Here is a 122,798-nt window from a genome sequence, read left to right as displayed (position 1 = left end):
AAAGAGCCACTAAACCCTAAACCATATTTTTCTCATTAATAGCTGAAATGTGTTTCTCAGAAGTAATGAAACATATGAAACATACCATTTCCAAACCTTTAAAAAAAAGTGGTATTTTATTGTGGCAATTTCTGCCTCTGCAGCAGCGCCCTCTCAGGTTCAGCTGTGCTATAGGCGAGGATGATATGTCTGTTTACTTTGGTACGCAGACACATCACAATATGCAGGTCAGTTTATCAATAATACCGCCCCCCTGCTGACATCCGACCATCTGCGTCTCACTGCTATCAGAGGAACACTGCTGCTGTTGCTGCAGCTCAGCCAATCAGCTCTCCTTCCTGCTCCGCCTCTAAACCCATACATCATCAAGTTTCCATCCCAAATGTTTCCCAAAAGTTTCCCTCCCACTTTTTAGCCTTTTTCAAGTTTGAGCTGAGGGCGGAGTTTAGTGTCTCTTTAAAATGAGATTATTTATTAATGGTTATTTAGGCTGTAATTACTTTATAATAATTAATAAGCAGATACAATACAAACAGAATTTATTTATACTTTAATTCATTTATACTTTAAAAAGGTGATTATCTTCTTTATCTAGTAAAATAATATTAAAAAAATAAAAGTATTAATTCAATATGGTAGTATACACCACTTTATAATTACTGGATAAATAATCTGGATAGTTAATTGAATAACGTTATTAACAGATATGATAATGGTAAATGATGGAAAAGGGAAAGTAAGAAAATCAAACCAAGAAAAGAAAACCAAGAAAGATCTGAGGTTTGCCAATATAAATAAATGTGGAATCATGAGAGTGGACACAGGTCACTGTTGTCCTTTCTATTTTTTTTTAACAACCTAAATAATGTTTTAAATAACTCCATACAAAGTACTTATAAACTACTTATAAACAAGCCTAATTTTAAAATGGTACCATTACGTTTTGTGCTTTACATGTGTGTAATTATTATTAATATTAGTGCTTTAATAATGGTGTTAAAATTACAAGAATATTTTTAATCTTAATATCTAAGACAATGTTTAGTCCAGTAAATAACAGCTATTGTGATTTATTGTCATAATCATCACAATTACTACTTAAAACTAAACAGTCAACAAAAGCCCATAATACGGTCAAATATGATTTAAATCAGGAGATAAATGGACATCCTATCAGCTCAAGTGTTTTTAATATGACTTTATTTATTTATTTGCATATTTCAAAGAGTTTCAGCTTCACACAAAAAAACTTAATACCCACACAAATATCTTAGCTACACTTAACCAACCAAATAAACTCATACACACACGTTTCCTCTTCATTTCATCACTTCTTCTCTTACAACTTACTTTAACACATTTTAAAGAGTCAGACCTTTTAAAGCTGCAGTAGGAGATTTCAGACAGTGAGGGGTGCTCTTGAGGCCACTGAAACATGCACAAACAGTCATTTCTATTGGTCCCATGGTCATATAGGCTAGTTGGGGGGTGAAAAGGGGGACAAGTGGGGGAATATATATATTTTTTTCCTCAGGGTTTGTTAAAGTTCCTAAATTCATAGTGTCCATATTTAATAAAATGTTTTCACATCACTAGATCAGGGCAGTAAGGAGACATGTTCTATTTTGTTCTATTGTTCTAAAGCTTAAAAGAAACCGTATTTCGTGAAAGGAACATCTTGCCAACTGTAAAGCATGGGGGTGGATGCATCATGCTTTGGGGTTGCAGAGCAGCCAGTGGCACAGGCAAAAAGTGGAGGGACTGTATTTAAATGCAGAGTTATAAAAATGGCAGATATTTTTTAATCACTGGATTTGGGGCAGTAAAACAAACAAAAAACAAAAAACACTTCAGATATAATTAATTTTTTTCATAAATGTTTTCTTAAATTCTTGTATATTTTCCAACAAGTACATATTCTTCTTCATATCCTTCCAAAGGCTCCTAGAGGTAAAGCTTTTTTTAAAATCACCTAAGGCGCTAATATTTTTTTGATTCTGATGAACATTAGTCCTCTGCAAAGAAGCCAAGAAGACTTTTTAAAAAGTATACTTCTACAGTATTTCTTCATTTCATCCAAAAAGACCAATGTTTCAATGTGTCGACCCATGTTTCCTGTAACGCAAGACTCAGAACAATCCAGTGAAAGAGACGCTATCTGAAGTTAAAGCAAAAACAAGATAAGAAAAAACAGTGAGAACTTATTTACATGCCCTGAGATTTTCTTTTTTTTTTTTTTCTTTCAAAAAACTAATTACACACGAAAGGCAAAAAGTACAAAAAGGTGGCCTCATTGGTTAAGTGCTTCTGTGCAATATTTCCTTCAGTCTTTGTCATTCAACTCTACAAGGGTCACCTGAGAGTAGATCCACTTTGGATTAAAGTCCTTCAAGCGACAGGTCCCACACCTCCCACAGCTAATATAGCTTTCGGAATCGAGGAGGAAGGAAGTCTTTCAGAAGCCGCTTCCAGGAAGCCGAGGGCCAGTGTTATCTGGGTGATATTGGGGGGCTGGAGAAGAGGCCTGAGTTGTGGGGGCTCTGGAGGGTGATGGAGGGCGAGGAGGGGGACGTTTTGCGGGGGCTGCTCAGGTCTCCGTTCTGCAGCTTCCAGAGGAGCTCCTCGTTTTCCATAGAGAGACGCTTGTTGACTTTGGACTCCTTCTGAAGAGACTCCTGCAGGACGGCCTGCTCTGTGGAGAGTTGCCTGATGGGAGAAAAAGCAACATAAATCACAATCAATAAAACACTGGAATAGGATTTTAACCTATATGTAGTTCAACCTATTCACCACCACCTAAATATGATTTCTTTAACCCTTTGAACCCTATTTTTCTTGGCCAATGTCTAACATAAATGCAGACACTATCAGTGATCAATTTAGTAACTGTTCGATTTAACTTATCTTATGGAGTCCCACAGGGTTTTATCCTAGGACAACTGATTAAAAAAAACAGAGCATTTACACAGCTCTGGAAAAAAATAAGAGACCACTTAATGATGTTTTTCTTTGATTTTACTAAATTGAAAATCTCTGTAATGTAATTAAGAGGAAGATGGACAATAACAAGCCATCAAACTCAGAATCTGTTTCTATATTAGCCATAGCTCTTCACTATCTGCCGATCATATTCTTATGCTCATAAATTAGTACCACATTATCCCTCTGTACTGTTGTTTTGTTCTGTTCTCCTAAACTGACGTGCATGCACAAAAGAGAAACGCTCCACATTAAGTTTCAGTTTCATCTTTCATCAACGAGAATGCATTATTTGTCCATGGCCACTTTTATGGCTTGTCCCTTTGCTTTTTAAACTGTGTTATTATTATTTATTAATGCTTTTGGCCCCAACTCACTATCGAATTTCACTCTTTTGGCAGAGCCGGGAGACTTTTTAAGCTTTTTTAAAGCATGTAATCATGATGGCGCTACTGCCTAGTATTTTAGAAGCTAGATCACTTTTGATTCATATTGAAATATGCATTCAATATGGATACTCTCTGCACCATCTTGCCTTTCACACATGTTGCTGCTTCTGTGAAATAATTTTCCTTTACTGCCTGTTTAATCCTCTTGTTTATCTCCTTCTTCATTTATCATATTCTGCATTGATGTTGACTTAAAAAAAAAAAAAATTGAACGGATACTTATAAACATATAATCTTATAAACTATAATCTGTGTTAAAAATTGATTTAAGCAGTGCACTCCAGTGGTTGCATTTGGCCATTCCTGTAAAAAAAATCCTTTAGGAATTTCTTTCTGGCTTTTGAGACAGAGTTACACTGCTGCAAATCAGAAATGCATCACATTTCAACACCATATAATAAAGTGCTCCAATTGAAAAACAAATCATAGTAAAAAAAAAAAACTCTTATCAAATCTGAGTTAAAGAAAAGTGAACTTTTTATCCAATCAGAACAGTTGAATCTAAGATTACAACACTGATATCTATTAGGGTTTAAACCAAAAAATGAACCACTGTCATACCAAGCCCTGCATATAAACTAATGATTAAAAAGCGATACACTGTTTTTGAACATCATTACTGTATTGCTAAATAAAATATCACAATATGATGTAATTTTTTTTGTATTTTATTACACCCCTAGTGGTCATAAATTGACCAATGATTGAGGGTTAGAGGATGGCAAATATATCAGACAAAACAAACAGCCCACATGTACACATTAAGTTATGACCCATAAGGCAGTCATGTTTAACAAAGAAGCCAATAATGTGTAATTACAAAATAAATCAGAGAGAAATGAGTATGAGTACAATACCTTGATAAGGCAGCATGTCTGTCCATCCTGGCTTTTAGGTCCTCATTTTCTTGCTGGACTTTCTTAAGGCATTCATCAATTTTCACATTTTTCTCCAGCTAAAATAATGCATTAAAAAAAAAAAAAATGTAAGGACATGAACAACAGCTTCAATGCATTACAATATTGCACAGGCTAAGTGAAACATAGGCTATGTTCACATTATCAGACCGAAGTGACTTTTGCTTAATGTGGCTCAGATCAGATTTCATAGCGGTGTGAACGTGGCAAATGCGATATTTTTTCCAATCAGATTTGAGTCACTTTCATATGTGATCCTAAATCTGATACGTATCCAATCCATGGACACACAACATGAATGTGAATGGTCAAATTAAAATTCATGCATCTTTTGGCTTTTACGCATTAGCATTAGCGCTATGTGTTTCTCTCTCGTACCCAAACTGCATCTCTTGGTGCAGCTATAACTGCAAAAACAGCAAAAGCAAACAGCCTGTCCTTTTTTCCTCCTCCTCGACCTGAGCATGAACTTCAGACCAGCTGTTTCCTGTTTCTCCACTCCAGCAAAAGATGCTCCACATATGAGCTGCTAACGCATCCTTTTCACCTTTATAAAGCTATGAGTCGTCCCTCGTATCTCAAACATGATGTTTATTGTTGTTGGTGAAGGAGGTGACATTTATACACGTATCAATGTGCGCCTGTGAGAGACGTTTCATGGACAGATTTGTTCACAGTATACACAGATACAGCTCACTTTTCACGTTTTTAAATGTGAAGCGTCAAGACAGACAAATTCAGTCTGAGCAGAAAATCAGATTTAAGCAGATTTAAGTCTTGTAATGTGAATGTAGCCATAAAGGACTGATGAGCAAATTGTCCTTACCAGTTTGTCCATTTGCATAAGTTTCTTGTCCTGTTGGTGGATCTGCTTGTTCTTAATGTCAAGCACCACTTTCAGACTTTCCAACTCTTGCTCCAGGTAGAGTGTGTGGGAGTCCTTCTAGAGACATTGAGAGCAAGATCAAAGTATCTGTGCACATCTACAAACTGCTGCCTAATGGCTTTAAAAGCCAAGTTTTAATTCAAACATTTCCCCACAAAACAAAGCTACATTCCATCTACTACATTTAAACAAAGAAAACTTTAGACAGGTCTTTATTTTTTAATGGATATCTCCAGCCTGGATGTACAGCTGCCTGTTAAATAAGGGCAGACATCTCTCTGTGCCACTGTGAAAGTCCACCAACGCAACTGGGAGTGCAAACACACCAGACAGTTCCAGGACAGCAGAGCCATTTTTGAGACCGGCTTTAGATTTATTATTTCAATCTAAAAGTCTAAAGCTGCCTTTAAAAAAAAGCTGTGTCATTAGCACACCATTTGTAAAGTTAGTGGTTTCCAGTCACTGGCCACCCCTGCCAACCAATAATATAATTGCCATTGCTTTACACAAGCTTACACAAATCCTTAATTTAGTGCAAAATTTAGGATTGAGCTGAGAGGCTTGGCATAAGAATAGCAGTTTAATTGCTGGGTATACGCTGTATGTCAATTAATAAAATGGAAAGCATAAGGCTTGATGAGTCATTGTTTATTGGAAAACACTATCACTCTTTTTTTGCAGTTTTGGTTTTATTGAGTATTTCACCATATTATACTGTAAATCTTTTTTCTTTTCACAGAATTTGGAAGTTTTTCTTTCTTTATTGCTCTTTTTCAATTGAGATTTTCTATGCTTTTTATGAATGCACAAAAACTTGGTGTACTAAAAACATTATATTCAACATTAAGACAGATAACCTTGCTTGTAGAGTCTAATAAGTGGCATAGTATTGCTCAGTAAAAGCAACGTACTTGGGGACTGGAGTATTCCCCTCATTGTCTCACTATATATAGTGGTTAAGTGGAGAGTCCTTATCTAAATCCTCTTGTCTGCAGATTGCTGAGCATCAGAACACACATAGCACTGTTAAAAAGAGGTCTGTCTAATATTAACCCGCCACTCCCTGAAAGTGTTAGACCCTAAATGGATGAAAGAAAGTGTTTAAACACTGCTATCAGTAAGCACTATTCCCGTCTGGCTGATAACACAAAAACAGCATGACAGAAGTCAAGAGCCGGGCTTTGGTGCAAAACGTACCTGGCATTTATCGGCCAGTTCTTTTCTTCTGTCCTCCTCTACTTTCAGCCTCTCGCTGAGCGAGCAGTTCTCGGCTGTGAGCTCCTCAATTTGATTCTGGCAAAGGTGAAAGGTGTCATTGTTCAAGTGCTTTGTTCTTTATACTTATGCATCATTTTTAAATGATGTTGAGAGGTCAGGAATGCATTAAAACGTATGATGTATAATTAAATTAAAGCAGCTTACTGATAACGTTGTTTCAGCATCATTTAGTTTCTTTTTCAATGTGTTCATATCCAGCTCATGTGAGTTTCTAAGTTCTGAAAGAGAAACCAGCAAGAATTCACATATATTAAGGAAATCTTACTATATTTTTAAGACTGTAGATGAATGGATGCTGCATATGGAACATTTAAAAGGCTTAAAAGGTTTAAAAGGTTTGGGTGGAGAAAGAAAACACTCAAATCACCTTCAAAAGTTTCTTCATAGTGCTGTTTAAGGCTCTCCACCTTCTGTCCGTGGCTGACTTCCAGTTCTTGCTTCAGATCCTCATGCCTGGCTCTCAACTCCTCCAGCTACACAAGCAGAAAAACAGTATCTGAAGCCCTTCGCCAAGTGTTTGAATGTTTAAGAAACCTAACAGAACGGGTAGACAAACTCTGCAAGCGTGTAAGCCCCAAAATAAATCACTTGCACAGTGATGTCCGAACACAAATGGAAACTTACAGTCGCTCTCAAGATCAAGTAACAGTCAAACACATAAGAAAAGATATATAGACATCATGAAATAAAGCAATCCCTCTGGATTAGATTAGGTTTGTAGTAAATCACTGAAGCATCCAAAGGTACCTTGTGTGAGAATTCCCAGAACCACCTGGAATAAAAGCCATGCGTCTCGCTCACCTGCTGCTCCATCTGGGCTTTGCACTTGTCCGCCTCATCCTGGTATGTCTGGTGAACCTTCACCCACTCAGCTGAATAGAAAGTCTTCAGACGTTCCTCCAGGTCGGACAGGTCGGAGCGGTGTTGCTCCTGGACTTTCTGCAGCACTCCATCGAAGGTCACCCGCAGATCCTCCTTCTCCTGCTCCAGACGTTCGCATGACTGCGCTGAGCTTACTGTGGAAATCATTATTCTATTTTAAAATGTACACATGACACATTTTATCCAATAACCTAGTGTACATACATAATATATTCGAAAAGCATAATATTGTTACATTTTATTGTTATTTTCGACACTCTTCCAAGTGCAGATTGTTTGGTTTGATATAGTTCAATACAAACTTGCTCAAAAGTCTGCAACAGATCATTGCAGATTCTTTTTTTCCTCAAAGAATGAATGAGGTACCAGAGAAACCACTTGGTGACACCTGAGCATCATCTTAGCAACTATCAGGATAACCACAGCAACCAGCTCAGCAATGTTGTGGTGAACACCTGGGATCCATAGCAAATCACCTTGTAACTTAGCAAGCACATGTTTTACCACAGCAACCACTAAGCAAAGCCATAGCAACCACCTGAGATAGCCATCATTTGAAAATCCATAGCAATCACTCAAACTATCAACCATGTAGATACCACTTAACAGATACTAAAGAAAGCTGCACAACCTTTTAGCACTTTTTTTTAACAGAGTTAAAAAAAAATCAAAAAGTCAAATTTAATGTGTGTTAAGACATTTTTAAGAACTCAATAAACATAATTTAAGAGCCAAGAATGTAGTCAATAATTCATAATTTCTTTAGTTCTCTCCCGTGTAACATTAGTATGTTAGCTTACTTGCGGCTAATGTTAGCTTTCCGCTAACATTACTTCTATCCCTGGTAACGTTAATATGTTAGCTAAGTCACCGCTAATGTTCGCTAGCTCTCAGCTAACCTTACTTCTATCCCTGGTAATGTTAGCTAGCTTGTTTAGCTAGCAAAACTTAGTATGTTAGCTAGCTTGCTGCTAACATTAGTATGTTAGCTAACTCGCTGCTAATGTTAGCTAAATTTCCACTAACCTTAGTTCTATTCCTGGTAACGCTAGCTAGCTCATTTAGCTAGCAAAAGTTGGTATGTTAGCTAGCTCGCCACTAACTTCTCTCCCCGGATTAGATGTTTATGATGGGCCACTGCGTTTTCTCAACTGCATTAAATGCACCATCTGAAAATTAATACCTACAGCAAATTTACAGTAAATTTAAGACAATTTAAGATCTTAACATTTTTTACTTTTAAAGGACCTGCAGGAACCTTGTTTAAAAATAGAAAGCAGTTTGCTTTATGTACCATGAAAATTCTGCTCTTTTTAAAGGTCTTCAACCATTTCGCAAGTAAGAAAATGCACCAAGATGGGTTTCTATTAGCAATATAAAAGTTCCTGCAGTTTTGGAACATTCTGTAACTACTCAACTAATTACGATGGGACAAAAACTCAGGCATCTTCAGGACATGCTGTATGTCAAGACAAGTCAAGTCAAGAGGCTTTTTTTTATTGTCATTACGTCTGATTACAGGTACACAGTGTAACGAAATTACATGGTGTAACATGGAATTAGAGTGTTTGTGGGCTGTTGTGGGAAAATGCTCAAAGCTGAACATATTAATCCCACAGGTGGGACTAAACTTAAAAAAAAAGGGGTAAAAGACATTGATAGGTGCCTTAGCTTCACCCCACGATCACTTTACTCTCAAGCTATTTAATGAAAACACATTTGCTGCCTTGACATAAGGTTCTGCCAACACTCGGCTGTATGATTCATAAGAAAAGCAGTCCGTCCTTGGATACACAGTTGTCACCACAGTTATGGAATAACCAGCGGCACTACAAGTAAAGCTACATCTGTTACATGAGCCTACATGTTGAGTTACAACTAAGAAAAGAGTTTTGACAGATGATAGCGTGACTGAATACTCAAACCAGGACAGGGCATGATGGCAGAAAAGCCCTGATACAATCAGCAGCACAGGATTAAACTGGATTACCGTATTTTTCGGACTATAAGACGCACCATCAAAGAACGCCTATTTGCTGGTATTTTTCCATACATAGGGCGCATCGCATTATAAGGCGCATTAAGTGACACTAGAAAGGGTGCCTATATCAAAGTGAACAGGGGTGGCGCCATGGCGGGGGGGGGTTGTCTTGCCGGTGGAGCGTCTCAGTATTCAAATCTAGCTCTTTCAAAGTCAAACGAGTGCTGGATATTAATCTACACAGATTCCTCTCCTGAAAACTGTTTATTTGGGTGAGTAAAGTGCTTCAGTTTATTTACAGTAAGCTTAGATTTCCAGATTTCCACTAAGGCTTGCTGCACCAGCGTTAGCATAGCTATCCGCTAGCACGCTAGCTAGTCCCCTAAACTAGTAAAGTTAACCCAAACTTAAACGACAGCGTTACACTGAGTAATCCTGCGTGTTCTGGTAAGACAGTGAGATATTAGCTAGCGATTCGTCCCCCGTAGCTTGTTTTAACACGGTAAACAAGCAGATTACAGGCTGATAAAACTCACCTCTGAGAGAGTTAGTGCTTAGCATCTAGCTAATGCTAGCCAGGCAAAGCAGCACAGACTTACAGGCCGATAACTCACCTCTGAACAGGGAACGCTTAGCGATTAGCATCTAACTCCAATAATACTGCTCCAGCAGTATTAAAAGTACTAAATTTAGATAATACTGATCTCTGAACAGTGAAAAAGTTAGCTAGCTTAGCGGTTAGCATCTAGCTAATGCTATTGCTGCTCCAGCCACGGAGCTGCACGGCTCTGCACGGAGTGTGTGTTTACTTTAGATAATTTAGATAATACTGATCTCTGAACAGTGAATAAGCTAGCTAATGCTATTGCTGCTCAGCCTCGGAGCTGCACGGCTCTGGACTCTGTATAGCACTGAAACTCTCTATAACGCTGCACGGAGTGTGTGTTTACTGCTCCTTACAACCTGACGGGTAAAATCCATACAAAAGGCGCACCGTATTATAAGACGCACTGTCAATTTTTGTGAAAATTAAAAGTTTTTAAGTGCGCCTTATAGTCCGAAAAATACGGTATTCCCTATTTCTGAATAGCGTCTCTTATTGTGGGCAACAGATGCTTCTTAACCGGATCCCAGAGGGGCAGAAGCACACGGCTATTGCAGTTTTGCACAGCTGCAGCTGCTGCCCTTCATGTTCATCAGTACTGTACAGTGTGAAAAACTCGGTCATCTCAAAGCAGCAGGCTGGTCCTGAGGGATCACCAGCAACTCTGATTTCTAGTACAAATGCATGCACAGGGTCTTTTAGCACTTCAGCTGGCAGTCTGAAAAGAAGGGCTGGCTGTGGACAGATAAGGTTGGCATATATACAGTAATACCACTGTACATTATGCACAGGCATGCCAAAAGTCATGGGAGAGAAACTAATATAAGAAGCTAAAGCGAAAGAGCTATCCACTGACTTGTGGGCTGTGATTGTGGGGAATCCTGCTTAGAGAGAGTAGCTTGTATGTTCACATGGGCAGTTTTAGCCTGACTGTGCTATTCACTGTGGGTGGTGATTAGGGCTGCACGATATTGGAAAAAAAATTACATTGCAAATGTTCTTTTTTCGACAATATATACTGCAATATTAAACAATGCAGGACACATGACATCACCAGCCCCACCCCCATCCGCGTGCTGTATCGCGTCCGGACCGATCAAGAGCTGAGTCAGCGTTGTGCACTCAAAGTCCGAGAAAAACAGCAAAACAATAGTAATAGGCCCTTTAATCAGCATTTAAATGGCTTTTTAAAAGTAAATAAGAGCGTTTTTCTGGAATTAAAAGTGTGAATTCAGCTGTAACTGGAAATATCTGTGCAAAACTGTGCTGGACTGAGGTGCACAGCTTTCCACATGTGTGTTTACAAGCACGTGCCCAACCATGTGGATGGAGGCCATGCAGTTACCTCGTGTTTACTCATTCTACTCCTTTTCAAAGGATTGTTTTAATAAATGTCAAACAAATAATGCTTATTATTGTTGTACTATTATTAGTATTATTTTAAGAGATTTTTTTTTTCATTTTCTTGAACTTAAATATTAGGTAAGCCACTCCAGGAACTCATTACTTACAAAAATTAAGAGACCACTTCAGTTTCTAATTCAGTTTCTCTGATTTTGCTATCTATAGGTATATGTCTGAATAAAATGAACATTGTTGTTTCATTCTATAAAATAAGGACATTAGCTTTTATTTTCAGAAAATGAAAAATGGCTGAATTAAAAAAAGATGCAGAAAGAAATCATTATTGTACTTGTTTTCTAAAAAAGAAAACAATTCATATTCATAAAGTTTTAAAAGTTCAGAAATCAATATTTGGTGGCATAACCCTGGTTTTTAATCACAGTTTTCATGCCTCTTGGCATGTTCTCCTCCACCAGTCTTACAAAATGCTTTTGGATAACTTTATGCCACTCCTGGTACAAAAATTCAAGCAGTTCAGCTTGGTTTGATGGCTTGTGATCATCCACCTTCCTCCTGATATTGCAGAGGATCATATTTAAAAGGTCTCTTATTTTTTTCCAGAGCTGTATATAAAGCATTGCGAACCCTAACAAAATGTGTAACTTTATATTGTATACTTTGCATAATACTTGATTTATACACAGATAAATACCCTAAAATCAGCTCTGTATATACATTAAATAAGTAAAATCCAAGTGTAAGGCATCAAATCGAACCCTAATGTATTTCAGAAATTGAATGCCCTATCCATATGGCACCCACTATTAGGCCTCTCTTTGACTTTAACCCCACTCACAAGATAACACTTCGCAACTTATACAGATGTTGGTGTTCCCAAGCCGTTTCACAAGCTTTCCAAGTATCGCTTCACAAGCAATTTACATACTGTTAACACTTCACATTTTGTCATGCTACATACGGGGTAATACATTAAAGCTCACCTTCCGTCGTTTTTTTCTTTCATTTTAAAATGTCTAGTTGTGGTCTCTAGTATGAATGAATGACATGTGAGCCGTTTTTGTAAAAAAAAAGTGCTCAGGTGTCTCTGTATAGCTCTTTTTTAATGGACTGTTTTAGGGGTGTGTCCAAAATGACCGGATTCCAGCTTTGCTCATGAATATTCATACATGCAAACAGCATGCAAATATCTCTCCTCTGATTGGCTAGGAGCACTGCGACGCCCCTCCACCGCTCTGTCGCTCACTGCCTCCCACCTCCTAACTGATGAGCGGTGATGTTGCGTCGCTTCAGCTCCGCCTCTGGGAGTTTCTCGAGCCAAGGTGGGCTGGTCTGTGAGTTTCTGCCTACGTAGGCAGAAAGATAATTCAAAATTCACCCGTTTTTCGGAGGGGGGATTTCTTTGCTTAGCTCCTGCAGACAATGGGGGCTGCAAAACAGTTTAATGTGCAGGTGTACACATTCAACTCGGAGAGACCTACTGTATTCCACAAAAAACAAGAAAAATCGGATTTTCGCGGAAGGTGAGCTTTAATAAATCAGATCTTCAGCATTCATACCACCTTTAGCACAGAGCTGGCACAAAATGCTGCTTATTTTCTGAAAGTAACATTTGTTTAAGAACTAAATTACCATAAATGCTGACTCACAGAACCAACTAAGTCTAATCAGAAGTCAAAAACAGGCCAACAGGGTCAATCAATGTGTCGCCGCACAACAAAACAGTCTATTAGTTCCCGTCCCCAATCCCTGGTGCAAACAGTCACACCCTACACAAACACCTTAATCAAATCATTGTTATACCAGTGGCAATCATGAAGCAGTCATGAGCCCAGGCTGGAAAAATATCACTGATTAGACATACTGCATGGTGATCTGTATCCTGTCCCCAGTATAAAAGGGAAAGCGTGATATCTGCAGTGCCAGATACAGAGGATGAGCCAGAGTCAGAATCAGAGCCAACACTCACTAATGGCTAGATGGCTTCATAAATCTGCAGAGTAATTCTATTACAGGGTAAATTTATGCTGCAGAGCTCAGATGTACAGACTATAAATAATCCAAATAACCTGAGCGAATGGAAAAGCAGCAGACAGGCAGCAGGAGTCTGCGCGTCATTGTACAAGCGGACAGGGGAAAGCACACCATGACTTGTCAATGTGCCATGTGTAAAACTGACACGAATGGGTCAAAATTATATTTACCAATTTATCTACTATCTGTCTGCCTGATTTTCACCCTATAGCTTGTCCTACACTTTCTGAAATATCAATACTGTTACAGTATTTGCAGATTTGTTGGTCTGATTGTGCAATGAAGGGTTAGATAAAGTTTTTTTTTTTTTTAAATCAGATGCACGGTTTCTGTGTAGCAATGGATTATTGTCTGCATAGTTTTCATGAAAGATTTTTAACCTTCAGATTTAACAATACAGTGGCAACACCAACCACATGAGGATCAGCCAAAGGCAGGCAACAATTTAGCAACCACCTGAGAGATATCATAGCAACTGCCTAGAAAACACATTACAACACTCAAGCAGCCACCTAGCAACACCGCAGCATCCAGCTACTGAACACAGGGACAGGGCTATGACTTATTATTAACGTGATGCGTAGACCTCCCTTAGATGGTTCAAAATTATATAAACTTTTTTCACCTCATATCTTCACCTCATATCTCATCTCAACAATTTCTGACATATCAACACTGTTCCAACTAAAGATAGTTTGGTCTTTATCTAAGCAAACACCAGAAAGACCACAGCTACCACCTTGGAAACTACAACAACTGCCTAGCAACCACCTAGCAACCACTTAGCAACACCCCAGCAACAATAAAGCAACACCATGGCAACCACCTAAAGTTTTATTGCAACCAGCAATTAATTGTACAATTAAATGTACAATTATTGCACTCTTCTCATTAAGCAAGCAGACATAGGAAAGCAAGCCATGACTTAAATAAACAAACTAATAATGAATATGAATAAGAGTACAAAAAAATGTGCATGATAGAATGGATTTAACTGATTATTCCTCTTATTAATTTCGGACATATTTGCATATTTCAGACTCGTTTCACAGTTTCCAAAAACTCCAGATTGTTTAATTTGACTGATTGATCAAAAAGATCTGTATACAAGCCTCCACTGCCGAAATTGATGATTTTTGTAGATGTTTTTCCCCCCTGAATAGAAGTCCTTCACATTTTATATTTAAAGGTGATACAAAAAAACACTACCATGTAGGGTAGCACAGAAATCACTAGTCAACACCCAAGCAGCCACCGCGCAACACTACAGCACCCTCTTGTCATTGAACAAGGTGACTGGGCCATGACTTATCAACATGTCTTTTGTAGAACTGATATGAGCGGATATAAGATACAGGTGGAATCTAGCAATGTGTCTGACTTTCACAGGGACAGCGAAGGACAAGGGGTTATTAGTAGAAAAACATAGTTACTTTATGCCATTGTATCATATTTTTGGTTAGTCTCAGTGCAACCAAAGCCACCAACTAGTAATGCTTAAGGTCCAAGTTGATCTTCAAGGCTGCTCAAAGGACTGACTGCAAACAGAATGAATGTACAAACAGCTACGCATGTATGCATTTGTAAGCCACAGGGGGGTTAATTACATATAATTATAGCAAGTTTTAAAATGTGGTGTGGGCCAGGGCAACCTCACCATCCTTAACCAGCATTTTCCCTTTAAATAAAAGGCTTTGTAAAAAAAAAAAAATGACCAAAGCCTGTGTAGTAGACAGGACTGATTTTCTCAGAGAGCAATTTACTTTAGTGCATTTTAAGAAGACCCAACATTTCACAAGCCCAAACTGGAGAGAAGCCAGCATACGACATCTCATGGTCCAGTAAGCACACACCAGTGACATCACTGAAACCAGAACCTCATGGCAGGCATATTAAATAGCAAGTGGAAATCAATATTTGAAGCTTGAGCCAGCATCAAAATAGCCATCTCCAACATTAATATGGCTCATATGAAGCTGTCTGAGGCAGTCATAAGGGCATCTAAGGCTTTTCTAGATGGCTGGAATGTGCTAATAAGCTGAGGGGGTGTGACTATAACAGTAAGAAAAAAAAAATGTGCAGGATTAAGGGCACAAGAAATTATGGCAAAAAAATTATTATGGCATGGAAAAAGTCTGAAAGGCAGGTTACAGGGGCTTAAATGTGCAAAATGTCAATCATTTAAAATTGACAAATTATAAAATCACATTATTTCAGACAAAAAAACTAATATAAACCAACAAAAAGACAAAAATACACCAATACACAGGCATACCCAAAGTCTAATGTCAATCAATCACAAACAGGAGTGTTACCTCAGGTGGTGGCTTGTGAACACCTACATCTCTAGAAGATATGAGGAGTTATCTTATGAGTGAGTGAGGCAAAACACTAGCCAGTGTGCTCAAGGCAAAGTAATGCAAGTACCTGCTAAAACGCTGAAGTAGTGCACTTATAAATGGTAAAGAATTTAGCATGCCATACACAAAAAATGGAAAATGCTATGCCTAAATAATGGCTCAGATATATATAAAATCAAATATACACAAACATTATTTCTATTAGAAAAAATATTAAACCAAGAAAAAGATAAATCAATAAATACTGTATTCAATAGGGGGTAAATAGGAGTAAACACAAGGTAACCACATGGCCTTCATCCACATGGTTGGGCACATGCTTGTAAACGAATGTGTGGAAAGCTGTGCACCTCAGTCCAGCTCAGTTTTGAGCAGATCTTGATTGGCCCAGACGCGAGACAACTGGTGATATCATGGGCCCTATATCGTTTAATATCGCGATATAAATAAATGAAAAAAGAACATTTGTAATTATTTTTTTTTAATATCTTGCAGCCCTTGTATCAAATATATAGACATAATACAAATCATGGGAAAGCTATCTGTAACTTGCTCAAGAAGTGTATTGCCGCCTGGGGAACCCCACACCTGTATACATTGTGAGATTTTATCTGGTAAGTAAGTGAGTAATAGGCTAAACACTGGCCAGCATGCTCATCTTTAGGCATTGGTATAATCAGCGTTTAAGCGAGGTCTGATAGTCGGTGCCAGACGAATGGTACATTCCAATCCCGAAGTTGTGCGAACATTTAACATTCCTCATTCCACAGTAGAACTAGCTGTGAGAACAGACAAGCAACTCTGGCAGTCAGGAGAACCCACCTGCATAACCCACTGGTCATCACAACTCTTTTTAAGTCTTTATAGGACATGGCAAAAATCATGGGACACCATACTAGTTCCTGTTTTGGCATGCCAGTGTTTACAGGCAGTGCATAGACTAAACCTAACCACCTCCTCTAGTTCTATAAATCAACCTAATTAGAAAGACTCCCACAGTAAGTGTCCTCCCCTACAGACATAATAATCAGGGCCCTGGCCTTGGAGTGCATGTGCTTTCCGGGAAAGAGGCATCCCCCAATGCCAGTGTCTGGAGGACAGGGTATATAAAAGAATGTGCATTTCGGACATCACCCTTGAGGGAAAGGCCACGCTCCAGTGAATTTGCCCTGCTGTATTACAGGGCAGTAAAACAGATAGCTCCCCCTCCCCTCTTCCCACTCCCCTCCACCCCAACATCACTAATGGTTCACTGGCTGGTCCATGTGTAGCGGGAAGTGGTGGGTAGGTGAAATTAAACAGTGGAGGACGACCAAAAAAACAAAGTAAAATCGAATTACAGGACGGGAAAGAGGAAGCCAGTCGAGTCACAGTGTTTTCATGGGGGAGAACAGCACAACCACTGTTGTGCTCATTGATTACTTCCAATTGTGACACGCAATCAGTTTATTAAAGCCAAGCCATTCGCCACAGGCAGAAGTTCTGTTCTGCGCAGTCTATAAAAAACAACAGAGGGCTATTATACCATGTTGCAGAGTCAAGGTTTTGTTAGGACAGAAGCAACACACAGCCTCAGCACTCACCAAGTTCCTCACGTAGGCTGAGCAGTTCTCTGGAAATCTCCTGGCGCCGTTTCACTGCTTCTTCATGCTGCAGACAGAGGGGGCAAACTCACATCAGAAACATGTATATAAACACAAAGCACATGTGAGCTCAGTTCTGTGGCAGTATACAGGTAAACTAGTCACATGACTCGTGTGACTTAATTTTTTATTTGTAAAATTATTAGGGATGCACAGAAATTATTACTATTTTAATTATATAAGTTAATTTAAGGTAAAAATACTTGGGATGCATGGAAATTATTTTCTTGGCCGAAACCGAAATAAAACCAAAAGAAACATTTGGCTTAAAACAAATACTGAACATGTTTGTTTGCAGATTTTAAAAATGAATTTAGCCTTTTTTGCCATTTTGTAGAAATAAAATATACTAAATGCATTTTTGCCTTGCCCTTTTTAAAATTAATATTTATTGAACACAGAATATTTCGACCATCTCAGCTCAACATCACTATAATAACTTGGTCTTTTAACTAAAAGCGCTATTTTGGGTGATTTGCAGCTGAATAATTTCATATTTACATTAGATTTACATTACATTTTTTTTTTTACAAATGGTCAAATAATGTAATTAGTTCTTGTTTCTTTCAGAGACAGACATTGTCATCTAAAATGTGATTTCCATTGGTTCAAATAAACATGACTGCAAAAGACCTGACGCTTTTTCCATTTTACTATAATAAAGATTAATTAAATCTTTAAAGCAGAAAACAAAACACTATATCATATCAGCATAAAAAGACTGCAGTTTGCATCACCACTGTTTTGCATTATCTTGATATCTGCGTTATCCAGCATCTAGCTTAAACCCAAAGCAGAATTAAAAGCATGTGAACTGTGTGTGACTGGTTTCCTAATGCAGCTGGGTAAACGGTAAACCATGATGATGCAGAGAGGTGTAATCAATCTCCAAATCCCTCACACCCTCAGCAGTTTGTTTTTGCTTCTTTTGTAAGTGGAGTGCAGCCAGACACAGCCCCAGCTGCAGTGCTTCAGTCAACCTCCCAAAAAAAGACGCAGAGGAGATCCAAAAAACTGCCTGCTGGCTTTTCAACCTGTGCCTTCCCCCGCAGATCAATACGCTCCACATGGGGACGAGCATCTGAACCACATGCCAGCTGATAACCACTCAATTAAAAGCTGTATGAAGCAACTGTAGCAAAAACAGTTAAAGCAGTAAAAGCAGTAAAAGCAGTAAAAGGCAGACGTCAGATGATGATGAGTCACTTATCAACTCGCAAACCTCACAAGCTGAGATTAATAATTAAAAACGAGGGCAGACAGACCGCATGCTTTTGTGTTAAGGCATCCCCAGATATCCTGTTTCTCGTCCTACCCCGGTCCCACAGGAGAAGCTGAAGGTTTTTACCCTGGGTCCTGCGCAGGGAACATTAAGGCACTCTCTGCTGCCGGAGCAGCCCATGGTCCGGCAGTCCTCTGCAGCTCTGTCCGATCCAGAAAGGCAGGCAGGACAGCAGCCCAGGTGGAGGAACCACCACCACCACTACCACGTCCTCCACCTCCCCACACAACTGCTCTCTAGCTTTACATCAGAGGGATGCCTGAATGAAGCTCTTCTATTGGTCCCAGCCTGCACCAACCGCTCGCCTCTCAGTGGCAGGCGCTTACCGTAACGCTGCTATTAGAGGAGCTTCGGGGGAGGAGGCTGCCCTGTGCACAGAGTCACTGCTGAGCTTATAGACAGACACCACTGGCAGCGTGCTGACGGGGGAATTAAATAAATAAATGACATAAAAACAGGAGTCTGACAGTGCTCTGATCGAGAGGCACTTACTGAAACGCAGCATGTTATGGGAGAGGAGTGCACAATGACCTTCCCACAGGAGCAGAGAGAAAGCATTCCCACTTCAGTCATAACCACCACCAGCATCCAGTGTGCATATACTAGACTAAATACCATATTGTGATAACAGTATATGAATAAAAGTATTCCATCTTTTAAGCAGTGCATTATTATACTGTGAAGTTTAAGTGTATTTATTTTTTCATGCACTAAATATTCTGTAGTATTATTCTTATTCTTAGGACCATATTGCCCACTGTTACTTTTACCTTAGACAGGGCTCATACGCTTATTAACTAATGAATTTCCACAATTTTCACAAATTTTCTATGCCTTCATGGCAAATTTTCATGACCATACATTTTTTAAAACATCAGTGCAGACATGGACAATACAACCAAAATGTCAACTAAAACTATAATCAAAACTTATTATAGTAGATCTAAAATAAATCTGACACACCATTTTTAATAATAAAATGTGTGTCAGATACTGAGAGCTCCACTGTGTAGGGCTAAATTTTTTAATTAACTCTCATAATACAACTCAAAAGAGATTTTCCATTTTCCACAGATAAATAGAAACACAAAAAATCGTAGACCAATTTTTCATGACTTTTACAAAACTTTCTGGGTATTTTTATTTTTCCAAAACTTATCCAGGCCTAGAAATTGCTATTTTTAAATTTTGTGACTTTCCAGGTTTTTCATAACCGTAAGAACCCTGCTTTGATCAAATAAGAATTCAGCACATAAACTAGACATGCATGCCTCCTTACAGGCTATTGCACTTGCACCTTCAATATATTGCTATGTTGCTGTCAGGCACAAAATCTTGTATATCCATGATAATGTAATTCTTTACAGTATATGTTTATATTATAATTGCATTATGAATGGACCAATAAAAATGCTTCAAAATGATTTTACAAATTATTTAATTTTTATCTAGATCTCATTACATTTCCCTATTCCTTATCTTGTAAAGTTGTGTTTCTTTGCCCTTAATGGTTATATGCATAAGTTATATAAATACTGTAAGTATACATACCTTTTTTAATTATATTTTACTCTGTCTAAGTATATAGTTGACAGCTAACCTGGTATAAATATTCCACTTTAAATAGTTATTCCACCTTAAATACATGTTCCACATTAAAGTGCTTTCTACCTAAAAACAAGGCTGTAATATGTATGTTGCATGTCTTGGCATATACTTCTCAATGCCTCCCCTGTTACAATTCACCATAATGCATTAAACGTCTCACACTGAGACAAAATCAATACTAATGGACTGGTAAATAAACTGTATCGGACTTCAGTAGAACCAATACTTCAGAGTGAAAGAGGATTCCACTGCCTGGCCGTGCATTTCTGTACGCATATACTGTACAGTCAAGTGCAGAAGACACGGCTCCACAGAATGAACCTGCAGCTTCTAATCGTGAAATTATGGCAGCGTGCTGAGTGTTGACAAGCCTCTGCAAACAAGTGATATGAAGCAGCCCACTCCACCTTTCCAAATGCCTGCCTGCGCCTGTAACCATATCGAGTCAGCAGCTGTACATTCTCTCACAGACATGGCAAAGCCCAGCCCACTATTCTTAGGCTAATGAATGTTTAACAGATTCCACTGCAGAACATTGTGTTCCACTCAAAACAATCCCACAAGGGCTAATGACCATTATAACTGACATAACTACATGGCATAAGCAAAGAGTGAACATTAGGAGACAGGTTTTTACTGTTGAGGACAACATATTCCAAATATAACCCAAAAACAAATTAGCAGCTAAGGGAAAGCTGGTTCACTTTAAATATGATGTGATAAAGTAAGATTAACGAAAGATAATCCATTTTAAGTGTGGGGCACCATAGAGGACAAGAAAGAAGTGTCAAAAATATATGTTTTATATATATTAGAGGAATGATTAGAGGAATCATGGTTCCCCATTAGGTAGAAGTGTAAGAAAACATTGATGCTTTTTCGCATTGCACCACAGTATCGGAAAACACAATATCGTTTTATTAATAACTTGTTTATATGCAACGATTGGTGCCAGACAGTGGTTCATTTTGTATTGTGTTTAAACTCAAACCAATAGAGGGCAGTGTTGTCACTGTATCCCACTGTTCTGAATAAAAAGTAAGCTTTTTTTTTTAAATAATAATAGATTTTTACTGACCTTTTTTCTAAAAACATATTACCTTGTTTACATTATCGAAATACGCAGCTCTGGAAAAAAAAATAAGAGACCACTTAAAAATAATGAGTTTCTTTGATTTTCCCAAATTGAAAATTGCACTGTATAAATACTTGCTTCTTATTATATCTGCACTGTGTCAGGAGCTCTGCTCAGGGGGGCTGGCTGGCAGGAAAGTCAGAGAGGTTAACTCTATCTGAGGGAGCAGATAACAGATAGCGGGGTAGTGAGTCTATGGGAGCTGCAGAAATTCCCTGTCAAAATCTACTCTCACTCTTATACAGGTCAGTGGATGTGTGTGTGCTTATCTAGGTCTATTATCAAAAACAGCTATGCAGTTTTAGAGCTTGAGAGCACCATATTCGGGGTCTCAAATGGGCCTTGATGTATTAAACATAAGTCATAGTATACTTATTTTCTTTGGACACAAATAGGACAGTGATGGCTTATTGGTGAAGGCCATAATCTATTGAAAAGGTTGTGTCTTATAAAGGTTAATGAAGATGCAATGCTGCTAACCTTTTTACATATGCTTACTAGGGCTGCAACAATTAGTCGATATAATTGACTGTTAATTTGTAACAGTACCACATTACACAAAGTGCTGGGGACAGAAACGCAATAGGAGATGGGTAAATGGCTCACTCACACAGGTTACAGTCAACTTAAAAAGTGCCCAAACACAACAGATTACATATTTACTCACTAAATATCAGTACCTTTCACGTTTGAACAACTTCTTGACATTTAAATGCCTTTTAAATCTCATGTTCAGCTATTTCTATTGTTTTTAGAGATGGAGAACATAGCAGAAATAATCGCTGACTAATCGAAAAAATAATAATCAGATTAGCCGACTAGCAAAATAATCATCAGTTGCAGCCTTAACATGTTTTTTTTTTCTCAGAATGAAACATGATGATGGAGATATATATAGCCAATAAAATAAAAATTGCCTTTTATTACACTGTAATTTGACTGGATATAAAACTATCAATGATTTGACCAGAATCTCCATATTAACAGTAGCTACCACTTTATTAATGATTTTTAATTAGGTTGTAAACACTATAAATCATTAATAAGCAGCTACAAAACATCAATAGAAAGGGCAGCAGTGATCTGTGATCTTTGCCAAACAGTGATTCCACATTCATTTAAATCATCAATTTTTAGATCTTTCTCTTTCGAAATTTGAAAATCATTAATGTCATTTAAAATGTTAGTAAACACCACATTATGATCACTGGGTAAATATAGATCTGGGTAGAAAAGAATGAATTCTATATAAAAGTTAAGAAATATAAAGAGATCTGAGGTTTGACAGTACAGATGAATGTGGGATCACTATTTGACAAATCACATCTCACTGTTGCCCTTTCTAATGATTTGTTGTAACTGCTTATATATTATAACAGTTTTAAAGTACGCTATTTACAACCTAATTAATAACCATTAATCACCTCTTTTCTAAATGGCAATTATATATAAACCCTTTATAGAGCAGCTTTATTTTAAAGTGGTACCTAATAGTATTTAACATTTTGGTATTTCCAAATAAATGTACAAATAAACAAAATCTTAGCAAAATACAGGCAAAGACACAAACACACAGAAAATCAGTCTAGGTGTCCATAGCAAAGAGCATGGATAATATGATACTACAAAGAACTTCCTAGAAACCTACATGTGGAAGCTGATTAATCAGCTGTATGAGTTCATCACCAAAACAGTGCACTCCCCTGCTTCCCTCCCAACACACACACACACACACACACACACACATACCCACTATACCAGAGCAAAAACACAACATTGGCTGTGCCAGACTTTCAATGACACAGTCAAACAAACTAACTAAAAAACTGCACAAACTGAAAACAATTTTTCAGAATTTTGAAGAAATTCTTCTTCATTAACTTCTCTAGCATCAACATATCTTGAGCCCACTGAATAAAAACTACAGGTTCCTTACCCTGCTTCTAGAATACCCCCATTGTCCTGTACATTTTAACCTTTTTTATGCTCAGTCAAAAGCTCTGTCCGGACGTGAACAGTCTCTTAGGGGGACGTTTGTAAAAAATATTTCACACTTCTACTCAATTATAAAACTCTTGCATCCGGACTGCAATCAAAAAACAGGAGGATCAGTACGTTTTTAGGCTTTCTTGGTCAGCGTTCAGTAGCTCCTCCATTTCCACTGGCTTTTGTGTTTTGGATCTCCATGGAAATGTGTGCACAAAGTGTAACTACAGTGTGTGGCAGTGGACAAATAGTTTTTTTTTTATTGAACGCGAGGCAACGAAACTCAGAAATGTGGATCCGGAGGACATCTGAGAAAAACACGTACATAGTCGTTACGGAGAGAAAATTACCCCAGGACCCCTTGAGAAATTAATCCCATCCAGATAGGGCTAAAGAAGCTGAAGCTAAGAATCTGATCAGTAAAATGTGCAGGGCTGCATTATCATTAGAATCAAGGCTGAGAACCACTAATCTGCATTAAATACTGAATAACATGTAAGAAAAAAAGATTAATTCCCGCTTACCTTAGCACTAAGGTTCTGCACAACCACAGTGATGGCCTCAAATTTGCGGTTGTTCACTGCTAAGCTGTTTTTCAGGTGTTGGATTGTCTGGTTCTTCTTCTCACACAGAGCCTTGAAGTACTCCACCCCTCTTGGCTTCGTCTCTGGTGGCACCAGGTCCGGATGGCCGTTGGTCTGGCCCTGCTGCTGCTGGTGGTTCCGAACAGTCGTCTTCGCCTTGCCTTTGTCAACTGTAAGAGACAATCCGTTTAGTGGCGCTACAACATTCAGCATCCTTTCCACCTCCGAAGAATCATGCATCCGTCTAAGCCCCACTGCAGTCTGAAGAGCTGAGCTAATGTCCACAGCCTACAGTTCCAGATTTGAGGCGAGCTAACTGGTCTGAATTAGATTGCATCCATCTCCTGATCATATCTCTCCCTCTGCCCCTCAGCAGACATCAGAGTGCTCTTATTTTAGCAGGGCCATGCCATAGCAGTGTTGATTTACATCAGCTTTATAAATACAACACCAGGGCATAATAATGGATAGAATCCCTCTAACAAGCCTTTACCAGTGAGCAAAGTCACTTTCAGAAGCCAACAACGTAAGTTGTCAGCCAATATATATATATATATAGCTTTGGAAAAAATTGAGACCACTTCAGTTTCTGAATCAGTTCTTCTGATTATGTTATTTATAGGTATATGTTTGAGTAAAATGGTAAAATGAACACTATTGTTTTATTCTATAAACTACAGACACCATTTTTCCCAAATTCCAAATATTTATTAGCAGAAAACGAGAAATGGCTTAAATAACAAAAAAGATGCAGAGCTTTCAGACCTCAAATAACGCAAAGAAAACAAGTTCATATTCATAAAGTTTTAAGAGTTCAGAAATCAATATTTGATAAAATAATACTGGTTTTTAATCACCAGTTTTGATGCGTTTTGGCATGTTCTCCTCCACCAGTATTACACACTGCTTTTGGATAACTTTATGCCACTCCTGGTGCAAAAAGTCAAGCAGTTCAGTTTGGTTTGATGGCTTGTGATCATCCATCTTCCTCTTGATTATATATTTCCTTAAAACACCCCTTAACGTTTAATGGAAGCAAATGTAAAAATATTTTATTCTAGGCCATTCTAGAGCATTTTTATTGGTCTATTTATGAAACAAATTGTCACAATATAAAGAACTGTTACATGTTAAAAAGTAAAAAATGGTGGCCTATGCATATATATATTTACATATATTATTTTGTTTTTGTTTTATTTTGTTTGACACTGTACACCACTGCCTGGATGAAGGCTAGCTGTTTTGTATGAGCTATTACATAACAGCTCTATGAGGACCGGCTGCAAAGGGCATTTCTCAAATGCCACTTTTAATGAGGGAGGATGGAGGAGGGAGAGAGACCCCCCCCCCCCCCCCCCCCCCTTTACTGAGTCAGATATTCATAGCTATAGCTATACAGTTTGTAAATGGATTTTGGACCGTAGAATAATACAACTTCATTAGATTCTATTTAAAGGGTGCAAAAGTATATGAAGAAAAATTATATATAAATAACAAAATATAACAAAAAAGCTTAAAATGATGCAAAAGTGCAGAAGTACTGAGAGCAATGACATACAAACATCTGAATTATGCTAAATGACAGCCTTGAGGCTATTGGGTTTCCCAAGCCTTGTATCAAATGATCATTGCAAAATTAATGCCATTAAAAATTCATGAAGCAGCATGAGGTTAGTAAAATCACCATAAATGCAAATAGGGTGACACCATGCCTGTGTGAAAGCTTCATTTTACCAAAAGCATTTAATTAAAAATAGAGCTGCAATACATATCAGCGAAGGGACTGTAATTATTATGTTTGATATCAGGAAAACAAGGTTAATAAACTTGCCGATGCAGATTCCAGTCAGCAGTTTGTGTTGGACCTGCCTTAGCCTCGACATGAGACACAGTGATCCAGATTCCAGTTCCACATCTTACCATGAACTGGCTTCAGTGTCAGTGAACAAATAACTAGCTAAAAATTTGTTTGTTTGGATATATTTTAAATCTTTTATGGTGATGTGCTGTATGTTCCATTTCAGCCTCATAATGTAACACAATCTAAAAAAATGGGAATAAACTCTATATATACGTATATATATATATATATATATATATATATATATATATATATATATATATATATATATATATATATATATATATATATATATATATATATATATATATATATATACATAGTTAAATAATGCAAAGATTCAAGAGTTCAAAAATCAATATTTGGTGGAACAACCCTGGTTTTTAATCACAGTTTTCATGCATCTTGCCATGTTCTCCTCCACCAGTTTTACACACTGCTTTTGGATAACTTTATGCCTTTACTTCTGGTGCAAAAATTCAAGCAGTTCAGCTTGGTTTGATGGCTTGTGATCATCCATCTTCCTCTTGATTATATTTCAGAGGTTTTCAATTTGGTAAAATCAAAGAAACTCAATTTTCAAGCGGTCTCTTATTATTTTTTTCAGAGCTGTATATTGTGATATTAACAAATACAGGTATTTATAAAATTAAATTCAACATGTCACAATGACACTAATAATGCCCTTTGTGTTTTGAAGGTAAAAGTAAAATAAATGACAATGGGTAGATATAATCTTAGAATATGAGAACAGTGCTAATTGTCCTGTTGAATCAAATAGCAAAAAAAAAAAAAAAATTGAATAAATTTGCCTTTTGTGAAAATGTTGTGTGACTATTACACAAGCACACACTTCAATGCTTATGAAAACTACTAAAAGTCCTCATGTTTCTCTTAGGAAAAGAATGCATAAATGCATGTTCATAAACAAACAAACAACAAAAAAAAAATAATATATATATATATATATATATATATATATATATATATATATATATATATATATATATATATATATATATATATATATATATATATATATATTTGTAGCTCTGTTACCAGTGCAGTTATTGTGCAGACTGATTATTGGAGCAAACAGCAGTGCAGTCACACCTCCCCCACCTGCACGCCCAACTTTCTAAAAGTAAACACTTAAAGCCCTTCCACGTCTGTTCAGCTCTGTTCAGTACTTGCCCACAAAACAAATATAAACGTTTTTACCACATACTGTACTCTGGGTTTGCAGTGTCCTTTTGCAAAAACATGATCTCAAAATTCTAGAGTGGGTCAGAATTTTACCGACAACCATCATAATCTCAGCAGCTTTTCATTTAACCAGCTGTCCACTTGGACACACTGCTGGGCCACTTGCATAACATTTTAATATTCTTGATGAAACACAGCCTGTTATAAGTGACCACATGGCAGTATTAGAACACATCTGAGTGCAGTGCTGATCAAAAAGGAAAATATGAATATTTTAAAAATGCATTCCAGAAGCTGTGTTACAGCAGCCTTTAGCTGTTGCTGGCAGTTTCTTATTCTTACGCAGTGTCATGAGCAAGGAAGGAACTATGAAAAGGCTTCATAATTCAAACCATAAAATGTTCCACTGCATATGAAACAAATCTATGCCTTCAATGCCTCCCTCTGCTGGTCATAATTTAATAGCACATCACAGCAGTTTACTGCTATTTACTCAAACACACATACAACTTGCATGTATATTAAGTGTTTTGAGGTACAGAGATGTCATTCTAATGTTGTAAGATCAAATCATCTAATAATTCATATTATTTTCATAAAAAAATATTCATAAGGCAAAGCAGTTTTACAGAAATGTGGTAGCAGAAAATTAAAAACTGAATCACTTGTGTTGGTAATTTGAACAAACATATATATATTTTTTGATATTAATAAAAATGTTCCATCACTGGTTTATTATGGCCATTCAAACTCATCAGGTGTCAGAACAAAATAATAAATATGACATTATGTACTGTATCACCCACACCTATTCTAAAGCTCTAACGTAAGTATTAACTCCCACACTATTTCTGACAAACACTGAATCTACCTACAGGAATTAATATAAAGAAATACTTTAAATCTTTAAAATAAGGCATAAATCAGTCAAACAATACCAGAGTCTGTTCAAAAATATTCTCCTTTTTTAACTATTTGAAGTATTTTAAGAGTCAATGTTGATCTGATGCTTCAAAAGATTATTGCCTCTCTGCTCAAGGTAATTATAGTGGAGTTTCTGGCAAATATTCTGTAATTCAATAAATAAGCTCCCACAGGTTGCTATGGTATCCCAAGCAGTGCCATGTTAGCTCAGGTGGATGTTAAAGCTGATGTCTGTAAGATTTGAGGGGATTTGGGGGATTTAGGTCCCTCTCTGGTGAGAATGGGTAATTGCACAGGGCATGCGGAGGAATCATTTTACACTGGGCGGGTGTGATGCGGTCTCCTTTCAGAGCGGAAGAATCTGATTCCAGGTTATGTTTAGTTATGAGGCTGTACGTGTGACGTGAATACGTAAAGACGTGTGCCATGGCCGGAAGAAGAACTCCCACAAAAAGCGACCAGACATCCCAGTTTTTAGAATGAATATATTAGGCTTAGCAGGGATGAACTTTCCAGCACACTGGTACCATTAAACACAACATTGTATCCCTTTTCCACTCAGAAATGCTTCTGCTTTTAGTTTAGACACAAAATAATACGGACGGCACTACCATAATGTGGTTGGTTGGGTGTTACTAGTATAAAAAGGATGCCGAAACCTTTTCACCCCAATCATTCCTATTGGAGAAAATTTCAACTGAATCAGTTGCTTAGCAGATACCATGCATCCAATCAAACATGCTGTGTAAAGTAAGCATAGAAAAGAAACATACAAATCAGCTAATACTATTACATCATTAGAAATAAAACCACAAAATAAACCACGACCTCATTAATGTGAAGATACTCAAATGTTGTCCAAAATGTTGACTTGTTTTTTTGTCTGAATCTCTCATTCAGAGTAACTGATATTTCAATCAGGTTACCTACTGTAGGAAGGCAGGTACAGACTGGTAGGCAGTGGTGTAGCAGGTTGTTGCTTTCCTTGCCAAGGAGTTAAACCCTATTCTGCCACAGAAAAGCCAGTGTTTATACAAGTTTTCTGTACTTATTGGCAAACAGAGAATTTTTGATACAGTAAACAAAATCTAGTCTATATTTATCGCTGCAGAGTGGAATGTGCTTTCTAGAACCGTCAACCGCACGCTGTTATAAATGATTCACCCTCATCTCCTACACCTGAATTATTCAGACAAAGCTGAAATAGCAGATACGCTGCTCTACCACTTCTGCCTCAGTGATGACGGACGGCCATAGCAACTGGTAGTTAAAGCTAGAGGTCAGTCTCACGCTGTGCAGAGAGGAACTTCTGAATCTGGGCCAGGCTTCAGTACTGTATACTGCATCTGCAGCCAGCTGAGAAGCAGAGTAAATATTAATAAAGATAGTAAATTATTTGAATCAAATAGACTTTTTTCTGTAAAAAAAAATTGTTAAGTTAATATAAATTAATTACATTAAATAAAAAGGCCAACACAGTAACAACCAATAAAACCAAAAATCTAACAAGAGTTAAAGAAATCTCACAGTGATCTCAGTTCACCAAAAGATTTCCCACATTATCATACGTAGAGGTGCGAGCGAGGTGGAGCAGTTTTAATTTTAGTCTACTGATTATTTTTCTCCATCTTTTAAGTGGAGTATTTAGTCAAATAGCTTGTTTTCAAGCATTTTTTAAAAACTTTATCCAAAATTCCAGCACTTTTTAGACCTGTGAAACACTTAACATTATAATTCAAGCATTTTTAAGTACTTCAATCACCTATATGACCCGTGAACTCAGCAGTGATTTGTGAAAATCAAAATGGTTTGATTTATAGTTGTAGCCAGGGCTGGGGTGTGAAACTGACCTAGATTGTGCTAGTTTGACACTGATCTTATTATTTTAATTAATAGAAAACAAACAAAGTGTGCTCACAAACGCAACATTTAAACTTTTACCCCAAATAATATTTTAGTGGGAACAAAATCAAACTAAAAACACCCAGATTATGCACAACATTGCATTTCTAGTATGTTAAAGAGCCAGAGAAGTCAGAAAGAAATGACATAATGAGCATTCATCATTCTCTTGTGCCACTAGGGGACAGCTCTACCAGTCTGTGTGGCCTGCCTGGGTTAATTCAACACACTTGTTGAGCCATTTGTCCTTTAAATAAAAGAAAAAGGGAAAAAGAGACACTGCAACAAGTACAAACTTCACTGAATGTATGATAGACAATGAATAATGCTTATTATATGATCTATAAACTACCCTATATTACATAGAAGTGAAACAGTACAAAACTGACACTGGGGAGGGACCCTCAAGGGTGCGTGTTCAGTACCTATAGTTAAGAAACTTGTGTACTATGGTCAATTGCAAGTTTTCCCTGTTGTGAAAATGGAAACACTGGAACTGCTGGGACATGTAGGGAACTGTTTGTACTCTGGTGAAGAAAAATGTACCTGTACATAGGCTGAAAATGATAATTATGTTTTTTCGGCTTGTCACACAATATACTAAAGAAGGTTTGAATAATTTTGCTTACTCTGTGTTTGTTAAAATATGGGGAAAATGTGTATAAATTAAAATCACAGTATTCTTAAAAGGGTGTGATCACTATTGTGCTATGATAAAATCACTATATCAGTGGCATAAAACGGCCTTAAAATGACAATAATATTGTTAATATTGCAGTTAATTATAGGATAACTGCAATATTATATTGCCCAATAAAATATAATCAAATTATCATGATCATGACAGGAATATCTGTACAGTACCTTTATTCCGCATATTGAAGCTAAGACTTGATTTATAAACTAAGGCATTTGTACACTGGAACATAATAATCCTGAGAACATCTGGTATTGGCTGAGCATGAAATGATTAAAGCCAACTATGTAAAACACCAGACAATAGACATTATCTAATTAGTGAAGCAGTGATGAAATTACAATGCAGCCTTCCTATAATTTTGTGTAAATCTTTCATTTACAAACTCTAAGACCCAGATTTGTTGATATACAGTGACTAAACTGGGTCATATAGCATCCAGAGGTCAGGATTACCACTGCTGTGAAAGTCAGGGCAGGCAGGAGTCCTATCAATATAGCTTTATTTGAGGGAGATATTTCAACAAGTGAAATCAGACCCTGAACCTTTACATAAATCACTTTAAATATAGCCCATCTCAGAGCAATAATTACAGTCTCTCTCAGGGAGCCCTTACTTGGCCATTCTCTATAAAAGGAGAAGAATGACTCTCTTAGATTGACTATCTTAGATTAGCCCTTTTTTGTGTTCCTATGGGAATTTTTCCCAGGGAAAGAATGCGTACTTACACTTAACCCAGTGACTACAGCCCAAAATAATAACCCTTCTTTAAGCTGTTGCTTCCATTGGCAAAACTGGATTTTTAGATCCTAGATCTACAGGCACACACAGAAAAAAAAATGAACTAATCTGATCGGGATATTTGCTGTCAAAATTATAGATTGACACCAATTAACACCTGAGAAAAACATTCCTTTGGTCCAGAAGAGCTTCCTCCTGGCTATTTTAGGAGAGTAAACAGGCACCTTATGGGCATGCACACCAGCAGCAAACATCAGATCCTCAGATACTCTCTCTCTCTCGCTCGCTCTCTTTCTGGCAGCGAGAGTAAACATGCACACTCTAAAAATAGCCTCAAAAACATCAGAGAAGATCAGGGAAGAGATGGCACCTTGCAATCACTACAGGGTGCCTTAGCATAGTGATGGAATATTCAGAAATATTTAAAAATGGCAAGCACACTTTCCATAATTTTCCATAATTAAAAAACCCTCGTAAAAACCAACCTGCTCGAAACACCACTGTGCTCTTCTTGCAGCCAGACAGCAGCTGGAGGCTCCGGAGTAAGCCTTTAGCAGTCAGCTTCACGTGGATGTTGGAGAGGGAGAATTTGGGAGAGAACAGCATCGTGCCGGTCCAAAAAGAGGCGTAACTAACAAGGCTTTTCACGCAAAACAAAAAGAAAAGCATTCAGATCTGAAGATCTGCTGGGAAGCCACATGCCGAGGGCTCAGTACATCATGAAACGGTTCACTGGAGAGGACTGAGACGTTGAAATGGATGAAGCATGGAAAAAATAAAATGCATGCACTCAAAACTAAAGACAATTTCAAAAAAAGATAAAGATAAAAAAGCTAAAATGCAATAAAATAAAATATATATATAAAAAAAATACTAAAGCAGCTACGTCTAAATATCAGACAAGGGGGGTTTCCGGCACCACAGCCCCCCTCAGACAGATGCAAAGAGGCTTAATCCACTGATCAGAGAGAGGCTAAGCAAAGCTTCCAGGCAAAGCTCTAGCAGCATCTCTCCATGGTGCTACTACTATGGAGGTGGATGATGCTGGGAAGAGGGGAGGGAGGAGGATAGTGGGAGGAGTAAACAGCAGCGCCTCGAGCTGTGACACGCAGCTCCCTCTCTCTCGCCTTTACACACATGCTCACTCGCCCGCTCGCCTGCACGCCTCCTCGCTCACGAGGGTGGGAGGGCGAGAGGACAAAAATGGCGGGAGTGAAAGCAACAGCTCACAGCAAGGTGTCTCGTCGTCTGGTGTTGTGCTGGATTCAGCCATGCTGGCCCCCTGCCTGCATGCAACATCCCTGTGTACAATCAAGAGGTTTCAGCCAGTGTAGCATTTAAAAAAAAAAAAAAATCTAATAAATCATTTGTATATGTTGCACCAGCAGAATTATGCTTTTATACATGTTTTCTAGGGGTGTCACGATCTCGATATTTTATCGAAATCGAATCGAAATGAGGTCACGATCTCGAGTATCGAAGTCAAAAAGAGGATCGACGATCCCTCCCGCGCGCGCTACGCAAATAGCGCAGCGCGCTACGCAAATGGCGCGGCACCAACACAGCGCATCCTATTCATTTAAATAGAGATAGCCACTGCATGAGCGCAGTCGGCGGGAGTGTGATCACTGTTTTTATCTGTCCAACGGGGGAGGGGGGGCGGGGGTTGGGCACGCAGGTTTTGTATCTGTATCTAACGGAGGGGTGGGTGCGCGCAGGTGAGAACGTGTGAACTCGCTGAAATGCGTGTGTCAGTGTGACTTGAGAACACTGACTATAGATCACAGTGAGGTGGATTAAAAATCTTAAACTTATAATTGACTACACCTGTTGCTTTCCATTGAATTAAAAAAAACATCTTTCTCTCAGATAAAGTAAACACAAGCGTGTTTCTGACTAAAATAAAAGCTTTTCAGGAGAGATATAAGTTATGTGTAAATATTTATAAGACAATACCCACATCACTTATCTAACCAGCCTGTACTGATTTCTGCCCCCCAATAATGCTTTCAATAACCTCTTGTAACCCCTGGGAGCCAGGGGTTACACTCTAATAGCCTTTAATAGTCTTCAGTAGCCTTTAAAAGACTTACCTGGCGGCCGTGGTGTGTCCACTAAACTCCGTAGTTATAAACATCCTGAGGTTAGCAGCGCGCTAACTGACCTGTTTATAATGTAATCCGAGCAGTGCCTCCGTGTCGGCTGTTCTAACCTGCTGCTGTTAGCTGCTTGGGCTGAAAGATGAACTGTAGTGAGCTGTATTATCCGGTTAGTGGGGTTAAAACCTTTATTTGTTTACAGAAACAGTAAAAACGGACTGGCTGAGCTCTGTAGCCCGTGGCTGGGCTGTACTGAAGTAGTGACTGAGTGAAGAGAGCGGGGCTTGTGCTGCTGCTGCTAGTGGTTGGATGAAGAACTGCAGCTTCATGTAATGAGCAGTTTCACCAGCCATCCACACACAGCTCTGATAAACTGCTTGTTTTAATAGTGCACACTGTTGCTACCAAAAAAAGTCACTAGATGGCATTACCATATATATCTTAATAAATAATAATAATAATATTTATAATATTTATAATAATAATAATAATAATAATAATAATAAATATATTATTTAAATTTTATGAGGCATAAAATAATAACAAGAAAAAAAAACAAGAAAATCGAGAATCGAATCGAATCGTGACCCTCAAATCGAAAATGAAATCGAATCGAGGATTTAGAGAATCGTGACACCCCTAATGTTTTCGCCTCGTTATTAACACGAGGGCATACGCAAACAACAATGTCTGAAAGCTCAGCTTTATATGACAATAAAACTAAGCAGATTTATGAGCCTATTAGCTTTAAAGCAATTCATAAATCAAAAAACGGGTCATGAACTTCTTAATAGTAAACAATAAATTCCGCACCTATATGACAAATTAGAAATGAAAGAAGTTTTTCTATGAAGGTTGGTGATTTTTTATTTATTTTTTTTAAATCAACTTAGCTTTAGTAAGAGCCCTAAAAATCGTCTCAGTCGCATTTTTATGTAGAAGCTTTAGCAGAAGCTCCATTTGCTGCTATTGAAAAACGTCTTGTCTAGGGGTGTGCCATATCGCATTGTAAGCAATAGTATCGCCAACGTTTTTGCATATCATGAACAATATTAAACCTTGAAATATCGAGTCCCACCCCCCACCCCTAATGATCACATCAGGGTTCTATTTTTTTGCTGTTTTTTTGCAAAAGAAAAATTCACTGTTCGTATTATATATTTACTAGAGACAGATTATATCTATCATTTATTTTACTTTAATCTTGAATATATGAAGATTTGGAGTGCATTATTATTATCATGACATTCTGGATAATTGACTTCTGTTACAAATCTGATTCTTCTATTTTTAATAATTCAGTTAGGGATGTGCCATATCATATAGTATGCAATATTAACATTTAAGTTTCATTTTGTTGCAGTAGTCTATTTTTGAAATATTTTTTTTTATTCAGTGTTTTGTCATATTGCCAAGAGTATCGTTATAGCAAAAATACCATTAAATATCATGATATTATTTTAGTGCCATATCGCCCACCCCTAGTCTTGTCCACACTCACTCACACTCACAGGCTGGACAGTATGGTAATTTATATACCAATATATTTCTTAATTTTGGTCAATATGATATAACTACAATATCGATACAAACAGCATGAACACCACTGCCTGTGGTTTTCATCACACATTGGCACTTTTTAATATATTTGCTCCGGCCTGGAACATGTCTATGTTTACAATGGCCTTCGGTCAATCATGTATAAGACTTTAGAGCCCCACTGAAGCTGGATACAGAATTAGAGGCATTCTGCCTGAACAGGTAGCTAATACAGGTAGTGACTGAAACTCACGGGAGCTTGTTACAAAAGAACAACACATTCTGTTGTACTTTTATTCTTTATCTTTTAACCCCAAATGCTCCTGTTTTGGTAGTTTTCTGCTGTTTTTTTTGTTTTCTTAATTACTTTTTCCTGTTTTATTTATGTTACATTGTTGTAGTATTTGTTTTAATGTTTTATAATGATCTATGTACTGAACTTTGTTTTAGCTGTTGTTTTTAAAGGGCTTTATAAATAAAGTTAAGCTGAGTACTGGATCTCAGCTCGCTGTACAGACATGTCAGTGACAATTTTTTTTTTTATTCCAGTTAAGCAACAAAACAGTCAATTTAGACTTTTCATTTTTAATAAATCTGATTAACCTGATATGTAGTTTGGTACTTGCAGACTCTGCCATTTACAGCTTTTTTTTCCTTGTTAGAAAGGGGCCTGCTCTGCGTATGGCACTCATATACGTGTGACATAGCAGCCAACTCTTTCCCAATTGGCTATACCCAGCACAGCCTGCGTACACATTTGCATGAATTTTAACTTTTTTTGCTATATGGCGAGATTGCGTTCAACACAACCCATCATGCACCGTGGCATGTGGCGGCTCTCTACATTAAAATACATAGAATGCATCTAAAAGTCTAAAGTGCTAGCGGACACATATCGTTCAAAAACTTGTCTTTGTGATAATGGGGTAATAAAACTGGAACCTTTGGGCTCCGCACTGAATACTTTTCAGATATCTAATGGAAGTTCGAACAACCATCTTGGTAACAGGACACCCTGTATGCCCTGTATGATTTGTTTAATCCATCAACAGAATTGTTCTATTGTCCCAGATTTTGAAATATACTGCATTAAGAAACCATCTAATGCAGTGAAACAACATGTCTAAACCACCATTACTGATCTAACTACAGTCAGACTTTGGACCTAAAAAAAACAAAAAAAAAACAAAGCCTGCACCCCCAGTGGGGCCGTAAAGCCACATCTTTGGCAATATACTGTTTATATGGAGAATATGTGGTCAGTTGCTCCAATTCCTAAAGACCATCTTTCCAAAACAAGCATCTAAAATCAAACCTTGGCTCTGCAAAGTGTGTAATTTCACAAAAATTCCAGAGGATATGTAAAGATCGGAATGCAAGCACAGAAGTGCATTCTATTAAAACAAAACAAAAAGTAAACACAAAGTATTACAGGCAAACAGAAAGAGGAGAACTTCAGGGACAAGTAAAGTGCCACTGTGAGAGTTTTATCGAGAGGAACGCTTTTAGGAAGCCACACTTATATTTTATTTTATGAACCTTCAGTACAACAAGCATAGCTCATTTTAACACACCGCAAAACAGAACCTGCCAGTGGGACACTCAACTGCTGAAAGTAGATGGAGAGAGATACTTTATTTATCCCAAAGAAAATTTAGCAGTAAGTAATACAACCCCCTTTAGCCTAAATCCACAAAGCTACAAATGTAATATTCATATCTAAAGGACTGTGGTGTTCAGGAACACTTTCATGCCACTAATGAGATCTGGTGACTGGGAAGACTACTGAAGAACAATGAACTCATTGTCATGTTTATGAAAGCAGACTTAAGTCTTAAGTGAGAAGATTGTGCCACATCTTTATGAACAGGCAGAATAATTACATTATCGACTTATCGTACAATAAACAGACATTACATTAATTATATTTGATAATTGACACATTGTCTATTTTGTTTATTTGTATGTTTGTTCACATATATAACAGTGAACAGTATTTTAGCCATTAAAGCAATGAACAATGCTTCAATAACTGTAACTCCATACACACAGTGTGGACTGCAGTAAATGAGTAAAAACTATTTATTCCCTTAACTATGAATAAACAAAATGTTGGCTTTAAGCCTTTTAGACCCTGCATCTATTGCAATCGACATCATGTATTTTCTTTATTTTTAAATGTTTTGTTGCACATAACACCATTTAAGAGCTGTTGTCCATCAGAATAGACAATGAATCAACCAATGAACAAGTTTATAAACCAATAAAACAGAAACTTGGCCCCACCCACTGCACTGGACAATAGCAAATATAACAGCAAATGTTTACTAATTTAATCTGATTTAGAAATCATGTTTTTACTGTTTAGGGGTGATTTATGAAATAAATAATATTAATATTACTCACCAGCTTCCAATGCAATAGAAAAATACATATATTTTAGTTAATTTGATTAATTTGCTATTTAGATTTTATAGTGGAATATTAGAGTTTTCTTTTCTGTGCATTCCAGAAGCAAAAAAAAAAAATAATAATAATAAATCTTACACCCCCCCTTATCACTAGAGATAATTCAGGTCTAAAATGGTTAAAAGGCTATAGTTGCTTTGTTAAGCTATTATAGATCACATATACAGAACAGGTACTAAAATTAAGCTGATGTTCTCTACAGACATCTAGAGTTAAATTTGTCTTACTTTTAAAAAACTCCCAAAAATGATCTGATCAGTGAATCAAAATCCTTGACATGACTCAAACTGTTTATCATTTCTTTATTCCAACTCAGTAACTAATATACTAAATTAACCTACAAATTAACAAATTACCAAACCTACTCGTTACATGCAAAGTTTTTTTGGGGCATTTAGGTGGGTTTTGACTGCAGTTCAGCACCTACAGGCTAGGGGCGCTATACTCAAACCAGTATGGTATCAACAATTAATCATGCAACCCTCAACTCATCAGCTCATAACTGACAAATTACACCCTCCTCCTAACTCTGAAGGATGATCTGAATATTACCTGAAGCTGCTGATCCATACATATTCCATTTTTTTTTCTAAAAATATGATTTTATCTAGTGCACTGCTACCAATATACTGGTTTCTGAATGAGTAAGTGTACAAGTGATCATAATAAAGTGCTTTGGGGCAATAAAACATTGGAGAAAAAAAAACACAAACGAGTAGGTATATTTATCTGTAAGCATGCCATTATAACTGCCCACATTTCAATCACAGCACCAGAGAGTGCTATATGAGAGTGCACACAGTGCAGTGGTCTTGGCAGCAGACTGTGCAGTGATACTGGCTGTGGCTGCTTTCCTCGTCTCAGCTGTGTCATACTGGCTTGGCAGCAGCGCTCTGTCCCTGCACTGCTGAGACTGCAATTCAGCACAGCCCACATACAGCAAACCAACTGCCACCACATTCATATGGCAAACCACAAACAGAGATTTATTACACACTGTTTCTCGCATAAAACATATTCTCTGCTCACTCTGGTGAAGCTCGAACAAAGAGTAACAGCTGTGGGGACTGAGGTGATATAACAGTAAAGGTATTTCACACAGTCACTCGAGTCGTTTGCATTATGAACATGTTTTACAGTGTTAAAGAAGAAATTCAGTGTGAAATAGACTTGAAGTAGGGCTGCATGATACTGGAAAACTAACATTGCAAATGTTCTTTTTTCGATGATATATATCGCAATATTAACCAATGGAGGCGCCCCGGCCCCACCCACACGCTGTCTCACATCCAGACCGATCAAGAGCTGAGTCAGCGCCGAGCTCTCAAAACCCGAGCAAAACAACAAAAATCTGCCCTTTAATCAGGTATTTAAATGGTTTTTTAAAAGGTAAATTAAAAGCATGAATTCAGCTGTAACTGGAAATATCTGCTCCGCAAAACTGTGCTGGACTGAGGTGCACAGCTTTCAACACATGCGTTTACAAGCACGTGCCCAAACATGTGGAAGGAGGCCATGCAGTTACCTCGTGTTTACTCCTGCGCCTCCCCCTCAAACTTCTCAGGCAGCAGCAGCCTGTTACTCACACAGACACAGAGACAGCGCTGTGTATCTAAGTCAAAGTCAAAGTGAAAGTGGTTTTTATTGTCATTTCAGCTATATACAGAGTACACAGTGAAACGAAACAACGTTCCTCCAGGGACCATGGTGCACATAAACACAGTGTATACAGAACAATAGTGCAACAGTACAAAAGTGCAGACAGACAATACAACACACACAATACAGACAAAGAATAATAAATAACAAGACAGTGTGCAAATTATGCAGTGTGCAAAAAGTGTGCAAAAAAGACCAGTGAGGTAGTAATTACCTCTATTACACAGTGTGCAATAGAGTCCAGTGAGGTAGTAGGGTTTTTAGTGCTTTCCATTTTCTGGGGTAAGTGGGGTAAGAGTGTGTGTGCATGTACAGAAAAACCATCAGTTCAGTCTCTGCAGTTGAGGAGTCTGATGGCTTGGGGGTAGAAGCTGTTGCAGAATCTGGTCGTGCTGGACCGGATGCTGCGGTACCTTCTTCCCGAAGGCAGGAGGGAGAACAGTTCGTGTGAGGGATGAGTGGGGTCATTCACAATGCTGGTTGCTTTGCGGATGCTGCGGGTCGTGTAGATGTCCGTGATGGAGGGGAGAGAGACGCCAATGATCCTCTCCAATATCTACTTCTTGTGTGAAGAATCAAAACGTTGCACAATGATGTTTTGATTTAATTGCCTTAAGTGACATCACACGTCCTGTGATATGACTATTGCGCATGCGCACATCGCGATGATGATGCTTAAACGATATATCGTGCAGACCTAACTTTGAGTGTTACAATGCTAGAGATTGGAACATAGCATTGCCCATGCAAAGAAATCACTATTTCTTCTCTATCATATTTAGCAAACTCTGAAGTATCTCCATACTTTAATTGGTAGAATTCAGAGGGCCCTGGCATTTTAAAGGAGGCAATGAGAACTTTGAAAGTGCACAGGTTTGCTGAAAGCTGTTAAGTTAGCACAAAATTTAGCTCTCAATAGGTGGACACTGCTTTTAGTTTTCTGCATAGCTGTATTGGATGGAAACATGATATTTAGCATTTTAACAAGGTTAAATGCATAACTTTTTTTTCATTGAGTAATCAGGGCCTAATGATTTGCTTCTGCTGTGGTCAGTGGGGCAAATTAAAGCCTTGGATACACTACACAGCAGATTATAAACAGACTGGACATATTACACTAAACCACTGTTTACTGCCAATTTTTATAGAATCTGAACCAATATTGAACCAATATACGCACTAAACCACCGGACATGATACACTACACAACCAGATACCTGACCACATGTACCACCGTGCATTTGACTCGCGTTACCAAGGAGGTTCAAATTCAGACATTAAGGCATATTTGTGCAGAAGCCAAAAAAAAAATAAAAAATTGGTAAAGTCATGGGTTGGGAGACGTGGTCAGCTACAAATGATGTAGCAGTAGCGACTCCAGCTGCTATAATAGTGCTAACGTTATATTATGGAACAGAAAAAGAAGGTTCAATTTGCTTTTTAAGGTCAATGTCCATTGGCTTCTGATGGAGTAAATCAAGTTGAAGAAGAGGTTACACTAAGAGTTCACCCAAAATCTGTTTAAAAAAAAAAGTCAGATGAGATTTTCTATCATACACTGCATGACGTTTATTCCAACTGCCAGCTCCGACTGCACCAGAGTCTGCAGACAAGAGCCAACTAGCACAGACTCACCACAACCGGAAATTGGGTTGTAATTGGGCTAAAATCTGTTTAGTGTAACACCAGCCAAAGATAAGAGTTACGGATGCAGCAGAATTTTATTTTATTTTTCTCTCAAGCCAGGATTACTACAGAAAAAAATGACTGATTACTCTTCGACCAACAGTTTTAACATGTTACATGGAGTTCGTGTGAAATATTTTTGTAGAAAAATTAAATGTTAATATTAGTGTTCATGTTTAGGAGTGAGTTCCATTACCTGACGAAGCCCCAGCAAGTCGAACATGTCGTGGTGGAGCAGAGGTTTTGAGAACATTGGGAGAAGACCTCACAGATGCTTGAGATGTCAAAGATGTGTTTCTGCATCCTGTTCAAAAACAGAAAAGCACAGTTTTGAAGTGAGACTTTGCAGTATTTACTGAGGAAATAACCACATCAATACAAGGTTCATACATGTTTTAACCACTAAATTTTTCTATGCCTTCAAGGCAAATTTATATGAACATACAATTTTTAAAGCATCAGTGCAGACATGGACAATAAAACCAAAAAATAACAAACTATAATTAAAATAGATTATAAAAGGCCTAAAATGAATGCTGACACATAATCTTTAATAATAAAATGTGTGTAAGATCCTGAGAGCTCCATCGTGTAGGGCTAAATTACTAATTAACTCTGAGATGAGTTACTCTGAGTATTTTTAGCTCAAAATGTAAGATTTTCTCCATTCATAAACTGAAAAAGATTTGTAGAACAAACTTCCTTCTGGGTATTTTTATTTTTCCAGTTGTTTCATGGCGGCGCGTGCACACGCTGCGGCTTACCCTGTCTTCCTATCCTGTATGGATGGGTTGATGGCTAATTTCGCTGGTTGACTATGTGACAATAAAGGCAATTCTCTATTCTATATCCATGACTGTGCAAACCCTGCCGATACTAGCTCAAATGAAGGTTAATAAAAGGTGAATAACCCCTTGTGACACATGAAAAGTTGCTGTAAATGAAGCTACATGTATATTATATGAATCTTGACCCATATTTCTACATGCAGAGAAATACATATGCAGCACATGTGTGTTTACCTGCTGATGAAGCTCTGGGAGGAAGACTCTGGAGCCTGGTCCTCACTGAAGCAGCTCTGTTAGTAGGGGGTTTGCCAAAAACTCCTGAAGAAGCTTCTACATAATCTGAGAACAGACAGAAGTGATAGATTTGCCTTCAACAAGAATCATTCAGAACGTTTTTCACAGAACAGCTTTGTCATTCATCACACTGACAGATCTTTCAGCTTAGTGTGTATCTAGGGATTTGGTAAGCACAAAGGCATGCATGATGTATTCCGTAAGTAAAGACTATACAGTGAAGTTTCTCCTCTTGCTACAGGCACATTTTCATGGAAACATGGATAACACTATAACTGTACTATTGTTCCTGATGTGAGCATATACAGCTCTGAAAAAAAAACAATTAAATGATGAGTTTCTTTGATTTTACCAAATTGAAAAACTCTGGAATATAATCAAGAGGAAGATGGATGATCACAAGCCATCAAACCAAACTGAACTGCTTGAATTTTTGCACCAGGTGTAGCACAAAGTTATCCAAAAGCAGTGTGTAAGACTGGTGGCGGAGAACATGCCAAGATGCATAAAAACTTACTAAAAACAGGGTTATTCCACCAGTTATTGATTTCTGAAGTCTTTTCTTTCTTTTCTTTACTTTATTTGAGGTCTGAAAGCTCTGCATCTTTGTTATTTCAGCCATTTCAGATTTTCTGCAAATGAATGCTCTAAATGACAATGTTTTTATTTAGAATTTGGGAGAAATGTTGTCTTTAGTTTATAGAGTAAACCAACCATGTTAATTTTACTCAAACATATAACCATAAATAGCAAAATCAAAGAAACTGACTTAGAAACTGAAGTGGTCTCTTAATTTTTTTCAGAGCTGTATAAGCAATAAATTGGGGCAGCAATCCAACAAAATAAAGTCACACAGTACTTTACAGATCTCAGTACAGACATTAAATAATAGCAACAAGTCCAGACAGTAGGGATGATTAAACAAAACAAATTCGTATTGTGAAAATCCAGCATTCTGCATTGAAAGTAGTCTGTTTTACTTCTTTTGCTATATACTTTAAAGCTTAAGGTCTATTTTTGGTAAATGTTTTTATATGTATGCACTAAATAGTTTGCACTTTTAGTACATATGTTTGCTTCTATTAATTTTTTAAACATATATTTATACATAATTAAACTAATACTAATTTTGTAGCAGGAGTATATTCTTGAGATGAATTGAGTATTGTTAAATCACCAAGAATACCATTACAGAAATACCATGAAATATTGTAACATTACTACTTCCAGGCAGTATGCAACATTTCAACATGCAACAATTTTACTCCCTTGATTTACAAATTTAAATAAAAGCGATAAACACAGAACAAGACTTACTTCTCCAAGGCTGAGCTTTAGGCTTCCCATTACAGACGGCAAACAAAGGAATGATACAGAAGCGATAGGACCCAATGAGGAGGCATGTCAACAGAGTGAGATCACACTGAGAACATGCACTAGACTGGGGGATCAGCGTGGAGTTGGTGAAAACGTGCACAGAAAATTCGGTCCAGGTGCAGCTGCGGAGGCCCCCATACGCTGCCATGATTTTATCCAGCAAAATTAGCAATGCAGAAAGAAAACAGAATCGCTCGGTTCGCACTGGGTTTGGGTGGTGGTCATGTTGTTCCGTGCTGTTTTCTAGCTTCCTTCCAAGTGAACTGGAGTGGAACAAACCCTGCCTCCAGACATCTGGGACTGTGGAGCCCCGTTCATAGAAAAGCATGGACATCCACCAATGAGGAAGCAGCAGGCAAGTGAAGATGCTCAGGCAAAAAATAAAAGCTCTCTTTGTCTGTTTGGGGTTCCCCCGCTCTGTCTGCAGTGATGAAATTGGCCCACATTTCAGCTGCGCTTGACTCCAGACTAAAAGACGAGACTGGTGGAGACCCTGGCTTTACAGTCACAGGCAATTACTACGGTTAGAAAAGGATTTCATTGAGTGACTGATGGATCTAGGTCTCCTCTACATTCAGCTACAGAGCACTACAGCCTGGTACTACTCAACAACTTTAAAATACACACACTTCCATCACTATACACATCACACAGCTGCAGGAAAGCTCACATACCAACAGTTCTGCTAGAATATTGGTGCATGTTTTACATGAATCCATTAAAAAAGAAAAAAAAATCTAACTGCTGCAGATGATTAAATCCTGAAGGAAGGATTTAAGGCCTTAGATTAAGGCTGCCATCAACCAGCCTGAGAAAAGTGGGTCAAGATGTTCAAGAATAAGGTCGATCCTGTCTGCGCTGACTGTGGATGTGAGGCATGTAAAAAGCTTAAGCACAGTTTAAGCACAGATGTAGGAAAATGCAAGGGGATTCTACTACTACTACTGCTACTACTGGCAGCAGCAACACGAAAATTATAAATTCAGTGACGGAACCTTAGTGCCTGTTTTGACTGGCAGTAAAAAGAAAACAGCTTCAGGTTTTAAAGCACATTACACTTTGCATATTATATATTACTCATCTGTGAGAACAATATTCCAATATGCAAAAAATAAGTAAATAAATAAAAACTAATAGTTCATTCATAATGCACATTTTGGTGACTTTTCAACTCAAAGTCTTCCAGAAACAAACAAACATAAAAAAAACACTATATGCAGAGAAACATGTTAAGAGTATAGTAACTATGACAAGCCAGGGTAAGCTTAGGGTAAAGAGATGAAAAAGATCTATTCTCTATATGGACAAAAGAACTGGGACACAATGATTAATTATTTTTTTATGAAATCAAGGGTATTTATTTAAAAGGTCTCCTTCTACTAAAATCCATTTTGTCTTGTTCTTTGTGAAATACTATAGGTCTCTCTGAGTTGTATAGGATGCTGCACATGAAACTCTTCCTCAATCTTCACTGTCTGCAGTAGCTAGATAAAGAAAATACTCAGAAAACGAGCGGATCAGGAAAAGCAGTGTCTACGTCGAACCTTGAATTAGTATTCATGGCCCCGCCCACCTTGGTTTGCGACTGCCCACAGACAGAGCTGAAGCCGGGCAGCGATGCCGTCTCGACCGATAGGAGCTAACAGCACTAGGAACAGCATAGCAGTTCATTCCTGTGTTACTTGTGCAAATATCACATCAGTGTTTTGCCCAGTAATTCAGAGCTAAGAAACAAATGGTTGTCTATAGAACACCACCAATTAAGTACAATTGATAAATGTAGGTGTATTTTTAGAACAGGTCTGTTTACACTAGTTAAATGTAAAAATCCACCCCATGGTTTTGTTCCAACTGCCTGGGTGGCTCTGCTATGGCTCAACCAGGGTGGATTTTTACTTTCTGGACCTGGACTGCCCACCTCTGTGTGTAACTATAGGTTTACGTAGAATCTCTGGTGGATTTGGCATTTTACAGAGACTCTAAGACTAGATCAGGGCTTTACACCTCTGTTATTAGTGCAAAAATGGCTATTTTAAAATCGTTATCCAATCAGAGGCGAGATGTTCGTATGTATGATTATTCATGAAGAAGAGCAGAAATTCTATCGTTTCTCCCCTCTGCGGGAATAAAGACGCTATTATTCTGGAGCAAAAACAACTCTCATTTATTCATGCTAGAGACATAACTAGACATTTTAAAATGAATTAAAAAAACGATGGAACGAGACCTTTAAAAGAAATTCAAAAAAATGTATCTAATGTCCAGGGAAGGTTTTCTACTAGATTTTGGTGGCTTGTGAGGGTCTCAGTGCAGTCAGAGCTCAATGTTGGAGGGCTTCATTGCTTTAGTTAAAGAGCCAATATGTTTTTCTGCACCAGAGAGTTCTATTCCATTGGAACTATTTCTTTAAAGGGACTAGACAAGATGTGTGCAACTGCATATCTGGGTCAGCAGGAGTATATAAAGCTAGCTATAAGCTATAAAGTCTCACCTGGCTTTGAGTGTCCGTTGGAGGCACTGGCGCTCTTGAGCTGGCCTCTGGGCTTCACCGGAAGCTTTGAGGCTGCATTATGTGGGTGAGCTGGAGTTACAGAGTGTTTTGGATGGACTGAAGCCTCTGCTCCTGTACATTCAGTCAGCCGCATTTTCTGATTCCCTACAAAGGAAATAGAGTAGTGTGTTAGAAGCTATAATTAAAAGCTATTTCCAGTGTCACAAAAGTGACAACTGGTGACCACTAAAAAAGTAGTCAGAATATTTAATAAATGTTGGACAGACAGTCCAGTCCAGGTTGCAGCAATTTGGCCCAGAATGATCCAAAGATTTTACTCAAGTGGCAAATTACATTATAAGAAAACAATTTTACTGTTTTTCTGCTTCATTATGCCATATGTGTATTACAGAGCCATGATAAAGATATTTTATTTAATATTAAGGGTGTGCCATATCGTATTGTACGCAAAATATGAACAATATTATACTCTGAAATATCACGCCATATCACCCAATCCTAATTATCACATCAGGGTACTACTTTTTTGCTGTTTTCAGCAAAAAAAAAAAAAAAAAAATCCCAATGTTCTTATTTCCCATTATAAATCTACTAAAGACAGATTATATCTGTTCAGTATCATTTATTTTACTTTAATCCTGGATGTATGGAGATATTTGGAGTGCATTTTAGCATCATTACATTCTGGATCATTTAGGAACAGTTAGGGTTGTGCCATATTATATTGTATACGATAATACAATAAAATTATTTAATTATATGTTATAATTCTTGAAATATATATATATATATATTTAATCACTGTTTGAGTATTGCGAAAATACCATGAAATATCATGATATTATTTTAGGGCCATATCGCTCACCCCTATTTAACATGCAGGGTTCCTTTGACATTTTGCACGGCTTTAAGTACATGCTGCATAGTATTACGAGTGAGATATTATAGTATTATTTTATTTAGTGGTTAAACAGAGCAGTTTCGGTCCATGCATTGGCCCCCATTTCAATAGCAACATTGCAGAAATCATGTTGATTTTGGAACTAAAACAAGTTCTCTCTTCTCTTGATTTCTTTCAATATAGACAATTGTCAATGCACTGCACTCTATTCCAATTGAAACAAATCGGGAAGAATCATTTTTTGCAACTAAAATACATTTTCCTACATTTTACCTTGCTTTTCTCAGACCTTTTCAGAATGACCAACTCCAAGAAAATGAGTCTACTCTACAAAAAGAGTCAACAGAGAGGGGTGTGGTCCTGTAAACCTGCAAAGAACTAAAAAGGTTGAGAAGGTACATCTGTATCCTCAGTTAGTCCCCTGGGAACATGACATAAGCTTTGGCCATTAGAAACAGGAAAGTCTATTGTAAGTCTACTGTGTGTACAAATCGCCTCCTCATGGAGGAAATGAGAACTGCAGACAAGCTAAAAATACAAAATGAAAGTCAGACAGATGTTAATTATTTTATTATTTTAGATATGCAGAAGTGCAGAAGGTTTACTTTATTTTACTTATTTTACTAATTTTACTTTATTTTTCAGGTATTGTCTGACAGATTGCACTGTACAGATTACAGAAATCTAGATTTTTTTAATATTTAAGACAGTATTAAAGAGAAAGGAGGACAAAAAACAAGGAAATTAATCCAGTCCTGCAACAAATATAGTCTGAACTACTACACGTTTATAATTTTTCACGTATAGAGTATTTGTGCATCTTATGTGAAGCTGTTCTATAAAAAAAATAAGGTAGCTAGGTGGGCAGCATCTCCCTATACACTATTATCCTCTGATTATGTTTTTTTCTGTTTATAAATTTTATAAATAATGGTTAATCTACAGTAACAATAGATACAGAAATCAGTATGAAGGCAATCTGTTGCTGCATGACACGTGTGCATATAAAGTGGGAGCCAGGTTGTGGTAAAACACCAGCTCTTTCTCATCCTCTATTGTTTAGTGGATGACAGGCTGCCTCAACATCCTGTAACTGGTCCAGATGTTCTAACCATATATGTGTTTTTATGCAATGCAAACGAAACCTTACTATAGTTCAGTTTATCTGAACTGAGACCATCATTGTTTGCACCAAGTTTTGGTACTTTAGTTTGGGCTGTGGTTTGCAATATCTTTTACATCAGCTGTTTTGTTTTGAAGCAAATGGAAAAATTTGAAGGTCTGGACCGAACAAAGTACATTTAAAAAGAACTCTTAATTGCAAAAACAATGAAGTTTTGCTTTGAGGACATTTAGATTGTTAAATCTTGTAACTGCAATCTTGGTCACTTCACACTGGGGACACACATCTTAGTTCATTGCAGAGCTTTTACAGCTGCCAGAAACCTGCAAGACTTACATACACACATCTCTTTGATGAGAAAATAGTCATTGAATTACTATATATATATATATATATATATATATATATATATATATATATATATATATATATATATATATATATATATATATATATATATATATATATTGGAAACCACTTCAGTTTCTGAATCAGTTTGTCTGATTTTGCTATTTATAGGTATATATTTGAGTAAAATGAAGATTATTGTTTTATTCTATAAACTACAAACAACATTTCTCTCAAATTCCAAATAAAATTTGCAGAAAATGAGAAATGGCTGAAAAAGATGCAGAGCTTTCAGACCTAAAGTTCATATTCATATTCATCAAGTTTTTAGAGTTCATAAATCAATATTTGGTGGAATAACCCTGGTTTTTAATTATAGTTTTCATGCATCTTGTTATGTTCTCCTGATTTTGGATAACTTTATGCCTTTACTCCTGGTGCAAATATTCAAGCAGTTCAGTTTGGTTTAATGGTTTGGGATCATGCATCATCATCCTCTTGATTATATTCCAGAGGTTTTAAAATCAAAGAAACTCATTATTTTTTAAGTGGTCTCTATTTTTTTCCCCAGAGCTGGGAATTTATACATAAATATATATAAAACTGTACAAAATTTACAATGAAGCTGCTGCAGAATCCTCAACACTGTTACCTCGTCAATCGTGACAACTGAGAACTTCCAGCTGGAGCCTCCAGTGACAACACTGAGCATATATTAAGTAATAACACCAGAGAGGAATTGATTACATAACCAACTGTAACAACTCTGATTGGTGGTAAACAATGACAAAATACATTTGTCTGCTGGTAAAACTAACAGAAAAACTGCTTTAAAACAAGTTTAACGTACCAAAATTAATTAAACCAAATTCATTCACTCAAAATTCCACATTTTTATATAAACTAGACTAACACAAAACAACCTGATATGGAGAAACCCCTTTCCTCACCTCCAGACGTGCTCGGTTTGATCCTCGGAGAAGGCATGTCAGTTGTGGCGCAACCATTTTTCCCTGCTGTGCCAGGCTTGAGCTTTGATCCAGGCAGAGGCGGTTGCCGAGGGTTTGCAGCTGGACCTCGAGCAGCGGGAACACCTCCTGCCCTGGATGACGATGGCTGAGAGCCAAGCCTGCCTTTGCTCCAGTCACACGGTGCCGGTTCTGCCAGCCGGGACGAGGGGGTCTGTAAGAGGAGATTCCTTTCAGTCCTGTACTCCCACGAGAAAAGCCCAAAGTCTGTGTGCCCCACGCTCACAGCAGCGTTGGCCATAATAGAGCAGAGGAACGAGCCGTGCTCAAGCTTATGCACGCTCAGAAGTTACACACGCTATTGTACTACAGTCCTCTTGGGAATTTGGAAGTCCCTGCCAAACCACCCCCCCAAAAAACCTCTATAAACATAGTGAGAGTACACATGGAATATATTTTCCAGACTCTCTGAGCAACAGAGACTTACATAAAGTAGCAAATTAGCAGCATTTTGAGCTCACACTTGGCCAAACAAAATGATTGAAATGAATGTTTGACAAACTGCAACTAGAGCTGAGCGATGTGGTCAAATATTATACCACTACATTTAAAGACATTTTCACTATACAAAATATTTATCTCTTATTTGTATAGCACGTTTTACAGCTGATGTCACAAAGCAGCTTTACAGAAATGTGATCACAGGACAAAATCAGGCAAAACATTAAACTTAAAATAAACAGAATACAGAACTCTAAGTGAACACTACACATGATCACAGTTAAACATGCATCAGTAGTAAGAGATCCTTAAAAATGCTATTCAAATACTTTTTCCCAGCCTGAGTACAGTAACTTTTATTCAAAATACACTGCAATTCATCCAATTAAACTAGATCTCTAATGATGCTCTCCATAATTAAATGTACAGTGGAGTCAGTATTCTTTAAGCACTGATTAGAAGAGGATACGATTTTTTTGTGGGTGATATATTGTCCCAGAAATGATTGCGATACACAATATTTTTGTAATTTTAAGACTATTAAATGTCACTGACATAATGATAACAGAATAGCATAAAAAAGCAATTATACACTTTTTAAAGACAGAAAAAATGCATTAATCATTTATTATAATTAGTTTGGGAATGATTTACTTATTTCTTCACCTACTTTAGTCCGAACTGTGTGTATGGAGTCACACTTATTGAAGCATGACTGGCTTAAATACTGTTCATAGGTGAACAACTGTACAAATAAACACAATAGACAATATCATGATTATTAAAAATGATTGAGGCCATGTTCATTTATTGTACGATAAATCGATATTGCAATTATTGTGACAGGCCTAGCACTGATGATATTCTCATTATGCTTAAATAAATATACCATTAATATGATGGGAAAATGTATAACAATATAGTCAAATATTGCCTCACACTTCTGCTGCTTCTGCTAACTTAATTGTACTGTATAATAAAGCAGCAGACTGCAAATAGAATACACATTTATAGACTAAAATGAGGGGAAAAAACATTTACTCATGTTTTACTCACTTTTGGAGTAGTTCTTGGAGGTTTCCTGGAAATACTGACAGACGCATCCACTTTCTTTACTTCTCCAGAAGAAGCTGATGATTTGTCTGCTTGATTGGTTAAACTGGTAGTCTTATTCTGCTCAATATCAACAGATGAGCATGTTGTGGTGTTGAGCAAATTCGTACTGACCTCCTTCACGTCACCGGATTCCTCTTTAGTAATTTTTGATGAGTTGGACGTTTCAGAACGGGTGCGCGGTCTAGACTTTGGAGCCGGTGCTTCTTCTTGGCAAGTGGCAGCACGGACTCTTTTACCCACAGTGCTGTGAAGCTTCTTAATGCCATTAGAAGCAGAGGTGTTGGTAGGGTTGGAAGAAACGACAGCGGTAGGTTTGGTAAGCGAAGTCTTGTGTTGCATGGAGTGAGGAGTTTTTGTAGTCTGGTGGTTCCTGTTGAATTGGTGTGAGATGTTTGATGAGACCCTTACAGCTGATACACTTGCTAGTTTTGAGGCACTGCTGGGTCTTGTCACAACTTTGGACTTGACATTACTGAAGTCAGGCTTGGCAAACCTCTTGTTTTCAGGCTTGTACATTTTGGGTGGAGCAGTCATAGGTGTTCTTGGCTTCTTTAGGACTGAAGATACTGGCTTTTCCTTAATGACATGTTCCAATGGACTTCCCGAATCACTCTTACCACCCTTGTTTGGTGAAGAGTCAGATAGGGTTGGAACGCAAAAGGTCTTGGAGCTCAAGGCCTGGACAGGAGTAGAGGTTTGGGCATTTCCACTAAAGTCTAATTCCTCAGAGTTTGGAAGGTGGAAGGTCCTTCCTTCAGCTGGAGTGGAGTGAAGGGACCCACTTGTGTGGGACAGAAACTTTTTAGCTTCAGTATTACTCTTGTTCCAATTGATTGGTGTGACACAATCAGCTCTATCTACACCTGGAATCAAGTGTGAAGACTTTCTCTCACTTCCGTGAAGAACCAAAGACCCTGGAGTTAATTGAAAGACTTCCTCTTCCATGATGAAAGTCTGGTTGGATGGTTGAATAAAGGTGACACCAAGTTCTTGGTGTTTTGAGACCATATTATTAACTAGACCCTCACAGACATCAGGCAGCGACCCAGGCATCATGCCAACATCTGAAGGAATATCTGAGGACTCGTCTAAGAGAGAGACACTGAGCTGTGGCTCAGATTCATGTATAATGAAACTATTATTTCTGAGCACCATCTCACCAGAGCTTACAGAGCTGCAGGTCTCAGAGTTACAGCGTGATATCTTAACAGAGTTCAGGACAAAGACCTCTTGCTCTGCAGAGTCAAGGCAAGATCTTGAGCCCCGAGTTTTTGAAGGTTTACAGAAGATCGGGGTCTGGGAGCTTTTAGAATTAGAATCATTCTGTTGGTTACAGTTGTCATCAGTTTTGACAAAGTCCATCATGGCTGTGTTTTCTGACTGCAGAATCACTTTTCTCACCAGGTTCTCTTCACTGCTACAGTCCTCCACCATTTCCATATCATCTGGACTATCTGTGCTGCCATGACTCAAACTACTGTTGGTTCTTAATGAATCAGGGGATGGGTCACTAACAGGGCAAGTTATGTCATTTCCATTTCTGTCCTCCACAGAGAACGTGAGATGCATGACCCGGTTGGGAACCTCCATGCCTCTGGCTGTCTGAAGGATGTCCGTGTCGGAAGAGTCGACTTGAATATCCAAAGCTTTATTCTCTGTCTGGGAGCTCTCTCACGCAGTAGGTATTTTCGCAAGTGCAGGTGATCTTCATTGAATACTCACAACAAAAGAGTAGCACCTGAGGGAGGGGAAAAAAGATTTAAGATTTCAGAAGATTCTAATATTAAAAATGTTATCCAAGAAACTGATTTGTTAACACTGAAAATGGTTTCTTGTTTGTCACTTACATAATAATCTTTCTAAAAGAAAAAAAAAACTGCTTGGATTTTAATGTTACATAATCAATTCAGTGAGATACCTTTCCAGGAATGAGAATATGACACCCTACTTGAATTTTTAATATCTCCAGGAACCTCTCCATTAAAAATGTATAAGCAGTAGAGTTTAGACACTATAGCTGTACATCTACTAGAGGTGTGCCAAAAAATCGATTCACATAAGAATCTTGATTCTCATTTACTACGATTCAGAATCGATTTAAAATGTCCCAAAATCGATTCTGAGGGGCGGGTTTTAGACTGATTTTGGGCTGGGTATTTTTGTTGGACCTGGCAACCCTGGGGATAGCGCTTGTCCTTTCAAACGGAGATCTTCCAGACACACACAGAGCGTAGGTGTTTGAGAATCACCGGTAAGATGGCAGAACAAGCACTATATTACATTAGATTAACGTGTAGTTTCAATGTTTTATGGCAGAATGCTTCATAACAAGCATAAAAAAGATCGCTAGTAGTTAGTTTCAGTAACTGTTAGCTAGCTAACTAGCTAACTTTCCAGTTCCACCTTAAATAACGCTACAGGTGGCAGCGGGCTGCAGCATTTAAGGCGGAACGGAAAAATACAATAAGCTAATCAGAGCTAATTTCAGCTCCTCATCACAGAGGAATTAAGGAATGGACCATATGAATTAATTTCTCCACCTCCTGCCCCCTTTCTGAAGAAATACAACGACCTTAAATTAACTAGTTAATCAGCAGCTGCTCCTGAACTTTAGCGCTCCACTGCTATCATCACATCAGCCCAGCAGCGTCACCTACACACCACCGCTAGTAGCCTGGTAATAAAGCAGTGTTATTTATTATTTATTTATTGTTCATTAACGTCATTGTGATATCCCAGTGATTTCTCTGTCACTGAGGACCCACATTCCTGCACATTTTATTGTTTTTGTAACACATTACCTGCTCCAGGACCAGTGTATATTATGGAGGGTTTTTTTTCAATAAGATTCATAAGCCAGAAGCAGAAATTTTTATAATTCAAATCGTTTTGAATCAAAAATCGATTTTGAATCGAATCGTGGCCCCCAAAATCGGAATCGAATCAAATCGTGAGATAGTAAACGATTCCCACCCCTAACATCTACTGTAGCTTTCTTTCTTCAACTTTAAACCATGGACACTACCTGTAAAATATTCAGTTGACCAAAAAAGAAATTACTGGTTTCTAGCTCGTATTCTTTCTCAGTGGGGATTTGAATCAAGAATTGTGTGTGGAAATACAGGTTAAACAAATTCTTTATCAAATTTGAATTTAAACTGAAGTAACTGAATCCACCTACACGTTAAGAGACAAGAGAAGCAATACCTTTAACCTGAAAACAGAAACTATGACATTTTCAATAACTGAATTACTGAAAGCAGTAATTACACTAAGAAGTTTGGTCCTGACATTTTAAGAGAACTGTGAGTTCCAGGAAGGTCTGTAAGGTAGACACACCTTTAACACACTCATCAGCTCATTAGCAAAGGCCACATTTTACCCCATTTACACCTTGTCACTTAATGTCTCTTGAGTATTAGGATTAGAGCTGCAACGATTAGCCAATATAATCGACAATGTCAATTATTTAAATTTGTCGACTACAAATTTTATTGTCGACTAATCATTCATTTGTAACAGTCCCGCATTACACAAAGTGCGGAGGACAGATGAAACTTGGTCTGTGTCTCCAAAAGTGCCCAAACACAACAGATTACATATTTATTCACTAAATATCAGTACTCTCCACGTTTAAACAACATGTGGACATTTAAATGCATTTTAAATCTCATGTTTAGTTGTTTTTCTGTTGTTTTAGAGATGGTAGAAATAAGGACATGGTAGAAATAATCGTTGACTAATCGACTAATCTAAAAAATGATCATCAGATCAGTCGACTACCAAAATAATAATTAGTTGCAGCCCTAATTAGGATTATATTTAGATAAAGCAGAGCCGAATTTAAAACAGATACAAATCAATTGCTCAGATAAATAAAGGAGACTTGAAGAGGTTCTCCAAGACACATTCTACAACATTATACAGCTCTGGAAAAAAAAAGAGACCACTTAAAAATGATGTGGTCACCTCTGGAATATAATCAAGAGGAAGACGGATGATCACAAGCCATCAAACCAAACTGAACTGCTTGAATTTTTACACCAGCAGTGGCATAAAGTTATCCAAAAGCAGTGTGTAAGACTGGTGGAGGAGAGCATGCCAAAATGCATGAAAACTGTGATTAAAAAACAGGGCTATTCCACCGAATATTGATTTCTGAACTCTTAATTCTTTATGAATATTAACTTGTTTTCTTTGTATTATTTGAAGTCTGAAAGCTCTGCATCTTTTTTATTTTCTGCAAATAAATGCTTTAAATTACTATTTTTATTTGGAATTTGGAAGAAATAGTATCACAAACATATACCTATAAATAGCAAAATCAGAGAAACTGATTCAGAAACGGAAGTGGTCTCTTAACATTATTCCAGAACTGTACATTTAAATGGGATGTTTGAGTTAAATTAAAGTTACAGATTAGTATTTTTTTTCCATATGCGCCTGGCACCATCTATTGGCGCCATCAGTGTATAGTCATTCTCTCCAGGCTACCTTAGGGAAAACTGTAGATCATATATTAGACTAACTACCTGGCCTTTTATTCATCTGACTATAAAATTTGAAGTTGATTTAATGTGCGAAGCATCTGATAGGACAAAAAAACATAAATTACATTACCTTACCTTACAAATCAGCCATAATAATTTAAGCTTAAAGTTAAGTAAATTAATCTTATCCAGACTTAGAGTGAACAAATAAAAGCAACAGTTTGCGTCACACTCACTACAAACAGAACCAAAACCTGCTGAACTGTTAATTTTGGCTGTAAACCATTGACTTATTTCCTGAGGCACATTTTTGGCCTTATAAACTTTGGACTCCCTAAAGCTCCTTGGCCACCCAGTGGCCACCTCATTTAACTGATCACTAGCCAAATGCACATTTCAGAAGTCATACTAACAGATTTCTGAGCATGATTTCTAGATGCAGGTCTGGTCAACATTGTAACTAGAGGCCATCAGGGACCGGGAAAGGGCTGCTCTATTTAAAAAGGGAGGCTAATGCTAATCAAAACAGCTCACTGGGCTATGTTGAGATTGATTTAACTCTGATAGCGGCTGTGCTGCCAAGCAGACAAGCCCTTTCTTTAAACAAAAGGCTCGCTGTGGCGTTGTTACAGCATGATTAGGATACTGGCAGAGCAACAGTTGCAAAACTTTTAACTTGCCCACACGCCAAGCTGTATTACAGAGAGCCCAACACCTCCTGGAATATGTATGTACTGTCTCATTAGATTAAATGTGTCTGTGTGTGCCATTATAATGGGGGGCTGAAATAGTTTGGCATGGTTTTAAACTGTTGGAAGAGAAATGTTGGAGCCCTCATGCTCCAGTGCACTCCTGTCAAGAACAATACGAAAGGAAGGGAGTTTACACAAAATGGACAGAGGATCTCTGCTGCCAAGCCTCTTAACTGGACTGAATAAAAATCAGCAAAGCTGAGCTTTTTACGTAAATGCAATGGTCACATTTCATAATCGTCAAATCGTCCATTAAAATGCTCAACCTGTTCAAGGAAGGCTTATAATAAACACCTTATTTAACCGAATCCAAAAACACCAGCACTGCATCAGCAAACAAATCAGCAGAACAATGTTTCACTCTGTGTTTGTTGGTTTGAAGGGAGGTGTCTCTAACACGCAACAGGTTACAGGTACCCACATGAGGAAACATGATTAGCCACTGGGCAATGGTATAGGTCTGTTTCAGGAGACCTGAGACAGCTGCTTTAAATTACAATAATGCTTGCTGTAGGGCTGGGATTGCCTTCACTAAAGGTCTGAAAGTATCTTCTGAGTTACAAATAAAGGTACTACAGCTGGTTATTTGAATGGTGCCATAGAACATGCATGTCTGGTTCCCTTAAAAAAAAAAAAAAAAAAAACATAGGTACTTAATAGACGAACATTTATATTAAAACATTGCTATTAATATATAAAAAAAAATCTTAGCAAGTGAAATGATGTTTCCTGTGAGGTAAAATGACATTTTATGTATATAAATTTGCAGTCGAGTTATTCTAATTCTTGTGTCCAAATTTAAGACAAAACTGACTTAAATTTTACTTCACTCATTTAGCTTATTTTTAAGAAACCATACCTAGAAAAGTATCTGCCATTGATTTTATGCTTAACACCTTAACAGGCCAGGATTTTTGCCAATTGTCTGCCTAACATTACACTAGGGGTGGGCGATATGGCCCAAAAAATTATATCACGATATTTCATGGTATTTTTGTGTTAACGATACTCTTGGCGATATGACAAAACACTGAGTTAAAAAAAATATATTTCAAGAAAACACTATTGCAACAAAATAAAAATTATATTTTATTCTTATATTGTTTATGATATTTAAAAATGTTGGCGATATTATTGAATACGATATGATATGGCACACACCTACATTACACTATTCAAGCATTACATAAAAAAGGTTTCATGTTTGATAAGGAACTTTATTTTATAAATCTGCTAGTCAAAGTATAATGAATAAAATCAAAAACTGGCTCTTTCCTGAACTTCATTTTACTGATCTGGAATTTTTAAGTGGAGTAGAGAGTGAACAGGCAGCTTCTTCGGCAGAAAATAAAGGGTTTTGTATCACCTACACCTGTAGCCTGTGTAAGGGACAAGGCATTTTAAGGGGTTAATATAAGCATATACATCTCAGTTATGCTGTACAGTATAAATGTTAGTAAAAAGGCAGCTGGCTTTACTTTGATTTAGCTGTGGGTTAGAGGTCCAGATCTTCTAAAGAAGGACAAGGCTACTGCTCAGGTAATTCCAGAAAAAAGTGAAAAACTCCAATTAAATCAAGTTAATCTCGTTATAAAAAGAAAGCTCTGAGAGACTAGCACTGAAATTCTTCTGAACTGAGTAATCTTACATGGTTACTGAGATAACCATATCAGTTGTTTACAGCACATTTCTCATTAGTTGGCGTAAATTCTCTAGAAACTAAACAGTAGCACAGTAGCAATGTCTTCTATTTCACCACACCAAATTATGTGTACACAGCCAGGAGAGGTGAATTGCTGTGATACCAGAGGTGTAAGCAAGTGTGCTCTTACAATTCATTAACAAATCCAATTCCAAATGTCTGAAATACTTTTTTTTTTCTTTTTTTTAACCTACTAAAAAGTTGAACATTGATTAAATCTTCAGTCTCCATGAATTGTAAGAAGATTTCTCAGGAAATAGATGCACTGCTTAGACATTTACAGCCAGAGAGGCACTGAAGGAACAGGCACGTCTCTGTTAGCACCTAAGCAAACAGCAAATAGCAGAATCATTAATGGCCATACCGCAGTACACCTCTAGTGGGTCATACATTCATTCAACAGCAACGCAAATGCCAGATAAATACTTGCTGAGCCTACATAGAGATCCCAGTCATTAAAAAACAAAGTAGTAACGCCAAACCTGAACCCAAGCTGCAGTGTACAATACTGTCTTTGTTTATAGCAAAACACAGATATACCACATAAAACCACTGCAAAAATAACCACAGCTGACAAAACAAGAGAATCATGGTTATTGGCTCTCACCTCATTCAAAAAACAAGCACAAAACCTTACCACATAGAATGAGGTAAAGAAAATGGATTCTATCTGAGAGAATGAAATTCTGACTACCATACATATGCTAAAACAATAAATGAAAACAAAATAAACTATACAATATGATGAACTTAGTTTATGGTAAAGTAAAAAAAAAAAGAATAGTGTTAAAGTTTAGCATGCTACATTTAATCACTTCATTTTTCAACAATTTATATAATGTTATTTACAGTACCGTTATAGTGTGTTTGTTTACTAGGCACACATGCAAGCACATCTTTAAATAGATCAGTAGCGTTTTACATATTATCTGATGTGCCTTGTGGGTTTACACAAACATGTGGTATAATAAACCCATTCTAGCTTATCTTCTATTAGTACAAATTTAGTTCACTTAGTACACTTACTAGTATTTGTTTTTCAGTTAAATTCATTATAAATACTAAATAATTATTAAGTAAATGATCTCCCATATGTAATGCATTCATTAGATCAGTACTTACAGTGTTCCAGTTAATAATTCCCAATTTATTCAAGCCCTGACTATAAAAAACAAACCAAGCTATGCGGCAAAAAGTGAAAAACAGACCTACCCATCGAGGTTAGCATGGAGGTTACATCAGACCCGTTCATCCTCTTTCAGAACATCTCTCTTACTCATCAAGCTCACCCTCTTCCCTGAGTCAGGATACGCTCTCTCGGAATCAATCCCATTAGTGCTGGGGTAAACACTCTCATACTCCGTCTGAATGAGTATGAGAGTGCATGCTGGCAGTAGTATCACTTACTCCTCCTCTTAGAGTCTCAGACTTACACAGACATCAACACACAACTCAACTCAACTAAACTCCAAGCCAAACTCACCAGAGCCTCAACAAACCACACGCTGCTGAAGCACAAACAGCCCAGAGGGGGTCTTTTCTCTCTTCTAGCAATGATTCACACAGCAGTCCTGTCTTTCGTCAGCTCACCTGTGGAGCAGAACAGAGTGCTCCTCCAACTCGTTTTAACACGCCTCTGCTCGCGCTGCGCAGTTCAAGGTCCAGCTCAGGCCCATGGTAAGTTGGTGAGCTAAGTTTACAGGGGGCAGGCACCAGAGTTACCTTATCCCTGCACCATGCACCAAGTCCCAGTGCAGGGAGGAGGGGCCTCCACACTCAGGCCAAGTGCTGCATTCGCTGTTGCTCAGCAACCAAAGTCCTCCTTTTATGAGAGGGTTCAGGCTGGCCAGCTTTTCTGTACAGGACTGAAACTGAGACCAGACACACACACACACACTTAGACACACACTCTTAGGTACACACACACTTTCAGTCCAGTGCACAACATGCCTCCCATCACAAAATTACAGGTGATTTATTCAGTTTTTAAAAATGCATTTCACTGGAAACTCAATTAAATAAAATTTTTAATTTATATAGCGCTTTTTACAACAAAAGTTGTCACAAAGCAGCTTTACAGAAAAAAAATAACAGGCCCACGCCTCGTATGAGCAGCACCACAGAGATGCCAATAATTGTGATGACAACAGTGGCAAGTAGGGGTGTGCCATATTGTATTGTACGCAATAATAAATCGCCAACAAGTTTGAATATCATGAACAATATTATACCCTGAAATATCATCCCATATAACCCACCTCTAATTATCACACTACTTTTTTGCTGTTTTTAGCAAAATAAAAAAAATCACACTGTGCTCATTTCCTATTATATATCTACTAGAGACTTCTCTTACAAATCTGATAAAATTCTTGTATATTTTAATACCTCACTCAGGGGTGTGCCATATCATATCGTATGTAATAATAAAATTTAATTTTCATTTTGTTGCAGTAGTGTATTTTTATACGAATTTTTTTAATTCAGTGTTTTGTCATATCGCCAAGAGTATCAATATCCCAAAAATACCATGAAATATTGTGATATTATTTAAGGGCCATATCGCCCACCCTTAGTGGCAAGGAAAAACTCCCTTCCCTTTACATTAAGAGGAAGAAACCTTTGGAGGAACCAAGACTCAGACTTTAGAGGAACCCATCCTACTCACGTCGACCCGCTCAGTACCAACAAATAATAGTACAGAATAATGTGGAGCTTTAGCTAATATAACAGGTACAAATTTTTTTATGTAAAAATGTGATGGGCACATAATGGAGAGATATGGCTAACATAGAAACAGGAACTAATTTATCAATGTGAAAAGGTGAACATTGATAGATTACAAACATCTATTTCTAAATAAATGAATAAACTGCAAACATTTATTTCTAAATATAATGATGTTTCTAAAACCTATACAAAATGTTCTAAATAATCTGACGAAGCTTCAAAACCAAACCAAAATCATTAAGAATGCCAAGAGCCAGGCTTTATTCCGCTCGAGTTTCTCCAGCCAACGACTGCCACAAACACAGGTTATGTAATTTCTGGGGTTAAAGGACATGCACTAGTAAGCCGTAGCTCTAATACCTGACCTTAAGAACTCTTTTTCTAGAGCAGTTCTATTCCTGCTTAATCCATACTATAAGGGTCTTTAGAAACAACTGAAAAAATATATAAATAAAAAAAATATCTTGGCTAACAAACCACACCAAGTTAAAAACAGAAAAAAGAAATAAATAAAGGGGGGAACTCACTCCAAGCTGTTGCTTAATGAGTTACGAAATGGGATTAGACTGCAGACAAATCAAACACAGTTCACTGATTAAGGGAGTGCAGCCATTTTAAGGTCAGCCAGCAGCAAGACTGGGGGTAAAGGGTGCAATAAATGATTTGCAGCTGTTTACAAGCTGGACTGCAAAATACAAGCACTATATATAGCATTATATACACTGAAGTGTCATGGGACATAACTTTTGCTACATTACACGAAAGCCAATGAACACTGCTCAGGCCTGTGGGGCCTCCTGCATTGAAAGTAAATGTGATTTGTTTTCAGAGTGGCTTGTCTGTTTGCACAGACCGCTCAAGTCAGAATTTGCTGGTCATGATCATTACCACCCACTGCTCTGTCCACTGGGGATCGGGACATGTAAAAAGCCCACACAAATGCACAACTACATCTAGCATCTAGCACCCACCATCAGGCTGAAACATACTGAAACTCCAATAATTTACATTTCCCTGCCATGATGAGCACACTGGCCAGTGCTTTTTGCAGCCTCACTCACACGATAATACCTCCCAACAAACACAGGAGTGCCCATGCCCAAGCTGTCGCCTAAGGCAAAACTTCATGATCACATCCCACACTGCTATCCAATGACATCTGGCATTCCAGTGCACAGATTCCATGATTACATTCAGTACATCATAACAGCAGGGATAAAGAGCAAATGACTGGTAAGATGAGACTGAAGAGAAAATTACTGTATACCTAAAAAAAAAACTGCATTTGTTTATTTGTAATCGACCGTTACCAGTGCGGTCGATTACAAATAAAAGTTCCACCAAAACTATTTTCTCCTGCTCTACTCCACTTTTCAAATGTTCATTCAATAAAAACAAAATCAGGGGTTTATATAATCTCTTGAATCTTTATCTGCCTTTTTAAGTGATTGGTGGTTTTGGACGAAGGAATCTATGTAAACTAAGTCTAAACATTCAGCAGAACTCTCAGAGTGAAATAGAATAAAAACAGGCTGATCTCCAAGACCAAACATAAATCAAGGCTCTTTTTCAATTCAACTGAAATACAGCTTTTATATACAACCGTTTTGGGATAATATGGTTACAATTACATGGAAACAAGGCTGAATGGAAAAAATGGCATTACAAATATTATATTATATTATATTATATTTTGTTTTAAAGAAAATACAAGAATTTCCATTAGATTTATCCAGACGTCAAAAAATGCATTTATGTGCACTTTATTATCTGATTACTGTAGAACATCAGAGTTTGTCTAATCTGATCAATCCATTAATGTTTGTACATAATTCTAGTTAATCAGATAATTTGGAAAACTCAAAGGTTACATGAGTCAAACAATAAATTAGATTTAGCTTTACAACCAGCCAACTAAAACATCATGTAAAATCCAAACTTTACACCACAGCTTTTTATTTTTAACTCACTGGTATACGGTATCAGTTAGATGATCAAGCGCTGCTCTCTTATTTATTTCTCTTCATCAGATTTTTTTTAAATCAGATTTTGCAGACCATACTCTGATCTAAGAAACTTAAGTATGTGGTTTACATGGCTAATTTTATCATTATATAACTGCACTACGATTATTAATGTATTTTAAAGGGCATGTAAATACACTCATTAATCCCATGTGCAATAATTGGGGTAAATTAAATTATACTGGACAGTAAAAATCTGCCTCTGGTAGATAAGGCATGAAAAATGAGAACAGTTCAGTTCAATTTAACAAACTTCTACTGCAACACTGAGGCAACCTGCTCTAAAACCTGCTCTGGCATATGGCAAAAAAACAAACATGCAGTTAAAGTTCCATGTGGATGCCATACAATACCCTCAGGGACAGCAGAGCAGCGGGTCAAGCCATGGCATGCCAGACCTACCTCGTTCTTCTCAGGGTTAAGGAGTAAGCAGTCAAACAGAGTAAACTCGTGATCTGCAGGCTAAGATCAGGCAGAGAAGCTTAAATTTACTTAGACAGTGCAAAAAAATCCATTGGCAAAAACTAGATAAAATGTATTTAAATCGAGACATAAATGCTTAAATTAAGCAAATAAAAATCTGTCAATTGGGTAAGCAAAATTTTCTTATAAAGTATTCTTAAAATAAGCAATGACAAAGCCTCAAAATGAGTGAAGTAAGACACAAATCAAGCAAAAATATTTTAATTTCTAGCTTACATTTTTACACAAGTATCAGAATAACTTGACTGGTGACTTTGTGTTTATTTTGAGTTCAAATGACTTAAAATAAGGTGAAAATTATAAGTAAGACTGAGTAAGATAATTATTCCTAAAATAAGTCAAACAATCTTACATTTTCAATGCTTAAGTAAGACTAAAAATTCTTATCAGAGCAAGAAATACGATTTATTGCTTTGAAACTAGATGAATTCACTTGCTAAGATTTCGTTTTTTTGCAGTGCAGCTATTCCAGAAACCAACTTGCATCATTGAAAGCCTATAAGAGAATTATATTCTTCTATTAATGGCAAACAATCTCAAAACCACAAGTCCACAAAATCACAAACAGCTTGTTAAAAGAGATTTTAAAAAACATTACACAAGGCAAAGTGCATCAGAAAATGGAGACTGTGAAAGGATACTGAGGAAACTTCTTTAAAAGCGCTCATTTACTTAAGTCCAGAGACGTTTTCCTCTTTGGCTCCTCTTTCCCATGAGGTCCATCTCTCTCTCTGAGAGTCTATTTGAAGTCTGACAGTCAAATTGTTTTTTTGCACCTGACATACAGACATCTCAGAAGGCTATATTGGATGTCTGACAGCTCTTACTAGAAATAGTGCCGGGGTGTAAACATAGTTGTAAAGCTGTGGGCGGCAGTGAATCTTCCACTTGACCGAGCGAATGAATGAATCAATGTACGCAACAATGCAACGATTCAAGACTGAAGAAAACCCGTATTGTACTGTGCTCTATTTTACAGCTGTATTATCACAAAATTTGCATAACAGATGTTAACAGAAGAGAAGACATGGGCAGAAAACAACGGTTTTGCTAGAAGTCAGATACTGAACCACAACAGTGGGGAAAAAATTAGAAAATGTAATTATTTATTGTTTTTAAACAGTTTGTGTATGTGTAGCTTACTGTATTTCCATTTTAGGGGACTTTTTAAACTTCATCTCCTCTACATTACAAAGTCTTACAAAATATCCTTTCTTCTATCCACTACATGACATTCCTTTAGGCTTATGAATGCAAAGAACATTAATTAGGGTACAGCGCACAGTTGCAAACTTGTTTTGACCTGTTGGACTTAAGTACCCAGTGTAAGCTTTTGGTTCAACATCAGAGCAACAGCATTCTGGGAGTACCTATGGAATATATAGGTTAGATGCTTGAACTTTGCTTGTTTGAATAAAGCTGTAGTACTTTTACATGCATTTGCACTTTTGCTTAAGTGAAGGTCTAAAGAGATGACTTCTACTTTTACTGGATTAATATTTTAGCTTAGGTATCTCTACTTTACTTTAAAGTAGATTGTAGAGCTGGGCGATTAATCGATTTTATCGATTAATTCGAATTTACAGTTAAGGACGATGTGTTTTTATGAAAATTGATTTTCTCTGAGTTTTAATTTTCACCACCGACGCTCCCCTGAGCTTAGCCCCGCCCCTCTCTCCCGCGTGCCCTGATTTATGAAATTTAAAAATAAAGTTATTTTGAGACGTGACTGCCTATTTAAAAAGCAACAGAATTGGTTCATTTGTTGGAGTTCATTTGTATCATTTCTAACATATTTAGAGTGTTTTTATTCACTTTTGTCTCTCTCACAATGTTAATGCTTTACAGCTTCAAAAACATGTATTATGCAAATTAGGCGATGACGTCATTTAGCGACTTCTAGAGACTTTTAGGAGATTTTAGTAGGGGAAAAAAAATCAAAAATCTGATAAATATATATATATATATATATATATATATATATATATATATATATATATATTTTTTTTTTTTTTTTTTTTTTTTTTTTTTTTAATCGAAGATTTTTTGGGGGGGCCATATCGCCCAGCTCTAGTAGACAGAGATACATGATGTGTAATTCACTATTAAAAAGCACTGTGTAACTTCACAATAATACTTTTTTACAATTACACAATTATACGGATTTACAGACATCAGTATAATTGACTTCAGATACTATGAATTTCTACGAGGTTTAAGAAAAATTAAATGTAAGAACTTTTGCAGCTAGTGAGCTAACCTAGTTAGCTAAGCTAGGTTATGTAGCCACAAGTAAAAATATGTAGCAAGATATAGGTCTACTTTCACTCAGGAAGTACTTTACACAGGATTTAACATTTTTCTTAGTTATACATCTTACAGCCTAACTTATTTTTTTCTTATACTTTTTTGTCTGACTTGGGCTGCTTATTTATCCAGAGAATTTAACATTTAATGTGGAAAATAAGAGGGACTTGTTATTTAACATTGTAGCTATTATTCATATTTACAGCCATTCTCCTATTAAGGACAATTAACTTCAGAGACTACCCAACAAAACACAGCTATAATAACTTACCTAGCAGGATTTACATTTGTATAGCTATATAAACTAAAGGACAAAAAAATAATAATACAAAAACACAAAATACTAGTCCTCAAATAAAAACAGATTAATTACAGAGCCCACAAGAACAGTAGTTTGTCTGACTTAGCTTGACTGATTTCAGAGCATTTTCTGAGACACACACTAATAACCTGCCGGACTCACAGGATTTTACATTTCTATAGTTAAATTATATATATAGCTATGCTAAAAATAGCTATGCTAGGTCTTTAGCTATGCTAAAGCCCAACTTATTTTCTTACTCAATAAATAAATATTTTTCTAAGACTTTTCCTAATTCCCTACAAGTACAGTGGTTTGTCTGACTTAGCCTGCATATATAGTTAGATATTTTATCTATTTAGAATGCATTCAATAATAAAATGAACAGTTCTGATATTTGATAAACAACCCGACACAACACAACACAACACAACAGCAATACATTACCCCACATGATTTTACATGTTATAGCTAGCTAGTGTAAACTAAAGGACAATTAAAAGCAAGTACATTCCTAGCTAGCTACTGACTTTCAAATATAAATAAATTAGTTAGCTTTAGGTTAGGTTAACTAGCTAGCAAGAGCCCAACTTGTTTTGTGTTTTTACTCAATAAATAATGCTATATAAAGCTTTCCTTATTCCCTATAAGTACAGCAGGCTGTCTGAATTGGGCAGCGTATTTATTTAGATAATTAAAAAAAAATACCTGAGAACTTAACCTGTTTGTTCTTAAAATGTTTAGCTTTTATTTAGCAAGGTTTTCTAGCAGGCCTCCAGTCACAGCTCACTGAAAACAGTAGCAGTTTGGGAGAAAAAAAAAGGTGATTCATTTAACGTTACTGTAAAAATATTCGTATCTTTATCTGTTAAGGTCTCTGTAAGTGTTGTTTTCTTCTCTGCATTACTAGCTAGTTCAAATTCTGATGAATCTATAAATGACCTTAACCCAGACTCTTAATTCAGGCTTCACCAACACACACACACAGTGCCTCAGGACAGGCTCGTTAGCTAACACGCTAAACACTCACCAGCACGCGCCTCATCTGTTGAACACAGCAGCAGCTCCACGCGCTCCTACACCTGCACACAAGGAGTGACGTCACTTCAGAGACCACCGGTGAGCAGGTATAGTTACTCAGGTATAGTAAATTCTTGAACACGTTTGAAGAGAAACTTCCACAGTTTTTGTGTCTCTTTCTGTCACTGATATGAATAAACCAATAATCATTTCTTTGGGGAATGTATCTATTATTAAGTGTTATTTTACATTTTTATTTACACATTTTATTACAAGAAAAATGATTTCAGCCTTACTCTTAAAAATAGTTTATTTTTGTATGCCTTCTAAAGAGAAGAGAGAAGTTTATTTACTATAATATTTAGCAAAATATATATTTAATGTAAATATTTAGAAAGAACCCCCTGGAAGCAAATGGGATAAGCACATCTTTCTTAAAATCCCAAAATCTCAGAATCTGAGAATCCTTGAAGTAATGTAAAAAAAATCCCTTATTTTCTCTCATAAATTTGAACAAAAGCACATTAGAATAATTTGACCGGTGACTTTGTGTCCTTAATTTGAACTCAAATTGCTTAAAATAAGGTGAACATTCTAAGTAAGATTAAGGTTCATTAAGGTTGTTGTTTCTATAATAAGCATAATAATCTTACACTTAACAGTCTTTGTAAATCAAACATTTCAAACGCTACTTTATCCTTATACATATATTAAAATAATAAGAAGGCACTCATGACAATTAATGAGATGAATGAGTTTAATATAATGTGAGGATTATAGAGGTTATAGAGATTATAGATTATACAGTTGGTGATAATGATCAGGACTGGCAGCATCTGATGAGAATTGCCTTGCGAACAGCAAGCAAACTGATCCACATTCAGTGCAGGAGACCCCACATGCATATCCCATAGGTCAGTGCAGTTTAATATTAAGCTAGCCTCATGTCCCATGACATTTGGCACATCTTATACTGTATATATATATATATGCTGTTTCTCATTTCTTATTAAGGTTAAAGTGGTTTTCGAGTTTCATATCTGTAAAACACACACATGACAATGCTTGGAAATTAATAATGGTTAAACACACAAACACACAAACACACACACACACACACACACACACAGTAAAGTGTGTAACACGTGTGTGCATTATGTTTTTATTTCTATCATTCAATTCATGCTATTGTAACTGCTTGGGTGCATTGAAAAAAGGAGGGTCACCCTTAAAAATAAAGTCAATATAAAGGTTTGATTTATTTATTGATCTGTATTTAGAAGATGATTGTTAGTTCTGCTGAAAATTTCTTAAACCTTTCACACACAACAATCACACTTTGTTATATAATTGCACATGTAAATTACGCATAATTGGACAGTGGCATAGTGTATGGTGTTAGTCTTCATTGAGTTCAAAGCCAGCTGGTCTGATCTTCATCTCCACAGACTTGAGGGAGTACCACCAGCCGTGCCATGGGTACCACACTATCCCATTATCAGTGACTGCACTGTACGGACCCTTATAGTAGATCCCATTCAAATTGGCAGTGTGACATCTAGTGGAAAGAAAATGAAGGTACAGCATTAAAAAAAATGTAGGACTAAGATTTTGTAAGCAATAAATGTGTGTCAGTGCTTCAGCATTTTTGTTTGCACTGTTATTGATATTAATACATTAAATATATAGAAATATAATGTCAATAAACCAAGTGTATATAAATGTATGGTTCAAATCCACTTCTAATACAATATGTCTTGCATATTCTATCAAATCTGAGGAACATACTTGTTGAACCACCAGCCGGCCTTATCCTCGCGAGCACAGTTGCGATCGTAATGGTCATTATCTTTATCCCGTGTGCTGAATTTCATCCCATGGTGACTTGCCCACGACTGTGCACCAGGGTTGTAGTTGCCTGAGAGAGCATCTCCTGCATTTCCTGTGTATCTACCAATCTGCAGCTGATAATGATTCTGAGGAAAAAAGGACAACAATCTTACAAACTTCATTTGATAAATAGGATAATAAACAGCAATGTATTAACCATTTATTTGCATTGTGTTGTAGACAGACATGCCAAAAGTCATGGGACAAGATTATGTAACTTGTTCCTTAGGTGTTAACTCAGGGGACATTGTGAGGGTGATATATTGTGAGTGAGACATGATGAAGGTGTGCGGGTATTTAATATTCCTTAATCAACAATGTCCCATATGTACTGGGAAAATGTATAAGAAGGCTAATATTACCACCCACAGTAGACAGTGCAGTGGGTGGTAATGACTGTGACTGGCTGCGTCTGGCTAGAATTGTTCATGGGGACAGAGGTGTAGCAGAAATCACATCCACTTTCAGTGCAGGAGACCACACACATATTTTATATACATATATATGCATCATTCTTAAGCATCAGTGGGATATGCCAAAAGTCATGGGACACAATACTAGTTCCTGTCCCATATAGAATTGTAAGATATTGCTTTGCATAAATGGTTCTTGTCCTTGTTAAACAACTTTTTATGTGTTAACCAAACTTACATATTACTGTATATGGTTCTTTTATGTTTTTAAGTAAAAAAAAACCCTTTTTTTCGTGCTATACAAAACTCTTTTAGCTTAGAGTGTATAAAATATTACCTCTTCACCGTCAACTTTGAATTTTCCGTACACAGCAAAGCGATGGCTGCCCTCAAAGTCCTCCAAATTGATTCTCAAGATATTCTCACCTGCAGAACATTCATAAAGTTAAGCTTCAAACAATCATCATTTATTTGTAAATATAAACTATATTGCCAAAAGTATTTATCCTCCCCTATCCAAATCATTAAATTCAAATCATTTCCATGGACACAGGTGTTTAAAAGCACTGTGGTACTGTGATAGGATGCAGCACCTGTGCAACAAGTCCAGCTGTGAAATTTTCTCACTATTAAATACTCCACAGTCACCAAAATTCTGCAGAGTCGATCACTACAGACCTCCAAACTTCACGTGGTCTTCAGATTAGCTCAAGAACTGTAGAGTGAAGAGAGCTTCATGGAATGGGTCTCCACGGCCGAGTGGCTCCATCAGATCAATCATATTAATAACGATACTGACATTAAACAATATATGAACATGACCTCAATAACCTTTACTGATTACAATATCGCCTGTTATATTTACATAACAAGCAGAGCCCAATAATGAGCCAAAATATTGACTGTGTTTAATAATAGCAGATATATTTTATTTGTGTTGTATTTAAGATATTAAAAAATACCTTAGAATGGCAATAACATAATTTATTGTACTATGATGATAGGCCTAATATTGTTCAATTTTGCTCAAATATAAGAAAAACTCACCTTGAGAAGTTAAATAATGTAAATTGTCATTCCCTATCCAGAACTCTCCACTCGCAGACTTCAGATCACCAAATCCAACCTTGTAATCCTTCCAGTCTCTGCAACAAAACAGCACTGGGTTCACTGAGGAAGACCATGCCTATGTTCTACTGGGTACACTATTAGACACTTTGGGGCAGTTTCCTAGACAGGGATTACGCCAAGTCCTAGGCTATGTTAACATTACACTAAGTTGCACCCATTGCTGACTAGGGGTGGGCAATATTATATCGTATACAATATACTGTGATACAGAAATATCATGATATTAAAAATCCATATCGTGATAATAGGAATGTTCTGTCTTAAAAGTAGTCTATTGTTTACTGTGAAGTTTTAAGTGTATTTATTGTGTAATTGTTTTAGTTAGCAGTTTATATCATCGCTGTCCTATGAAAAACACTTATCTTCATTTTTGTAAACTTTTAGTTTACTACATAATTTGGACACACTGTCCCTTACACTGTGCCAAAATGTCTTAATGCATAGACCAATAGACACTCTTCAAAATTACCTGAAATAAACTCTTTTTACATTGACATTGACATTGAGTTTGAAGTTTACAAGGTTTTTTCTGTTTTGGAGATCCGTGTTTTTCATTGGACAGCGACGATATGCATGCACTAAATATTCAGCAATATTTTTTGCTGCATTATATTATTTTATGCTATATTATTTATTTTGCCACATTATGATTATTCTGTTACACTATTATACTATATTCCTGAAATTAATGAATTATTTTAGTTTTCCTTTATCGCCAAGTATATCGTTATCGCAAAAATACCCTGAAATATCATGATATTATTTTAGAGCCATATCGCCCACCCCTATTGCTGACACACAGCTTACCTAGTCTCTGTAGAGATCTACTGCCAATAGATTAGGACTAAATATATAGTATTATACTGTATATTTCAAAATGTTCAAACAAAATAAACAGTAAAGCAAAATGTCTTTACCTGTCAAAAGACTGGCTGCCATCAGTACGTCTCTGCAGGACAGTCCATCCACCCCCCTCCGTCATATCACAGTAAACCCTGATCTGTGCTGGACTACTCATAGGTTTAATCAGGTAAAATCCACTGGCTTTATTTCCATTACTGAAAACCTGAGCACAGTCTGTGAGTGAGACAGAACAATTTTAGAGTTCAGCAAATTAAACATGCTATCATCAATAAAAACAACATGTTATCACCTAAATTCCTACCTGTATACTGTCTTTCTCCCAGATCGAAGAAGATGCTTTCATTAACAGGGTTCTGTTTCTGCATGGAGAGGTTCGTTAAACGCTGGATCATCTCCTGCTGCTTCACAGCTCGAACCTCCAGAGACTTTAACTGAGCCTGGAGCCTCTCTCTCTCCAGAGGACACTCATCAGGTGCCTATACAGCACAAACATAGGCTATTATATTAAATAAACTCTTTAAAAATATATTATTTAAAGTTTCTCCAGTAAAGGATTACAGCCAATGAAAACCCCAAAATTAGTGTCTCAGAAAATGGGAATATTGTATAAGACCAATTGATACTTAGCAGTGTGGGCAGTGTGCTAAGTCCTGCTGGAAAATAAAAATCCTCGTATTCAAAAATAATTGTCAGCAGAGGGAAACATGATGTGCTGTAAGATTTTCCAGGGAAAACACTGCACAGACTTTGGACTTGATATGATATGAACACAGTGGACCAATACAAGCAGATGACATGGCTCTTAAAATAGATCACTCTGTGTAAATACATTTATATAATATATGAGTTTCACATTTTTAACTGAATTACTGAAATAAATTAACTTTTAATGATATTCAATTTGAGATGCACTAGTGTACTGCACTTGTCAAAAGTTTGTAATCCCCCTTCTCATTTTTGTGGTTTTCTGTATTTTTTTATATTTTCTATGTTGTTAATTAAAATACATCAACACTATAATCAACATATAAACATTTTGTCTGAAAGTAGTTCTACCAAAAATGATGAAACAAATAAGCTATATAACAGAAGCAATACTTACAGAGTTAGTCAAGTCCAAATCCAGAACAATCCAAATTACAAGAAAATGCAGCATTTTAAAAGATTCCATTGTAATTTCCTTTGAATTCAATAATTAAAAACAGGATCTGGGGAAAATCTCTTGCACTACTGTAAGTCTAGAGGTTTCAGATCCAGTTCAGTTCAGCTGGTGGTCTAACGATCTTCCAGCAGCCAGTGCTCTGCATGCTTCTTAAACCCTGCTGGAACTGGGAGGTTCTGGACCTGGGGCTCTTCTGAAGCAGTGAAATTAACAGTAGTTACAATCAACAAGAGAATCTAGTCAAATATAATAAACATTTTTTTTTGTGTGTATAGAAGCTAAAGAACGCTGCACTGAGCTGTGGGAAATGTGTGTAGATTTCTTTGCCAGAAACGTTTGTATCTATTAAGATTTCTGAGGTGTGGAGGAGTGGAAATCCTTTAATAAACATATTACATATGACACACAGGTGACACTATGGATTGAGAACTGTTTAATACTAAATCTCCCATCCATCTTTACCCGCTATCAGGCCTCCCTCTAACTCCCATAATTCATGACCCATATGACCAATTTGCTGCTATCCCATGACTTTTCATTTCAGTGTATTTAATAATAATTTTGTATTATACTTTTCCTTATCATACAGTATTTGTGAAATCTTCATTACTTTCCAGTGTTGAGGCATGCCTACTTGTTGGGTTTTTATGATACTGATATACGTTTCATGAATTAAATGATGTTATTAGTTCTTCATCAATTATTAAAATAAGCAATTGACTTTATGAAACCAATTAGTAAAAAGGTCCTTATGATATCAGGCTTGTTTTATCTCAGTCCAAAATTTTCTTCTTTCTTTCTTATAGTTTCTATTAAAAGTACACTAATCTCTTATTTGGTTATAAATATGTATATTTTAAAATAAAATCTTTAAATGCAAACAAATATGGTTTTAAAACTATATATTTTAACCTTAAGTGTCTTTATTTTAAAAATGTATATATTGTCCTAATTGTTGAGCAAATTGTTCCATCAAACAATGAATTTCTTAAAAGAACAAAAAACTGAAAATATCAAAGTTAACTTTCCATACACAGATGGTCAAAGCACAGACTAGAATACCTGATTTGATACACACATAAAACTCAATGTGAAGAATGTGTGTCAGGTACGTTAACATGTGGTGAAGCAGTGTTCACTAAACAGACTGCAGAACAAAAAAAAAAACAAAAAAAGTAAAGCAGAAGCGTATAAAAATGATACAGAATCTGCAATTTTATTATTCCTCTGCTGCAAACCATAAATAAAAAAAAATAATAAATAAATCAATAAATAAATAAGAATATGTATACTTTACAAAAAATTGCATCAGGCCAGAGATGTCAAATTCAGGTCCCAAAAGTAAAATTCATCCTCGAGATTTTTGTTCAAAAGGCCCAGAAAGCTCAAGTTCAAGCGCATAATAAAATAGTGCAGCTGTTCCACATGGCCTTAAGAAAGGAGAAGTGTGTACGCTGTGTCAGTTACACAAGCTCAGTAAAAAAACGTATTAAATTAAATGAGATCATAAATGAGAAGTGCAGATCATATGATTCTTTAATACACGCGTTCAATATTAGACATGTCACATATTACATGTGATTTCCTTCTTGATTGTGGTTTTTGGTTAAAAGCACTTCCTTTATTTCACTGTTAGAGGAACATAACAGCTGAACATTGACTACAGCTGTCCTGAAACATGCATGAATCAACTATTCAGTTTGGAAAAGCAAAGGATTTCTTAATTCAAATCTAATTAAAAAAATGTTTATTAATATAATTACAAAATACAGTCAGGGATCATGCCAGTCATCCATAACATACATAATATTTACACTTTACAACAGTTCCAGCAGATATGTGAGAAATATTGACAATATTAAAGCAACAATAACAGTAATATTAATAATATTAACCACAGTGACATTTTATGTTAGAGGTAGAGTTTACAGTTTATGAAATTTGCATTAGAACAGTTTAAACGTGATGCAGCAGCTTTTCACCTCCAGCAGTGCCGTGTATTTGGTTGTGGGGTCTGAATCACCAGGGGGTACAGGGATTCGGACAGGCCCTGATATACGACTCCAGTTTACCAGTTGAAACTTCCATTAGTGATGTATAGGTGGTCAGCTATAAAATGATAGACATAAAACAAAACATTTGTTTAAAACAAAAATGGTATATTTTAAAAGAAAGAAAAACTAAACATTTGTTAGTCTGGGTTGATTTTTTCTAAAGAATAAAGAGAAAATAATTCTCACCTTGTTTAGAACTGGTTTGGTTGAAAGAACATCATATATCGTCTGCAAGCTGATATTCTAAAGACAAATATTTCTATAGTTAGTACAGTATAATATACAGTTTCATGTCAGTTCTTTAGAGGTTATTTAGCCAAAGCAACGGTTATATACGTTGATAAGTCTAATGAATATACAGTAAAAATGCACTTTTTAGTGCTATGTAGAATCTCTCTTTAGTAATACTGCAGGCAAAATAAGCATCTCGTGTCTAAATATTATTGCCTTGAAGTTAACCTTTGAATTCCATTGCCCTCAAATTCACCTGTTTTTATTTATTTTTTTATTTATTTTTTTATTCTGTTTTTCTCCCCTTGTAAATATTTTGTTTTTGCAGTGCATTATAATCACTGACATGCCAAATGTCATGACAATTCTAGCCAGATTACGACCATAATCCTACACTGTGCTGTTCACTGTGAGTGGTAATGCCTCCTATGATGTATTTACTGTACCCACATGATACTGTGGATATCTTCAACTCTAATAATTCCAATCTTACTCATAAAATAATACCTTAATTATACAAATCATTAAGGTGTGGGCACTACCAAGCCATCCCCTTAGGCAACACTTCCTAATGAACTTAAATACACTGACATAGTACTCTTTAAGTGTCAACACTTACCGCTCGTGTGGTTTTATTCATACACTTCATAGCTGGAGTTCGCCGATCGTCCAGGAAGAACGGCTGTTCCCAGTGATCATAGTTCGTTTCAAGCACATACCACCTGTTAAGCCTCAAATCAATCCTTCAACACAAGTAAAACTATATTAATTAGAAATGCTGTACTTTAATGCTGTCTGTGGATAATTATTATTATTTGTTTTAATTCTTCAGTGTAATAATGTAAACTCACTCCCAGATGTCCAGTGTGTTGATCCTGGTTCTAGTTATCACACAACCCTGATTTGTCTGGTTTCCACCTAAGATGAAGTAGGCAGGGGCCAGCAGTTTGGTCAGGGCAAGCTGGGTCTGAGCATCTTTATAACTGATAAAAAAAGAGAATAAACTAGAGATGCACAGAATATTCAGCAAAACATGTTCATGAAAATCTTTCTGCACAAAATCTCTCTTCTCTATTCTTGCCAGTTCCAGTCCCTTTCAGAATGAGCTGTTTAAGGGCTCGGTCACTTTTATGCAAATAAGCTGTTGCTGGCCACTCCATGTATATACTGAGCATTTACCACACAAGTCTTAGCTTGTGCTAAATGGTAAAACACAAACAGGCTAGTTCATGCTTAATTGCGATAGAAGTGCTTACATCTATCTCACCAGCTGACTTGGAACAATGAGATCCCTCCCTCAGACGAAGTCTACTGGCTAATCCTGCTGTGCACTGATTTAGTGGGTAGGTCTCTGGTGGGAGTTCAAACAGCTTATAGAAGCATATGATTTCTGATACCAAACTCCTTCAGCTAATTTACAGAAAATGGATGGATGTTTTTTTTTTGTTTGTTTGTTTGTTTTTTGGTGCTTTAGTGCTTATTTTAAATGTGTAGAGTTTAATACATATTTATTTATGTATGTATTTGTTTCTAATTTTAACCCTTCCCCACCCAGAGAGAGTAAGACTCGGACTCCGGCTGCTGATGGCAAGCACAATAAACCAGGATTCAAACTAACTATCCTCAGGTCATAGTGAAAGAATCTTAGTCTGCTGGTCCAATCATATTATTTAATAAAATATGTATTAAATAATAAATAATATACATTATTTATTATAATATTTTAAAATTGTAGTTTTGTAATTGCTTTTTCTTTGAAGAATTTTTACAATGGTGAAAAAGTGCCTACTTTAAAAAAAAAAAAAAAAAACTTTGACCAATTCTGGTCACAATTCAAATTTCAGTGTATTTAGAGAATGAACTGTGGTTTAATCTACTCTACATAAACCTTAACATATAACATTCATTTTTAATACTGACAAAGGAAGCAGTTCACAACACCAAGCACACAAATAAGACAATGAAACGTATTATCAGGCCAGTCATTTCCTGACTGACTGCCATGGACTCTAATTCAGTGACTCAGAACTACACTCCCCAGAATTCCCCTGTGCTCTCTCCCCTGAACTCTCCCAGTCACTTGCCACTGCGTCTCACAAACTCTCCTTCATACTAATTAGCCTGATTGTTCTCACCTGTGCTTCCCTGTATAAATACCCCTCATTTCCTGTCCTCTGTGCTCGGTATTGAATCTAGTCTCAAGCTCTTCTACCTCGCGTTCTCCCTATCTTCTCTGCCTTTCGTGTATGACCTTTGCCTGTTTGTTTACTGACTACTGTTTTAGCTTAGCCCTGCTGTTTAAGATTGTTTCCTGGTTTGACCCTTAGCTACACCTGTGCTTGGTTTTCCCTGTAAATAAATTGTCTGATTCTAATCCGTGTGTGTCTCACCCGTGTCTGGCATTTGTGACGCGTATAAACACGTACAAAAAGTAAAAAAACGGACTCTACCTGGTTGCATTTTCCAGAACTCTGCGAGTGAGGAAGCTCATCCACATTCCATCCCTCTTACCAAGAATCCATTCCAGGATGCCTGTGAGAGTTGAACTGATGTTATTGTTCTGGTAAGTCAGCAAAGAACAGAGTGCCAACCGAGTCCACTGTCTAAACTTAAAGTTGCTCTGAAGACACATTACAAGCTTCATAAATCAATTCAGATGTTTTGCTAAAATAAAATGGGCTATTTTGATTAATGTCAAACTTTGATAATAATTGCCTAAAATAACCTGTAATAGAATTCAGGTTCAAGAGAACATTTTGTTTTGATCACACAATCTGGCCAGTTGAAAACACTTTAATTATGTTGTTCTAACAGATAATGTTATGCTTGTTAGCATACGGTTTCCCTCTGCTGACCATCTGGCCTAATAACTGTGATTACACGGTTTAGTAAACACAGAAATAGAAATATGAATGTGTTATTAGAGATAACATCTGATTTGCAGCCACTCAGATCAGGAAGAACAGTTTCATAAACAGGTCATGTTCTAAACATACTGTTTAAAATTATTTAAAATGAAGCCCATGACTTTTTGATATTCATACCAATATTAAAAAAAAAACTATTTAAAATATCTTCCAGTGACTTTTTAGCTTTACTCTCTCTACTTTAAGAGCTACTGCTGAAGATCCAAATAATCCAAAGTTATTTGAGATAAACACTAAATGTTTTTTTTTTCTGTAAATCTTTATAACAATGGCCATAAATAAGAGTACTTATTACAGTACACAATTGTGACATTATTAAGTAATGTCTCAACTAATTATTAGACACTAGTTAAGACATTATTAAACATTATTAAAATGATCAAATATTAATGCTTAACCCTTTGATGTGCAACATGGGTCAAAAGTGACCAGGCTTTTGACATGGGTCAAAAGTGACCATGGGTCAAAAGAGACCAGGGGTATCACTACCCCTCTAATGCGCAACAGCATGATGTAGAAATACAACAACTTGTTCATAAAGTAATAAAGGAGAACAAAAATTAAGAATTGTGCTAAAGAAAAACTCAGCCATACATGAATTAACATTATTTTAACAAATTAACAAAGTAATGCGGGTCATTTTTGACCCATGTGTGCATTAGAGGAGTAGTGATACAAAAAGGGCTTTTATTTAAAAAGTAAGAAAGTTCAAATTAAATTAAAAAAAAGTATAAGGATTTATTATGATTAAAAACAAGTTAATTGGGGAATACTTTGGATACTGATTGATTGAATTAATTTATTGGTAAAGGTGTATCACAAAAACACTCAGCTATACGTGAATTTACGTAGAAAATGAATTCGGGTGAATGTGTTGCAAATCAAAGAGTTAAGAATGCTGTAGATAATAATAAATTGAGAAATTAGTTTTAAAAATGAATAATAATAAATTATGTATCAATTAATAAATAAATGAGGCATTTCATCACTAATACTGTTAATCAAACATACTCTTACTGTAAAACATTACCAGTTTTTCAAACTGGTCCTCCACTTCACACTCCCCATTCAGATGATCTCCATCTCAATTAAATAAAATAATAATTTTAAAAAGTTATTTCTTACCTATGTATCCTCCATCAACATCGAAGCGCTCGTTCATCGTCAGTGTGAACTCTTTCTGTAAGGTAATACACACGCTTCATCTTTTTCCTGAACTGGATGATCTGTAGAATTCTCATTTTTACAAATCTTAAACACTTACAGGTCTAATTCCAGTGAGAACGCCCACATATCCTGCAAAACCGGTCGACTTAAACACTGTTCTGCTCTTCCGCTGAAAGTCTACGTTCACCACCAGCGGTTTAAGCTTTTCCGTCAGGGTCCAAGTTTGATTTTTGATATCCCACCTTTAATAAAGAACAAAAACACATAGATACATACACATAAAATGTGGTGTGAATATGATGGGAATAAAAAAACTCAACACAAATACATTTACAATATACAACATACACAAACAAATCATACCCCATGAACAATCCAAAGTCCATATTCCGAGCATGGTATAAATTGCCTGAAATAAAGGTGTGATCAGATTCAGTGATAAATGTAGAAGTTAAAGATGACTCATTAAGAGGAAATGCTATTTCTGAATATACTCACCTTTTAGATCCTCCGCGACTACTGATGTGCACACGGTGAAAACTTCATAGAAGATATTATACAGCACAACCTCTCCTAAAAAAAAATATACAAAAAGACCTGCATTAGTAAAAACTCTAAAATCTGTACTCAAAATTACACAGCTTTTAAATCAAACAACATTTACTAGTGTAAACCCAAAAGCATTATTTTTCTTGCTCGTGTTATTGCAACCATTTAGGTGTATTTACACACTACACCTAAAACAATGACAGTATTACTCTGTTTTTCACACCTCATATAACCCTAAATTATTACTGTGGCCTGTGCTTTATTATAGCTCAGAATTTTGGGTCATTGCATCAGAGCAGTTGTCAGTTTTTTTAAGACCTTTTTAAGACCTCAATAAATATAATTTAAGACCCAAAATGTAGTCAAATGTAGCATTATGTTAGCATGTTAGCTAACTTGCCACTAAAGTTAGTATATTAGCTAGCTTGCTGCTAATGTTAGTATGTTAGCTAGCTCGCCGCTAATGTTAGCTAGTTTTCTGCTAACCTTAGTTCTCTCCCCAATAACATAGCTAACTCGCCACTAACATTAGTATGTTAACTAGCTCGCTGCTAATGTTAGCTAACTCTCCACTAAATTTAGCGTTTTTAAGACCTCAATAAATATAATTTAAGACCCAAAAATGTAGTCAAATGTAGCATTATGTTAGCATGTTAGCTAACTTGCCACTAAAGTTAGTTTGGTAGCTAGTGAGGAGTAACGGTTTATTATATGTTGGGTTTATTGACAAATATCTTTCAATTATGATTACCTATCTTAGTATCGATAATGACAATAATCATTGTGTGAAACCTTGTATTCAATATGCATAACCAATACTCACATTGTATTTGATCATCTTTATTACTCACTGTATTTTACACGCATTTATATAAAAGATTAATCAATAATCAATATATCCTTTACACACATAGTAAAACATTGTTTGATATGGCATGTGACTAACACAGACTCTATTATATGACAAATTAACCCACATGATACATTTACTAACACATTAACATATAACATATGAGATGTAGCTCAGGCTTGAACTATTTTTTGTTTACTGCATGACCCTAACTAACGGTCATCAATTCGACTGGTACGGGGCTAAATTGCTACAGAAGAGGCCTTAGTTCAAAGCGGCCTTGATGAGCAAGTGCCTCCCTAAAACCTCTGCTTCCAAGAGGGGGGTGACGCATACTCACACAGATAGTGCCACGATGTGCCATGATGGAAGAACACAGTCAAGGTCAAACACTAGTGGTCCAGTCAGACACGTGAAACTTCAGCACTAACACGTGCATGCTAACATGAGATGATTTTAACAACGCCTCATCAACAGGCTTACGTCATTTTGGGGTATAAACGTGGAGTCAGATCAGAAGGGGGGTCAGAACTTATGCTGGGTGGCTGTTAGACGGTCTTTCATGTGTTAGTTCTCCTGAATATTCAGTTTGTAATAAATACTTGGTTTGCTTTCAACTTCACTCCACTGTCTGACTCTCTCTATCAAACGAACACGCAGGGGAGTTGTACCCCGGACGAGAGGTGGGGGTAGCCCACCTTTCATTTTCTTTTCTACAACAATTTGGTGACCCCGGCCTCTGAACGAGTCTGACGAAGGACAGCATCCGGCACTGATCCACTCACGGCCGAACTTAACAAACCAGGTAAGCAGAGCCTGTTTAATCAAATTCTGCATATTGGCTATTTCAAATTTGAGTGGAGCGGCGCTCTGGCTGCTGTCCGGAGGAGAGCAGGAAGCATACCAAGCTATTTATAAAAAAGAGTAGATGCTGTTCCTACTCAAGGGTTTATAAAAAAGAGTAGATGCTGTTCCTACTCAAGGGTTTGTAAAAAGAGTAGATGCTGTTCCTACTCAAGGGTTAAGGATTGGGAGTTGGCGTGCCCCCCCGGCTTCTGACGAGATGTTCGGATAACGGCCAGGTGTAAGGCTCACCTCGAGATTGATCCGCTCGTAAACAAGCCAGAGTAGACGCTGTACCTACTCGCCTCTATTTTAATTCGGTTAAAAAAGAGCAGATGCTGTCCCTGCTCGGGTAGACGAAGTACACTACTTCTCTATTTTAATTCGGTTAAAAAGAGCAGATGCTGTCCCTGCTCGGGTAGACACTGTACACTACTTCTCTATTTTAATTCGGTTGAAAAGAGCAGATGCTGTTCCTGTTCGGGTAGACGCTGTACCTACTTCTCTATTTTAATTCGATTAAAAAGAGCAGATGCTGTCCCTGCTCGGGTAGACGCTGTACACTACTTCTCTATTTTAATTCGGTTAAAAAGAACAGATGTTGTCCCTGTTCGGGTAGACGTGTACCTACTTCTCTATTTTTATTCGGCTGGAAGAAATAACAAAACAAATAAAACGGGGTATACTTAGCAGTATAAACTATAAGTATAAGTGAAGTGAGTCTGTGGCCAATAAGTGTGAGAGAGTATGCGTGTGTATGTGTGCTTATTCCAGGGACTGAGTGTGTCTGACTTTGTGATTGTGTATGTGCGACTGACAGAGAGAAAAAGAAAAGGGTCTACGAGTGTCTGTTACAGGGATTAAACGTGTGCCTGTGAGTGTGAAAGTGGGCGTGTCCAGTTTTCCTGTGAGAGAAACAGACAATGTGTATCTTGTGAGGCAGAGGTAAGAATGTGTGTGTGGCAGTGAGAAAGTGTATGGCAGCGAATTAGACAGTGTGTGTAAGACAGAAGTGTGTGCGTATGTGTTGGAGTGTGTGTGAAACTGTGTGTGAGCGGGGCTCATGTGTGATTGGTTGAGTGTACGAACTCTTGTGTGTCAACGAAATAGGAATGGATGAGTCCCACTGCAGGGGAGGAGTCCAAGGTGAAGTAGGTGGAGTTGGTTCAGCCTATTGGTTTTCGACTGTGAAGTTGGTTATTTGTGAATTAACACTTGTGAGATATCATAGAAAATAGAACATCAGTTCAGTAGGGAAATAGAGTAATACACTGTGAAAATGGGGGACAGAGGTGAACAGGGGGAAAAGGCTTTTGTATGGGTAGATATATATATATATATATAAGAAAATATAAGGATAAAAAACCTAACTATACAAGGTAAAGATCTATCTGTAAACGGAGCGGGGCAGTAGATGTTACTAATGGTCATAAATAATTAAATAATTAACAGAGTAAAGTGCGATGACATCGATTACGAAAGTGACTGATGTGACATAGAACTATAACATGAGATAATATAATATAATATGCATACGTTATCAGACGGTTCTAAAATGAAAATGTGAAAATGTGAATACCCAATCATGAGTAAAGTATACTTTAATGTAAGCAAGGTTGGGGAAGTGTTAATATAAATAATTAAGTTGTTGAATAATGTCAGAGAGGTGTGTGACTGGATAGATAATTAGAGAATTTAGAGAATTTAATAAAGGGATTATGGGGTTGATTAGCAAAACAAATAAAAAAAAAAAGAAAAAAGAAAAAAAAAAAAGAAAAGGGGGAGTCAGAATTGAGGAAAATAATTGGCTTAATTTTGGGTAGTGGACTATATCTTGGGGGCCCTAACCTAACAGGGACATATGTCTGACTCTATATTCTATAAGCAAATCTAATAATGAAACTAATAAAGGTGTGTGGCTGTGTCGGAATCGTTTCCTATTGCAGAAATACTAAGCAATTTGGATGGGCCATTTTTGCAGTGCTTTGTAAAAACTGAGCAGTACATTTTTCCCCATATAGTTCACTATTAATTACATTATATTCTAATCATATTGTGCAGAAGATGTATGCTAGAAATTCCAAAATATACTATGCCATGCAAGTACTGCTGTATAAGATGTCCTCAGAGCAGGACAAATGAACATGGTTTCTTGTTTGATTCTTAAATAATCAGTTCAATACATAGAAAAGTGCTACATAGTGAATAGTGAATGAGTTAATAAGTGAGCCATTCCAAACACAGCTTTTTCTATCAGGTGATTTAGTCAATTATCTTACTATTCGTTTCTTATTCAGACGGTTCTCAGTTCAGTCCTAGCTGAATGAGATCTATATAGGATAGATGTAATATCTAATTTTTATCTAAGTTTTATGCATCTCCGTCTATGCTGATATTTTGATCCTCTTAAGAGCAAGAGTAGATTTCAGAACACAGTGAGGAAAGACCTTATTTTTATTTTTATTATTATTTTCTTAAAGGTAACGCAGTGTTGCATCTATTTCAAGCTACAGGGAATTGGGTATCTTTCTGATAAGGGGACATAATCAAATATATTAAAAAATTGAGCTTTCTCTTTTGCTTTCAATACGCTTTACTTTCTGCAATGAAGAACTTGCTTTACTTTCTTTCTGTATAGTATTAAATTAGACTAGAAAGAAATCTGGAAAACAGCATAAATTTAGTTTTCATGCTTATATAATGCCACCTATAAAACAAATGCATAATTTTCTGGCTGTAGCATGAACAAAATCAGCTAAGCAATATAAAATTGTTTCCTCTGCATAATGGTAAAGTTTACAATCTGAGAAGCAGAGCCAGCACTATAATTTATATATATATATATATATATTAGATAAAACTGGACCAAAATTTAACCTTGTGGTACACCTTTAAGGTACAGATGCCAAATCTGAATAATTATTCATTGACATGCACTCTTTTGGGTCTAGTCCAGAGCAGTGTCATCAAAGCAAATAATTTGAGCTAAATTACGTGGAAGAGAACAGGTGATAATGATGGTAATAAATAAAATATGTATACAATAATGACGAATAATAAACCATGGGTACTTGGTGCCTTGCACAGACTTTCACAGTAAACACCAGTGTGTGAGTTTATGACGGTGTGACATACCTGGGTTTGCGCTCCCTAACCGTGCCCTGCAGGAACACTACAGCACTGAATGTTGATAAAACTGTGCTGCTACGCTGTGTGTGGTTCAGTGGGATAGGCTGGTTAGCCAAAGACGGGTAAGATCCCAACGTACTACAACGGGACAACCTAAGGCAGGCACAGTCTCGATCTGACCACCACATGCATTTTAACAGAAAACGGAGAAAACATCGTGGAAGGGAAGCGCAGCCCAGGGGGAGAGTGAGTGGATGAATGAAGTGATGGGGTGTGTGTCAGTGGAGGCCTGGACGGGGTAGACCAGCCCAATGGACAGTAAAAGGGTGAAGCAATTTTGCGTTAAGTTCTCTGAAACAGAAATTCTGTTTCAGAAAAAGGGGGATATGTAAATAGATGATCATTATTACCACCATTATTTGCCCAATAATTATTTTATACTTTTTATCTTTTTTAAACCTATTACCTTTTTATCCCTCACCACTATTACTAAAATTTTTTGACCAATCATTATTTTATAGATATAGAGCATTTTTCAAACTTTTAGCTTGTTTATCTTTTAAAGTTTGGTTTTAAAACAACCACTATGCAGATGAGCGATTACTTTCAGCAATATTGTAAAAGTTTTAGCTTTTAAGACAAACTCAATCCTAACTTTAAAATATGAAATGTAGACACAAAATTAAACTTTCACTATTCAACATGTAAGCCATTTTTTGAACAAGAAAAACAATGTGTGAGGCTTGATAAATTGTTTAAGGAAATAGATGTATTGTTGATAATTGTGAAAAGCAATCTGCTTGGCATTGTATATGCATAAATACATATTGATCAGTAAATGAAAAGCATTGTTTGGATTTACTTGCTATAATAACGTGGACAAAGCAAAGCATAACATCTGTGTTTATTAATATTGATAATATTATTGGTTGTAATGTAACGATTGATACAGAGAAAAATAATCACATTCCACGTCTCCCAATTCTTAAAGCACTTCTATTCAAATCTAGAAATCAAGGCTTTATAAAAATCTTGGGAACTGAATAAAGTCAGAAACATAATTTCTTAATAAAATAGCACACCGCAGAAAATTAAAAGTGGCAGGTAAAATAATATAGCCACAAGCGGTGATTCTAAAGTCCAAGCAAAAGTAACCCAAGAAAGCCCAATACATCAATATGGAACCATTCCTGAGACAGAAGCCACATTATGTGTAGTTTGTGCTGAGTTTAAAACTTTGGGCCCTGATATTCTATCAATCAGTGTGGAGATGAATGGGAGAATAGAGCAGCTGATCATTAAAACTTTGCATGGAGCTATATATAAAAAAAAACATGATTTAGATGTATTTCCAAGTGTTTCTTATCTATTATCTATATAGTGTTACCAATACAATATGAGAAGCTTTCAGTGGTAGGTTTAACAGCAGGTGCATTTAAAGCAGCAGCTTTGGGCTGTGAAGCAGTAAAATATGGTCTGTACAATGATGCTGCAGAGTTGAGGTGTGTTCTTTGGCTTTATAGTGTTTGTGTTTTTGAAGTGTTTGAGTTTGTGAGTGTGTGCATGCACGAGAAATAGTGTGTGTCTAGTGGTAAACTGGGTGGTGAACATTAGTAGTGTTCGTAAGATCTAATTTGGATATAACAGAGCCACAGGGGAGCAGTTACACTAAAAGGAAAAGGAATGTGAACAAAAGGAGGCTAAAAGCCAGTAATTAATGGTGATGATAATTAAATGTTGCAATTTAAAATTGAAAATTCCTAAAAGTTAGGGATTTAAAGAAATGACTAAATGTTACGGATGAAAGCACTTTTGACAGTAAAACTCATGAGTGAATATAACTGAAAGACAACTGAAGAAGGTAAGAAAACAAAAATTGGGCTGAAATCTGTGCACAGACAAAATTTTAATATGAAATAATTAACTTCCAAGGGGAAATTAGAGCTCAAGTTAAGTGTGATAAATGTATTTTAACCATGTATTTTAACTTGCAGGAAGGAGACACGGAGGACCCCTTAAAAGACTTCCAAAATGAATAGAGAACCTTAAACATGATTATAACGAATACAAAAGTCTCGTTTCAGATCTGTTTACACAGGGGGAGAAGGAGTACGTGGTGCAAAGGTGGACCAGTCCAGACACAGAGTGAGGGCTCCTCCGCCATTACGCACGAAAGGGGAACAAGTCTGGCTGGATTGGGCCTTTCCAGGTGACTGAGAGAACAACGTACGCAGATCAACTGATAGGCGAGGGTTCTACAGCTGTGCAACAACAGAGATCGCTCACAGAGCCAGAAGGAGAGGTGAAAACAACAGCTGAATCGTCTGACTCAGATGGAGGCCCGCAGCAGGAAGGAGGCAGCAGAGCCCCCGCAGCACGGGCCTGGCCTGGCCACAGCAGAGAAAAGAGTTTCTCAGAGCACAGCAGCAGACAGCACACAGCCTGGCTGTGACCGAGGAGAGGAATTGAGGGAGTAACTCATTCAGCAACGTTTCGATTGCGTCAAAGTACACTACATACAGAGACCCTTAAAACACATCTCATTAAAGAACACACATAGTCTTATCACACACCAACTCATACTTTTCATTCACTGATATTGCAGACATCAAGAGCCAGAATAAAGCTCTTCGCACGTGGGGCTGAGGTAGTCTAACCCTAACCCTACCTTCAGAACCCTGAAACAAGAAGAAAGAAAAAACGAACAACACGCATTGTAACTTTAACATTTACACATATAGGGTTATAAACTGTGATTTGCTAAATTAGGGGGGAAACACATTATTTTTTCTTTACAGGTTGTACTGAACATTGCTTTCCTTTACAGGTGGCCGAAAGACTCTTGAAAAAACGAAATTGTAAAAAAAAAAAAAATTATACACTCTGTAACCTTAACACTTACACATATAGAGCTATAGATAACAAGTTTACTAAATAGTGGAAAACTTAGAGGGAAAACACATTTATGGTTTAAGAATGGCTTGGTACGGAAAAAGGGAGTGGGACAGGTCAAAGTACGGACACTATAACGAACCAGCATTTCCTCTAGTTATTCCAATATGGCTCCAGATAATAATAACCGTTGCCCTCATGGGTATAATGATAATAACATTGGCCATTGTCTCAAAACAAGAACAACTAACAACGGTAGAGGGAACAATTGTAAACACATCAGCAACCGTACACCCGACAAACGCAACAGCTAAAGACCAGCCCACACGGCTTAATAGAACCAAACGATCAACCATCAATCAGCCTAACTCAAAATGCATCAGGCGCTGGGGAGGAATAGAATTAGACTATTATTGGGGTGAGATGACCATATGGACAGTGAACTTCTGCGACGTGGTTACTTGTGGTAAGCAGGGGTCCAAGGGGGAAGCAGTATACTTGTGTTGGTCCCGTGATGATAATCTTAAGTGTAACCATAAGGGTGATTCTCACGAAGACCTTCACATTAACATAAAAAAGTTTTTCACCTCATTGCAACATTATTTTTTTTTTTTTTCTTCAAGTTGAGAAGCTAAAATAGAATGTGCATTTTACTATATTGTTTATTTTTTCATATTTTTTTTAAATAGAATTTTATTATCATTTGAATCTTATATGATCCAGAATAATTCTCATTACCTTTACAGTAAATGACGAAGCTAGATCAACGGTTCAAAACATTTTTTGATGATTAATTTCATATTTCCACAACAAATCCCATCAACTTAACAGCACAGTCCTTGACAATTACTTTGATCTTTTTTATTTATTTATTTATAGTTAAGCAACTCTCAATACCGATACAACATTTGTAAAATATCTTTTAATTTTTTTAATTAATGGAAATTATTTTAGAATATGTTTGATCAAAAACTCATGTGGACAACAGGTGAGGGGTATACTATAGTAAAATGAAGAAAAGTTATGATAAGATGTGAAACATTTAAAACAATTAACATTTTAGATCCATAACGGTAATGAGAACACAATTAAACGGTAATGAGATGCTCTTAGCTAATTTCACAAATAACTTAAAATGCTAATATGCTAACAACCTATAACTTTGCCAGCTGTCAAAGCCTTATATTGTGATAATATTCATGAAATAATTTATTTTTATATTTTTAAAAGTAATGAGTATTAAACCATAACGGTAATGATAATACACAGTGTAACTGAGGACAGTTTTAGCAATATTAACACAGATTTCTCAAAGGGAGAGAATAGTGACCAACTGACCTTATCTCCATTTTGAAGCTTGTCTCTGAAGTAATGCATCATGGGATAGCTGATCAATTTAAAGGCACAGTGTAATTTTTTTAGGGGGGTAAAATCATGAAACGGTAATGAGAAAAATTGTTCGGACACAGTTATTTTGTTTAAAATCAAGTACATTTTTTGTTCAACACCAAAAATATTTATATTATGTATAAATGTTGATATTTTAAATGACTTTAATCTATTTTATTGATTCGATATGCTTAATAATTTTAATATGGTTTAACTTAAAATTAGAAAGAAGGCGTACGGACACATAACAGTAATGAGAATTTCCATATATTTTTTATTTAATTTATATAAAAATAATTTTATATGAACAATTGATCCATACAGTACTACCTATTTGCTTTACACACAATATCAGAGTTTTTGTGAACTGAGTACTGATTTTAAAAAAACATTGTCATGGACATGGTTCCCTGCAGCTTCATGAGAATCACCCATAACACCGACCAAGCAGCTTATTAAGCCAGACCTTGTAACAAGTGGGAACACGTAATTAGGTCGACACATGTCAATTGGGATCCAAGCGAACGCTGGGCGACTCGTGAGCGGGAGAAATGAAATAAACTTAACATACAAAGGGATAATGGTGCGATAAATAATCTAATAACCATTGCATTAGAGTGGCAATCCGATCCTAATGGGGAAAAATCTTCGGCATTTTTCATAGGGGTCGGGGTGGATGTAAATGGTAACGACCCTGTCGGATGGATCAAAGTTAGAGTTACAGATGAACCGACCATCGACACCGACGAGGCCACAAAAAACACAATAGACAATAATGGGGGGGATCGGCCTATGCTGGAGTGTGAGGAAGAGCAAGAGGAAATGCTGTAGACCAACCAGTCTTGGGGATGACTTTAAGGCAATGAGGTCACTTCCTCCTTTGATAGAGTTCGAATTATTGGTCGCCTGGTGGCAGAGGGACCGTGGGAGAATTTTTCCTGTCACAAATTGGTTGGAAGGCTGCCAGAACAGGTTTTCGCTCCCACTGTTAGTAAACTGTTCACGCACATGTTGATCAAGTGTTGAACATATGTGAATATACATATTTGGAGGAATTACGATGTGTTGACGTATCTGGTTGATACGTCAAAAGGGAGAATTGAGGAGTAACGGTTTATTATATGTTGGGTTTATTGACAAATATCTTTCAATTATGATTACCTATCTTAGTATCGATAATGACAATAATCATTGTGTGAAACCTTGTATTCAATATGCATAACCAATACTCACATTGTATTTGATCATCTTTATTACTCAGTGTATTTTACACGCATTTATATAAAAGATTAATCAATAATCAATATATCCTTTACACACATAGTAAAACATTGTTTGATATGGCATGTGACTAACACAGACTCTATTATATGACAAATTAACCCACATGATACATTTACTAACACATTAACATATAACATATGAGATGTAGCTCAGGCTTGAACTATTTTTTGTTTACTGCATGACCCTAACTAACGGTCATCAATTCGACTGGTACGGGGCTAAATTGCTACAGAAGAGGCCTTAGTTCAAAGCGGCCTTGATGAGCAAGTGCCTCCCTAAAACCTCTGCTTCCAAGAGGGGGGTGACGCATACTCACACAGATAGTGCCACGATGTGCCATGATGGAAGAACACAGTCAAGGTCAAACACTAGTGGTCCAGTCAGACACGTGAAACTTCAGCACTAACACGTGCATGCTAACATGAGATGATTTTAACAACGCCTCATCAACAGGCTTACGTCATTTTGGGGTATAAACGTGGAGTCAGATCAGAAGGGGGGTCAGAACTTATGCTGGGTGGCTGTTAGACGGTCTTTCATGTGTTAGTTCTCCTGAATATTCAGTTTGTAATAAATACTTGGTTTGCTTTCAACTTCACTCCACTGTCTGACTCTCTCTATCAAACGAACACGCAGGGGAGTTGTACCCCGGACGAGAGGTGGGGGTAGCCCACCTTTCATTTTCTTTTCTACAACACTAGCTCGCTGCTAATGTTTGTATGTTAGCTAGCTTGCTGCTAATGTTAGTATGGTAGCTAGCTCGCTGTTAAAGTTAGAATGTTAGCTAGCTCGCCGCTAATGTTAGTTAGTTTTCTGCTAACCTTAGTTCTCTCCCCAATAACATAGCTAACTCACCACTAACATTAGTGTGTTAGCTAGCTTGCTGCTAATGTTAGCTAACTTTCTAATAAACTTAGTTCTCTCTCCGGTAATTTAAGCTAGCTCTCAGCTAATGTTGGCTAGCTCTCTGCTAACCTTAGTGCTCTTCCCGGTAACGAAGCTAACTCGCCACTAACGTTAGTATGTTAGCTAACTTGCTACTAATGTTAGCTAGCTCTCCACTAAGCTTAGTCCTCTCCTCAGTAATATAGTTAGCTTGCCGCTAAGTTAGTATATGCCTTCAAACTGGCATTAAACAGACAATGTAACATGAAAATGTAACACCTACTGCAAATTTACAGTATATTTAAGACAATTTAAGAGCTTAATTACCTGGATTTTTTTTTAAGGACCCGCGGGAACCTTGTTATAAATTCTCTAAATTTTTATATACTTTGCTATCCACCATCTATGATCTCCTCTCAGTAACCTCTCAGATCTGAAAACATGAGTAATCAATGCCTCAACAGCAGAGAAAGACAACCAATCATGTTTCATCTGTGGTTTCTACAGTGCAGGACATTATTCAGAAATAGCAGATCAAGGAAGTCACACTTATATAGCGCCTTTCTAGAAACCCACAGATGCTTTACAATCAAGTTTTACACACAACCAATTACCCTCAGCACTCATCTACATACACACTCACACAGGTGAGAAGCGGAAACCCACTTTTAACCGGAAACAACTGTACAGCTGAAGGAATTACACACACACACGGGCAATTTAGAGTATCCAATTGACCTGATCTTCATGTTTTTGGACTGTGGGAGGAGAAAATGTATCCCAGGAGGAAACATGGAAACTTCACACAAATAGGGACTTGAGCCCAAGACCCCAGCACTGGGAGGTACACAATCTAACCACTAAGAAACTAAGACCCACTAGTCCACATTGACAAAAATGTTGTGTTCTATGTTTTATTACAAAAAAGCTGTGTTTAACACTGCTCAATTAAATTCGGGACTAAATGTCTCTGGAAATTCATAGTCAGACACCTTCATTTAACCAGCAGGCTCTTTAAAGTTAAAATCTCTTTTAAAACATAATAAAAACTATTGAAGATTATGCATTATTTCCAGAAAATACATGATGTAGACACATGGAAGGATAATTAATAAGTATGCTAACCTTACCTAAAGGAATACCAGAGACAGCAGCGATTCCTTTAATTTCCTGACTGAACGGGGGAGGGAGTGTGTCCACAATCAACGGCTGCAAAATTACCACAAGAAATCAGAGAAATCCAATAAATACTAACATACTGATTCAATACTGGAATAATGTGATCAAGTTCATGTCACAGAGCGCTGTATAGTGAATCAGTCTACTCACCAGCTCCTTATCCACTACATCAATCAATTTTCCATGGAAAAAGTTACCTGCAAACCTTTTTATTGCCTGTATCATCGTAACCAGCTGAAAAAAAAACAAAAAAAAACAAAGTTCCTATTAATTTCAGGAAGTGACCAACTGATTTAACCAACTTCCGTTTTATACTCCTTGCATTTGGCAAACAGAGAAAGACTTGGTTCCTTGTTATACAATAAATACTAAAAAAAACACAACTCTTTTATGCTTTCTACAATAGATTTATACTGTGGACAGATGGATTAAAATGGTAATTTTGTATTATTCATAAAGTTCGGGAGAAAAACGTGTATAGTACGGATTTTTTAAATAGAAAAAACAGGATTTTTTTCTTTAAAGAACACTGTACAACAAAATCATCTTAGAATAAAGAGTGATTTAAATATAAACATACAAAAAACTGTTTGCATGTTAAAACTTGTGAAACAGAACAGCTTTTCCCACCCCGAGCACATCATCTGATCTTTGTCTACATCACTAAACACTGGCAGCAGAGGAAATGTTTAAGGAGGAATGCTATTTTCTTTTCACAGATTTCTGCCCCCAGTGACAAGATAAGATGCGATAGGAAGAAAGAAGAGAGCTTACAGCCTGCTTTAGAAAAATACTGAAGCTAGACAGACAGTAAAGCATCACAGTGTATTCAATCAGATTACACTTACTTCAGCTTTCTTCTCCTTAATCACATGAGTCCACCTCTCACTGGGGGGTAAATCCAGGTTTACAGTGTACCAGGTTACATTACCTTTAAACCTGCAGGAAAATATTAAAACAGAGAACAGATTAAAACATTAACGGAGCACTAGCAATTACTTTATACACCAGCTGATGGCAAGCTGTTTTAGTCTAACGTGATGGCAGCAACATGAGTTCTAATTAAGATTCTGCTATAAAAATTCTAATTCATTTTTGTTTAAATAAAAATTGTATTAGCTCTACAGATCTATAAGGACATTCTGACTAGTCAAAATACCAGGACAATTCTTAATAGTCACATGTGCTCACAGACATAAGTGGATATTAAACCTTTCTTAATTACATTTTTAGCAGTAATTATATATGTATATAATTTCAGACCACTATTGTAATTCTATTAGTAATACATCAACACTGTAGTGCTATCCTATCTCTTAGTTAGTTTGTATTAGTAATAATGTGCATTTTATGTATGTGCACTTATAATCTATAATATAATGTTAGATATTTTCAATTTGTGTTTTATCCCATGAATGAATAACTAGATATATGTATATAACCATTTCTGGGATTTCCGGGAGAAGTCGTTTTTTAGGTAGTAAGAAAAAATAACTGATTTTTCCCAGAAGGGAAATAGTAGATATCTGGTTATTCATAGAAAAGCATCAGGTAAAGACATATGAAATGTAAAACTACAGTTTTTACCAGTCACAATTACAGTGAAAATATATCTGGAATTACAGTTTCCTCAAAAAAAAAAAGCAATTATAGATCTGTAACTGGTAAAACAAGTTAACTATATAAAGAAAATAGAATTGCATGTAACCAAAATCAACCAAATAAATGGTAACGTGTGACTAGTCAAAATTACATTACATTAAAGACATGTGATTCTGATAATGTGATTAGTCAGAATGTGTTGTATAGATGTGTAGCTAAATCTGATATTATTACTAGTATAAATATCAGAACTAATGTCTAAAATGAGAGTTACTAGTAGTAAAAACTAGCAGTAGTACAGAGATCTGTAGTTTTAGTGTTTAACTAATCAGGACCTCTGAGATTCTGTGGGGTGAATTCAGGCTAAAACAGCTGGCCAAACAATAAACAAACAGTACACCCTCTGTTATATAGCTATTTATGTGTTTAAAGCATTACGTTGGGCCTTTGGGAGGGTACATGCTGCTGCTGCACTCCTCAGCACACTGAAAATAACAGAGACAGACAGACAGATAGCAGGAAAACACAACAACAGCTCATTAACAGCAAGTTAACCTCTTAATACACAGATATAACGAGCCTAAATATAATCTGATTAACCACAAAAGCCGAATATCTTACCCCACACATGAGGAGTGAGCAAAAAGTGGTGAATATGAATAAACTGTGCTGAAGATTTAACAGCAGCATCTCTTCTCTTAGCCTGACTTTCATACTAAACCCAGAAACACACAGGAGCCCAACCGAAAGCATAGCCTACCCGGACTGTACCACCGCGCACGGGGGAGCACAGTTATCTACATTTTTACAAATATATAAAACATAAACTAGACATTGCTGCGTACTATACAGTAAAAAAATGTACTCAAGTGTCTTATAAAAGCAGTTGTTTTATTAGAGGTCTGCTTAAGTTGGATTAAAAAAAACCCTCTCCTCGAAACTGAGGAGCGATAATAGTTTCGCCCGATAATAAACACGGAAGCAACGCCGAGTCATACATACACATATATATATATATATATATATATATATATATATATATATATATATATATATATATATATATATATATATATATATATATATACTTCCGTTTCTGAATAAGTTTCACTGATTTTGCTTTATTTATAGGTATATGTTTGAGTAAAATGAACATTGTTGTTTTATTCTATAAACTACTAACATTTCTCCCAAATTCCAAATAAAAACATTGTCATTAAAAAAAGCGCATTTTTCCCCCAGAAAATTCATATTTTCTTGAAATAAAAATAAAAAAAAGAAATAACGTAATATTATAATATATATTTCAGTAAATCAGTTCAAAATGTGAAACACATATTATATAGACATATTACACATAAAGTGATCTATTTTAAGCGTTTTTATTGATGATGATTATGGCTTACAGCCTATGAAAACCCAAAAATCAGTGTCTCAGAACATTTGAAAATAATATAGGACCAATTGGTCCTTTTGGTACAGTGTGAGCAGTGTGCCAAGTCCTGCTGGAAAATGAAATCTGCATCTCTATCAAAGTTGTCAGCAGAGGTAAGCATGAAGTGCTGTAAAATTAACTGGGAAAACAAAACTGTACTGACTTTAGACTTGATAATAAAACACAGTGGACCAACACCAGCAGATGACATGTCTCTCCAAACTTTACACTAGACCTCAAGCAATTTGTACTGTGTGTCTTTCCACTCTTCCTCCAGACTCTGCTCCTTTGATTCATAAATGAAATGTAAAATTTACTGATGATCAGTGATGGTTTGGAGTAATAGTCTGTCAGGAGTAGTTAGGTCAGAAAATCTCTACCGCCTTGAGAATCTCTTCAGGCCTTGTTTAACCACTACAGGGCGCTCCCGAGATAAGTCCTAAATTAATGGTTTTATTAGGAGCAATTGGGCAAAATCAGAGTTAAAAAAGTCTATACACTGGATTTTGTACCATTACCTTTTATTTTCTTGGAAAAAAATAGGGGTGTTCTAAAACGGGCTGCTTGTGCTGAGTCAAATATATTTATACAAAAAAAATAAAATAAAAAAAATAAATAAAATATACCTAATGGTCAATTATGCATAATATTTGGTTAGGTGGTTATTTTATTAAATACCAGTGTTAATTTGTTAAATACGAACATAACATATTAAATCAAATCTGCTGTTAATCTGCTGTTGATTGGGAAAAAAGCAACTTTTTTAAAAACATTGTAAAAAAGAAAAAATGATTCAAACTTCATTTGAAAAAGATTCAAGTCTTTTTAAAAACAGGCTAAAACTACATTTATAAAATATTCAGATCTTTTTAAAAAGTGATATGAACAACTTATTAAAAAAAATCAAATATGTTCCTTCCAAAAAATAAAAACTGATTTAAAAACAGCATTTGAATGTACTAAAACTACTTTTTAAACAATTTAATTATTTGCAAAATGATTAAGCTACTTGTCAAAAACATATTTTATCTACTTACATTTATTTTAAAAATAATTTGAATCAGTGAGAAAACCAGACATGTCAGAATATTTGTGTCCATCTTCTCATAATGAAATCTGAATAACGATATGTAGTGTTCAAAAACAATCACAACCTGATTATATACAACACAACATCTGTTGGAGAAATATTAATGTATACACTATTTATTTTACATACACAATTACATGTGAAAATTCACACACTATGCCATATTAAGCCCACGTCAAATTTGAGGCTGCCATGTTTAATTGTGTTTAAATGTGATAAAATGAATGATGTGTACTTTACCAGTAGTTACACTGTTATCGTATGGATTGACAATGTGGATCTAAAATACAAGTCTTTTTACTGCTGCTGGAATCTCCTGAGGTCCAGACTGCAGTAGAACCTATAAAAGGCCTGTGTGTATCCTGACACATTATTGCCACTAGGGTACAGTATAAGCTTTCCTGTGTGAAACTGGTTGGAGAGTTGCTGTGAGGAATGTTTCTCCTTTTCATTCAGATTTAAAATATCCTCTATTAACACCTGCAGTGTAGTGAACCTGATGAAATCTGTGGTGTAATTACTGTAATTATAGTTCATTTCATTCATTTCTAGTGTTTCTGAAAAGCACCACCTGCAGTGTCAGTGTGTGTAGACTATCACAGCAGCAGAAACATTTTGATGCGGAGTAGAGTAAAAAGGACAAGACATGATTCACATTTAAAAATAATGATATTTTAAATACTGTCTATCCTTAATGTTATGTCTGAAATTATACAGTTACTTTTTAATACACCCCAACCCAATTTACCATAACAACAGCACGCTCAAAAACTCATTCTTAAACAACAAATATATACATAACATTGTAAGCATAACATTATTTCTCCAGCCATTTTTTATATTGGCACATATTTTTTATTCCATAATATCCGATCTCAGCATTTGTTATCCTCCTTTCACCCTGTTCTTTGATAGATAGATAGATAGATAGATAGATAGATAGATAGATAGATAGATAGATAGATAGATAGATAGATAGATAGATAGATAGATAGATAGATAGATAGATAGATAGATAGATAGATAGTTTAGTGATCCCAGAAGAAAATTCTGGACATGATGGAGATGATGCAGCAGTGCTGCTGGAGTTTTTAAACATGTGACACCTGTGCCAAATCTCACAAGCAAAAAAACTGAAGCCGAAGCAAAAGTCTTTATCAGCAAAATCCACTGAAAATCCATAAAAACCTGATATAGATGTTTTTGAAAACTCCACCCAGATACAGACTTGAACCCAAGACCCTAGCACTAGGAGGTAAATGCTCTAACCACTAAGCCACCATGCTGAATGACAGTGGACTTCATGTTCAGATGGATACTGTCTTATTTTAGTGGTGGACCTATTTGATCATTCATTGGTACAGCTGCTGAGAACTACTGTAAGTGTTTCTCTTTACCTTAAAATCCTAAGACTTAATGTTCTGGCAGCTGTTCAAAACACAAAAACGAGTCTTAATGCAGGATTTTTTAAGCCTTTCACTTTTATAGCAGAATTCAGTGCGTGTAGCTCTTTGTTGAGCTCAGATATTCAGATTAAACACAGGGAGTGCAGAAGTAGAGCAGTACGGGCGCTGGCCATCGCAGAGAGCAGGGGAGTGCAGATGACAGTCTGAGTTATGAATCTTTCACACATGGGAGATAAAAGCTGCCAAGCCACTCAGCCAGCTGAGGATCCTCCATTAATTAAACACTTCCCACTGATTATCCCCTTTGATAGAACTTATCTCCTGAGTCAGGAGGAGCGCTGGTCTCCATTCCAGCCCAGAACGCTCACCTAATGTGGAGATACGTCAAACAGAGGCACTTCCAGGACGGAGCCGCCGCAGGCGTGTACTTACAGCAAGACAAATGACGTATTCTCAGCTTTATGGTGTGAAAAAGCCAAATTCTCCATAGCTGTCAAAGTCTGTGGACTGAAATTGCCTTGTGGGTTTAGAATCTGATGGCAGAATAAAACGCATTTCACAAAAAAAGAAAGTTGTCTGAAGGGCAAGTGAATATTTCTTTGAAGGCTCAACTTTTGATTAAATTTAGTAGAGCATTATTTACTACATCACTAACTTGCTAAATGTAAACTACATATTATTTTAATATACACTTATCATTGACACTTATTCATGAAAAATGTGGTCTATACAGGTGTATATCTGCTGATACAACTTTTATAGAGATGCACAGGACTTGGCACACTGCCCACACTGCCAAAAGTACCAATTGGTCTTATATACAGGTCAATGAAACTGACACACCTGTCATTTTAGTGTGGGAGGTTTCATGGCCAAATTGGAGCAGCCTGGTGGTCAATCTTCATTAACTGCACATTGCACCAGTAAGAGCAGAGTGTGAAGGATCAATTAGCAGCCATTGCAATGCACACAACATTATGGGTGACATACCAGAGTTCAAAAGAGGACAAATTGTTGGTGCACGTCTTGCTGGTGCATCTGTGACCAAGACAGCAAGTCTTTGTGATGCATCAAGGGCCACGGTATTCAGGGTAATGTCAGCGAGATACCACCAAGAAAGACCAACCACATCCAACAGGATTAACTGTGGACGCTGTAAGAGGAAGCTGTCTGAAAGGGATGTTCGGGTGCTAACCCGGATTGTATCCAAAAAAACTAAAACCACGGCTGCTTAAATCACGGCAGAATTCAATGTGCACCTCAACTCTCCTGTTTCCACAAGAACTGTCTGTCGAGACAATAAATTATTGTGGTCTAAAAACAGGTGTTTCATTTTCATTGTCCAACTCCTGTACAATTCTAATTTTCTGAGACACTGATTTCAACTTTTCAATGAATGATGGTTTATTTTACGTTATGCCTAAAAACATCTTTGATTAATTAACAGAATTATTACATGTGCTATAGATCGCTAAAATAGGACGTGGATCAGTGCAGTGATGGGTAACATTATTCTAACATTTTTATATATGTTATACTGTATTTTGTAAGTGTTTTAAATGTTTTGTAAAGCACTATTTAAATATGTATTTAGACCATCCTGCTCCATACACTGTTTTGTTTCACTGCTCTGCAGTTTTCCTGCTTTGCCAGTACCATCTGTCTCTAGCTACAGTATTCTCATCCAAATGGTCATGCTTTGAGCCTCCGTATATGCTCACAAAATACATAACCACAATCTGTCAAATATGCTTTGTCAGTCTGATGGACATTGATTTAAAAAGCAGTTTATGCACACACCCCCCACGCCTCCCCCGCCTGCCCCCGAACCTGGATTTGTGCTTTGCAGATTTGTTTCTTTTGTCGAGTACCTTTATCTGATAGATCCCCAACAAGATGAAGTTCGTTGCTTCTCTCGTTTCTCTCTCTGATTGTTTGTCATCCTTTACAGGATGCTGCCAAAGATAAGGCCTGCAATCATCAAAGCCAGCTGTAGGACGATGATGCAGACTGATGGATGCATAACACATCAAACAGGAACGCCTGTCTGTGTCGAGTTGTGTCAGATAACTTCTGCTTTATCCTGGTTATGTGGCATTGAGTTTAGAGTGAGGAAAGGCAGCTAAAGGCTACATGAACAGCAGCCGTGTGATTATCATCACTGCTGTATTTATGCTGTGACATGAGTTTAATGCTATCTGTACTGCAGTTATAATAATAGTAGTTTATTGAATAAAACTTATCTATTTGGTAATTCAGTGATTTTTTTTACCCTAAAGGCTGTTTTGACGAAGCTTGTTGTCTTTCTCTCTTCTTCCCAGCTAATAGAAAATGTTTAGCAATGTTTAGAAAAAGTTAAAGGAAGGTTAGCCTGTAACGTTACAGAAATACTTTTCGAGGAACACTCTGAAAACGTGTGTTAGCGATGAGCTATCTAACCTTACGACGAGATACCTAACCTTAGCAAAGGTCTAACTAAAATACTAATTTTACCGGGGAGAGAATTACCGTTAGCAATGAGCTAGCTAATCCAGACAAACCAAGTCTTCCTGGAGCTGCGGGAGTCTCCCGCATTTCGGTAGTGGCTCCCTGATGCCCGCGAGTCACATATAATCTCCCACAATTCAGAACGAGTGCCCCAAGAGTCCACTGCACACAAACGCGCTCACAGGCGACAGACTTTTTTTCTCTAATCGCGTGTGGCAAGGAGAGAGAGAAAACAGAGAGGGTTCTGATTGGCCTGTTCTCTGCAAAGAGTCTGTGAGACAGCCAATCAGTTTTTAGTGTGGGCGGGCAGTGTTTTTCACCCCTCCCGGACGGGATTTTTTCAGTGAGTGAGAGAAAGCAGATTATGGCGGAGGCAATATTAATAATTATTGTAATATGATATGAAATGTTTTTGATGTTGTGCAATTTTTTGTGATATTGTAACTGTCAATTTTTGTCAAATAAAGGAATTACCGATGAGCTAGCTAACCTTACGATGAGATACCTAACCTTAGCAAAGTTCTAGCTAAAATACTAATACTAATAATTACCGTTAGCAATGAGCTAGCTAATCTTACGACGAGATAGCTAACCCTAGCACTGATCTAGCTAAAATACTAATGTTACCTGAAGAGAATTACTCTTAGCAATGAGCTAGATAACCTTTTGACGAGCTAGCTAACCTTAGCAACGATCTAGCTAAAATACTAATGTTACCGGAGAGATAATTATCTTTAGCAATGAGCTAGCTAACCTTAGCAACGAGCCAGCTAAAATACTAATGTTACCAGGGAGAGAATTATCGTTAGCGATGAGCTAGCTAACCTTCCAATGAGCTAGCTAACCTTAGCAACGAGCTAGCAAACCTTAGCAAGGATCTGTTTGAGTGCAAATTGTGATTGTTTTAACATTTTATAATAAAAATGAATAGAATTTTAATTTTTTAGCTGGTCTTAGACTTGGTCTCAGTCTCAGTTTTTACCGGTCTTGGTCTTGAATTGGACTTGACTCTAGCAGTCTTGACTACAACACTGGCAATGGCACTGTAGCTAACCTTCCTGGATCACATAGTATCTCTGGATGAGCATTATATATTTAATGGCTGCCAGTACTTTTTATATCTAAGCCCTGCTGAATAAAGCCCTTTTTAACTGAAGCCGGTGTGAGTAAAAGTGATCCAGGTTCTATTATGCTAAGATAATTAGCAGCTATGTTGAAAGAACTCCGGATAGACGTGCGGTCTCTGATGCTCATTATAGAACGCTCTTATTAACTCTGCTGGAATTTCAGTCCCATGAGTCTGAAGCTCAATGTAAATGTGCAATCCCAGGACAATGCTCCTGCTCAGCCTGATACTGCTGATGTAATCCGCTGCATTCAATCAGAATCCCTAATTCCTCGTCTTGAGGAAGAACCTATTTACCTATGGGGACAGCTGTAACTTCAGGAGATTCACCCTGACAGGTATGACCAATTACACAGTAAACTCACAGTCCTAGCGGTAAAATAACAAAAAGAGTTGATTTCCAAGTTAACAGAGAATGTTATAGGAATGTAACATGTTTATCAATGTTTTGAAAAGGTTGCAGGAAGGTTAGCCAAAAATGTTGATAATAATGAAGAGAGAATGTTCCAGGAATGTTCTGAAAACGTATGGTGTCATTTAGAAGGTTTTTCACACAATGTTCCAAGCTAGATGAATAATAAGTCTAAGACTAAGGAGCCTCCAGTCTAAGACCACCAGGTACCAGAACAGCTTCTTTCCCACAGCTGTCACACTCCTGAACTCTGCCTCCTATTATTTTATATACTGTATAAACAATCTAGTCTCTTCATAGTACATACTTACATTATTTATTGACTCTGTTTATACCACTTCATATTTATAACCTGTTATAGTCTGTACGTTCATAACCTGAATATGCTTATAGATAGCTACAACATACTCAACAATTTACTGTACATTTGTGATATACATATTTATATTTTTGCTAAGCACTTCTGGATGGATGCAAACTGCATTTCATTACTTTGTACTTGCGACATGTGCAATGACAAAAAAGTTGAATTCTATTCTATTCTATTCTATTCTAATAACATTATGGAAATTTTAAAATGTAGAATGTAGAAAAAATTTTGGCCATTATAAAAAAACATCCTGAAAACTTGACAGGTTAGCCTGTAACATTACAGAAATAATCTTCCAGGAATGTTCTGAAAATGTGTGGCAAATAATGATTTGCATCACAACGTTATTAGGATGTTTTTTTCATATAATGTTCCCTGTGGGACAAATGGTAACATTATGGAAATGTTTAAAAGTAACAATCCAAAAACTAAAATTAAAACCATTACTAAAGTGATGTTGTGGCGACATTGCCAGAACATTTAATAAATGTTACATAAAAATATTATAAGAACATCCAGAAAACTTGACAGGTTAGCCTGTAATATTACATAAATAATGTGCCGAGAATGTTCTGATAATGTTTGGCATTTGATGATTTGCATTACAATATTTTAAAGATTTTTCTCAAAAAATGTTCAGAGTTAGACAAACACTAACATTATGGAAACGTTAGAAATATTACAAAATACACATGATGTTGCAGTGATGTTACCAGAAAACGTAAAAATGTTACATTAAAAAAACTTTCAAAGAACATTCAGAAAACGTTCTTTGAATGTTCTAAGAGCTAAAAGCTATAACATTCAGAAAAAGTTTCACTAACCAAAAATTGCTAACTGGATTAAGACTGGGGGCAGATCTACTGTTGAGGAACAAATACAATGCAAACTGGAGTGCTATATCTTATTATTTACTATACAGTATTTACAGGGGTGATTTATGGTGCACTGGCATCTGTTTCTGAAGACCTTTACAGACCCAAATGAAATCTTGCTGTAATAGTGTTTTTTTCACAGTTGTAATCACAATCACCACCAATCAGCACCTGGCTATTACCTCTGAGGGGCAATTGACTGCATGGCGAAAACTGCAACACCTACCATGCTCTGTTTTTAGAGGAATGTAATAAAACGATAAAACAAAAATAGAGTGGTGTATTATCTTTTCTGTATGTAATGCACTTTAATAAATCTGTACCATCTAGAGGTGCACTCGTTTTGTTGGGAAATTGCTGCTGTATAAAGCCTGACAGTTTATATTTTCTGTAATGTTTAGTTTTATTAAATTCAATACCTTTTGTTTTTATCAGCCAAGCAAAACTACTCTTTTGTGGCCCTCAGTTGAAGGTCATTTGAGTGAGGAAGAATTCTATTAAGAGAAACACTACAGGATGTCTAGCTTTATGGACTCCCATTCTATTTATGCACCTCTCATCTGACTGTATTGCATTTACAAATTTAAAAAAATTGTCAAACAAAAAAAGCTGCAACCAAAATGAATTAACCAGCAGGAGTGAAAGTTGGGAGATAGTTGTGTACAAGCCCTGTACAAGGCGCATCATGATGCTCATTGCTATCATACACCCCGTCAACAGCCTATTTCCACGCCTTGCACCCACGCTGTTACAATAGCCTCTGAGTTTAGGAAAAAATCTACACTGATGTGCGTGGTGGTCTGGAAGTGAGTTGTGTAAATTTCTGGTGTGTTTCTACCTTGGCGGCAGGAAATACAGGTGCACCACTGACTGATTAAAACCCTGACAACAGTCAACAGTCAGCTGCCAAATCCTATCTTAGCCATGCAGGAGCGCAATGCATCGTTAGGACCGCCGCTCGTTAAACACACACACACGGACATGCTGCAAAGCGCAAACCCGACTTTTAACTCAATAATAAACAGAATTAAGAATAAAATAACATTGCTGTTCCCTTAAATTGGCTGCTAGTGTACCTTCACAGCGTGAACATGCAGATCAGTATCCTCTGTAGAGACGCACAAAAGTGCCGCGCTGCTAAGATACAAATGCGCCAAAGTCAGACAACGGGCACACTGATTGGTTTATTTCACATTACCCAAGACACACCCATGATTAATTAAGAGAATTAGTACATACCTTTTGCACATTTACACCCTCACTATACCAACAGACACACCAACAGACCCTAAATCCAGCTGCACAACCCACAATTGACTGATGCGCTATAGATTGCTATAATAGGGCCCATGAAGTCTTATGTCAAGATGCGGGCTATAATTTTAGTCAAATGCCAGATCATCGTTGGTCTTCATTACAGGCACTTTGACATTCAAACTTTACGTTTATGAGTTCCTGCAACCAGTGGCCCTAGTTTTTTTCTGAACACAGATTTTGATGCACTATTCCAGCAGGGCAATGCTCATCCACATACTGCTGCCATCTGAAGAGCTTGCCTTGACGACACTTACGCCATATGCCATGTCCAGCCACATCACCTGGGATGCTATTGGATGCGGTATCAAGAGAGAACATAAAAAAATCATTGGATGATTATCACAGGACCCCCCTAGGAACCTCTACGACTTGCCACCAAGGCGTATGGTATGTTGCATCACATATAGTATACCTTATACTTCATGTGTTTGTCTAGCTTAGTAAATATCAAGAGTTTCCCATATTAGTCTAAAGTTTTAATCCTTTATTGTTCCTGGTATCATTAATCTTCCTTTCAAGTAGCTTTGCAGTCCGACACTTTGGAATCATTTCTTCGCTATGGTATACAGTATCTTCAGGAGAAAGAAAAATGTCTTCCCCATCTTCCACCTCATTCATGGAAGCAAACTCACTTAAAGACCTCAGTGTCCAAAACATCTACTTCAATAACAGCCCTCAACGGCCAGCGATTCATCTCTGACCAGAGTGCCCACGTTGCTGGTGTTGCTAAAGCTGAAAATGATTCAGGCATCTGTCTTGCAGAGCAATAAATCATATAGCAGTGGAGCACTGCAGGCTAATGGCTTAGATGTATGGGAGTATTTTCATTTGCCTTCAGTCTCCAGAGCCCCCCCACTGTTTCTTTGACATTGCTGACTGCTCCCACATGGCAAATTGCTTATTGTTTGGCAGGCCGACTGGGCCAGGTCTGCTTATCGATTGCTTTCCAGTTGAATTCTTATTGCTGACATCCAATACTAAAATGCTAAATTACAGATCATTTGCTGCTTTTTCGCTCCCATTCCGACAGCAGAGTGGCATTAGTGAGTAGTGGAAAGTTGCTATTTACTTCTTAAAAAACAGAGTGCTGTCAATCAAAACCGGGAAAAAACAGAAGCAGGTGCTAACACTGCATTTACACTGCTCAGGTGCAGAAAAGCTTTATGTGAATGAATTCAGCCATTGCTATGCATCTATCCAATCTGGTGTCTATGCAACAAGTGCAGATCCACAATGCAATGTTTAAAATATTCATCCATATTCAAACATTCCTTTGGTGCCAGCTATGTAATCAGAAGTGTTAATAATAAGGAGACCGCCCACGGACTGAAATAAGAATTTAACTTTCTGGTGGTGCCGAGAGCAAAGGAGGGTTACAGTGCTTGTGGAGAAGCCCTTTCTTTACATGGAGATCTGTGCAAATGTAGTAGCCATAATGAGTCAAACCATTACACACAGATTTTATCAGAGATATAAAACATGTTGTTAAAATGTCATTTGACCTGCAGTGTCCAGTATTTTGATCTCTCTCAATTTAAAGAGATGGTACACAGGTTTTATATAAATTGACTTGTCTATCAGGACCCTGATGCTCTATCTGGTGAATCAGAAAGTAATAGCTGTAATTGTCTTCTTAGGTTCTTTGATAAAAAAAGAAAGAGAAATTTTCGTATATAACAGTAAGATCCATATAATCATACTTCTTATTTTTATATTTAATATTTTGTTTTAGATTTTAACAGTGAAAACCCATTTAAATCTTAAAGTTTTTAAATACAAAATACTTTAGCTTAGGGCTGTCATGATAATTATGTTATAACATATCCTTAAATATTGTAAAAATAAACTCGTTGTGTCTCTTTAAAGAATAGTGGTTTTATTATATATATGTTTTCTTTTCTAAATGATTATATTCCAAGTCACATCTGAACATCCGTAATCATTAAAATTTCATTACTTTTTTAAAGGTGTTTAGTTGAGTTATTATATGCTATTATATTATTATTAGTAGTATTATCAACAACAACAAAAACACTTGAAATTACCTAAAATGACAATAATATTGCTTATCATAATTACTGTACTTCTATGACAATTTTGTGGCGTCCAAAAAATAGCTTTAATAACAGGTCTAAAGCTATCTATCAGCCATCCATTGCTGATGGGTGCTCTGTGTAGTTGTGGGTCACTGATAAATCTCCATCGCTAATCTCGGGCTCTGCAACTCAATAAAGCAGATAAAGGAGATGACCACCTGGACCTTGTTGGTCTTAAAGCCAGTTAGAGTAAAGCCCTTCAGCCAGATCAGACCATGTTTAAAGACTTTAGGCTAACTAGAAACAGGCCGTCAGCGTGATTTACTAAAACACTGTCACGTCACATTAAGGATAACGAAGCTGCTGGGGTGCCATGAGGACCTGTAATCATTCCTGGTTGCCAGGAACGCGCATCTGCAAGGATCCGTCAACCGTCATTAAGGCTTTCTCCCGAGCGGAGGGTTCATTCCTCTTTATCTCTGACAACGCAGCCGTCAGTCTCTGCGGGAACTGCCGGGGAGGTGGAGAGCATTCAAAGAGTTGATGCCTGTCGTGCTCTATTAACACGCACTAGCAGAGCAGCGTCTCTGGTGTAATGAATGAGATGTGAACACATTGTAGCGAACACTCCAAATGAGCTGTCGGTTCACTGTCATTTCGCCTGCTTAGCTCTGTAGCAGGAGCCCAATGCAGGACCTCTCTTCGCTCTTTTTCACTCTTTACGCTTTTCCACAAACTGGGAGTGCTAAAGTTTAATCTCAGAGCTGGCCCTTAGGGCAAATTCTTAATGGACTGGAAACAAGTGTAGTCATTGTGTGGCAGGCTGCTTCCTGTTCGGCAGGCCACTCGATGCTGTGGAGACAGAGCCGGAGAGTGGAGCCCCAGCGTGAAGTGGATATTGGTCTTTTGCCTCCAGGTGGTTGCCTAATGGCTTGGAACCTCAGGTTCTGAGATGTGAGAATTGTCATTGGTTGCAGTGACAAAAACACTATCTAGCCACTTTCTTCTTGCTGAAAGTCTTGGTTCCAGCTGGTTTTGAGGTCCTCTATAACTTTGTTACAGTGTGGGATTTATCCAGAACACTCTAGACACCTTTTTAGATATACTACATAGTTATGCTGTTGATAATAATCAAATATGTCAAAAGTATTCCCATTCATTACTAAGGTAGAATTATAGATAGGGTTTAAGATAGGTATCAACTCAAGATTTTTATTTAGAAGTAAAAATGTAAAAATACTGAAACACCTGTCATTTTAGTGTGGGAGGTTTTATGGCTTAATTGGACCAGGCTGGTGGCCAATCTTCATTAACTGCACATTGCACCATTATGGGCGACAAAAGAGGACAAATTGTTGGTGCATGTCTTGCTGGTGCATCTGTGACCAAGACAGCAAGTCTTTGTGATGCATCAAGAGCCACGGTATCCAGGGTAATGTCAGCATACCACCAAGAAGGACAAACCACATCCAACAGGATTAACTGTGGACGCTGTAAGAGGAAGCTGTCTGAAAGGGATGTTCGGGTGCTAACCCGGACTATATTTAATGTGCACCTCAAGTCTCCTGTTTCCATCAGAACTGTCCGTCAGGACAATAAATTATTGTGGTCTAAAACCCAACTTCAGTCTCTTCAGCTTAGATGACAAACTGAGTGAATGAACAGCAACACATTCAGAATAGATTCAGTGATTACAGCATTTCTGTTACAGAATAAAACTATAATAATATACTATATAATGAAATATGTGTAGCATTTCACTGCTAGTTGTACAGTGTGTGGCTATGTATAATCAAATAAACTATATACTATGATATGAACTGCTATAGATGGTTCCTTGTCTTAATAAACAATAAAACTAACATTGGGTCTGAATCATGTGCTATCTTGGCAAATTAACAACATCCAAAAAAAGACTAGCAATAAATTCTACATCTGAAAAAAAAATGTTTGACTAAGAGCAAAAAAACCTGCCTCCTGTTTAGTGCTGTTACAGGATATTCGCTTCAAGTTCTGCTCTGCCAAGCTGAATTATTAGCAAGAATGAAATTAGTATTGGAAAGGAATATTACTTGAGGAATTTCTGCAACTAAGCCATCTGGATTTGTTCAGTGGAAATTATTCAATATTGTGTCTTGAAATTTCACAAAGACTTCTGAAGCTGTGTGTTGTTCTGTATATGATGTCATGCTCATATTAGACAAAGTTTTCCTCTATGTAAAATGGCCTCTTTCATATCAAGTGGTAAACCAAGTTTCAAAGCTGATAAGTTCAGTGCTCTGTCATTTTGTCAGTTTATTTTACTGTCATTGGAGACATTTAGTGAAACAGGAATAGCCTACAAACTAAAAACTACAGCATTCTAATAATGTTGTGCAAAGGCAAGTCTGCTATTTAAGCAATACTAGACTCAAGGTTTGTGCTATAATGTGTAATATTGGCACTGCTGTGCTGTGGTCATAGGCATGAGGCCACAGGACAAGTACCATAGAGCAGCACAGTAGTGCCAATATTACACATTATAGCACAAACCTTGTGTGTATTATTGTGATTATACCACAGTTCCATTATCATTGTTTAATAAAAAAAATGTGCAGTTATAAAGGAGGAGAAAATATGATCTGTTTGGTTATAAACACTCAGCCAGTTAAAATAGTTCCATTGCTGCACTGTTTGTAGCTGCGCTGTAAGCTCTGCATTGTTGCTAGGTTAGCATGGTGGCCTCTATTTTCTGCCATTTCAGTCAAAATTATGGAAATCTAAGCGTACTGTAAATAAACGTAAGAGCTTTACTCACCCAAATAAACAGTTTTAAGGAGAGAAATCTGTGTAGATTAAAGTCCAGCACTCGTTTGACTTTAAAAGAATTTTTTTTTTAAGAATTAAAGTTTTGTTTACTCCAAAAGAAAAAAACCTTGTAAACTTTAAATGGAAGTCAATGTAAAAAGAGTTTATTTCAGGTAATTTAGAAAAGTTTCTATTGATCCTATTGATTCATCAAGAATTTTTGGCAAAGTGTAGGGTACAGTTTGTCTGTTCAAATTATGTAGTAAACTAAAAATCGACAAAAATGGAGATAAGTGTTTTTCATAGGACAGCAATGATATACACTTAAGCTTTTATTTTAATAATAACAACTCTTAATCTGATATTGGTGGCTGATAATGTGTGTAATAATGTGCTGGGCTTATTTATTTGTGGGACAGCATTTTTACCTGTGCTGCCTATTGGAGACATGGTGTTTCTGCACTGTGCCTATGGGATCCAGCGGCTCCCAGTGGTGTATAATGACATTGAATTTGGTTTGTATTTGGTTTGTAAGTGCTGCATCTTTGCTAGGTTACCTGTATGTGGCGGAGTAATAAATGGAGAGGTTCGGATACAGTGCATTACTGGCTGATAATGTCATTCATAAAACACCTCTCAGCCAATCACATTTCAGGGTCGGAATTAACTGTGATATAATTAGCTTTTAAACTATTATTTTTAAAACAATATATACAACCTGCAAAAACCTTCAACATCAAGGCCAGGTAGATCATCAGAATATAGGACAAGAGCCATCAAGAACATCACAAAAGAAGCTGAGAAAGCCTCAAGATGGCTCTGGATACAGAGGACTGTCACAAGCCGTGGTCTGATCAACTGCGGTCGGGTCACCTGGGGGAGGGTGTACGATGCTGAAAGACCCAAAACACTGAATGACCCTAGGATACATCACTGCAGATGTGATCAGGTACAATGAGAGATGCATTGTAGAGCCAAGGTTTCCTCTGGGGAATGACTACACACTGATGGTGAGTGCCATCCACTGGAGAATTCCATCTACATGTTGCTGTAAAATTCCAACATCCATCTTTAAATAGAATGTACATTTATTTTGGACTTTTCCTATGTTGCGGAGTCAAATAAATCCTGCTGTAAATTCTGCATTAGTTCATTTCCTAAATACTTCACTACGCTTGTGCAGCATGACCTAAAAAAGGTTAAGAACTGTTAAACACAATCAGTCTAGTTAGTGTCAGGGTGGTTTTAATGGGGATGTTGCTTCAGATTGTGGCTAAATCAATAAGAAGACTTTCTATAGCTTGCTTTATTGACCATCCTAGTCTGGAAAGTTGAATTGAAGTCACTTTACTAATGAAAATCAATCAATTCAAGATTGGTCGAGCCTCTGGAGAGTGTTACATAAATAAAACAGCCACTTCATTTTGTCTGTGCCTTCTCGATTCATCATATTAAATTAAAACTCCATGAAAAAGTCAAATTGGTGTTTTTGATGGATGCTTTGGGGATTGAGAGCGGTGCAGCGGTAACTTGGTTGTCTTATTTCTCCTCCTCTCGGAGATGGAAGGCACGGATTTGCACTTTAGAGTGGTTTGAGCCAGTCATAGAAGCCAGTGAGAAGAAACGGCAGCAGCTCCTTCACCACAGACGTGCATCGCTGTGAGAGATATAAGCAGGCTAAAGGCACCGGTCTGCAGAACAGCATTCTGCAGCATTCTCCTATAGAACATTACTCCTACGCTGCATAATCAGCCAGTGTTCATGGCGGATTCTCTTAAAGCACACACATTGATGCCCTGGGAATAGGCGTGCACTCTTAAAATAAATGAGAAAAAACCCATTGGTTCCTGGATTGGATGTACGCTTCCAGTAAAAAGCCTGTAACTGGTGTGGAGCTTTATGTTATGTGGAACTCTTTAATCTTTTAAAAGGTTCTTCGCACTCATTTACGCGTCTCATTTAGTAAAATGGTTAGAAATAGGCCTACATGCCCACAGCTCTCCATCTGTTACAACTCCACACAAAGGTCTTCATTAAAGTTTGTGTAGGCGTAGTATTGTGGTTTTGTGTATACAGTAGTATTACCTAAACAGTATTACTATGACTTACTGTGAAATATAAAAAATAATCAATAAAAATAAATTCACTGTGTTGCTGAATCCAGGTGTTTTGATTGAATCCCATTTCTGTAGTGATGATTGCACATCCAACAGCATCCCATACATTATCATTTGGGTATAAAAATGCTTCCCTTTTGCTTCCCTCTTCTGATACCTTTTATGGAGATGCAGATTTCATTTTCCAGCAAGATTTGGTACACTGCCAAAACTGCGAAAAGAACCAATTGGTCTTATATAATACTCTAATTTTCTAAAATACTGACTTTTGGGTTTTTCATTGGGGTCGGCAATTAAGTTTGGCCGTGGGCCAGATATTTTCCAGGATGGAGTGCTACAGACTAGTAGCTCTCCAGCCCAGAGGGTTGTTGAACCCAATTGCAGAACAGTTGAATTCAAAGCAGGTAAATCCAAAAAGAAAGTTAAAAAAAAGAAATAAACACACCGCTTCTCACGCATGATCAAACCCATGTCATCAGGGTCACGGTCCAATACATTACCGCTGCCCGGCTAGTGAATTGGGACACAGCCAGGAAAACCCCTCTTATAAGGAGATAGGTAAAGCTGCCTTTTGCCAACCCATGCTGTTCGCCATATAATCAACAACAATAAAAGAAATAAACGCTTAAAATAGATCACATATAAAATTTTAAACTGAATTATTGAAATAAAATAACTTTTTTTTAAATGATATTCTTATTTCTGCTAAATACAGCATTATAAACTTTTCATCAAATATATTCTCCCACAAGGAAGTGTTGGATTGCACTTGCAATTCAGATTAATATGGGCAACTCTTGGTCATTTTTATTGAGCTACACAGAAGTAGAGAAAAAAAAACTCAAGCAGACTTTAGTGGAGAAATGTATTTTGGTTCTGTTTTCCAGTAATGAATGCTTTTCACATAAACTCCCTTTACAGACAGAAGAGCGCACTGCATTGTGGGACAACACTGGGAACACACTGTTCATCAGGTATTCATGGTCATGTTGAGTCTAATTGCAGAACATGGTTCCTAGTTAATCAATGTAATCAAATTCCATTAGTATCTGTCGGAAAACACAACAATAATAAGTAATCACCGCAGTTATTAACCTTACCCGCGTCCTCAGACCCTGAGCGTGGAGGGTTTGTAGAGAAACAGTGATTAATGCTTCGTAATGGAGTGTAAACCACAGTATCTCATGAATTCAACAGATTTAGGATCGCTCTATAAAATGACCATTTAATATACTGTATAGTATTTTATTGGTGCTGTTATTCATACACAATATATTTATATAATGTACACACCACGTTTTATGTCATACTTTGGAAATGTATGGTCTGTATAAAGCAGTGCTGGAACAGATAGTGTTACTGCAGTTACTCTCTACTGCAGCATTTACACACTTACACACAGCACATTCACACTTTTATCATAATAATAACTAGAAAAAGATAAAAAAAAAAACACAGAGAACTCAGTAACTATCAAAAGTAGAAGTCTTTTCTTCAGAGAAATCAAAGATGAAGCCAGAAAGTGGCGAATACTGTTTCCTACACCTTCAAAAGACTCTTAGAAACTGGTGTAAACTGCTACAGGAAGAGTCAGGCCCTATCCGGACGGGATTAGTTCGTTAGGGGGTCCTGGGGTAATTTTCTTTTTTATGGGGGTTGATCTGGAAGGACCATGTATGTGCTTTTTTTCCGACGTCCTCTGAGAAAATTACAGGCTGAATTACCTACTGTTTTTCGCTGAACTCCGTGGTCCTCCGGTAATTTTATTCCCATCCGGGAATCTCTGAGTTTCATCTCCAAGCGTTTAATAAAATAGCTATTTAATTACACTTAGTTCACGCATTTCCATGGAGATCCACATAAGCACAACAGCAAGAGGAAATGGAGGAGCTACTGAACCTGATGTTGCGTGACCGAGAAAGCAAAAAATGCCAAAATGGTTCCTCCTCTGGTTGCTGAATAAAAGCTGTTTGACTATTATGGTACTATGCTGAACTATCTACAGAGATGGCATTATTGAGGATAGCAACCATTATAAATTAGTTTTTTTGGTGCATTTTGGATCCAAACACAACAAACTATTAATGAAGTTCTTGTCGGATTTGTCTTTATCAGTAATTTATTTATGTAGTTTAAATGGACAATTTTGCAATGCAACCAGGCAGTTATATCCACTTGCTAAAGACCAGCCTAACATCTATTTGAAAAAGAGGAGACCAAAATACTCTAAACTGAAGTTCTTATTACCATTTAAACAATATTTTTTTAAAATTACTGATTAAATCTGATAAATCCTAATGAATAGTTTGTTGGGTTTTGATACACTTAGCAGCAAACTCTCACTTTTTTGGGTTGAGCTTTATGAGACCTCCCAGTCATATTTCTACCAATAGCTGGTCTTCTTAATACAATCTCTGTAGATGGTTCAGCATAGCACCAAAAAGGTCAAACAACTTTTGTTTAGAGTGTATTTAAATTATGTATGCAGCGATGTTACTCAGGAACATACTAATAACATTCACACCTACATAAAATATACACAAACCCACTATACAAACATTAATATTAACTCATTAATGTCTAGAGAAACCAATTTAAACCCCCATATCAGAGGCGAGAGATTGCTGAATAGCTCTATGTAGCATCATTTCAGACTATAACTCACAGAGGATATTAGGAAATTATTGAACAGGTGGAACATTGATTTATGCTGTTTCACTTACCAGGACAGAAATAGAAAAGAGAATATTGTATCAGTTGGGCCCTCCATCATTGTCCCCCGCTGACACAAGATGTATGGATGTGGACTTAATGAAAGTGTCTATCAGACCTGGCTGGAAACTTCACCCCGGGAAGCTCCTTCAGTTGTTGCGATAGGGAGGCTTTAATCTGTCATTGTCTAAAGGTGCTAGCGACTGATACTAATCTGAGACTAAAGCTACTGAGAGTGTTTAGGATATTGCGCAGAAAAGGGCAGTGAATCCAGTGAAGGAGCTTCCAAAATTACAGGGTAGATTTAGCAATATCTGCCCAGCACTGGTGGAGTAGTGGATGGAGTATTAGTCTCTGGCTGCGTGAGTGAGAAGTGACTTCATGCCTCTTACATTACATGTTACATTATCAACTTATCATATAATACTGTATAGAGGTTAGATCGGGCCCAAAAAATCCGACCTGACCCAGCCCGAGCCCGTGCACGTTCTGCCCGAGCCCGACCCAACCCGAACAATTAAACTGTCCTTATGAGCCCGAGTCCGACCCGACCCACCCCAAAAACTGGCTGTTTTCGGGCTGTTTGAATGAGCGAAATATGATCAAAATGATGTTAATTAACACTGTAACATAGAAGCATAGACCGGTGGTGTTTACGTGCGCCCAGAGCTACGTGATTATAACATTTTTCATTATAGTTTAATTTTATTTTTTTTTATTTATTTTTTTTTCTCCTACAATTCAGTTAGTTTTAATTTGTTTTTAGAGTGGGCTTGCTAGTTTTTAATAGTTTTCACACATCTTATCAGAGAGATCAATCTAAGAAACACAAACGAGAGAGAGAGAGAGAGATATTTGCGTGTTCTGGTGTATGAGCTACTCACAGGTAAAGGTTCTCACATACTGTATCTCCTGGTTCTCTACAGAACACGTGCTTTTATCTCCTCGTGCTCTTATTCTAATTCCATACATAATTCTGCAGTTTCTCAGTGTTTTCTGTCGTATTTTGCGGCTAGTGCGAGCCCAGTGAACAAGAACTAACGCGACGGACCACGAGGTGCTGCGCGCTGCGCTGTTGTGCCGAATCCGACTCTCTGCTGAATCCGACTGCCGCTTAATGAAGAGAATCGGCACAACACCCCCCGCTGTACAACTGCGAGAGAGAAAACAGCACTTATGAATAAATTAAACACGAAAATTAGTGTATTCTATCAGTAATTTCAGTTCGTTTTAGTTAGTTTTAAACACACAATACAGTTCCAGTTAGTTACGTTTTTTCTTTTAATTATCGTTTTATTAGATTCAGTTAACACAAATGTTTTTTCACTTTCAGTTTTTGTTATTTCGTTCGTTTTTGTTAACAATAATAATTGGCTACTTAGCAACATTGGGATTATCACTCCAGAGCTTTATATAAAATAAAAATATTATGTAAAAACAGATGCCTACATCTCAAACTATTTTTTGGAGCCCGACCTGTCGGGCCTCGGGTCTGGTCGGGTTCGGGCAGAGAATCTAAGCTCTAATACTGTATGTGACATGACCTTGATCTTTTCTGCTGACCTTAATATTGCCTATTGTTTTTACTGCACATATTTTAGTAGTTGGTTTTAGCTGGTTTAGCTGATCTGCTCTCGTGTAAGCAGAGAGCGACAGAAGATGTGCTAGAAAAAGTGTGAAATGATGCATCAGTAATGGCGACTTGATCACCAAATACACAAATACACATACAAGGTATTTTTATACAGTGTGCAAACTGCAGATTATGTGTTTTTACTGTACTAGTGTGGAAAACACTTTAAGGCTCTAGGGACAAATGATCTTCTAAGTATTTCACTGCACGTTTTAATAGAAAACATGTCATCTGCTAATAGCTTTTTTTTCCCCCAAAGTTTGGAAGAATCCAAATGGATTTGGTTTTAAAGCCACATTCCACAGCTACAGTATATACTATAGCTATACTTAAGTTTACTGAATATTTTGGCTTTAAGCTGAATGAGTAAGAAAAGCTCATTACATATCGGCACGTGTATGTAAAAACACTGATTGAATTTAATATACTGTGCAGTATTTATGTAAGATTTTCTAAAGTTCACAGCTTTTTATAAGGGAGTAGTTGCATTGTTATTCTACTGTTTTACTATTCAGTAGCATAAAATAAAATCTAAATAATAAAGTCTTAAAATTACAATATTACTGTTTATCTTAGTTCTTTCTGGAACAATATATATATATCTGCTGGGTCAAAAATATACATACAGCAACATTAGTATTTGGTTACATGTCCCTTGGCCATTTTCACGGCAACTAGGCGCTTTTGGTAGCCATCCACAAGCTCCTGGCAAGCTTCAGGTCGAATGTTTGACCACTCTTCTTGACAGAATTGGTGCAGTTCAGCTAAATGTGATGGTTTTCTTGCATGAACCCATTTCTTTAGCACTGTCCACATGTTCTCAATGGGGTTTAAGTCAGGACTTTGGGAAGGCCATTCTAAAACCTTAATTCTAGCCTGGTTTAGCCATTCCTTTACCACTTTTGATGTGTGTTTTGGGTCATTGTCTTGTTGGAACACCCAACTGCGCCCAAGACCCAACCTTCGGGCTGATGGTTTTAAGTTTTCCTGCAGAATTTGGAGGTAATCCTCCTTCTTCATTATCCCATTTACTTTCTGCAAAGAACCAGTTCCACTGGCAGCAAAACATCCCCAGAGCATAATACTACCACCACCATGCTTGACAGTAGGCATGGTGTTCCTGGGATTAAAGGCCTCACCTTTTCTCCTCCAAACATATTGCTGGGTGTTGTGGCCAAACAGCTCAATTTTTGTTTCGTCTGACCAGAGAACTTTCCTCCAGAAGGTTTTATCTTTGTCCATGTGATCAGCAGCATCTTCAGCCGAGTCTTAAGGTGCCTTTTCTGGAGCAAGGGCTTCTTTCTTGCATGGCAGCCTCTCAGTCCATGGCGATGTAAAACACGCTTGACTGTGGAGACTGACACCTGTGTTCCATCAGCTTCCAAATCCTTGCAGACCTGCTTCTTGGTGATTCTTGGTTGACTCTTGACCATCCTGACCAATCTCCTCTCGGCAGCATGTGATAGCTTGCGTTTTCTTCCTGATCGTGGCAGTGACACAACTGTTCCATGCACTTTATACTTGCGTATAATTGTCTGCACAGTTGCTCTTGGGACCTGTAGCTGCTTTGAAATGGCTCCAAGTGACTTCCCTGACTTGTTCAAGTCAATAATTTGCTTTTTCAGATCCACACTGAGTTCCTTTGACTTTCCCATTGTAGCTTTTGTAGCTGAGTCTAATCACTGGGTCAAATGAGCCCTATTTAAATGGGCTCATGAGAAGTCAACAGCTGTAGTCAATCAGAATCACTTACAAGAAGTGAAGAGGCCATGACATGAAGCTAATTTGATTGACACAACTCGCTACATCACCAAAATTGACAAATTTTGATGCTGTATGTATATTTTTGACCCAGCAGATTTGGTGACATTTTCAGCAGACCCATAATAAATTTATGAAAGAACCAAATTTTATGACTGTTTTTTGTGACAAACATGTATGTGTTCCGATCACTCTATCACAGAAAAATAAGAGTTGTAGAACTTATTGAAAACTCAAGACAGCCATAACATTATGTTTTTTTACAAGTGTATGTAAACTTTTGACCACAACTGTATATACTATAGCTATACTTAAGTTTACTGAATATTTTGGCTTTAAGCTGAATGAGTAAGAAAAGCTCATTACATATCGGCACGTGTATGTAAAAACACTGATTGAATTTAATATACTGTGCAGTATTTATGCAAGATTTTCTAAAGTTCACAGCTTTTTATAAGGGAGTAGTTGCATTGTTATTCTACTGTTTTACTATTCAGTAGCATAAAATAAAATCTAAATAATAAAGTCTTAAAATTACAATATTACTGTTTATCTTAGTTCTTTCTGGAACAATATATATATATATATATATATATATATATATATATATATATATATATATATATATATATATATATATATATATATTGTCGCAAAAAGAAAAGGCAGGCGGGTTTCAGTTATGAATCAGATTTATTTGCTCTTCATGAAGTAAATACCATCCTTCCCAAAGCTGAGAAAACAATATTGTCTCTTTCATTACATATTAAGTGTCAAGTTTATATGTTTCAAAGCCCCTGAGAAACTACATCTCAGTTTTCTTTCTAATTTGGTTAATTTGGCTCCTCTGCCCACTCCACATAAAATAACATCTTCCCAAACAATAATAAATACAGTATCTGTTCTGTTTTACCACTATTACTCTCCTCTGGATGTAGAATGGGCAGGGCTAAACGTGGGTCAGGCTGACATCAGCAGAACCCTAACCAATCACAAGGCTAACATACTGTAGCTCCGCCCTCTCTTCGAGTCTGAGCAACCAGAACCAGCGAACTGGTGAGCTGTTGCTTAGCAACCATCTAGTAAGCTAACTAGGCAGCTGTACAAATACTCACCAAGCAATGCTTCTTCTCCATGTCAAAGCTGTGTGCGTTGCCATGGTAATGTAATCAATTGTCCGTTTGCCAGTGATAGACAGCTGTCAGTCATGCACAATGATGAGAATATTATGACATGCCCACACAGTGTTTGGGGAGTGCTTCATCATATTTCTGCCTTGTGTTTTCTATTGAAACTTTGCTGAATGATTTACATAACACTTAAATTTAGTATTATACAAAAAAAAAACATCTATATATAAAATGTGTTTCCAGGGGCTTTAATGACTTAATGATAAAGCAATTGTCAAAAGGATAATATGATTATTATTAATATTAATAATAATACATTACCCTGTACAAGGAAAATGAATAGGAGAGGAGAGACGGTGGTTCTGAAAGTTGGCACTGTTATCTTATAATGCTGGACAATGAACTGTGAAATCATTTAAAAAGGAGCTAATGTAATTATCTTGAATTATGAATTAACACATTATGGACTATCCATGCATGTAATTGTTTTTGGATTTCACTCTACGTTCAGTGACTGCCGAACACGGCGGTGTAGTGAAGACATAACCCTGAACCTGAAGCTCAGTTCATGTCATTTAGAGGCATATTACACACCCACCGTACTGAGACCACCTTCTTTTAGTTTGATTTCCTTTCAAAACATTAAGACATTAAGAATGGCAAAATTCATGGGATCGCAGTGTGTAAATCGTTCATGAAGTGTTGGGAATAAGAATGTGAGGTGTTATCTTGTTATAATGAATGTGAGTTTGAATGAGGCCTGATCGTGAGGGCCAGATGGATGAGATAAACATTCCATTTCCAAAACTCTGTGAACATTTTACTGTCCTCAATCCACAGTGTCATGTGTATCATAGAAGTACCATAAAAGACTAATATAAATGTCTACCTAATCCATCTGGCGCTCACTATCAGGCCTCATTCAAACTCATTTATTTTGCCCAATATTTAGCCACACTCATTATAACAAGATAACACCTCACAACTTATATGGTGTAGGCATGTATTGTACACTCAGTGTTTTGTCTCATCCTCTGTCCTGTAAAGATGCTTTGTGACATCATCAGTTGTGAAAAGAGCTATACAGATACATTTGATAATATTACCATCCACAGTGGACAGAGGTAAATGGTAGTGGTAATGATCGTGACTGGCAACATCTGGCTAAAATTGTCCATGCATGCAGTCAAGTGACTCTGGCAGAAATCATCAATCAATCAAGACCCCACAGACATGTCCTACCGGTCCCAGCATTGTTCTTAAGCTTCCATGGGACATGAATGAATAGAGCTTTTTTGTCATTGTACATGATACTATAAAATTCAGAGTGGTACTTCTTAACGACAGTGCAAGACATCAAGATACATCCGTAAACAAAATCTGTTCAAGAACATTCAATAAGCTATTAACCCTTGTGTGGTGTTCGGATCTGTGGGACCCGTTTTCATTTTTCATCAAATGATACAAAAAAATATTTTTTCTAACTCAAACTCAACACCCCCCCCCCCCCCCCCCACACACACACACACATTATATTACATACAGTATGTTTGGCCAAGGGCTAATAAACATTGCTTCATTTGTAAATTTGAAACTAAACAAATTTTCTACTCATATCTTGAGCTTAATTCATTTTCTTTTACATTTTATTAAAAAACTAATAAAAAAGAGGAGCACTTTTTGAAAGAAATGTGACATAAGAAAGGTAAAAGGCAAATATTAACCATGTAAGCTGTTTATATTGCTTGCAATTTAGGTGAAGCAAGCATGTGTAAAGCATTTTAATGTAAAATTGCTTAATTTTGCTGAATTAAATACAAGTAACAAAGTAAACGAGTAACAAAAATATGAACACCACACAAGGGTTAAAAAGCATATAAAATGAACAATAATATAATATAAAACACAGATACATAATAATATAATAATATTAACAGCAGCAGTAGTAGTATAAGTATAGCAGTATATGTTACTGTATTATATAAAAATAATATTGTATATAGTTGCAGCAACATAGTATAATACAATAAATGTAAAAGAAGTGATACAAGATTGTTGCAAGACAGAAGTAGTGCAATATATAATAAGTTCTTAAGAGTTTAGGTATGCAGGTATGCAGAGGGAGTGATGGATACTACAGCTTTGGGAAAGAAACTGTTCCTCATCCTGCTAGTTCGAGTTTTTTTTGTACTGTATCTCCGTCTTGAAGGAAGAGGAACAAAAAGATTGTGTTTAGTGTGAATGTTGCCGGCATATGTGGAAGTAGACTTTTCTATGATGCTCTGCGCTGTTCTCACCACATGGGTCAGGTCCTTTCTGTCTTGTAACGTACAGCTGAAATACCATACAGTAGTGCAGGGACAAAGGACGCCTTCGATTGTGCTCTTATAAAAGTTCACAAGTAGTTGTGGGGATCATGTGACACTATACTAGCCTCACATCCCATTCTATTTGGCATATTATTGTATTTTGTCCATGTGTGTATTAAACATACACTGTATAGACAAAAGCATTGGGATTTCTACTATTTCATTGATTCTTCTGAAATTAAGGGTATTCAAAAGAGTTTATCTAATGTCCAGGGAAGACTTTTTAATAGATTATACCCATTTAGCCCACACCTGTAATTATGCATGATGCTAAACATCTGTTCCAGAGAGTCCTAATATTTTGGCAGTTCTTTTCTACAGGAACTAGACAAGCTGCATGTACAGTTTGTGTATGCATTTGCACATTTGTGTCAACAATAGGTGTAACCCATGAAATTAGCTGAATGTTCTCATTAGAAGGGTGTCTACAAAAATTTGAACATTTGGACAGTGTATTTCAGATTGAGAAAGAAGAGTGTTAATGTCAACTGAAGCTCCCAGATGGAGGATTTAATTCATGATTGGTTCCTGAGGAATATATTAACACATTAATGCCAGCTGACCAAAGATCCAGCAGCGGACGAACCATATTCCCACCACATGCCTCACGCAGCCATTTGCAATGGTGATCATCCTATAAAAAGCAAACAAACAGATGGGCTGAAAGAGCTTCCTGACCATTGATAGTTTTCCATCCTGTCCCATTAGAGGCTTTCAAAACAACATTTTAATGCACCTACTAAAAAAAAGACCCAATTTCCAGCCCTGTTATTAAAATGTATAAAACAATGAAAGAGAGAACACTTTAAATTCAGAATAACATTTTGTACAGGGAGGCATAAAAGCTCATTTTTTTAAATACATGATTTGATGTGCTCTACTGTGTTTATAAAGGTTGCTAAATGGGAAATATGGACATATGGTTCCAAAAAAAATATGTTAAATACCTTTAAACTTCAATTGTGTTTGGAAATTATTTTACAATTTTGGTTGGATGGTACACACTGCTAATGTTTTAAAACACATTGTTCACACACTGTTCATTACTATATACATTTTAAATACAGTCCATTATAAAATGCCATTTTTGTGATTATGCATCACATTTACATACATTTAGACTGATGTTATAAGGAGTGTCTCAGCCTGAAAAGCTTTTGGAGTAAAGCAGGAAACACCACTAAAGCCACGTCGTCGTTTTATACTCAGTGCCCATATTTTGTTATGCCCAAATCTGGCACTGTTGGTACAGCCTTGATTATTCAATGGAAGGAATGAATGGGCTTTTTTTTTAATAAGTAAAAAGTGCTATATCAGCTGTCACACGAAAGGATGGTGAGTAAACGATAATCTGTAAAGTCCTAGAAGAAGTAAAACAAAAAAGTTAAACCCATTAAGATATATTTATTATGTTTTGTTTAAATTGCTAAATTAAAAAAGAGGACATTCCAATGTAAAAACTCAATTCACACTTTATTTTTTCCCCATTTTGATTTCTGGTTTGGCTTTATTAAAATGTATCAATATTCATTATTTCTATTTTACTTTTATTTGGCCTTGTAAATCAGAAAATCAACATTTAAATGATTTATATAAATTCACATATTTTTATTCCAATCACATTTAGAGACAAATTTCCAAATATGGGCATACATAATGATGCATGACCTCAGTGGTTGTCACAAAAGCCAATCAGAACTAAAGTAACTGGCCTATTTCCATAATAATCGTAAAGGGTTTTATGAGAGGTTAAACAATAGCCATGTAAAAATGTATTGTAACACACAGACAAAGACCAGCACAAATACGTCAAAAGTGAGCATAAAATACAGTTTTGGAAAAAAATAAGAGACCACTTCAGTTTCTGAATCAGTTTCTCTGATTTTGCTATTTATATGAATTTGTTTAATAAAATGAACATTGTTGTTTTATTCTATAAACTACAAACAACATTTCTCCCAAATTCCAATTAAAAATATTGTCATTTAGAGCATTTATTTGCAGAAAATGAGAAATGGCTGAAATAACAAAAAGCTGCAGAGCTTTCAGAAAGCAAGTTCATGTTCATAAAGTTTTAAGAGTTCATAAATCAATATTTGGTGGAATAACGCTGGTTTTTAATTAGAGTTTTCATGCATCTTGGCATGTTCTTCTCCACCAGTCTTACACACTGCTTTTGGATAACTTTATGCCTTTACTCCTGGTGCAAAAATTCAAGCAGTTTTTCAATTTGGTAAAATAAAAAAAAACTCATCAGTTTTAAGTGGTCTCTTATTTTTTTCCAGAGTTGTATAAGAGTAACCTATAGTATAATGTCACAAATATTTAAATGAATAAACAAATACTCTTCTCAAACTGTTTTTCCATGAATAAAAGTATTGGCTTATGAAATTCCAATTGGAAAGAATTTAAATAGCCGCAGCACAGAGCAGTCATTTCAAATGACTGTATAATTAGAGTGACACCCTGGACTCAACAGGCCATTTGGCTGAACTGTGGGTAAATAGCTGAGTAGCATTATAAAAGCATGCATTTAGTTTCCTTTCTACATCCCAGCAGGTGAATAAATGCATAGAGTACTACATTACGTGAGCAGAATAGTGTCGCTGGGGGGGAGAGTACGGCACCTTTGTGGAGAAACAGATGGTGAGCCGCCGCTATGGTTATTCCAATCACTCGTCTTAGCTGAGAGCTTGCAAATGAGCAGAGCTGAAACACAGTGCAGGAATGGGAATGGTGAAGCTGAACAGTGTGGAGAATGACTGACAGGCTTACCTGGAAGCTTAAGAGTGCTTTTCTTAGTA

The 122,798-nt window shown here is 36.9% G+C and overlaps 3 protein-coding genes across 9 annotated transcripts; all 3 read right to left on the bottom strand.

Moving 5' to 3' along the window:
* Positions 1–1,183: 1,183 nt before the first annotated feature.
* mtus1a (microtubule associated tumor suppressor 1a) lies at positions 1,184–59,169 on the bottom strand. 7 transcript variants are annotated; one of them, XM_049483841.1, is made up of 15 exons: positions 58,838–59,169; positions 50,622–52,419; positions 49,047–49,278; positions 45,704–45,868; positions 41,776–41,880; positions 40,950–41,057; positions 23,911–24,140; positions 17,316–17,382; positions 7,311–7,525; positions 6,877–6,982; positions 6,654–6,727; positions 6,429–6,524; positions 5,172–5,288; positions 4,286–4,383; positions 1,184–2,706 (listed from the first exon to the last, which is right to left on the bottom strand). In XM_049483841.1, exons 2-15 carry the CDS (start codon positions 52,269–52,271, stop codon positions 2,490–2,492), a joined length of 3,480 nt encoding a protein of 1,159 aa, XP_049339798.1. In that variant the 5' UTR covers positions 52,272–52,419; positions 58,838–59,169; the 3' UTR covers positions 1,184–2,489. The 7 variants fall into 7 exon arrangements, with proteins under 7 accessions (XP_049339798.1, XP_049339799.1, XP_049339800.1 ...); XM_049483842.1 differs by having other exon boundaries at positions 5,172–5,285; XM_049483843.1 differs by lacking the exons at positions 45,704–45,868; positions 49,047–49,278; positions 50,622–52,419; positions 58,838–59,169 and adding an exon at positions 43,153–43,403.
* An 8,556-nt stretch (positions 59,170–67,725) lies between these two features.
* fgl1 (fibrinogen-like 1) lies at positions 67,726–72,785 on the bottom strand. Its single transcript, XM_022684347.2, has 7 exons — positions 71,891–72,785; positions 71,090–71,264; positions 70,842–71,001; positions 69,841–69,938; positions 69,131–69,219; positions 68,279–68,466; positions 67,726–68,048 (listed from the first exon to the last, which is right to left on the bottom strand). The coding sequence occupies exons 1-7, from the start codon at positions 71,957–71,959 to the stop codon at positions 67,889–67,891; spliced, it is 939 nt and encodes a 312-aa protein (XP_022540068.2). The 5' UTR covers positions 71,960–72,785; the 3' UTR covers positions 67,726–67,888.
* Positions 72,786–73,682: 897 nt separating this feature from the next.
* On the bottom strand, positions 73,683–93,700 carry asah1a (N-acylsphingosine amidohydrolase (acid ceramidase) 1a). The gene is made up of 14 exons (XM_007258617.4): positions 93,553–93,700; positions 93,370–93,416; positions 92,178–92,268; positions 91,480–91,563; positions 91,281–91,359; positions 78,828–78,902; positions 78,693–78,738; positions 78,427–78,571; positions 78,288–78,342; positions 76,686–76,767; positions 75,087–75,218; positions 74,855–74,978; positions 74,191–74,247; positions 73,683–74,059 (listed from the first exon to the last, which is right to left on the bottom strand). Exons 1-14 carry the CDS (start codon positions 93,682–93,684, stop codon positions 73,970–73,972), a joined length of 1,239 nt encoding a protein of 412 aa, XP_007258679.4. The 5' UTR covers positions 93,685–93,700; the 3' UTR covers positions 73,683–73,969.
* Positions 93,701–122,798: the final 29,098 nt, after the last annotated feature.

The sequence above is a fragment of the Astyanax mexicanus genome, chromosome 10 (assembly GCF_023375975.1).
Source record: "Astyanax mexicanus isolate ESR-SI-001 chromosome 10, AstMex3_surface, whole genome shotgun sequence".
NCBI classification, from domain to species: Eukaryota; Metazoa; Chordata; class Actinopteri; order Characiformes; family Acestrorhamphidae; genus Astyanax; species Astyanax mexicanus.
Note: the sequence above shows the minus strand (reverse complement) of the source record. Positions and strands in the feature narration are given on the sequence as shown.

What these genes read in the sequence shown, in the direction of transcription:
- fgl1 (XM_022684347.2), bottom strand. Translation starts at nt 71,959, where the DNA reads ATGGAATCTTTTAAAATGCTGCATTTTCTTGTAATTTGGATTGTTCTG. An exon ending in GGCAGCCAGTCTTTTGACAG is followed by an intron (nt 69,939 to 70,841) that starts GTAAAGACATTT and finishes GTTTTGTTGCAG; the next exon opens with AGACTGGAAGGATTACAAGG. An exon ending in GCCGGCTGGTGGTTCAACAA is followed by an intron (nt 68,049 to 68,278) that starts GTATGTTCCTCA and finishes TCTTTCCACTAG; the next exon opens with ATGTCACACTGCCAATTTGA.
- mtus1a (XM_049483841.1), bottom strand. Translation starts at nt 52,271, where the DNA reads ATGGAGGTTCCCAACCGGGTCATGCATCTCACGTTCTCTGTGGAGGAC. An exon ending in CTCCAAGAACTACTCCAAAA is followed by an intron (nt 49,279 to 50,621) that starts GTGAGTAAAACA and finishes CTCCTCTTACAG; the next exon opens with ACCCCCTCGTCCCGGCTGGC. An exon ending in AGACATGCTGCCTTATCAAG is followed by an intron (nt 2,707 to 4,285) that starts GTATTGTACTCA and finishes TTCTCCCATCAG; the next exon opens with GCAACTCTCCACAGAGCAGG.
- asah1a (XM_007258617.4), bottom strand. Translation starts at nt 93,684, where the DNA reads ATGCTTTCGGTTGGGCTCCTGTGTGTTTCTGGGTTTAGTATGAAAGTC. An exon ending in AGTCGCGGAGGATCTAAAAG is followed by an intron (nt 78,739 to 78,827) that starts GTGAGTATATTC and finishes CCTTTATTTCAG; the next exon opens with GCAATTTATACCATGCTCGG. An exon ending in TGTTGATGGAGGATACATAG is followed by an intron (nt 76,768 to 78,287) that starts GTAAGAAATAAC and finishes CAACTCTCACAG; the next exon opens with GCATCCTGGAATGGATTCTT.